General features: G+C 37.7%; 2 protein-coding genes, 1 long non-coding RNA gene, 6 pseudogenes and 21 gene segments (V, D, J or C); all 30 read left to right on the top strand.

Moving 5' to 3' along the window:
- The first annotated feature begins 1,166 nt into the window (after nucleotides 1-1,166).
- On the top strand, nucleotides 1,167-1,680 carry LOC125251922. The segment is given in 2 exon segments: nucleotides 1,167-1,206; nucleotides 1,310-1,680. Coding segments are annotated over 2 exon segments (411 nt in total).
- Nucleotides 1,681-9,848: 8,168 nt separating this feature from the next.
- Nucleotides 9,849-10,562, top strand: LOC125251759. The segment is given in 2 exon segments: nucleotides 9,849-9,994; nucleotides 10,169-10,562. Coding segments are annotated over 2 exon segments (360 nt in total).
- A 1,683-nt stretch (nucleotides 10,563-12,245) lies between these two features.
- On the top strand, nucleotides 12,246-13,392 carry LOC125251924. The segment is given in 3 exon segments: nucleotides 12,246-12,486; nucleotides 12,579-12,982; nucleotides 13,363-13,392. Coding segments are annotated over 3 exon segments (483 nt in total).
- A 10,340-nt stretch (nucleotides 13,393-23,732) lies between these two features.
- On the top strand, nucleotides 23,733-24,623 carry LOC125251762. The segment is given in 2 exon segments: nucleotides 23,733-23,909; nucleotides 24,064-24,623. Coding segments are annotated over 2 exon segments (357 nt in total).
- Nucleotides 24,624-25,360: 737 nt separating this feature from the next.
- LOC125251925 lies at nucleotides 25,361-26,029 on the top strand (annotated as a pseudogene).
- Nucleotides 26,030-27,261: 1,232 nt separating this feature from the next.
- LOC125251747 lies at nucleotides 27,262-28,711 on the top strand. The segment is given in 2 exon segments: nucleotides 27,262-27,588; nucleotides 27,713-28,711. Coding segments are annotated over 2 exon segments (492 nt in total).
- A 67-nt stretch (nucleotides 28,712-28,778) lies between these two features.
- LOC125251761 lies at nucleotides 28,779-29,913 on the top strand (annotated as a pseudogene).
- Nucleotides 29,914-31,767: 1,854 nt separating this feature from the next.
- LOC125251926 lies at nucleotides 31,768-32,558 on the top strand. The segment is given in 2 exon segments: nucleotides 31,768-32,050; nucleotides 32,131-32,558. Coding segments are annotated over 2 exon segments (468 nt in total).
- Nucleotides 32,559-34,293: 1,735 nt separating this feature from the next.
- LOC125251758 lies at nucleotides 34,294-34,951 on the top strand (annotated as a pseudogene).
- Nucleotides 34,952-35,034: 83 nt separating this feature from the next.
- On the top strand, nucleotides 35,035-35,773 carry LOC125251752. The segment is given in 2 exon segments: nucleotides 35,035-35,298; nucleotides 35,391-35,773. Coding segments are annotated over 2 exon segments (417 nt in total).
- Nucleotides 35,774-41,593: 5,820 nt separating this feature from the next.
- LOC125251767 lies at nucleotides 41,594-42,421 on the top strand. The segment is given in 2 exon segments: nucleotides 41,594-41,801; nucleotides 41,972-42,421. Coding segments are annotated over 2 exon segments (360 nt in total).
- A 17,639-nt stretch (nucleotides 42,422-60,060) lies between these two features.
- On the top strand, nucleotides 60,061-60,854 carry LOC125251765. The segment is given in 2 exon segments: nucleotides 60,061-60,198; nucleotides 60,389-60,854. Coding segments are annotated over 2 exon segments (354 nt in total).
- A 2,319-nt stretch (nucleotides 60,855-63,173) lies between these two features.
- LOC125251755 lies at nucleotides 63,174-64,236 on the top strand. The segment is given in 2 exon segments: nucleotides 63,174-63,523; nucleotides 63,603-64,236. Coding segments are annotated over 2 exon segments (393 nt in total).
- A 33-nt stretch (nucleotides 64,237-64,269) lies between these two features.
- LOC125251763 lies at nucleotides 64,270-65,181 on the top strand. The segment is given in 2 exon segments: nucleotides 64,270-64,477; nucleotides 64,682-65,181. Coding segments are annotated over 2 exon segments (357 nt in total).
- Nucleotides 65,182-70,128: 4,947 nt separating this feature from the next.
- LOC125251756 lies at nucleotides 70,129-71,239 on the top strand (annotated as a pseudogene).
- A 182-nt stretch (nucleotides 71,240-71,421) lies between these two features.
- On the top strand, nucleotides 71,422-74,323 carry LOC125251927. Its single transcript, XM_048165000.1, has 4 exons — nucleotides 71,422-71,496; nucleotides 71,638-71,947; nucleotides 73,757-73,797; nucleotides 73,878-74,323. Exons 1-4 carry the CDS (start codon nucleotides 71,457-71,459, stop codon nucleotides 74,303-74,305), a joined length of 819 nt encoding a protein of 272 aa, XP_048020957.1. The 5' UTR covers nucleotides 71,422-71,456; the 3' UTR covers nucleotides 74,306-74,323.
- Nucleotides 74,324-74,664: 341 nt separating this feature from the next.
- LOC125251760 lies at nucleotides 74,665-75,653 on the top strand. The segment is given in 2 exon segments: nucleotides 74,665-74,814; nucleotides 74,965-75,653. Coding segments are annotated over 2 exon segments (360 nt in total).
- A 706-nt stretch (nucleotides 75,654-76,359) lies between these two features.
- Nucleotides 76,360-79,734, top strand: LOC125251768 (kelch-like protein 10). Its single transcript, XM_048164842.1, has 3 exons — nucleotides 76,360-76,520; nucleotides 79,217-79,333; nucleotides 79,596-79,734. Exons 1-3 carry the CDS (start codon nucleotides 76,470-76,472, stop codon nucleotides 79,689-79,691), a joined length of 264 nt encoding a protein of 87 aa, XP_048020799.1. The 5' UTR covers nucleotides 76,360-76,469; the 3' UTR covers nucleotides 79,692-79,734.
- A 3,998-nt stretch (nucleotides 79,735-83,732) lies between these two features.
- Nucleotides 83,733-84,119, top strand: LOC125251928. The segment is given in 1 exon segment: nucleotides 83,733-84,119. A coding segment is annotated over 1 exon segment (387 nt).
- Nucleotides 84,120-84,129: 10 nt separating this feature from the next.
- LOC125251757 lies at nucleotides 84,130-85,825 on the top strand. The segment is given in 2 exon segments: nucleotides 84,130-84,754; nucleotides 84,845-85,825. Coding segments are annotated over 2 exon segments (381 nt in total).
- Nucleotides 85,826-89,113: 3,288 nt separating this feature from the next.
- On the top strand, nucleotides 89,114-90,281 carry LOC125251750. The segment is given in 2 exon segments: nucleotides 89,114-89,492; nucleotides 89,576-90,281. Coding segments are annotated over 2 exon segments (423 nt in total).
- Nucleotides 90,282-93,971: 3,690 nt separating this feature from the next.
- On the top strand, nucleotides 93,972-96,250 carry LOC125251770. Its single transcript, XR_007181075.1, has 3 exons — nucleotides 93,972-94,405; nucleotides 94,491-94,780; nucleotides 94,869-96,250. It is a non-coding gene; the product is annotated as an uncharacterized LOC125251770 (long non-coding RNA).
- Nucleotides 96,251-97,001: 751 nt separating this feature from the next.
- On the top strand, nucleotides 97,002-97,737 carry LOC125251749 (annotated as a pseudogene).
- A 1,258-nt stretch (nucleotides 97,738-98,995) lies between these two features.
- LOC125251764 lies at nucleotides 98,996-99,884 on the top strand. The segment is given in 2 exon segments: nucleotides 98,996-99,107; nucleotides 99,257-99,884. Coding segments are annotated over 2 exon segments (354 nt in total).
- A 767-nt stretch (nucleotides 99,885-100,651) lies between these two features.
- LOC125251769 lies at nucleotides 100,652-104,779 on the top strand. The segment is given in 3 exon segments: nucleotides 100,652-100,774; nucleotides 100,856-100,924; nucleotides 104,260-104,779. Coding segments are annotated over 3 exon segments (414 nt in total).
- A 4,463-nt stretch (nucleotides 104,780-109,242) lies between these two features.
- LOC125251751 lies at nucleotides 109,243-110,149 on the top strand. The segment is given in 2 exon segments: nucleotides 109,243-109,442; nucleotides 109,705-110,149. Coding segments are annotated over 2 exon segments (420 nt in total).
- A 234-nt stretch (nucleotides 110,150-110,383) lies between these two features.
- LOC125251753 lies at nucleotides 110,384-113,204 on the top strand. The segment is given in 2 exon segments: nucleotides 110,384-110,780; nucleotides 110,960-113,204. Coding segments are annotated over 2 exon segments (408 nt in total).
- Nucleotides 113,205-113,809: 605 nt separating this feature from the next.
- LOC125251766 lies at nucleotides 113,810-115,519 on the top strand. The segment is given in 2 exon segments: nucleotides 113,810-114,456; nucleotides 114,614-115,519. Coding segments are annotated over 2 exon segments (345 nt in total).
- A 438-nt stretch (nucleotides 115,520-115,957) lies between these two features.
- On the top strand, nucleotides 115,958-117,759 carry LOC125251746 (annotated as a pseudogene).
- Nucleotides 117,760-120,925: 3,166 nt separating this feature from the next.
- LOC125251754 lies at nucleotides 120,926-121,802 on the top strand. The segment is given in 2 exon segments: nucleotides 120,926-121,322; nucleotides 121,430-121,802. Coding segments are annotated over 2 exon segments (393 nt in total).
- Nucleotides 121,803-123,802: the final 2,000 nt, after the last annotated feature.

Here is a 123,802-nt window from a genome sequence, read left to right on the forward strand (position 1 = left end):
CCAGAGCAGCCCCAGCCCGAGCACGCTGCCGTCCCAGAGCAGCCCCAGCCCGAGCACGCTGCCGTCCCAGAGCAGCCCCAGCCCGAGCACGCTGCCGTCCCAGAGCAGCCCCAGCCCGAGCACGCTGCCGTCCCAGAGCAGCCCCAGTCTGAGCTCGCTGCCGTCCCTGAGTCCTCCGCTCTCCCTGATACGGCCACGGAGACCGTCACCGAGCTGTCCGCTCCCCTTGATACGGCCACGGAGGCCGTCACCGAGCTGTCCGCTCTCTCTGATACGGCCACGGAGGCCGTCACCGAGCTGTCCGCTCTCCCTGATATGGCCATGAAGCACCCTTGGCCTACTGCCCTGCCGCCGTCCAAGCCTTCTGCCTGCCGCCACCGCCCAGATCTTCTGTCCTGCCGCCGTCAACCAAGCCGTCTGTCCTGCCACCGTCGTCCAGGCTTCCTGCCCTGCTGCCACTGCCCCGGCCGTTGGAACCGTTGGAACCCGCCTGGTCAGTTCCGCCAGCACCGCCCTGGCACTCAGCCAGGATTCCAGAGGCGCTGGCACCAGCCTGGTCAGTTCCTCCAGCACCACCCTGGCACCCAGCCAGGACTCTAGAACCGCTGGAACCAGCCTGGTCAGTTCCCCCAGCACCACCCTGGCTATCAGTTGGGGACCCTGGATCTGACCCACCATCCCTCCCCCTGATCCTCCTCCTGTCCACCTCCCTCCTGAGTTTTTTTTTGTGTTTTTGTTTTTTGTCTGGTGGAGCGTCTGGTAGCCGCTCCTTTGAGGGGGGTAATGTCACGATCACCTGTGAGAGTGCCTTCAGCCTCTAGAGGGCACTCCTTCCCGGACTCATTGTTTCACTCATTTCATGAACTACATTTCCCATATACACTCCCTGGACTAATTACCATTCATCATTGCACCCAGCTGTTTTGTGTTTGTTAATTAGTGTTTGTCTATTTAATCTCAGTTGTGTCTGTCCCTGGTTGTGGTTCGTTGTGTATTTGTTACGTGCACTGTTTTGTATCTCTGGCTTGTTGTTTTGTGGACTGATTACCTGGATTTTGACCTCTTGCCTGTCTTGGATTTACGGTTCTGGACTCCCCAATAAATACTTATGCTGCACTTGGATCTACCATCTTGTTCTTGTGTGCACCCGTGACAACACTTGAACAATGAATCTTCATTCACTTATTCTGCTCTGTGCTTCAGCAGGTATGTATATTTATTTGATTGATTATTTTTTGTTGTATTAATAAAATGAAATAAATAAAATAAAAAGCACTAAAAATGTACAAATGTACCTCTTCTTTTTCAGCTGCTGTATTTGGAAATGTCATCAAACCAGATGAAACAGATGTAGTTGCTGAGGAGGGTTCAAGTGTTACATTATCCTGTAGTTTTTCTGCCTCTGGAGCTCAAGATTGTCTCTTCTGGTACCGTCAGTATGGAAGATCAAAACCTGAATTTCTTGTTTCCACCTACAGTACTGCAACAGATCCTGAAGTATCTAAAGTAGATTCAAGATTCTCTGTTAAAGTTGAAAAAAAGGAACAAATCCACATGGATCTGATCATCTCCTCTGCTGCAGTATCAGACTCTGCTCTGTATTACTGTGCTCTGAGGCCCACAGTCACAGGAAACACAAGATCACTGTACAAAAAACCTGATACAGTGAGAGAGAGATGAGAGAACATTTCTTGAGAAAGAAACTAGTATACAAATAATTACATAATCTAATGCAAAAATGATAAAACATAAAACAAAGCAATTTTCTAAAAATGAGTCATATTTTTTAAAATTTGTTACACAATGAGATGGCGCTGTTTCAGTTGTGCAATACTTGCAGTTAACCACAAGAGGGCAGTAGTTACTCAATATTACAGCAGCTGTTCATATCAATTGTTTACATTTTATATCAGATTTTACATTAAATATTCTTAAACCTTCACAGAGTCCAGATCAGAGGACACAGTTGATCAGATAAACATGTGACTGAAGGAAGATCAGTAACATATAAAACAGATTAAACACTATAAGTTTAGTATTTTTGAAGAATTATTATAAAATGGTGGGAAAAGATTTATCAAACACAATTAAATGATGTACAATATACAATACAGCATATGGATGAAAGTGAACAGCAGCAGGAAGCTGAGTGAGGAGGAAGTTCCTGTGTGTGTTTGTGACTGATCTGCAGTGACTTACAGCTCAAGCACTGAGAGCCTCAACAGAGAACTGATCTGATCTGATTCAACATGGACACATGCTTCATACTGATTCTCATTGTGGGGACAGGTGCGTTATTTACGTAAATGATGAAAATCTGTATATGTAAACAATTACAATTTTAAAGCATTAAACAGCTTTTTTTTTTCTTTTTTTTTTTTTGCAAAAATTAAATTATTCTTGCAATATCATTTTGTCAACCTTGCCTTCACAAATCAAAAATCACTTTTTATTGTTCACAGGTTTGGTGACTGGAGACAACATTGAGCCAGATAAAGAGAGAGAAAAAAACACTAAAGAAACAGAAAATGTCCAGATGAGCTGCTCATATAGTACAAATAGTGAATATGTTCGGCTTTACTGGTACAGACAATATCCAAACAAAGAACCTCAGTATTTATTACGCAAAGGAGCACGGACATTGAGTGGTTCTTCTCATGCACACACCTCTGATGATCGGTTTCAGTCGACTACATCACGAACATCCACTGAACTCACTATTACTGATGTTCGTCTGTCAGATTCAGCTCTCTATTATTGTGCTCTAAGAGTTTAAGCCCAGTGATACAAAACATGAAACACGTCGTACAAAAACCTGAAGCTCTTTTCACTTTGAACCGATCTAGTGAAAACCACAATCAAAACCACAATCTATCCAGCCCCAAATGTAATAAAATATGTGGTAACACCTGTGTGAGGCTGAATTAGGTCTTTGTTATAAGGCAGAAATTATAAATTTCAGAAAAGGAGCATTAACAACATGACCAAATATCATATTCCACATGTTCAAACCACTTTTTTATGGCCATAAAATCTGCATTCTCTGGCAGAAACATTAATTTGTTAAACCTCTTTCTCTCTTTCTTAGACACAATGCAGTTTTTAAAATTTCTTAAAAGTTAATATATTGACTTTGGTAACACTTTATTTTAGTGTCCTTGTTACACATTACATGTTACTCTAGTAATAACTATAAATTAGGAATAATTTCATTTACACACAACTAGCCTAAACCAAACCCTAATCTTACTCTATATTAAATACATTTAGTTAATTATTATTACTCTGTACTTAAATGTATAATTACACAGTAACACGGACACCTAAAAATAAAGTGTAACATTAACATTAATTGTATGGATTGTCATTCCACTTCCTGATATTCTAATTCAAATTCAAATTTCCAAATTTCCAAGTTTCCAGTGGGATGTGACCAATTCAATTCAAATTCATGAAAGGGAGCCAGTTTTTTAAATTATGAATTTTGCCCAATGCTCCTTGATATAATTTGATTTAATACAGAAAATAAGCACAATTTAGTTAACTAAAGTGACAATTAATATTTCTTAAAATTTTCAAACATAACATGCTTGTAAATGCAGATGAAACTGAAAGGTAAATTTCAGAAATCTAATTTGCAGGACATTAATATATTTCCTAAAACATATTTCAAAATCACACACAAAACACAGCAGAGAGAAAACAAGAGAAAACAGTGAGTGTGATTGGCTCTTTCTTCAGTTCCTCAAGTGTGAAATATAGACATGATGTTCTCAGAGAGGAGGGACTCAGAGTTCACAGATCTGACATGATCTAATCGAGTCTGAAAGAGACTGTGGATGAAACGATTCAGTCTTCTCAGAGTGAACACTTGAACAATGAATCTTCATTCACTTATTCTGCTCTGTGTCTCAGCAGGTGTGTATATTTATTTGATTGATTATTTTTTTTTGTTGTATTAATAAAATGAAATTAAATTAAAAAAAATAAAAAGCACTAAAAATGTACAAATGTACCTCTTTTTTCAGCTGCTGTATTTGGAAATGTCATCCAACCAAACAAAACAGATGTTTTTGCTGAGGAGGGTTCAAGTGTTACATTATCCTGTAGTTTTTCTGCCTCTGGAGCTCAAGATTATCTCTTCTGGTACCGTCAGCATGGAAGATCAAAACCTGAATTTCTTGTACTCATCCTTGGAAGTGCAAAAAAAGCTCCGTCTGATGTAGATCCAAGATTCTCTGCTGAAGTTGAAAAAAAGGAACAAAATCACGTGCATCTGATCATCTCCTCTGCTGCAGTATCAGACTCTGCTCTGTATTACTGTGCTCTGAGGCCCACAGTCACAGGAAACACATCAGATCTGTACAAAAACCTGTGACAATGAGAGAAACAGAGACAGAGAGAAAAAAAATGTGAGAAAGAACCTAATATACAAATAATTACATAATCTAATGCAAAAATGATAAAACATAAAACAAAGAAACATTCTAAAAGTGAGTCGTCATATTTTTTTTTTTTACATTTGTTACACGAGACTGTTTCAGTTGTGCAATACTTGCAGTTAACCATAAGAGGGCAGTAGTTACTCAACATTACCTTTGACAATACAGCAGCTGTTCATATCAATTGTTTACATTTTATTTCAGATTTTATATTAAATATTTTTAAACCTTCAGAGAGTGCAGATCATTGGACACAGTTGATCAGACAAACATGTGACTGAAGAAAGATCAGTAATATATAAAACAGATTAAACACTAGAAGGTTAGTATTTTTGAAGAATTATTATAAAATTGTGGGAAAAGATTTATAAAACACAATTAAATGATGTACAATATACAATACAGCTGTTAAGACCTTTAGGTATTGTGTCTGTTTTTATCTTTCATTGTCTGTGTATACTCTCTTTCTCTGTGTATAGTCGTGTTTGTGTTCCAGGTGGGCGTGGTTTCCATTTACTGTTCGGGAAGCACTGATTGGTCCAGCTAATAAGCACCTGACCTGTATTTAAGACTCAGCCTTCGCCTTGTGCCTTGTTGACTTTGTGCTGTCGCCATCGTTCTTCGCTTCCATTGACTTTTGATAATACTGTTCGTTTCGTCATCGTTTGTTTGAGAGTGTCGTGCCAGAGAGATTGTGAGTGTATAAGGAGGTTGTGAGTGTTTGTTTATTGTTAATATTTTTGATTACCCGGTTTATTTGACCTCTGCCTGTTTGACTACGCTAATTGAATTCTGAATCCGATTTGTTTGCCCAAAACCCTGTATATACTGCTGTAAAAAAACTCTTGTAAATATTACTTTCACTTTAAGGGAAGTAGGGGGTTTGACGCCAATTTATTTGTATCTTAATTTCACTTTGTTTATGGTTAAGGGAGATCGGTAAGTTAAGTTGTATTTTGTTTTCTTTATTTTTGGTGAGGTAATTTAGTTTCTAAAAGAAGATAGTTTTGTTTATTAGTTTGGCCGTGTCTGCCCCTGACGTTGAAGAGAAATTTTCATTGTAAATAAACTTTGTATAGATTTTGATCTCTCTGGTATTGAGACTCGCTTCCTTTCTGTTACGGCTGACCCCTAGCGGTTGTAACAGAAATTGGGGGCTCGTCTTAAAGTTTTCTTTTTCAAAAACCAATTGGATTATCGTCGTTGCGTATATAACTCATGAAATTTGCTTTGTATATTTTATTTTGGCTAGTGGTTTTCACTTTAAAGGGGAGGGAATTCGGAATGTCTTTAAAATTTGATTTAGAAAGGTTTGTGGTTCAGCCTACAGCTGATCAATTGGATATCTGTCGCAAAGACGATCTGTTTTCAATCGCGGATTTATATCAAATTACAGTCCCTCGTGGTGCAGTGAAACGTGAGCTTAAGGATGCGATTTACAAACATTTGGTGGAGCAGGGAGTTTTGCCAGAGGAGCGCGAGTTGGCGGGTGTTGCGCTTCGGTTGTTGCAATTTCGTAATCATGTGAAAACCTCTAGTCAAACATTTGTTGAGTTTGCAAGAGACAAAGCAAATTTATTTGATAAATGGTGTGCCGCAAACAAAGTAGTCACGTTTGAGCAGCTCAAAGAGCTGATTTTGTTAGAAGAGTTTAAGAATTGTCTAAAGGAGAAAATTGTGGTTTACTTAAATGAGCAGAAAGTGTCCTCTCTCTCTGAAACCGCAGTTTTTTCGGATGAGTTTGTACTCACACACAGAGTAGTGTTTTCACCCGCAAAACGTAACTTCCCCGATCGAGTTCGTAGTTTTAAGGATATCACAGTGGTACCCAAGAACGTTTCAAGTGCAGAAAGTAGCGAAAACCGTGAGTGTTTTTACTGCCATGAGGTTGGACATCTCATTGCCGTTTGCCCTGCTTTGAAGCGTAAAGCCGATAAGAAAGCGACCACTTCTAAAAGTGTTGCGTTAGTTGAACGACCTGTTGTTTGCCCTGAGCTAGTATTGTTGGATACAACCGCTGAATCTGCTTTTGAGCCATTTATTTTTGATGGTGTCGTGTCGCTTAAAGAAGCCGACCCTGAAATGAAAAGCATTCGCATGCTCCGTGATACTGGCGTCGCGCAATCTTTCATTTTAGAGAGGGTGTTGCCGTTTTCGGAAGTTGTGGTTCTAGTGTGTTAGTGCAAGGTATTGACCTCTCTGTAGTTAAGGGTCCTTTGCACAATGTCTATTTGCGCTCTGGAATTATTTCAGGGACAGTTAAGCTGGCAGTTCGATCTGAATTACCTGTTAAAGGTGTATCGCGCATTTTAGGAAATGATCTGGCCGGTGATAAAGTAATAGATGTTCCTGATGCACACAATGAAGATGCATTACAAGGGGAGTTTCCTGAAGTGTTTGGCACCTGTGTAGTGACACGAGCTCAAGGTCATAAATTCAAAGACTCTGTTGATCTGTCAAAAACCTTTTTGTGTGTTGACAATTCTGCTGAGACAGAAGAAAAAGTTGATTCAGTTCAGTTGAAAATGTGTGCACTTCCTAATGTTGATTTACCATTTGGTAAAACCTCATTAATTGAGGCACAAAGTGCCGATCAAAGTCTGTGTCACTGTGTTACAGCTGCTGTCGAGCCGACCATTTTGCCAGAGCATCCTGTGGCCTACTTCTTCGAAGACGGCGTCCTTATGTGTAAGTGGTCTCCAAGTCATGTCGAGGATGACTGTGGCACTGTTTTTCAAGTTGTTGTTCCAAAACCCTTTCGAGAACAGGTATTGACTGTGGCACATGACCATGAACTTTCTGGTCATGTAGGCGTCTGAAAAACTTACGATAATCTGTTGAAACATTTCTTTTGGCCTTCGATGAAATCTGACGTTTCTAAATTCTGTAAATCTTGTCATGCATGTCAATTATCTGGTAAGCCCAATCAAGTTATTCCTCCAGCCCCATTGAAGCCGATACCTGTGCTTGGTGAACCATTCGAGCGAATCTTGATTGATTGTGTTGGGCCATTACCCAAAACTAAATCGGGAAATTCATATTTGTTAACGTTGATGTGCGCGTCGACCAGGTATCCCGAAGTGATACCACTTCGTTCCCTTAAGGCTCATGCTATTGTCAAAGTGATCATTAAATTCTGTACCACTTTCGGAGTGCCGAAATACATTCAATCTGATCAAGGTACTAATTTCACGTCCAAAGTGTTTGCCAAAGTAATAAAAAAAACTAAACATCAAACATCAAGCATCTAGCGCATACCATCCTCAGTCACAAGGTGCCATCGAACGTTTTCATCAAACTCTCAAGTCCATGTTACGAACGTTTTGTGTTGAAGAACAGAAAGAATGGGATGAAGAGATTGCACTCTTGTTGTTCGCGATACGTACCATGACTCAAGCTTCCCTCGGGTTCAGTCCTTCAGAATTGATTTTCGGACACACCGTGCGTGGTCCATTGAAGATTTTACAAGAGCAAATTCTTTCATCCGACCGTTCGTTTCCTGCTATGAACGTCCTAGATTACCTTAGCTCTTTTCATGAACGACTGCATAAACTCTGGAAGCTGGCAAAACGCTCGCTTGATTCAGCACAAGACCAAATGAAAACTCGATATGATCAAAAAGCTATACAGCTATACATTCTCGACCGCTCGTTTACCCAACTCAGAGACTCTGTCAAACTTTTCAGAAAAATTGTCACATCTGTCTACGTTGGCCCAGGCTGACATACAAAATTTGGTTAAGAGATATCCAACTTTGTTCAGTGACTATCCTACCACTACACACGTGATAAAACACGATATTGATGTTGGTTCACACGCACCCATTAAACAAAACGCTTTCCGTGTTAATCCACTTAAGAGAGACCTGATGAGGAAGGAAACTCAGTATTTACTTGAACATAACTTAGCAGTCTCTAGTTCCAGTCCATGGTGCTCACCATGTCTTCTCGTCCCTAAGCCAGACGGTACTTCGAGGTTCTGTACAGATTACAGAAAAGTTAATGTGTTAACTAAGGATGATTCATTTCCACTTCCACGCATGGAAGACTGTGTAGGCCGTGTGGGTAACACTAAATTTGTGACAAAACTTGATCTACTAAAAGGTCATTGGCAAGTGCCGCTCACAGAGCGGGCATCCAAAATCTCTGCCTTTGCCACCCCTGAAATGTTCCTACAATACCAGGTTATGCCTTTTGGCCTTCGAAACACTGTAGCTACATTTCAACGATTAATGTCCATTGTGTTATCCAACGTGTCAAATTGTGAGGCATATTTAGATGATGTTGTGTGTTATGATAACACTTGGGAAGACCATCTGAAAACTTTAGATGAAATCTTCAAATGTCTCAGAGATGGTAATCTTACCTTGAATCTAGCAAAGTGTGAATTCGGTTGTGCTACAGTCACATACTTGGGTAAAGAAGTCGGTAGTGGTCATGTTCGCCCTCTGAACTATCCTTGACTTTCCAGTCCCTAAGACGAGAAGAGAGCTCCGTCGATTTTTGGGAATGACCGGTTACTATCAATGTTTTTGTAAAAAAATTTCCGATGTTGCTAGCCCTCTCACAGGCTTACTACGTAAAGCAGTCTCTTTCAGGTGGACTTCAGACTGCCAATTTGCTTTTGACACTTTGAAAACTTTGCTCTGTAGTACTCTTGTCCTCGTTGCACCCCATTTTGAAAGACCGTTTCTGTTAGAAGTTGATGCTAGTGGTACTGGTGTTGGAGCTGTTTTATTGCAGACTGGTAAAGATGGTTTGAATCATCCCATCAGCTTCTTTTCAAAAAACTACAGCACCATAGAGAAAGAGGCCCTAGCATTAATTCTTGCCTTACAGCACTTTGAAGTGTATAATGGTTCGAGTGTACAACCTGTTACTATCTTCACTGATCATAACCCTCTTACATTCCTCCAACAAATGTCAATCATCGTTTAATGCGGTGGTCTCTGATCTGTCAAAGTTAAAACCTAATAATCTGTCATAAAAAAGATATTGAAAATGTCATTGCTGATACACTATCCCACGTCAACCAGTAAAACATTACATGTTTTATTTTATGGAGGGGGGTGTTAAGACCCTAAGGTATTTTGTCTGTTTTTATCTATCATTGTCTGCGTATACTCTCTTTCTCTGTGTATAGTCGTGTTTGTGTTCCAGGTGGGCGTGGTTTCCATTTACTGTTCGGGAAGCACTGATTGGTCCAGCTAATAAGCACCTGACCTGTATTTAAGGACCGCCCCGAACACTCAGCCTTGAGCCTTGCCTCGTGCCTTGTTGACTTTGTGCTATCGCTATCGTTCTTCGCTTCCATTGACTTTTGATAATACTGTTCGTTTTATCAAAACAAACGGCTGACCCCTAGCGGTCGTAACAAATATATGGATGAAAGTGAACAGTAGCAGGAAGTTGAGCGAGGAGGAAGTTCCTGTGTGTGTTTGTGACTGATCTGCAGTGACTTACAGCTCAAGCACTGAGAGCCTCAACAGAGAACTGATCTGATCTGATTCAACATGGACACATGCTTCATACTGATTCTCATTGTGGGGACAGGTACGTTATTTACTGAATAACTGATGAAAATCTGTATAAGTAAACAATTACAATTTTAAAGCATTAAACAGCTTTTTTTTTTTTTTTTTTTTTTGCAAAAATTAAATTATTCTTGCAATATCATTTTGTCAAACTTGCCTTCATGAATCAAAAATCACTTTTTATTCTTCACAGGTTTGGTGACTGGAGACAACATTGAGCCAGATAAAGAGAGAGAAAAAAACACTAAAGAAACAGAAACTGTCAAGCTGAGCTGCTCATATAGTACAAATAGTGAATATATTTATCTTTACTGGTACAGACAATATCCAAACAAAGAACCTCAGTATTTATTACGCAAAGAAGCACGATCAGCGGATGCTTATTATGCACACACCTCTGATCGTCGGTTTCAGTCGACTACATCACGAACATCCACTGAACTCACTATTACTGATGTACGTCTGTCAGATTCAGCTCTCTATTATTGTGCTCTAAGAGTTGGAGCCCAGTGATACAAAATATGAAACACGTCGTACAAAAACCTGAAGCTCTTTTCACTTTGAACCGATCTAGTGAAAACCACAATCAAAACCACAATCTAACCAGCCCCAAATGTAATAAAATATGTGCTAACACCTGTGTGAGGCTGAATTAGGTCTTTGATATAAGGCAGAAATTATAAATTTCAGAAAAGAAACATTAACAACATGACCAGATATCATATTCCACATGTTCAAACCACTTTTCTTGTGGCCATATAATCTGCATTCTCTGCAGAAACATTAATTTGTTAAACCGCTTTCTCTCTTTCTTACATAATGCAGTTTTTATAATTTCTTAAAAGTTAATATATTAACTTTGGCAACACTTTATTTTAGTGTCCTCATTACACATTACATGTTACTCTAGTAATAACTATAATTAGGAATAATTACATTTACACACAACTAGCCTAAACCAAACCCTAATCTTACTTATTAAGTTCATTTAGTTAATTATTATTACTCTGTACTTAAATGTATAATTACACAGTAACAAGGACACCTAAAAATAAGTGTAACATTAACATTAATTGTATGGATTGTCATTCCACTTCCTGATATTCTAATTCAAATTCCAATTCAGTTTCCAGTGGGATGTGACCAATTTGATTCAAATTCATGAAAGGAAGTCTTTTTGATATAATTTGACTTAATACAGACCAAATTTCTATATATCTAAAATCATGTTGGGAATGGTAAATTAAATAACTAAAGTGAAAATTAATATTTCTTAAACTTTTCAAACATTTCTTGTAAATGCAGATGAAACTGAAAGGTAAATTTCAGAAATCTAATTTACAGGACATGAATATATTTCCTATATAAAACATATTTCAAAATCACACACAAAACACAGCAGAGAGAAAACAAGAGAAAACAGTGAGTGTGATTGGCTCTTTCTTCAGTTCCTCAAGTGTGAAATATAGACATGATGTTCTCAGAGAGGAGGGACTCAGAGTTCACAGATCTGACATGATCTAATCGTGTCTGAAAGAGACTGTGGATGAAACGATTCAGTCTGACTCTTCTCAGAGTGAACACTTGAACAATGAATCTCCATTTACTTATTCTGCTCTGTGTCTCAACCGGTATGTATATTTATTTGATTGATTATTTTTTGTTGTATTAATAAAATGAAATAAATAAATAAAATAAAAAACACTAAAAATGTACAAATGTCTCTTTTCTGTTTCAGCTGCTGTATTTGGAAATGTCATCAAACCAAACAAAACAGATGTTTTTGCTGAGGAGGGTTCAAGTGTTACATTATCCTGTAGTTTTTCTGCCTCTGGAGCTCAAGATTATCTCTTCTGGTACCGTCAGTATGGAAGATCAAAACCTGAATTTCTTGTACTCATCTTTGGAAGTACAAAAAAAGCTTCGTCTGATGTAGATCCAAGATTCTCTGCTGAAGTTGAAAAAAAGGAACAAAATCACGTGTATCTGATCATCTCCTCTGCTGCAGTATCAGACTCTGCTCTGTATTACTGTATTACTGACTCTGAGGCCCACAGTCACAGGAAACACAAGAACACTGTACAAAAACCTGTTACAATGAGAGAAACACAGAGACAGAGATGAAAAGGAAGCTGAAGTAATGAATTTAATGCAAAAACACAAAGAATTTGTGTGGCAGTATGAATGATCCTTTAGTTCACCAGTCCGTTTAGAACATCCCATAATTCAGAAAACAAATATCTTTATTAATTTACATTGAACTCTTTGAGATGGCACTGTTTCAGTTATGCAATACTTGCAGTTAACCATAAGAGGGCAGTAGTTACTCATTATTTCCTTTGACAATACTGAAGCTTTATTGGGTATCCACAAGCTCCTCCTTGGATCATCATTATTATAATACTAAAAGTAAAATTCTCCCACTGCTGATTTATCTGAACTTCAAGGTTTATTCAGCAGTCATGTCACACAAGTTGAGGAATATATTTCTCTTCACACTCTTCATTCTTGGTATGAATTTTCATTTAATACAGCTTCATATTCATGCAAGTTGGTCATATTTTGTATCGTACTGTACATGAAATATTCTTAAACCTTCACAGAGTGCAGATCAGAGGACACAGTTGATCAGCCAGACAAACATGTGACTGAAGCTGAAGGAAGATCAGTGACATTACAGTGTAAATATAAAACAGATTCAACAGGAGAATATTTATTCTGGTACATCCAGAGAGCAAATGACTTTCCTAAATACATCCTGAGGAGAAGCAAATATGGAGGAGAAAATGGCACTGAGTTCCAGGAGAGATTTCACTCTGAACTTTCATCAAATTCAGTTCCTCTGAAGATCAAGGATCTGCGTGTGTCTGACTCTGCTGTGTATTACTGTGCTCTGAGGCCCACAGTCACAGGAAACACATCAGATACAAAAACCTGTTACACAGAGACACGGACGAACACAGATAGAAAGAAACAGGAACTGACAATCACAGCATTTTGTCAGAAAGTAACAGAATCAATGAATAGGCTAAATCACAGGTAATAAATCAAAAGGTAGATACAGATTTCTTTTCTTTTAATTTTAAGATGTGAATTTGTGTGGCAATGTGAAAGATTTACATTATTCAATTAGAGTTATTAAATCCCTATAAACTGCCCTGTAATACAACAAACAATAAAACATCTCAAATTATTGTCATGTGCAATATACAGTAGCGGCAAAAAATGATATCTGGAGACTTGTTACAACAGAGACACGGAGGCAGACGTAAAAGCAGCACAGGTAGGTTTATTGTATAAACAGCAGACCAAATGGTAATGGATAGATGATGTTGCAGTTCTTGAAAGATGAAGAGAGTATGATACTGTCCTTATGGTGTTTTCCAGATGAGAATGGAGAGAGGCGTTGGAGAATGATGGCGGAGACACTCACACACACAGGCAGGTAGGCACACGAGGAGAACAGAAGACGAAGGAGATGGAGCAGACGATTGGAGCAGGTAAGTATGGCGTTTGGAGTCCTTAAAGGGGTACTTCACCCCTGGAAAGATGAATGTGTATTTAAAATTGGTCATTTATGTAGTAGAAATGTGAAATTATTTTTGAATTTGGAGCTTTCTAGACTGAGAAAAGGCAGAAAATGTATTTTTGACTAATGTGGATGAAAGACAATTCCCAGAATGCACTTGTTTTGCTGCCCTTGCGAGGCCACGCCCAAACCACGCCTATCGGTTACAGGCGGCATTACTAGGAAAATTCAAACAACTAGGCTTGCTTTGTTACATATTAATTCTATAAATCGTGAGTTAGTTCATACATTTACAGAGAAATGGTGCTAAATTGACACACGGCCTAAGGCTGAAACAAATTCCTGTAAAATCATTTACAAGTAAACAGTGCCGTGGATATTCCGTATCATAGCAACAAAGCGTCTTAACGGAAAAAAACGCTGCGCTGCAGAAGCGCTCTCAAGCGCTCACAGACGGGCGTTTTAAGCAGAGCACCTAGCGTTTTCAGATGGAAAAAAACGCTCTGGTGGACACACGGCCTAAGCGTATTCACCTAGAGGTAAGACTCGCTGATACTAGACTCTATTTCTGATAACACAGTAGCCTATATGTAGTGTTGTAGGTAGCAGTGAAACTGCAAACTTAGCAAAGTAACGTTAGATAGACAATTACATATAAGTTGCATATAAGTTGACTGTTATCAAAGTAAAGCCACTGTTCTGTAAAACTGAGTTAGTCTATTTATCTATTTGTAAGAATTGAAATGGGAAGGTTTAAATAAAGTTAGATTGTACGCGAGATATCGCGAGCGTAATTAAATAAAGTTAGATTGTACGCGAGATATCGCGAGGATAAGGGAAGAACGAGAAGAGAGCGCGGGAGAGATGGTTCGGGAAGAACGCACATTGTAATCGGGTGGGACGATTCAGAGTCACAGTTAAAGAAATGTCGAAATAAACACTGAGTTCTGAGCACAGAAGTCTTGGTCTGACTCCTCTATCCGGTGGCCACAACAGATACAGAAAATAGCCAAGAACCCACGCATAATACTCGGTAAGCACGGATTCCTCAAGACACAAATCCGAGTATTACACTGGTGGCAGCGCTGGTTGGCTATTTATCTTTATGTTTTCTGTACGGACATTTTCTGCTTGACTGTGAACAATGTAAAATAGCCACATCAACCTGCAGGCACGTTTATATTGTCCATAATATTTTACGAGCTATATTTTTTGCAAGTTCGGATTACGTGCGATTTTTTTTTTTTTTTCCTCCCCCCTCTCTCCGTTGCTCGCACACAAAATGTCTGATGATGGAAATGATATCGTGGAGCTGCCGCAACCACAGAACGCGATGGCTGGTACAACTTCACATGTGCCCTTCAAAATTGATCTTCCTGCCCCCTTTTCGGGCGATAACGCTGAACCGTTTGGCTTATGGATACAGAGGTTTGAAGTTGCACTTAACGTCTCTGCCACACCACCAGATAAAGCTAAACTTCTTCCTGCTAAGCTTACAGGACCTGCATTTGCATATTGGCAGTCTCTCTCCCCTGCTGTTAAAGCGGACTATGATCTGACTAAGGCCAGTTTAAGTGCTGTTTTTGGGCGTGCAACATTTTTGGCCACGTTCCAAACGTATTTGAATGCTCGTCCCCGCAAACCTCAGGAGCCTCTCGAAGTTTATGCAGCTGAGCTCACCAGCTTAGTGACTGAAGCTTTTCCTCAGTATGACGTCACGGCTCGAAATTGTGAGATTTTTCGTAGATTCGTTACTGGCTTAGGATCCTGCACTTCAATTGAAAATACATGAACACGGAGCAGTAACTTTGGACAGTGCTTTAAAAATAGCCAGTCAATGTGAACGTGCACAGTTGGCCATCAGCGTAGCCAATTCAACAACTATCATGCCAGTGACTGTGCATCAGCAACCCTCGTCTGCTCAGCAACGCCCATCGCTGATTTGGCATCGGCCATCGCTGATCTCCGGATGGATCTGCATACTTTACGCCAGTCCCACCAGCGTCGGACTGACGAACGTCTGGACTTGCTCTCACAACAGATCAACGACCTTCAGGGCCGGCCCTAGCTTTGATGGGGCCCTAAGCAGAATTTCATTTGGGGCCCCTCGGTTCAAATAACTTTGATAAACAGTTCTTTTTATATAAAAAATAAATGTAAATGTATAGAATGGACAAGTTTAAATAAATACTTAAATAATTACATAAAATGAACAGTTTAGATGGACCTTAAGAACTGAAGATAACAATAATAAATATATTATTAACATTAAAGGGATAGTTCACCAAAAATGAAAATTCTGTCATCATTTACTCACTCTCATATTGTTCCAAACCTGTATGAGTTTCTTTCTTCTGTTGAACACAAAATAAAAGAAGATATTTTGAAAAAGCCACCAACTGTTTGGTTATGCCCACATTCTTCAAAATATCTTATTTTATTTTGTGTTCAGCAGAAGAGAAATTAATACAGGTTTGGAACAATATGAGAGTGAGTAAAATTAATGATGACAGAATTTTCATTTTTGGGTGAACTATCCCTTTAAGGACAAGGGCTCGGAAGCATGCCTTCTCCATCGTTTTTGTTTCTTGTTCTCTTGGTGTATATTCTGAACTATGTTGCAGTGGTGGATCCATTATTTTTCTGCTCGGATCCTGCTTAGTGAATAAAAAGCAGTTGCAAATGATGTACAAAATACACATCCCACACATCTTTGCATCAATAAAATGCGCAACACTTTATATTTTACTACCAAATTATATGTATTAATTAATTTAACTTGCAGTCGTATGTTTTCCTTGACATCTCACGATTTCGGGGCATGTGATGTTCCAAACATAATGCATGATGGGATACACTTGGCCTCGAATACAGCTCAGAAGCGTGTATTCAAGGTAGTGTGGGTTTAGTGTGCACTAAAGGCACTACACTTGGGCATTTTTAGATATGGGACAGTCTTGCGCACTTACTCGCGTGCGCGAGCTCTCAAGTGGCCAAGACCGCAAGTGTGGGTATTTGGACAAGGCATTTGAAGGACGCGCGGACGCGACTGCGCGCGAGACGCGTCCGAGCGCGGAAAGTGAAGTATACCCGGGGCTTTAGGCTTCTGTTTCTTTAAGACCGGAACGCATCCGATTTTCTCTCAACTGATTACTTTCACTTTAGACATAACCAACTCTGTGTATATGACAGTATTAGTGCAGATGCAAAAGATAAAGTCCACTAATCGGAGGCTGTTTGACAGGCTTTTAGTGTGCGCGCGTGCTTCTGGTTAAGAACAAAACGCGAATGAAATGTTTAACCCGGCAATGCTTTAAACTTTAAAGCACATGAAAATAATGAACTTTTGTGATTGCGAATAAGTGCAGTGTCCTGTGAGTGAGTGTAACATATGTTGCAAATGAACGTCAAGTTTTACAGTATTGAGACGGATGCGTCAGAACTGCAACTGATAGAATGCGCAATGTCAAAATCAAGCTGTCATTTAATTTGCTCTTGGGGGCCCCCTGGTGGCGGCGGGGCCCTAAGAAGCTGCTTAGTTCGCTTATAGGGAGGGCCGGCTCTGACGACCTTCAGCACAAGGTGACAGACACCACACACGCCTGTGCAGCTGTTGACTACAACATAACACCACGGACTCGCCAGCCTGAGTGGGACGACCATCACTATCGTCGTCAGGACTGCCGCTGCCCATCACAGCACCTGCAGAGAGGACGACGACAACAATCTTATGATGACTACAGCCCCTCGCCACGCCGCCGCTCTATTGATGACCGCAATACATCTTATGAAGATCCCCGTCATCAAAGCCGTCGCAGCTATTCTCCCCCTCCCCTGTGTTGTGAGTCGCACGCACCATATCATACACATTTTGATCAACATAGCCCCCATAGACACAATTATACACACCCTAAACCAGACCGCTGCCCCTCGAGAGAGCGCCAGCCCCATTCCGTCTATGATGACAGACCACACACCACTCGCTCGCCCTCACCAACTTCACATTACAGACAGTTTAGTTATCGCACCCACAGCTCACCATCACCACCCCCCAATTACAAACAGCCACAACGTTCTCATACATCCCCTACCCGCCATGTACATTTCTCTTCAGTTAAAGGAGATACAGCCCCTCCTTCGCCACATCAGGGAAACGAGTAGAAGCTGTCATTGGGGACCAAATGTCAGCTCCAACACACTCAATGGTCCACTCTGATAATATGCACTATACATCCACCCCACCTACACCATTCATTCAAGTTACGCTGGCTGGCACCGAAATCTACGCTCTTGTCGATACCGGTTCAGGTTTATCCCTTATTACCGACGACTGTCGTAGATCGATCCCAGCCTTGGCATCTCAACCTATTAGCAAGTCATTCGTGTTGGCCTCCTCAGTCACTGGGCAACCATTAGACATACTGGGTTCTGTAACAGCCCTTGTGCATATTGGGGATGCCACATTTTCTCACATTTTTCACATAACACGAACAGCAACCCATCCGGTGCTTATCGGATGGGATTTCATGGTCAAACATGCAGTTACGGTCGATATACCACACAAACAGCTGCGATTGTATGACACTGCAGTATGTCTTTCACCACCACAGTCATTCATTCCAGTACAGAGTGCAGCGATCACTATCGCACAGGTAACAGTGCCGCCAATGTCAGAAATGACAGTCTCAGTTTCTATTAAAGATGGTGCTGTCGCAAATCCCTTCACAGACTCATTTGTAGGTATTTTGGAGCCTCAGTCTCCCCAGGCTGTGTCCTTAGGCATCGCACGCACTCTAACTACAATTCAAAATGGTAGAGGCATTGTTAGGGTCGTTAATCCGACAAGTCAGCCGGTCTCTTTGGGGGCGGGATGCCCCGTAGGCCAATTTTTCTCCATAACGGGAAAAACACAGGACGAATACGTGTTAGTTTCATCTGTAACCACCTCCGCTGATGACACACACACTGTTCAAGACATGCTTTTAGCGGACACCTGCTTAAACGCTGACCAGCAGTCGTTGCTGAAGGATTTGCTGACTGAATTTTCTGACATTTTTAGTTCACATCCACATGACTATGGAAAGACCGATTTAGTCACACACACCATTAACACAGGAGATGCTGCACCAATCAAACTGCGGCCATATCGCACTTCACCAGCGACGCAGAACATTCTACGACAAGAGGTGTCTAGACTTTTGGAGCGTGATATCATTGAGGAGTCGCATAGCCCATGGTCAGCTCCGGTTGTTCTCGTTCGAAAGAAAGACGGTACACACCGGTTCTGTGTGGACTATAGAAGACTCAATGCGGTCACGATCAAAGACTCACACCCTCTTCCTCGGGTCGACGACACTCTAGATAGGCTGTCTGGGGCACAAATGTTCAGCACAATTGATTTGACTGCGGGTTATTGGCAAATACCCCTTAGCCCTGCAGACAAAGAAAAAACAGCGTTTTCGACAGGCGCAGGGCTTTATCAATTTCGTATGATGCCCATGGGTATATCAAATGCACCACCTAGCTTTCAGCGCTTGATGGAGTTGGTGCTCCGTGGTCTTCATTGGAGCATTTGCTTGATCTATCTAGACGACATAATCGTTTACAGCGCAGACTTCGCACAACATCTGAAACACTTGCGCGAAGTCTTCGGACGCTTTCGTTCGGCCGGACTTAAACTCAAGCCGTCTAAATGCCATCTGGCACGCTCCTCTGTAACGTTTTTGGGCCATTGTGTCTCCAGCGCTGGAGTTGAGCCTGACCCATCAAACATCGAGAAGGTTAAGACGTGGCCAATTCCAACGTCTGCCACGCAGGTCAGGGCTTTCTTAGGCTTATGTTCGTATTACCGAAGGTTTATCAGAAACTTTGCTCATACAGCAGAACCTTTACACCGGTTAACACACAAGGGTGTTACGTTCACTTGGTCAGTTCAGGCAGACGAATCATTTCGCGTCTTAAAGGAAGCATTGACATCGCCGCCTATTATGGCTTTTCCAAACCTTTCAATACCTTTTCTACTTTACACAGACGCGTCCCTGTATTCAGTCGGCTCTGTCCTCTCCCAACAAGTGGATGGCAAGGAGCATGTTATTGCGTATGCCAGCCACGTGCTGTCAGCATCGGAAAGGAAATGGTCCACTTTCGATCGAGAATTATTCGCCATTGTGTGGTCGGTGCGTCATTTCCGCCACTACCTTGCGTGCCACCCATTTACTATCATCACTGACCACAAGCCTTTGGTTGGACTCAAAAAGCTCCCTTTGGACCACGATCCAACGGGTAGACGTGCACGTTGGGCGGTCGAATTAGACCTTTATGATTGGTGCGTGCACCACCGCGATGGTGCCAAACACTTAAACGCAGATGCTATGTCTCGCCGGCCACAGGTTGAGGGTTTTCAACATGATATTGGCAATGAACAGGAGTCCGCCACGTCTTCGGTCGCAACACAGACCCCATTGTTCGATCCACAGTCAAACCCAGTGTTGACATCTGCGCAGACACCACAGACAGATGTTAATCCTCTTGTGATCACGCCTGTTCCAAATTATGTCACAGCGAACCTTATCCAAATTCAAAGTGACTGGAAAGTCGCAGAACAACAACGGTCCGACTCTGACTTAGCCACCGTCCTCTCATGGGTAGAAGCGGGACACAAGCCCCCTTTGTGGAAGCTCAGGAATGCGTCACCATACGTTAGGAAATTGTGGTCACAATTCAGTCGTTTAACTCTACACGGAAAATGTCTTGTGTAGACTGTCGCGCACCCCGCCTGCTGATGACGTCCTCCAAATTATCATTCCGACGTCTTTGGTTCCAGACATACTGATCCATGTTCACGGCAATCCTTCAGTTGGTCACTACGGCCATGCAAAAACTCTGAATAGGGCTAGACGATTCTTTTATTGGCCTTACATGTCAGCAGACATTTCTAAACATTGTTCCCGATGCGTGGCCTGTCAGTCACGGCGTTCACCTGTCCCCGACCACAGGCTCCGCTTATGTCCATATCTCCCGATCGACCATTCGAAATCGTTGCTGCAGACATAACTGAGCTACCTCCATCGACTAAAGGCAACCGTTATGTCTTAGTGATGATGGACTTGTACACTAAATTTGTAAATCTGTATCCTTTGAAAGACCAGACAGCTATCTCAGTGGCAGGTTGCATTTTTGATCATTATATACCGCAACATGGGGTTCCAGATGCCTTGCACTCCGACCAAGGCAGACAATTCGAATCTGACCTCATTAAAAATCTCTGTAAGTTAATGGACATTAAAAAGCTCCGCACATCTCCCTACCACGCTCAATGTGACGGTGCTGTGGAGCGCTTCAACCGCACCTTAAAAGATGAGCTCGCCAAATACCTCTTTGAGTCTGGTAGGGAATGGGACGAACACCTCCCACATGTCGCATTAGCTTACAACACCACCAATCATTCCAGTACCGGGTTCACGCCATTCTTTTTAGCGCATGGCCGCGAGGCCCGCGTTCCCTTGGACGCGCTGTTTCAAGATGGCACCTCTGTCACTTCAGCCACCACGGGCACGCCCGTAGCATTTGCTAACTCACTACGACAGAGATTGTCCGCTGCTTATCGGTCAGCAACCGCCTTCCGGGACAAAGCGCAAGGACAACAACGACATTACTATGATCGTCATGTTAAGTACACCCCTTACAAGGCGGGTGACTTGGTACTCATTGATGACCCTGCCAACAAGCATAATAAACTGCGTCCTCGCTGGGTAGGTCCTTATGAGGTTTTACATTCAATAACACCCCCTGGTAGTCTTACCCCCGTGGATTTTGCTGTTCGTGATACCTCCAAACCACATGCAAAAACCAAAGTCATTCATTATAACCGCATGAAGCCATACATCACCGATCACTCACAAACACACACACCTCCCTCACCTCAGTCAATCGCAAAACCAAACACCCTGAACACGCTATCAGGTCTCCTCCCACCCCATGTTACCCCAATGACCCCTGAACCTTCCACTGGACCCTCCAAGCCAGGTTTGCCGCCAGTACGTCAACCTTTGGCGCAGAACGGCCCTTTACCGGATGTTTCAATGGACAACGCTAGAGACATTTTACCTACACCCTCCTTGGTACAGCCCCCCAGATTCCAACTTCAATGGTAGTGGGAATACCCACTGGGGCACCAGGGTCCCCTGTTACACCGTCATCCACACCACACGTACGTCCAAGGTTACGTCGAATGCCGGCCTACTTAAAAGACTTTCAATTGTACTAAGTGGCGTACTTTGAATGCATGTGACTTGTTTCTGCTATTATACTGTATGCATAGCATAATGGGTATTTTGTAAGTTGTTTAACAGTATAATGGGTTCATTGTTCTCATGGTTATACAGCAGAGTGTATAAAAAAAAAAAAAAAAAAAAAAAAAAGTAAGTTGGTTATATGCACTGTTAACAGCATGTTCTCTTATGGGGGTTTGTGTCGACATACATTAGAAATGAGGACATTTCTTATAGGAAGGGGAGTAATATGTAAGAATTGAAATGGGAAGGTTTAAATAAAGTTAGATTGTACGCGAGATATCGCGAGCGTAATTAAATAAAGTTAGATTGTACGCGAGATATCGCGAGGATAAGGGGAAGAACGAGAAGAGAGCGCGGGAGAGATGGTTCGGGAAGAACGCACATTGGTAATCGGGTGGGACGATTCAGAGTCACAGTTAAAGAAATGTCGAAATAAACACTGAGTTCTGAGCACAGAAGTCTTGGTCTGACTCCTCTATCCGGTGGCCACAACAGATACAGAAAATAGCCAAGAACCCACGCATAATACTCGGTAAGCACGGATTCCTCAAGACACAAATCCGAGTATTACATATTTGCTAAGGTTACCACAAAAGCCTGTTGCTGTATTGGTTGAGATGACTGCAGAGACCGATAAATTTGCGAGATGAACCACTGATGTTGTGCAGACTATAACAAAATAATGTTAATTACTGTAAGCTTCAAAATATAATTGACACCCACTTTTGATAAAATCTTTGATCTATGTCCGTGAGTAACCTCAAACGCGCATATGTATGGGCGTGGTGAAAAAATGCGGAACTACCTGCTATTACTGGCTGTAGTTTTAAGCCTCTGGCCAAAAAAGCCTCCGATGACGCAAAATGACGTTTTTTGCGTCATCGGAGGCTTTTTTACAGAATAAAAATGCGTAAATCTCTCATCTCGGGCTGATATGAAGGGGGAAAGCACGGTAATTCGAAAATACTAGTGGTATTGTACTAATACAAAGCTTAATGCTAAATCCTGAAGTAACCCTTTAAGGTAAGCATACATAAGTCTGTAGTGCAAACGAGACCGGACAGTGAATGTGTGTGAGTGTGGTGGTTATATGGTGGTGGTGATTGCAGTGCTGACGAGCTTCAGGTGGCGGTGATCAGTAAGCTGGTGATTGAGTGCGTGGGTAAGGCAGTGAGGTGGAACCTGACGTGTCTGTGACAAGACTAGGATTTATATATTTAATGAAGGCCCCAACACTGCATATTTTGTATCTCTCCTTTGTCTGACACACACATTTCAGGTCTTGGAGTCTAATGAGCTGATGATCTGAATCAGGTGTGTTTGATTAAGGAGACATGGAAAACATGCAGTGTTGAGGAACCTCCAAGAATGAACCACTGCTCTAGTGTGTGCCGGTTTGTTCCCTTAATTACTGATTTTGTTCACCTGTTGTTCTATTAATTAACTTATAAGATTAGTTTGATTGACACTAAACTTGGTTAAGGTATTTATCTGATGAAATTATTTGTTAAAGGGCAAACTACAGCCACAGGATTTATTTTACTATGCAAAAAATGACATAGAAAAACAAACACCTCACAGGAAAAACCAAACACTGTAGCTGTAGTTTGCTGTTACGTCCGAGGACATATTCAATGTGTTCAATTAGTATGTGTGTTGGATGTGGTTTTGTTTGCTCTTTCTCTCTCTTTTTCTCTCTTTCTCTCTCTTTCTCTCTTTCTCATCACAAGACCGGTTTTCCAGTCAGCTGTGTTCAATCCGGTGATGTGGGGGATTGTATGTTTAGTTTACATTTGCCCTTTAACAAATAATTTCTTCAGATAAATACCTTAACCAAGTTCGGGCGACTACATCACTACTGTACATGTATGCCAGAGGATGGCAGTGTTCAAACACATTCATATGGAGATATTGCTATTTTAAATCTTATATGGTCATATTACTTGATCATAAACAGCAGCAGGAAGTTCAGCGAGGAGGAAGTTCCTGTGTGTGTTTGTGACTGATCTGCAGTGACTTACAGCTCAAGCACTGAGAGCCTCAACAGAGAACTGATCTGATCTGATTCAACATGGACACATGCTTCATACTGATTCTCATTGTGGGGACAGGTGCGTTATTAATTAATTAATAAAATTCTGTACATAAACAATTACAATTTTAAAGCATTAAACAGCATTTTTTGTAAAATAGTATATTATTCTTGCAATATCATTTTGTCAACCTTGCCTTCACAAATCAAAAATCACTTTTTATTGTTCACAGGTTTGGTGACTGGAGACAACATTGAGCCAGATAAAGAGAGAGAAAAAAACACTAAAGAAACAGAAACTGTCAAGATGAGCTGCTCATATAGTACAAATAGTGAAGTTGTTCAGCTTTACTGGTACAGACAATATCCAAACAAAGAACCTCAGTATTTATTATACAGAGGAGCACGAACAGCGGGTGCTTATCAACACACCTCTGATGATCGGTTTCAGTCGACTACATCACGAACATCCACTGAACTCACTATTACTGATGTACGTCTGTCAGATTCAGCTCTCTATTATTGTGCTCTAAGAGTTGGAGCCCAGTGATACAAAATATGAAACACGTCGTACAAAAACCTGAAGCTCTTTTCACTTTGAACCGATCTTGTGAAAATCACAATCAAAACCACAATCTATCCAGCCCCAAATGTAATAAAATATGTGGTAACACCTGTGTGAGGCTGAATTAGGTCTTTGTTATAAGGCAGAAATTAGAGATTTCAGAAAAGAAACATTAACAACATGACCAGATATCATATTCCACATGTTCAAACCACTTTTTTATGGCCATATAATCTGCATTCTCTGCAAAAACATCAATTTGTTAAACCACTTTCTGTCTTTCTTAGACGTAATGCAGTTTTTATAATTCCTTACAAGTTAATAAATTAACTTTGGTAACACTTATTTTAGCGTCCTTGTTACACATTACATGTTACTCTAGCCCTCTGTCCCTCTTTGGTCATTTTTGACCGAAAAATTTTATATTTTGAAATGGTAAAAATCATAGCTTCATCAGAATGAGATTTTGTCACATTAGCAATATGAACACACAAAAAAATCAAAGACATCATTTGGACATGTTAAAGGGTCGTAAAAAAAAAAAAACATTTACCTTCTTTGCGGTCAAAAATGACCGACATACGAAAACTCAAATGTAAAGAGTGCAAAATAGACACAACCAACCCCACCCTACACACACACACACACACACACACACACACACACACAAATATATGAACTAGCACGACTATAAGACAGAGCAAGTTTATACAAATGTGTGAAATGAAATCAATAATTCAGCCACAGAGCAGAAAAAAATGAACTGCAAGAAAGAAGTTACACTCTAAAACATTGAGTACAAAACAGAAACACCCACTCAAACACACACTCATTTACACACATTCACAGACACACACAACACACCATTATACACACACAGTGGAAAATGAAAGGTAAATTTCAAAAATCTAATTTGTGAGAGTGTGATTGGCTCTTTCTTCAGTTCCTCAAGTGTGAAATATAGACATGATGTTCTCAGAGAGGAGGGACTCAGAGTTCACAGATCTGACATGATCTAATCGTGTCTGAAAGAGACTGTGGATGAAACCATTCAGTCTGACTCTTCTCAGAGTGAACACTTGAACAATGAATCTTCATTCACTTATTCTGCTCTGTGTCTCAGCAGGTGTGTATTTCTTTGATTCATTCATTGACTGATTACAAAGAAGTCTTTCTATAAATGAACTCATTCCTCTTCTGTTTCAGCTGCTGTCTTTGGAAATACCATCAAACCAGACACAACAGATGTTGGTGCTGATGAGGGACAAAATGTTAAGTTGTCCTGTAGTTATTCTTCTCCTGGAGGTTCAGATAATCTCTTCTGGTACCGTCAGTATGGAAGATCAAAACCTGAATTTCTTGTTTCCACCTTCAGTACTGCAACAGATCCTGAAGTATCTAAAGTAGATTCATGATTCTCTGTTAAAGTCACAAAAAAGGAACAAATCCACATGGATCTGATCATCTCCTCTGCTGCAGTATCAGACTCTGCTCTGTATTACTGTGCTCTGAGGCCCACAGTCACAGGAAACACTGTAACTCTGTACAAAAACCCTTCTGTATTTAATCCAATGAGAACAAGCAATAGACACAGAGACAAAGACTACAAGAGAATCTGTAAACTGCAGATGTAAGTAATAAGTAGACCAATAACTGAATGAAACTGATTACATTAAATCCATACAAAAGTAGTCTATAGATTATGTTTCAATACATTATCACATATACAGGTAACAGATCGATACAATGTGCCACAAGGTGTCAGTGTTCTCAGACATTCACTGGGAACTGCAGCAATGAACAACAGAATTCATATTTCTACTACATTTTAATATTATAAGAAAAGAGACTGAAAACACAGTTTTTGTGTTTTTTCCTTTCATATATGTTATGGTGTGTGGCCGTGTTTTGTTTTGTTTTTGTTTTCTTTTGGTTGTCTCGTAGGAGGCAGGAGAGATGAGAAACACTTGATCTAAATTAGGAGGTGGAATATAAGTGAGACATCAGACATCATCTCCAGCTGCTCTGAGTTTCCTCGACCAAACAGGATCTGTCGTCTGTCATCGGCTGCGTCCGAAAACCTAGGTGTCTGTCTTGCTGCCTCACTGTCTTATAAGAGAATGACTTGTACGGCAGCATTTGTACATGAAGGCACCTCACGAAACTTATTTTGGACAGACTTCTAGAGCAGCGTAACAGTTTAATGATCTACAGCAATATAGCACGAGCTTTGGTGAGAACTAAACAAATATTTAATTATTACAGTAGTAATTTCTCGATAGAAATGATATCAAAATTGAAATATGTTGGTCAAAATCGTACATTTATACACAAACCGAGCAGCAAATGCAACTTTCAGATGTCATCTTTATTTTTCTAGCTCAACTGTCACAGAATGGAAAGCACAGGATTGTGGGATATCAAAGGCAGCTAAGGATATATCTATGCTTCCTTCAAAAATCGATCAGATGAAGGTATCTCAGGAAACAGGATGTGAAGCTAACATTGGATTTGGACGTGCCTTGATGCCTTCCAACCTTGAAATGTGTCCTCAGAAGGCAGCATTTTACAGTTTTCGGACGCAGCCATCATTTTTGGACTTTTCAAATGCCAGCCTTTTCAAAATCAGCCCAGTGATACAAAACATGAAACAAGTCTTACAAAAACTAAAGGACACTTTTACTTTTGAAGCTCTTGTGAAATTAAAATTATGTGATTAAAAAAAAGTGAGATAAAACTGCAAACATCTATGTGAGTTTGGGGGAAGAAGTGAATAAAAGGGCAAACAAAGCTTTTCAAAAAGGTACAATTTCAAGAAACAGAATGATTGTAGAATGATTGTAGGGTGAATTGATTGGGACACTTTTTCCAAGCCATTTCAATGGCAAAAAGTGTCCCAACCTGAATTCACCCTAATTATAAGTGTTCTTCAAGCTGCTTTATGGCTAACATGTTTCACATCATGTGACTTTATTTCAATTGTGTAACACTTGTCAGAAACCAAAAGAGGGCGATATCTCTCAGTATTACACTTAACAGAGAAGTTTCTTTTAGGTTTTCACAAACTCCTCCTCAGAGTCTTTATGATATTTATGAAAGCAAAACTGACAGATTTATTTTGACTTCAGTGTGAATTTAAAACAGATCATGAGGTGGATCAGGAATATATTTCTATTTGCACTCTTCAGTCTTGGTATGCATTTCTTCTCATTTTTAAGAATTTAAATCATTTTTGAATATCTGTATAGATTGTTTGTTGATAAGGATTTTATGAGTCAAAAATCAAATCTACATCAAATATTCTTAAACCTTCACAGAGTGCAGATCAGAAGAGAAAGTTGATCAGCCAGACAAACATGTGACTGAAGCTGAAGGAAGATCAGTGACATTACATTGTTCATATACGACATCTTCAACAGGGCCAAACCTCTTCTGGTACATCCAGAGAGCAAATGACTTTCCTAAATACATCCTGAGAAGAGACAAGTTTGGAACTGGAGAAAATGGCACTGAGTTCCAGGAGAGATTTCACTCTGAACTTTCATCAAATTCAGTTCCTCTGAAGATCAAGGATCTGCGTGTGTCTGACTCTGCTGTGTATTACTGTGCTCTGAGGCCCACAGTCACAGAAACACATCAGATCTTTACAAAAACCTGTTACACAGAGACACGGACGAACACAGATAGAAAGAAACAGGAACTGACAATCACAGCATTTCGTCAGAAAGTAACAGAATCAATGAATAGGCTAAATCACAGGTAATAAATCAAAAGGTAGATACAGATTTCTTTTCTTTTAATTTTAAGGTGTGAATTTGTGTGGCAATGTGAAAGATTTACATTATTCAATTAAAGTTATTAAATCTCTATAAACTGCCCTTTAATACAACAAACAATAAAACATCTCAAATTATTGTCATGTGCAATATACAGTAGCGGCAAAAAATGATATCTGGAGACTAGGATTTAAATATATATTTAATGATCCTACAAGTGTCAGGATTATGTTTTGTTCGTTGTGTTTTATGTGATCTGATCTAGTTCTCTAGTGTTCACCTGTTGTTCTATTAATTAACTTATAAGATTAGTTTGATTGAACACTAAACTTGGTTAAGGTATTTATCTGACAAAATTATTTGTTAAAGGGCAAACTGCAGCCACAGGATTTATTTTACTATGCAAAAAATGACATAGAAAACAAACATCTCACAGGAAAAACCAAACACTGTAGCTGTAGTTTGCTGTTACGTCCGAGGACATATTCAATGTGTTCATAATTATGTATGTGTGTTGGATGTGGTTTTGTTTGCTCTCTCTCTCTTTCTCATCACGAGACCGGTGTTCCAGTCAGCTGTATTCAATCCGGTGATGTGGGGGATCGGATGATGACAGGAAGTTCCTGTGTGTGTTTGTGACTGATCTGCAGTGACTTACAGCTCAAGCACTGAGAGCCTCAACAGAGAACTGATCTGATCTGATTCAACATGGACACATGCTTCATACTGATTCTCATTGTGGGAACAGGTGCGTTATTTATTAATTAATAAAATTCTGTACATAAACAATTACAACTTTAAAACATCAAACTGCATTTTGTTTGTTTGTTTGTTTTTTGTAAAAAGAAAATTGTTTGCAATAGTATTTTGTCAACCTTGCCTTCTCGAATCAAAAATCACTATTTATTGTTCACAGGTTTGGTGACTGGAGACAACATTGAGCCAGATAAAGAGAGAGAAAAAACACTAAAGAAACAGAAACTGTCAAGATGAGCTGCTCATATAGTACAAATAGTGAATATGTTCTGCTTTACTGGTACAGACAATATCCAAACAAAGAACCTCAGTATTTATTACGCAAAGAAGCACGATCAGCGGATGCTTATTATGCACACACCTCTGATGATCGGTTTCAGTCGACTACATCACGAACATCCACTGAACTCACTATTACTGATGTTCGTCTGTCAGATTCAGCTCTCTATTATTGTGCTCTAAGAGTTGGAGCCCAGTGATACAAAACATGAAACACGTCGTACAAAAACCTGAAGCTCTTTTCACTTTGAACCGATCTAGTGAAAACCACAATCAAAACCACAATCTATCCAGCCCCAAATGTAATAAAATATGTGCTAACACCTGTGTGAGGCTGAATTAGGTCTTTGTTATAAGGCAGAAATTATAAATTTCAGAAAAGAAGCATTAACAACATGACCAGATATCATATTCCACATGTTCAGTCCACTTTTCTTATGGCCATAAAATTTGCAGTTTAAAGTAATATTGTTACACATGGCTGCATATGAAATGCTGGATCTAAGTGCAGCAGAAAAAACAATGTATTAACAATAACTAGAAACAAAAACACTCTTCACTATAAAACAAGAACGGAACAACCAATATAACGCAACGGAGAACTGACTGAGAACAGACTGAAACACACAGCTTAAATTAGGAGTGTCGCAATATACTGGTATTGATGCTAACCGTGATATTCAAAACATGATAAATCGTTATCGTGTTAATTAAGAGTGTGACGATATATCGCGATAACCGTAATATTTGAAATGAATAATACACATGATAATATAACATAAATAATCCAGCGCCAGTACCTGGTTGACATCCCAAAGAACAATAGGTGGCAGTATTGCACCTTAACGCTGCCATGTGACATAAAACAGAAGAAGATGCAGCGCGCAGCTGTTACTGCCGTGCAAAATCATGTTGTCTGATAAGACAGAGGAGTTTCTTTACTCAGCAGAGCTTGTGAGCAAAAACGTTTTTAGTTTCACATTTATATTTAAATATTATAAAGTTATTTTTTAATTTCATCAATGTTGATTATGAAAAGTGAACAGCACGAGTAAGACAGGACAGCTACATCATAAGATGCGCAATATATCGGGAGACATGGAGTGGGTCAGACATGATTTTGACCACTTCATTAAGTTTTGTTTTGTAGAAAGCCTTTCGTTAAAGTGATTTTCTTTTGTATAAATAGTATCTTAATTTTAATCAATGTTTCATCAACCAATTGCCTGTATTTAATAAATAAGAAGCAAATATAGCAGACAATATAACGGAGGCGCCGGCGCGATCACTTGCTCGTGAACTGGAGTGTGTCTCATAAATGAACCGAAACTCAGCGTATAGGCTACTTGCCTCATAGACATGATCAATATATCTATAGAAAGCTTGAAATGTCTAGGCGTACTTTTAAATTAAACAATTCGAAATGAAAAGAAATAGGCTACATATGTAACCTGTATGAAATGTGCATTTAAAGTGCAGACAGAGACATTTTGAATGATTTAACATGGAGAATTAAGACACCATTTTGACAGTATATGGTTTGTCTGTGTTCAAGACATCTTGGTTATTTTCATAAGGATAATGTATATTTATAATGCTATGCTAATCTACATGGCCTTTAACATTGTATAGAATACTGTAAAATTAATATAATTCCTGCCTCTAAATAAAATCACATGGTCTTTAAAATGTGCATCAGAAAGTGTTTTCACTTCTTTGGGATATATTCAGGCAGTGTTTTTTACTCCAGTTTGAAATCAAATACTAAATGCATGTCTTGCTTCATAAAAATTTGCTAAAGACAGAATGCAAAAAGTAAAAATAATTGTGCCTTGTGTTTATCAGTTGTTTATCAGTATCTGATTACCAGTAGTTGTACCATTGGCTTAAAAAAAAAATCTAAACATGAACTCAAAACATGACAAATATAATGTTTCTTAAATGTTTCTCTGGCAGAAACATCAATTTGTTAAACCGCTTTCTCTCTTTTTTAGATGTAATGCAGTTTTTATAATTCCTTTAAAATTAATATATTAACTTTGGTAACACTTTATTTTAGTGTCCTTGTTACACATGTTACTCTAGTAATAACTATAATTTAGGAATAATTTAATTTACACACAACTAGCCTAAACCAAACACTAATCTTACTCTATATTAAGTACATTTAGTTAATTAATATTACTCTGTACTTAAATGTATAATTACACAGTAACAAGGACACCTAAAAATAAAGTGTAACATTAACATTAATTGTATGGATTGTCATTCCACTTCCTGATATTCTGATTCAAATTCTAATTCAGTTTCCAGTGGGATGTGACCAATTCAATTCAAATTCATGAAAGGGAGGATTTTTTTAAATTCTGATTTTTTATCTAATGCTGCTTGATATAATTTGATTTAATACAGAACAAAATACTATCTAATATTATGTTGGGATTGGTAAATTAAATAAACAAAGTGAAAATTAATATTTCTTAAACTTTTTCAAACATAACATTGCTTGTAAATGCAGTGGAAACAGAAAGGTAAATTTCAGAAATCTAATTTGCAGGACATAAATATATTTCCTACATAAAATATATTTCAAAATCACACACAAAACACAGCACAGAGAAAACAAGAGAAAACAGTGAGTGTGATTGGCTCTTTCTTCAGTTCCTCAAGTGTGAAATATAGACATGATGTTCTCAGAGAGGAGGGACTCAGAGTTCACAGATCTGACATGATCTAATCGAGTCTGAAAGAGACTGTGGATGAAACGATTCAGTCTGACTCTTCTCAGAGTGAACACTTGAACAATGAATCTTCATTCACTTATTCTGCTCTGTGTCTCAGCAGGTGTGTATTTCTTTGATTCATTCATTGACTGATTACAAAGAAATCTTTCTATAAATCAACCCATTCCTCTTCTGTTTCAGCTGCTGTCTTTGGAAATACCATCAAACCAGACACAACAGATGCTGGTGCTGATGAGGGACAAAATGTTAAGTTGTCATGTAGTTATTCCTCTACTGGACTTACAGAGTATCTCTTCTGGTACCATCAGTATGGAAGATCAAAACCTGAATTTCTTGTTTCCACCTTCAGTACTGCAACAGATCCTGAAGTATCTGAAGTAGATTCAAGATTCTCTGTTAAAGTTGGAAAAAAGGAACAAATCCACATGGATCTGATCATCTCCTCTGCTGCAGTATCAGACTCTGCTCTGTATTACTGTGCTCTGAGGCCCACAGTCACAGGAAACACTGTAACTCTGTACAAAAACCCTTCTGTATTTAATCCAATGAGAACAAGCAATAGACACAGAGACAAAGACTACAAGAGAATCTGTAAACCTCAGATGTAAGTAATAAGTAGAGCAATAACTGAATGAAAATAAATAAACTGATAAAAGCTAATGGATATACGTCTACAAATATAAACTGCAGATAGAAAGATTATACATTAAAATCATTATGACATTCAAAATGAATGAAGCTCCTAATATTGTTAAATATATTAAATCCATACAAAAGTAGTCTATAGATTAAAGGGTTAGTTCACCCAAAAATGAAAATTCTGTCATTAATTACTCACCCTCATGTCATTCCACACCCGTAAGACCTTTGATCATCTTCGTACCACAAATTAAGATATTTTTGATGAAATCCGATGGTTCAGTGAGGCCTCCATTGACAGCAAGACAATTCATGGATTAGTTCACTTTCAAATAAAAATTTTCCTGATAATTTACTCACCCCCATGTCATCCAAGATGTTCATGTCCTTCTTTCATCAGTCAAAAAGAAATTAAGGTTTTTGATGAAAACATTCCAGGATTATTCTCCTTATAGTGGACTTCAATGGCCTCCAGACGGTTGAAGGTCAAAATTACAGTTTCAGTGCAGCTTCAAAGCGTTCTACACAATCCCAGACGAGGAATAAGAGTCTTATCTAGAGAAATCAGCGTTTATTTTGTAAAAAAAAAAAAAAAAAAAAAAATTATATACGTTTTAACCAGGGCTTGACATTAACACCCGCCAACTGTGGGTAGATTTCAGCCACTCCCACTAGCCACTTTGGTGGGTTGAATAAAATATGTTTTAATAAAATAAAATTTCAGCCTACAGCCTAATCAAAGGTAGCCAAACTTGTCGTAGCACAAAATTACAATCTGATCTCAATTCCTTATCGATTAACTTGCAGTTAGTGAAGGCGGGATCGCGTTGAATGACACACACAAAAGCGCTCTCTCTGTCGCGCGCGCGATCAGATCTCCTTGCGTCAAATACATGCACACACAGATGTCAAAATGCCCATCGTGTGGAGTATCTTGCCTTATAACATGGTATCTCAAAATCAAGTAATTTTAGCATGTCAAAGTCAATTTTAATCATATAAAATGTAATTTCCCAACAGCAAAATTGTGGCCAGTGAAAATGCTGAGTAGCTAGTTTTGGAAAACCACTAGTCACAGTGGTCACAGTAACAAAAAAGTTAATGTCAAGCCCTGGTTTTAACCACAAATGCTCATCTTGAAAGAGCTCTCTTCTTCTTCTCTATTAGTATTCTGGGAGTGTAGACGCTGCTAAGTGTATTACTGCCCTCCACAGGTCAAAGTTTGAACTAATTGTTATATACCTGCACTAGCATATTGTATATGAGAATTTAGCTCAAACTTTCAGAGTAACAGTCATTAACAGACATGAACATTATAAACTTTATAAACAAAATTTTATGAACATATGAACTTGAAATCAATACATTTTGATCACAAGTAAAATTGCATTGCTATAAACAATAGTGCAATAGATTGTGAGATAATTTTTGCTGGAAACATAAATAAATAAATGTTTCATAATTTTGTTTTAAAGCTTACTGTGACAAACTGTCTGACACAGTTTATTTTAACTTATTATTACAAAATCCACTTTGTACCCAATAATTATTTATTACCACTTAGAAATCACCTGTATTTTAACACTGATCAACAGATACATTTGCTTGAAATAATATTAGCAGTAATGAGCCAGACCCAAAAAAACCTTCATTCAAAATAAAGCTTCTCTTTTGTCTTGAAGTATCAGAAGAGGAGGAACTCCAGATCTGACATGATCTAATCGTGTCTGAAAGAGACTGTGGATGAAACGATTCAGTCTGACTCTTCTCAGAGTGAACACTTGAACAATGAATCTTCATTCAGTTATTCTGCTCTGTGTCTCAGCAGGTATGTATATTTATTTGATTGATTATTTTTTGTTGTATTAATAAAATGAAATAAATAAATAAAATAAAAAGCACTAAAAATGTACAAATGTCTCTTTTCTGTTTCAGCTGCTGTATTTGGAAATGTCATCAAACCAAACAAAACAGATGTTTTTTGCTGAGGAGGGTTCAAGTGTTACATTATCCTGTAGTTTTTCTGCCTCTGGAGCTCAAGATTGTCTCTTCTGGTACCGTCAGTATGGAAGATCAAAACCTGAATTTCTTGTTTCTACCTTAAGAACTGAAAAAAAGCCTCAAGTATCTGATGTAGATCCAAGATTCACTGTTAAAGTTGAAAAAAAGGAACAAAATCACGTGTATCTGATCATCTTCTCTGCTGCAGTATCAGACTCTGCTCTGTATTACTGTGCTCTGAGGCCCACAGTCACAGGAAACACAAGAAAACTGTACAAAAACCTGTTACAATGAGAGAAACACAGAGATAGTGATGAAAAGGAAGCTAAAATATGTAATAAATCTAATGCAAAAACACAAAGAATTTGTGTGGCAGTATGAATGATCCTTTAGTTCACCAGTCCGTTTAGAACATCCCATAATTCAGAAAACAAATATCTTTATTAATTTACATTGAACTCTATGAGATGGCACTGTTTCAGTTATGCAATACTTGCAGTTAACCATAAGAGGGCAGTAGTTACTCAACATTCCCTTTGACAATACTGAAGCTTTATTGGGTATCCACAAGCTCCTCCTTGGATCATCATTATTATAATACTAAAAGTAAAATTCTCCCACTGCTGATTTATCTGAACTTCAAGGTTTATTCAGCAGTCATGTCACACAAGTTGAGGAATATATTTCTCTTCACACTCTTCATTCTTGGTATGAATTTTCATTTAATACAGCTTCATATTCATGCAAGTTGGTCATATTTTGTATCGTACTGTACATGAAATATTCTTAAACCTTCACAGAGTGCAGATCAGAGGACACAGTTGATCAGCCAGACAAACATGTGACTGAAGCTGAAGGAAGATCAGTGACATTACAGTGTAAATATAAAACAGATTCAGCAGGAGAAGATTTATTCTGGTACATCCAGAGAGCAAATGACTTTCCTAAATACATCCTGAGGAGAAGCAAATATGGAGGAGAAAATGGCACTGAGTTCCAGGAGAGATTTCACTCTGAACTTTCATCAAATTCAGTTCCTCTGAAGATCAAGGATCTGCGTGTGTCTGACTCTGCTCTGTATTACTGTGCTCTGAGGCCCACAGTCACAGGAAACACATCAGATCTTTACAAAAACCTGTTACACAGAGACACGGACGAACACAGATAGAAAGAAACAGGAACTGACAATCACAGCATTTTGTCAGAAAGTAACAGAATCAATGAATAGGCTAAATCACAGGTAATAAATCAAAAGGTAGATACAGATTTCTTTTCTTTTAATGATAAGATGTGAATTTGTGTGGCAATGTGAAAGATTTACATTATTCAATTAGAGTTATTAAATCCCTATAAACTGCCCTTTAATACAACAAACAATAAAACATCTCAAATTATTGTCATGTGCAATATACAGTAGCGGCAAAAAATGATATCTGGAGACTAGGATTTAAATATATATTTAATGAAGGCCCCAACACTGCATATTTTGTATCTCTCCTTTGTCTGACACACACATTTCAGGTCTTGGAGTCTAATGAGCTGATGATCTGAATCAGGTGTGTTTGATTAAGGAGACATGGAAAACATGCAGTGTTGAGGAACCTCCAAGAATGAACCACTGCTCTAGTGTGTGCCGGTTTGTTCCCTTAATTACTGATTTTGTTCACCTGTTGTTCTATTAATTAACTTATACGATTAGTTTGATTGACACTAAACTTGGTTAAGGTATTTATCTGATGAAATTATTTGTTAAAGGGCAAACTACAGCCACAGGATTTATTTTACTATGCAAAAAATGACACAGAAAACAAACATCTCACAGGAAAAACCAAACACTGTAGCTGTAGTTTGCTGTTACGTCCGAGGACATATTCAATGTGTTCAATTAGTATGTGTGTTGGATGTGGTTTTGTTTGCTCTTTCTCTCTCTCTTTCTCTCTTTCTCATCACAAGACCGGTTTTCCAGTCAGCTGTGTTCAGTCCGGTGATGTGGGGGGATTGTATGTTTAGTTTACATTTGCCCTTTAACAAATAATTTCTTCAGATAAATACCTTAACCAAGTTCCGGCGACTACATCACTACTGGTACATGTATGCCACAGGATGGCAGTGTTCAGACACATTCATATGGAGATATTGCTATTTTAAATCTTATATGGTCATATTACTTAATTATAAACAGCAGCAGGAAGTTGAGCGAGGAGGAAGTTCCTGTGTGTGTTTGTGACTGATCTGCAGTGACTTACAGCTCAAGCACTGAGAGCCTCAACAGAGAACTGATCTGATCTGATTCAACATGGACACATGCTTCATACTGATTCTCATTGTGGGGACAGGTGCGTTATTAATTAATTAATAAAATTCTGTACATAAACAATTACAATTTTAAAGCATTAAACAGCATTTTTTGTAAAATAGTATATTATTCTTGCAATATCATTTTGTCAACCTTTCACAAATCAAAAATCACTTTTTATTGTTCACAGGTTTGGTGACTGGAGACAACATTGAACCAGATAAAGAGAGAGAAAAAAACACTAAAGAAACAGAAACTGTCAAGATGAGCTGCTCATATAGAACAAATAATGAAGTTGTTCGGCTTTACTGGTACAGACAATATCCAAACAGAGAACCTCAGTATTTATTATACAGAGGTGCACGATCAGCGGGTGCTTATAAACACACCTCTGATGATCGGTTTCAGTCGACTACATCACGAACATCCACTGAACTCACTATTACTGATGTACGTCTGTCAGATTCAGCTCTCTATTATTGTGCTCTAAGAGTTGGAGCCCAGTGATACAAAATATGAAACACGTCGTACAAAAACCTGAAGCTCTTTTCACTTTGAACCGATCTAGTGAAAACCACAATCAAAACCACAATCTATCCAGACCCAAATGTAATAAAATATGTGCTAACACCTGTGTGAGGCTGAATTATGCCTGTTAACAATATATTTATAATTCACGTTCCATGTGGTTCCTTTTATGCACAAATACATTTTTAAAATATTTTCTTAATTTCTTAAATGTCATCATGCAGCAATAATGGGGAGCCAGTAGAGGGAGATCAGTTAAACATCATTTGTTGTTGGGTGCTGAAATCCCACTTTCTTTCAATATATGACTCTCTGTACTTTTTCTGTGTCTCTCAACAACACTCCTGTTGAGTTCATGTCTCTGCTGACTGATTGGTTGAATCTCCTTAATAACATTCTAGGGAATTGTGTTCTCTTTAGTCTCACTGCAGCAGTTTTTTGGAGGGACCTTTACAATTTCAGCATGACAAAATATCTCTCTGCACAAAGAAAAGTCACTAAAGAATGATACAATTCAAAAACTTTCATTATACAGAAAGTAAAACAAACCTTTAGAGTCAGACAGTGATAAAGATTATTTCAGCTTTTGTCTCTGAAAAGAACACTTTATAATTTAATGAATACGATGTAATTTCAGAAGTTGGCCACTGTGTGTCATAATCTGATGATGATGGAAACTGCTCACTGAAGCTCCTGCTGTAGGTGTGTAACCTCTGGTAAACTTCAGACTAATACTGCGCGCTGAACATAAACATGTTGATCTGATGGAGAAATTTACTTTCAATGGCTGCAGTACTTGGTAAGTAACTTAACTGTTAAATGTATCAAAATTGTATCCTTAGATATTGATATATGAAAACTGATTTGTTTCTTTCCTTTTATATTTCCTGACAGAGTGCAGCACACAAGATTCTGTTAATCAGCCAACAAGAGTTCAAACAGCGTCTGAACATGACGTGGTCACACTTCACTGCACTTACAGCACCAGTGACCAATACCCTTATCTTTACTGGTACCAGCAGAAAACCAATGGATTCCCAGTTTACAAGCAGTGGGTGGAGCTGATTCACACTGTTGAGAGTGTGAGAGAGTCAAACAGTTATTCAGATACTATTTTTGCCATCACTGTCTGTCTGAAGACATCATGTTTCTCTTTACCTGGATAATATTGCAACTTTGCATGGGTAAGAAATATTTAGCCAATCAGTATCAGCCTCTGTCTGTGTGTGTGTGTGTGTGTGTGTGTGTGTGTGTGTGTGTGTGTGTGTGTGTGTGTGTTTAATTGTTTGATTAATTAGTGTCCTTTTCTTTTTTACAGGAATTTCTTTTGGTGATACAGTACAACTGTATCATAATTTTGAGGGTGAAAATGTGACTCTCTCCTGTAACTACAGTCTCACTAGTGGCAGTAGTGTTACTCTCCACTGGTATCGTCAGTATCTCAGAGGAAAACCAGAATTTTTACTTCATGTTACTGAATATTCAACCACATCTGAACCTGATCTTCGTCTGTTTTCAAAAGCTTCAAAAGAGATCAAACGTGTGGATCTGATCATCTCCTCTGCTGCAGTATCAGACTCTGCTCTGTATTACTGTGCTCTGAAACACAAGAACACTGTACAAAAACATTTCCTTATCTTAATTAGTGAAAGAAGAAAGATACACAAAGACTAAGAGAACTGTGATTAATATGCATTATGTATAGAACAGGTAAATAATTTGATAAATATCTAATGAGGTGCAAAACTGATAAAAGTGAATAGATAAAAAGTGAAATCAATGTGACATTGAATAGTGTATTAAGTATTCTAATATTGTTAATTATATCAAATCCATGCAAAAGTTACGTTTCAAAGCATTATTATGTGTAACACATTGGCCCGGTTTCACAGACAAGGTTTAGATTAAGCCGGGATTATGTCTTAGTTCAATTAAGGGATTAAGTAGCTTTTATAAATGTGCCCTAGAATAAAACATTACTGGTGTGCATTTTGAGAGACATATTTTAAAGGTGCCCTAGAATTGAAAATTGAATTTACCTCGTCATGGTTAAATAATTAGAGTTCAGTACATGGAAATGACATACAGTGATTCTCAAACGCCATTGTTTCCTCCTTCTTAGGTAAATTTGATTTTTGCAAAAGACCTCTGAAGAACAGGCGAATCTCAACATAACACCGACTGTGACACAACAGTCGGGATCATTAATATGTTAGCTTTAGCCCCATTAGCCACAGCCTAGGCTACTAACAAACTCATTCAGAATCAAATGTAAACATCCAAATAAATACTATACTTACGTACATGATCTGATGCACGCGTGACGAACACTTTGTAAAGATCCATTTTGAGGGTTACATTGGCTGTGTGAACTTTGCTTATGCAATGTATTATAGAGCTGCGAGCATTTAAAGGGGACACACACAGAATCGGTGCATTTTTAATGATGCCCCAAAATAGGCAGTTAAAAAATTGAATAATAAAACATCTATGGGGTATTTTGAGCTGAAACTTCACAGACACATTCAGGGGACACCTTAGACTTATATTACATCTTGTGAAAAAGGGTTCTAGGGCACCTTTAAGATATGTCAGTACAAGTTGCTCTCAGTTAAAACAGCTCAAACATGCATTTTAGTCTAGGAGTAGCTTAGGCATTGTCTGTGAAACCAGGGGATTGTGTAGGTATATCATGCCACAGGATGGCAGCGTTCTCAGACATTCACTAGGAACTGCAGCAATGAACAACAGAATTGAACTTACAGAACATAATGTTATAATGTTCTCAGAGAGGAGGGACTCAGAGTTCACAGATCTGACATGATCTAATCGTGTCTGAAAGAGACTGTGGATGAAACGATTCAGTCTGACTCTTCTTAGAGTGAACACTTGAACAATGAATCTTCATTCACTTATTCTGCTCTGTGTCTCAGCAGGTGTGTGTTTATTTGTTTTTTTTTATAACAATGTGTTTTATTTAAAACATCTCAGTAAAAAGTTACAAGTATACTTTTACAAATATTCTCTTTTACAGCTGCTGTATTTGGAAATGTCATCAAGGCAAACAACACAGATGTTGTTTCTGAGGAGGGTTCAAGTGTTTCATTACCCTGCAGTCTTTCCCCTGGAGCTTCAGATGATCTCCTCTGGTACCGTCAGTATGGAAGATCAAAACCTGAATTTCTTGTACTCACATTTGGAAGTTCAAAAAAAGATGAGGTGTCTGGTGTAGATTCAAGATTCACTGTTAAAGTTGAAAAAAAGGAACAAATCCACATGGATCTGATCATCTCCTCTGCTGCAGTATCAGACTCTGCTCTGTATTACTGTGCTCTGAGGCCCACAGTCACAGGAAACACAAGAACACTGTACAAAAACCTGTTACAATGAGAGAAACACAGAGACAAAGATGAACACAAATAGAAAGAAACTGTAACTGACAATTAAAGTATTATGTCAGAGAGTAATAGAACCAATGAGGCTAAATCACAGGTAGCAAATCAAAAGGTTATTTTCTTTTAATTATAAGGTGTGAATTTGTTCCCTTAATTACTGATTTCGTTCACCTGTTGTTATATTAGTTAACTCATTAATTATCCCTGTTATTTTGGCCCTGTGTCTCCTCTGTTCCTTTCTGCAGTATTGTTTGTGTGAATGCCTAACGTGGTTGTTATCCAAGTTTGTCTCCTATGATCTCCTAAGTTTTCCTTTGCTCTCCATCATCGTGCTCTTCTCTACAGCCAGCAACCATTACAACAGGTTTGATTAGTTTGATTATTTGCCAAAGTGCAAACTACATCTACAGGATTTATTTTATGCAAAACAATGCATAGAAAAACAAAAATATCTGAACAAACAAACATTGACTACAACATATAATTTAATATATTTTTTTCTTTTGTTCTTGCATGCGTTCATAATTTCTTTGTATGACAACCTGACCAAATATGTCCTGACATTTTGGCATGTTTCATTGCGTTATCACAAATAAGACTTCAAGCACAACAATGCATTATGTTTACAAAATCTTTAACACATTTTTAATAATATTTAAATAAAAGGTGTGAATATCAATTGTCCTAGGCTGGACATCACTTTTGGCCACTACTGGTACTGGTAATTATCATGCCTCTCATGTTGCATGTTATATAAATTTCTTTAATAATACAAATAAAATAAATAAAATAAAAATTGCGTAGTTATCTAACACAGTTAAATGACAATCACAAACAGCAGCAGGAAGTTGAGCGAGGAGGAAGTTCCTGTGTGTGTTTGTGACTGATCTGCAGTGACTTACAGCTCAAGCACTGAGAGCCTCAACAGAGAACTGATCTGATCTGATTCAACATGGACACATGCTTCATACTGATTCTCATTGTGGGAACGGGTATGTTATTAATTAATAAAATTCTGTACATAAACAATTACAATTTTAAAGTATCAAATGGCTTTTTTTTTTTTTTTTTTTTTTTTTTTTGTAAAAAGTAAATTGTGTTTGCAATATCGTTTTGTCAACCTTGCCTTCACAAATCAAAAATCACTTTTTATTGTTGACAGGTTTGGTGACTGGAGACAACATTGAGCCAGATAAAGAGAGAGAAAAAAACACTAAAGAAACAGAAACTGTCAAGATGAGCTGCTCATATAGTACAAACAGTGAATTTGTTGTACTTTACTGGTACAGACAATATCCAAACAAAGAACCTCAGTATTTATTACGCAAAGGAGCTCGATCATGGAGTGGTTCTTATGATCACACTCCTGATCGTCGGTTTCAGTCGACTGCATCACGATCATCCACTGAACTCACTATTACTGATGTTCGTCTGTCAGATTCAGCTCTCTATTATTGTGCTCTAAGAGTTGGAGCCCAGTGATACAAAACATGAAACACGTCGTACAAAAACCTGAAGCTCTTTTCACTTTGAACCGATCTAGTGAAAACCACAATCAAAACCACAATCTATCCAGCCCCAAATATAATAAAATATGTGGTAACACCTGTGTGAGGCTGAATTAGGTCTTTGTTATAAGGCAGAAATGATAAATTTCAGAAAAGAAGCATTAATAACATGACCAGATATCATATTCCACATGTTCAAACCACTTTTTATGGCCATATAATCTGCATTCTCTGCAGAAACATCAATTTGTTAAACCGTTTTCTCTCTTTCTTAGACGTAATTCAGTTTTTATAATTTCTTAAAAGTTGAATATATTAACTTTGGTAAAACTTTATTTTAGCGTTCTTGTTACACGTTACATGTAACTTTAGCCCTCTGGCCCTCTTCTGGTCATTTTTGACTGAAAAATTTTACATTTTGAAATGTTAAAAATCATAGCTTCATCAAAATGAGATTTTGTCACATTAGCAATATGAATCACACAAAAAAATCAAGGACATCATTCGGACATGTTAAAGGGTCGTAAAAAAAAAAAAAAAAATTACCTTCTTTGCGGTCAAAAATGACCGACATAGGAAATGAATGGGAAATACAAAAAAATACGAAAACTCAGAGAATCTTTTGTTGGTAGAAACTACAAATCAGACACTGTGCAGAAAAAAGTGCACAGCAATGAAGCATATTTATCTAAAATGTAAAGAGTGCAAAATATACACAACCAACCCCACCCTACACACACACACACACACACACACACACACACATATATGAACTAGCACGACTATAAGACAGAGCAAGTTTATACAAATGTGTGAAATAAAATCAATAATTCAGCCACAAAGTAGAAAAAAATGAACTGCAAGAAAGAAGTTACACTCTAAAACATTGAGAGTACAAAACAGAAACACCCACTCAAACACACACTCATTTACACACATTCACACACACACACAACACACCATTATACACACACAGTGGAAAATGAAAGGTAAATTTCAGAAATCTAATTTGCAGGACATAAATATATTTCCTATATAAAATATATTTCAAAATCACACAAAACACAGCACAGAGAAAACAAGAGAAAACAGTGAGTGTGATTGGCTCTTTCTTCAGTTCCTCAAGTGTGAAATATAGACATGATGTTCTCAGAGAGGAGGGACTCAGAGTTCACAGATCTGACATGATCTAATCGTGTCTGAAAGAGACTGTGGATGAAAACATTCAGTCTGACTCTTCTCAGAGTGAACACTTGAACAATGAATCTTCATTCACTTATTCTACTCTGTGTCTCAGCAGGTGTGTATTTCTTTGATTCATTCTTTGACTGATTACAAAGAAGTCTTTCTATAAATCAACTCATTCCTCTTCTGTTTCAGCTGCTGTCTTTGGAAATACCATCAAACCAGACACAACAGATGTTGGTGCTGATGAGGGACAAAATGTTCAGTTGTCCTGTAGTTATTCCTCTCCTGGAGGTGCAGATAATCTCTTCTGGTACCGTCAGTATGGAAGATCAAAACCTGAATTTCTTGTTTCCACCTTCAGTACTGCAACAGATCCTGAAGTATCTAAAGTAGATTCAAGATTTTCTGTTAAAGTAACAAAAAAGGAACAAATCCACATGGATCTGATCATCTCCTCTGCTGCAGTATCAGACTCTGCTCTGTATTACTGTGCTCTGAGGCCCACAGTCACAGGAAACACAAGAACACTGTACAAAAACCTGCTACAATGAGAGAGATTGAGAGAGAGAGACAGAAAGAAAAAAATTGTGAGAAAGAACCTAGTATACAAATAATTACATAATCTAATGCAAGAATGATAAAACATGAAACAAAGCAACATTTTAAAACTGAGTCATATATATGTATTTACTTGTTACACAATGAGATGGCGCTGTTTCATTTGTGCAATACTTGCCGTTAACCATAAGAGGGCAGTAGTTACTCAATATTTACCTTTGACAATAGCAGGTGTTCATTTCAATTGTTTACATTTTAAATCAGATTTTACATTAAATATTCTTAAACTGCACTGGAAAACTTACTAACTTTTATAATCTGTTAATCTGGCTGAGGAATTCTTTTAACTGTTAAATATACTGTTTTAATAAAAATGAACTTTTGAAGTATACTTATTTTTTTGTGAGGGCATGTAGATATGAATTGGATTTTACAGTTCAAGTTTGCGAATTTAGTTTTTAATCTGACCTCTAGCTATGTTATCTTAAAGTCCACAACAACATACAGAACAATTGGGCTAGCAACAAGACAAGCACAACAATATAACAATATAATATTAATATTAATGCTGAAGTCATCTGAGGTCATTTGCAAGATGATTTATAATACCAGAAAGGAAACAGGGTCTGAGATGCAAGTTGTGTTTGTCTGGAACGAGAGAGCAAGAGTTGTGATACGAGAGACATGAAAGTAGATCCGGTTTGAGTTACTCAGATAAGAGGACTGATATATAATGTTGCTATGGATGTTGGCAAATATCAGGAAATATCAGACTGCTGCTGAATGCCATGATTGACCAATCAGAATCAAGCATTCTAAAGTGTAATAAGATACTGTGTTTTTCAGTGAATAAAAAGTGATATAAGCTAGTGAAATACATGGATACATACATCCTAAGATTCATTATTATACATAAAAGCAAAATGAAGTGATACAGCACTATATATTACATAAACTACAGTCTTCAGTGGCACTTACTGTAGCACAGGCTCCTCCCAGCAGTCAGACCAAATGACTTGAATTTACTGCTGCTTTAACAGATACAGAAAGAGGAAGGAGATCACAACATCTCTGCATATATCCTTGGGGATTTCAATTGTATATTATGGCACTCTGGAAAAGTGTCATTGTGATCATATTTTTATATATCTGGGGTGAGTAGCGCTATCAAATAATGATTCTTTTGTCTATGTGTATATTCCTTGTGACCAATGTGTGAAATGTTTATTGATATTGTTTCAATTCTATTTCAGGATGTAAATCTCAAGACAAAGTTGATCAGCACACAAAGATTCAGTCTGCTTTTGAAGGTGATGATGTAACAATCAACTGTACATATCAGACGTCTTACCCAAACCCGACTCTCTTACCAGCAGAAAGTTAATGGGATCCCCAAGTACATGTTGAATAGATTCTCTAACACTGGAGAAAATGAGGAGGAATTTGAGGAGAGATTTCAAGCAAATCTCAGCAAAACTTCAGTTCCTCTGACAATCAAGAACCTGTGTGTGTCTGACTCTGCTGTGTACTACTGTGCTCTGAAGCCCACTGTGACTCAAACACACTTAACACTCACACAAAAACTCTCACAGTGCAACAGCATCAGTTACATCATTATACAATTTCAATTTGTAATATAGCTGCAAGCAGCAATGACGGGCCCAAGCCCCGGCACCACCACCACCCCGGTAGCTTCAGGGCAACTGTGCATGATGGGCAATATGAATTTAAAGCGAGTAAATGTAAAAAGACTTTGTAAAAGTAATTTGAATACACCACAATTGCTGCAGCCGGCTGGTGCCACTATGACCGTGAACCACAACAGCCACATCCATGAGATCATTTAAATTTAGAAAAACTGCATGTGACATGATGTCATAGGTCAGCTTCAAGTAAATGTAAATTTATCATTTTGCATCTCAAAATTTTGTACTTCTAGAAGTATTTATGTTAAGGTTATTTTATATTTTATTAACCTAATAAATGAACTAATCATATACAACTATTTTGTCAAGGGACTATAAATGAACTGGTTATGCATTTATTTTGTTATTCAAACTGATATTAAAAGGCCTAAGATATTTCTTATCCTGTAATATAGGCAACTGCAGACCGCAATGAAAGGGTTAAACTCTAAACTAGCAATAATGTACCAAATACCAGATGTATTTATCTTAAATTATGTTTTACATTTTTATTAACCTAAATTTAAACTAATTATATAAAAAAAACTATGTTTTAAGTGCACTATTAATGAACTGGTTCTATGCCTTTTTTTTTTGTTCTCCATTCAAACAGAGAACAACACTAAGAGATTTCTTATCAAGTCAAGTCAAGTCAAGTCACCTTCATTTATATAGCGCTTTTTACAATGCAGATTGTGTCAAAGCAGCTTTACATTGATAATTGGTATATAATTTTTCCTTTTAAAGAATAGTGTCAATGCAGGCAGATCAAAAGCACTGTTGAATAAATGTCAAGGATACTATTGAATATCAAATGTCAAGTCAAATTAAATTAAATTAGGGCTGCACGATTAATCGTATTTTATCACCATAACGATATCTGCTTCTCTCCATTGATTTTAAATAATCGTCACGATATTGGCCCGCTCTATGAAAATGAACATAATTTGGAAATATTGGAAGTAATATTAGGAATTTCGCTGTTTTATCTTTTGAAGTTCCTAAAGGTTTTACCAGTTTTCATAATGTTGATCAGCTAGAAATGATTTTTCTTTGCTTTACGAATTTGCCGGGCAATTTGAATCTGGTTTGTCTTATTGCAAACGAATTGTGTTGCTTTAAAATCTAATGTGAATACATATTACAAAGCGCTCACCAAAACCATGTTTTGTATTGATTTACCATCTAACGAAGTTATCATAGTTGGTTAAATTTAAGTCTTTGTGCCACCTACAGGCCTTTTGGGTGAAGTGTAGGTTGGTAAAGAACTTGCAAAATAGCCATAGTTACATTACTCTTTTGATAGAATAAACATGATTAATAATCGTGATCTTATCCTGTAATACAGGCAGAATTGAAATGAAAGGGTTAAACTCTAAATTATCAAGAGTGTAAAATAGACTCAAACAAACACACAGGGATCAGTTGTAAATGTTTTACCAGGCAGTTAAGCCAGAAACTTTTTACATTTTGTCAGAAAATAACTCAGGATCCTGCAGTTTATTTAGAAACAGAGAAATATTTAAGCAAAATGGTCAGAGTCGTGGGTAGAAGATGGTGAATGGCAGGCCTTGGAAGCGAGGAGAATGCAATGGGCTGAGTGTCGTCTGCTGACAGATAGTCCAATGAGAAACAAACAGCACAGGGAACTGGAACAAAACAAAACAGGAAAAACAGCAGGCATGAGCACCAATGATCTGACAAAAGGCAAGAGCAAACACACCACATAAAGGCAGAACTGATGAGCTTCAGGTGTGCTGAGCAAGACAAGCAAAATGAACACACAGACCATGACACATTTTAAACAAAAAACAAAAATTAAATCTAAACTGTGACAGAAAGTTGTTTTTGATAATGTCTAAACATATATCCAAATGCAATCCCTGATAAAAGGATTATGTCTGAACAATTTTTATCAGTTTCAACATTATGTTTTCAGCAAAAGGAATTTTCTCAACCTTGCTAAAAAATACCTATGCTGTCATCTAGTGGTTACACTAAATATTAAATATGTTAATTAAATATTAAATATTTTAACTTGCACATACTGCTTTAATTGAAAAAGTAAAATAAAATGTTTATTTCTAATATTTGTATTATTTTATATAGAAATAAATGGTGTGTAATATATTGTTTAGAAGATATGAGACTCTTCCTGTTACCCTTTTCGTCATTATTTTAATCCCTCAACATGGCAACACCGTTTGAGATATCTAATATCCCTTCACAATTTAGCATCCTCAATGTTTTCACTTCATGCTGACTGAGTTTGCATGCGATCGGATGAATTCCCTTAGGAGAAGTATATAAAATTTCAGAGAATGCATTTTTCGAACAACTCATAATAGCCAACTTCCTGTTGGGCTGGCGTATGACTTAGGCCATGTGTCCACCAGAGCGTTTTTAGCCAGCTGAAAACGCTAGGCGCTCTGCTTAAAACGCCCGTCTGTGAGCGCTTGAGAGCGCTTCTGCAGTGCAGCATTTTTTTTATGTTGAGACGCTTTGTTGCTATGATACGGAATATCTGCGGCACTGTTACTTATAACTGATTTTGCAGGTAATTTGTTTCAGACTTAAAATGTTGACACAATGTGAAATTACTGTGCTATGTATTTTCGGAGAGCAGCAATATTAATTTCTCATCCATTTTGTTCCGTTCTCTGTTTGTTGATGTTGTTGTACAGCAAGAATGTTGTGACGGTTGGCCGGTGTAGTATTTGTCCCGCCTCTCCTCCACTCTGATTGGACGGCTGGCTAAAAAGTGACAGTGATGAGCGCAGCGTTTTACTCAAAGTTGAACGTTCTTCAACTCGAGGCGACCAGTAAAAAACGCCGAGCTCTCAGCGCTTGAGCGTGAAAAAGATGCTCAGCGCCTCGTTACGCTCCTGGCATTTAAAAAATGCGGCACTCCCATTGAAAACAATTGAAAAAACGCTCTGGTGGACACACGGCCTTAGAGTATGCACTGAGATCCATAACTGTATGAAGTTTGGGTACTGTAAGTGAAAAGGGGTGCTCTACAAATACAACCATATAAAAGGGTGCACCACAGAGCCCCCCCCCCCCATGACAACTTGTGCCCGACCCTGATGGCCGATGATTCCAATGTGTGTGCAAAGTTTCACGAGTTTTTGAGCATGTTAAGGGCTCCAAAAGTTCCTGAAAGTCTGAAAAAAATGTATCCAGTTAAACACCTTTGGCCTTAATATTGACAAAAACATACCAAAAATATGCTCAGGTCCTAATAATGACAATTTCACACAGAATGGCTATAACAAAGCTGTTTTAAAGGTCACCGAAATCTGTTAACCCCTATAGTTCACACAGAATAGCTGTAATGTCCTCCAAATTCACTCTGGTCTAATGTGATGTTTCATACAGTAGAAAACCATCCAAACCATTTCAGATGACTCAATGCATCTTTCCTTCCTTCGGAACGAGTGAAGGACACGCACTGAATGAAAATGACACAGCAGAAATAACAGCAGAAATGCAGCCGTTACCCCGGTAACCCCATAAACAAAGCAGTTGCTAATCTGTTTCTGAACAATATTTGAATGTTTTAAACAGCCATTCAGATTTTTATATTTGCAATGGTGTTCATCTCAGCACTAAATACTTAGAAACATAATAGGCTATTTATTTTCAAATTTAAACATTTTAACATTTTAATCTGGACTACAGCATGCCCTAGATACTGACTGAAAATGATTATTTATGTGTGACCTTGTGTGACCTCTTCATACAGGCCTCTGTTAAACTTGTTTGGGGTCACACTATGCAAGAAAACTCCTGCTGTCAAAAATTGTGTGTTTTGTGCAATCAAAATGGTGATTGCATGTTCAAATGAATAATTATCCCATGCTTTATAGGTCTGTTACGCCCTTAGTAGGGAGCAACGAAGGAGGATAAAACATTTACGGCAGTTACAATATTCTTTATTCTTGGCTTTACATAGCAAAGACTGTCTCAAGTTCTCGCAATACGCCGCAACGCCGATCAACATCTCGGTCCTGGCCAGGGTTCCAGGTGACAGAATGGAACGCTCTCTGAGGACGCCAAACAGGAAGCTTTTAATGACAGGCACACCTGTGCACTGGTGCACCCAATCCACCTGATTGCCTCAGCTCCGCAGCACACCTGTAAGAGGAGCAAAACACACCCAGACACGGCAAAAATGACAAGTATACAGCCGTGACACTCCCCCCCTTAAGAAAAGGAAACAATTAAGTTTCCGCCAACAATAAACATTCATAACCGCACCAACACACTTTAGTAGGCCTATACTCACAATATCAACAACATTCCCCCACATGAATAGAATAATAAATAGAAAACAAACCTGTTAACTCTTCAAGGCACAGCTTACAGTAGGTTTTACAATGGTGCCCTAGACAGTGCATCGGCCACTATATTTTCTGAGCCCTTCAAATGCCTAACATCCAAATGAAAGGGCTGAAGAAACAAGCACCAACGCATCAGCCGTTGATTTGGATTTTTAAGAGAATGTAAAAATGTAAGCGGGTTATGGTCACTATAAACTATTACCGCTGAACTGTTCCCACCAACATACACTTCGAAATGTTGGAGTGCTAAAATTAACGCAAGTGCCTCCTTTTCAATTGTGGAGTAGTTCATTTGATGCCTATTGAACTTTCGCAAGAAAAAACAAACCGGCCGCTCAATACCTGCATCATCCTCTTGAATTAACACTGCCCCTGCTCCCTCTTTACTGGCATCTACCTGAATCTTAAAAGTTTTCTCCAACTGAGGTGCCATAAGGACAGGTGTCACAGTTAACAACGATTTCACTGCCTCAAAGGCATTCTGACAAGACTCAGACCAAACAAACAAAGCTTTAGCTTTCAAAAGGTCCGTCAAAGGGGCAACGACCGTCGAAAAGTTCCTACAGAAACAGCGGTAGAAACCCACCAGGCAGAGAAAACGCATTAACTCCTTTTTAGTGACTGGAACAGGATATTCATCTATGGCTCTCACCTTCTCCCTCACTGGACACACCTGTCCTTGCCCCACTACCTTACCCAGATACGTGACTGTAGCTCCTGCAAACACGCACTTAGCGAGATTTAACGTAAGATTTGCTTGAGAGAGACGGACTAAAAGTAAACGTAAACGTTTAAGATGTTCTGACCATGTATCACTCACCACGATCGTATCATCCAGATAAACCGTCACGCCCTTTAGTCCCGCAATAACTCTATTCATCATTCTTTGAAATGTCGCCGGTGCGTTTCGAAGACCGAAGCTCATAACCCGGTAAGAAAATAATCCGTTAGGTGTTATAAATGATGAAACCTCACGCGCACGCTCTGTCAGCGGAATCTGCCAATACCCTTTCAGTAAATCTAATTTGGTCACAAATTTTGCTGCACCGACCTGATCAACACAGTCCTCCATTCTCGGCAGAGGAAAAGAGTCTGGCCTTGTAACAGAATTCAGTTTCCTATAATCTGTGCAAAAACGGAACGTACCATCCGATTTCTTTACCAACAAACACGGCGAGGACCAGCTGGAAAATGAAGGCTCGGCTAATCCGTTATCCAACAAATACTGAACTTCCTTTTCTAAAAACTCTCGTTTATTCAGTGGAACCCTGTAAAAACGCTGACGGACAGGAGCAGCCTCGCCCACCTCAATATCATGCTCTACCTGTGTCGTTTGGGTTGGAACATCCGAAAACAGCTCCAGGAACTCAGAAAGCAAACTAATCAATTCCTGACTTTGCGTCACGTCTAAATGTTTAAGATTAGAAGACAAACTTTTCAACGTTTCAGAATTCTTCAAACGCCCCAGTAATACGCAGTCATCAGGAGATTCTAATTCGTCCACAGACATACTCATGTCCTGTGAAATACCTGACCGAGGGGAGCTATCCACTAGCACCACAGGCGCCACTAGCACGGAGACCGGTCGGTTTCGCTGATAATATGGCTTAAGGAGATTTACATGACAGACTTGGGATTTCTTTCTTCGGTCTGGCGTCAGAATCGTGTAATTATCCATGGCTCCGCAATGTATTATCTCATACGGCCCAGTATATTTGGCTTGAAACGGGGAATCTACTACAGGCAGAAGCGCAATGACCTGATCTCCAACACTAAACTTCCTATGTTCAGTGTTACGGTCAAATAACTTTTTCATTTTCCCCTGAGTTTTATTTAAACATTTCCCAGCTAACTCCCCAGCTAATGAAAGCCGACGACGAAAACCCAGCACGTACTCTGAAATTTTTTTTGGTGGTTCTGAATCAACCCATTGATTACGCAAGACAGCTAATAACCCCCGGACTTTGTGTGCAAAGACCAGCTCGTTTGGGCTAAACCCAATGCTCTGATGCGTAACCTCCCTGGCTGCTAACATCAGCCACGGAAGACCCTCTTCCCAGTCCCGCTGCATTTCCAGACAGTAAGCTCTCAATAGTGATTTTAACGTAGAATGAAAACGTTCGAGTGCCCCTTGACTCTGGGCGTGATACGCTGTTGACAAATTATGTCTAACACCCAGCTCGAAAAGCACCTCCGCAAACAATTTCGAAGTAAAATTACTTCCTTGGTCCGATTGAATGATTTTCGGTAACCCAAAAATAGACACAAACTGAGTAAGCGCTTTCACAATAGATTTTGTATTAATCGAGCGCAATGGGTACGCAGCTGGATAACGCGTAACTTGACACATCACGGTCAACAGGTACTCACTTCCAGCCTTCGAACGAGGAAGAGGACCGACGCAATCAATAATGAGATGTTCAAATGGTTGACATACAGCCAGAATTGGACGCAAAGGAGCTGGTTTTAATGACTGGTTCGGTTTGCCGGCAAGCTGGCACGTATGACAGGTCTTAATAAAACTTGCAACGTCTTTTTTAATACGAGGCCAGTAGAAGTAACGAAGAATTCTGTCATATGTCTTCTGAACACCGGCATGACCGACCAGCTGATCATGAACCATCTTTTACACTAACAAACGAAACTTTACTGGTATCACGACCTGAATGACAGAATCTCCCATACCATCCACACCATGCGGGGACCACTTTCTCAGTAACACATTCTGTTCGATAAAATAGCCTTGCGCTCTGTCACGAATTTCAGTGCTATCAATAACCTGTTCAAATTGTGGTTTTAATGTTTCATCATTCTGCTGTTCAGTAGACAACTCTTCCCGAGAAACCACTATGGGATAATCACTCAAAATGAAACACGATTCAGGGTCACTGATTTTCTCTTCAGCCCTAGGTTGAGCACCAGAACGAGTCACTGCACACGCGACGAACACTTTCGGATACTGTCGCGCACTGTCATCCAGACCATCAGTACAGGACGGTGCATCAGTCACAACCAGAGAGGGCGATTCATTAACCCAAACATGTCCGCTGGCCAAGTTATTTCCAAGGATCAGTGAAACACCATCAACAGGTAGAATAGGGCGTATACCAAGATCCACCACTCCATGCACTAATTCACAGGTCAAATCAACTTTATGCAGGGGTACGGATAATGTATTAAGCCCAATGCCACGAATCAAAAGCGAGCTACCAGTGTGCGATTCAGTTGAGAAGGGCAACACCGACTCCAAAATAAACGACTCCGATGACCCCGTGTCCCGGAGTATTTTCACTGCCACTTTCTCAACACTACCTGGAAGCGACACAAAACCATTAGAAATGAATGGTTCAAATAATTGCTGATGATCCTTTACATCCTTGGGTGCTAACACCGATATTCCTTTCAAAGTACCCTCCTGATTCAATACAGGAACAGAAGTAGCCAGGACAGCAGGTTTCGCGGAATGAGCGTGTCTAACAAATTTTGATTTAAGCACTGGACAATTTGACTTCCAATGTCCTTTACCCAAACAGTAGTTACAGTTATCATAGTCACTTGTTTTTTTTTTTCACAAAACGCCTGGCTGGACCCATAGGGACAATGGAAGAATTCCCCCGTGTATGAACCTGACGATCACTGAATTTATCAGCACGGGGCTTATGAATAAGCTCCCAGTCATCCACCAGCAGTGCAGCTTCTGAAGCAGTTTTAACCTGACGCTCCGCAACATAAGTGGCTATCATCTCGGGAAGTGTATTTTTGTATTGTTCAAATAAAACTAACTCTCTCAGCTTATCCATTGTTGTACTATCTGCCGCTACACACCAACGATCAAACTGCACAGTCAAATTTCTCACGAACTCAACATTTGTTTCATTCACCTTTCGTTGTAACGTACGGAACCTTTGCCGATAGCACTCTGGAACACGCTCATTAATTTTTAACACCGCCGCTTTAATGGCTTCATAATTCTGGCTGTCAGCATCAGATAGCGTAGAATAGGGTTGTTGCGCTTTCCCGGTTAAAACGCACTGAAGCAGCATAGCGCGTTCAACATCACTCCAGTCATACGCTACTGCGACTCGCTCAAATAGGAACCGCAAAAAAAAAAATCTCCACCTCAGCTTCATTAAACGGCGGTACCAATCGTAAATTACGAACCACACTCAGTTTCGCTGAATCAACATTAACACCTGCGTCCACCGGCTTACCTTCTTCATGCAACTCTAATCGACGCCTTTCAATCTCTAAACGCTGTTGCTCTAATTCTTGCCGGCTTTTCTCCAACTCCAACTCCATTTGGACCTTCTCACATTCCAAGCGACGTTTCTCACACTCAGTATCACGTTGTATGAGCAACAACTCTTTCTGTTGCTCAAATGAAAGAGAACTTAAAGCAGACAACGGAAGGGTAGTTGAAATAGGCTTACTTACAGCAGGCAACGCAGCTGAATCAGGCAATTTAGATCCTCTCAAGATTTTAAGATCACCCAGCGCAGTTTCAAGGACTATCTTAATTCCATCTTTTGACCTTCTTTGATTATACGTCAACTCGATTTTATAATGCGCAGCTAATTCTAACAATTGCTCTTTGGTCATTTCCTTTAACAATTCTTCAGACGGAGACTGAAAAAAATGTTTCAATAACATCGGTCGCCATAATTACCACTAATCACGCTTACAAAACACGCTTAACAAATATTACACCCTCAACAAAATAAAGAAAAAATTCTTTTTTCTTTTCTTTTCTTTTTTTTTTTTTTAAATGACAATCAAGGTTTATTTAAAGAAACTAAACCATCCATTTAAACTAAACAAACCCTAGTCTTCAGTTGGCCCAAGACCGGGTACTTATGCACTAAATCCCGCAAGTTTGGAAAGATGACCAATTACCAAGTCACCCTCCAAACCTCGGCTGTGCCCCCGAGACAACTGCTCTAAGCCCCAAGCCAACCAAAAATAACAAACTAAAATAAAAAAAAACTACGTGCACAAAGACACGTACTAAACCTACCCGGAAGGTTTGTTCTTTAAATAACCTACACCCAACATCTCATGTTATAGAGCCTAACTAATTAATGGAGCGTTCCAACTTTTCAATTCAAAAATCAGCGGATAACATACAAATATATTCAATTCAAATATCCTACCTTTTACCCTCCTTCAAAATTTTTTTCCAAAATCGTTCGCACGAATCCAAACACAAATTTAGTTCGACGAGCCCCCAATTGTTACGCCCTTAGTAGGGAGCAACAATGAAGGAGGATAAAACATTTACGGCAGTTACAATATTCTTTATTCTTGGCTTTACATAGTTCTCGCAATACGCCGCAACGCCGATCAACATCTCGGTCCTGGCCAGGGTTCCAGGTGACAGAATGGAACGCTCTCTGAGGACGCCAAACAGGAAGCTTTTAATGACAGGCACACCTGTGCACCGGTGCACCCAATCCACCTGATTGCCTCAGCTCCGCAGCACACCTGTAAGAGGAGCAAAACACACCCAGACACGGCAAAAATGACAAGTATACAGCCGTGACAAGGTCACTGACCAATAAAATAATTTATTAGATGAATTTTAATATCTTTGTGACTGTGTACGAATGTTTCATGCAAAAAGAATTGATAAAACCAAACTCCATGATAATTATGTAGCCAACACAAACTGATATTCAAGCTCTGCAACCAGTGGTGTATAAAGTACTCGAAAACCATACTTGAGTAAAAGTATAGATATCTTACCAGAAAATGACTTTTGTAGAAGTTAAAGTTGTATTTCAAATACAAGTTGTATTTCAAATACAATAATGTATGCGTAACTATCAAATATATAATGTAAATGACATAAAAAAAACAAATGCTAAATAAATATTTTTTAAATATAAATAATTTTTAATGAATGTAGTTGTCCCCTGGTGTTGTGTCACTGGTGTTACCTTTAACAAAAATCTCTTATTTTGAAAGAAAAAATCACACTGATGACGTCACTTGACTTCCTTCTTCCTATTTCCTGAAGATCAATGAAGAAAGTCCAATGGAAAGTCCACTATCTCTTTTCAGTTATCAGATATTTTAATTATAAAATCATATTTTCATATGAAGCTTTTAGTTGAAGTCACTGGTGTTGTCACGATCACCATCTGTTCCTGTCATGTTCCTGTCACATCCCGGACTACATTTCCCACGATCCTCCATTGCTCATCACCTGCACTCACTTCACAATCACTCCACACTAATCACCACACCCAGCTGCAGCTCATTATCAGGACTATAAAGGACTTTCACTCACACCACCTCACCGCGAAGTCTTGATTCACCCTGTGACAATTCCGAGCGTTATTTCCCTGTCTGCCTGTCTGTTACCGTTCCTGTCTGTTCCTGTGTATATGACCCGTTGCTGCCTGTCCTGACCCTTGCCTGTTATACTGTTCTGTGAGTGATATCCGCCTGTCCTGACCTCTGCCTGTACCTGGATTACGATTCTGCCTGTCCCTTGCTGTTCTCGTCTGCTCCTGTTTGACCCTGCCTGTACGACCACTCTCATTTGAATAAAAGCTGCAAATGGATCTTACCATGAGTCCCGCTTCGTTACAGGTGTGACCTACTTTATTGCTAGGGAATTTTAAAAAACTAGAATGCAAATGGATTAAATTACTTGATTTAGTGAATATATCATGATTGACAACATGTGGGTTGATACCTTGCAGCAGCCATTTTGTAAAATGCATTTTTCATGAAAAATGTCACTGGTGTTACGGTCACTGGTGTTACCTCTTTATGAAAATATCACTGGTGTCACCGTCACTGGTGTTACCCGTTTATAGATAAACTTTATTTAAAGCTATTCATTTAGTTATTTTGCATAAAAAAAGCACTAAGATTACATGATTCTAACTTTTCTTTCTCATTGTTAATCCTCCTTTGGTCAGATATGGCTAAATTAAGGGGATTTGGCTAAATTCAGTGCAGCGACTTTACAGACAGTTTTAAAATGTTGTTTATAATCTTTTACTGACTGCTTTGACTAAGTGTCAATGACAGTCTTTTATTGTACACCAAATGTAAAAATTTAGTCCAAACTACTTAATTATAGTTGAAAAATTAAGGATCTTTGGTCTTATGTATATGTCACTGGTGATTCATTGTGTCACTGGTGTTACTGTTTTTTGTCTAGAAAAAGGAAAACAAACGCACTACCGTCTGAGGTGCCAGTCAAAAGAGATGAGTTCAAATATATATAAAAAACTGTTTTTTGTCTGTCACATTAAATAAAATATCATATGTGACATGATAATAATTTTATATTCATTGAATTCTGCTACACTCAAGAATTAAGATGTAAAGGATTGTATCATTACTTGTTTATTATTGTTTTTCAAATATTTTTATTGTTATAGCAAATACATGGTTGCGCAATTGAATTAACATCATTCAATCACACTTTTAACAAACCTGATTAAAATAAATAACACACAATTCTCCTTATTTTTTGCATTATCATTATTATTCTGTAACTCTGACTGCATGTGCTGAAAAAAAAAAATGAGAAATAATTTCATAAAAATGTTTAAAAATGCCAGAGAAGTAAGGTAACACCAGTGACAAAAAGAGGGGACATGCAGTATTTAAATAAATGTACAAAAAAAAAAAAAAATCATTAAGCTGTCATTTATGTGTATTCATAAAGTCCAAGTGTAATATAATAATGTGGTCTAAGTTTAAATGTTAAAAAAAGAAATACATTTTAAGACATTTCGTCATACCAAAAGTGGTCGTTTCTGTAGAATGACCCATGTACGAAAAGTATTTTTTGATATTAAACGTACTTAAGTATTGAAAGTAAAAGTACAAGTAAATGTAAAATACAAAAGGAGGAAAAAAATAGTATTAAAAATTGTTCTATACACAGTTTGAGCAGCAAGATTGTGTTCAGTTTTAACTCTCTTACATTTTGTTTCTTTAAATTAAAAAAATGGCTAAATGTTTTTTATATATTTTTATACATAAAAAATTCTAATATATTAATTATACATTGATCGTTCATGTTAATTCATAGTGCATTATAACCAATGTAAGAGACAACTTTAAAATGTTAAAATGTAGGCCTAAATGTTGATATTAAAAATGAACAATACTTTTATTAACCTTATTTAATGTTACAAATGTACTCTTATTGTAAAATGTTACTATTTCATATAAATCCAAACAGTCATGCTTACAAAATTACCACCTTTACACACAAAGGCATAGCATGGGGCTATTATATGTATACTTTCACACATTATTTGGCTCTATTTTAGAAAAATTGATGATTATCTAATCAAAATATGTGTTAAAGTGCTACATTTCTGATTTGTTATGCTTCTGTCGCTGTATGATGAGAATACAGTTTAAATATGCAACTTTGCCGGATAATGAATGCATAACAGCGAACAAATAGATATAAACTAATGCAAATGAATGGTAACAATCGTGGCATACAGTTTTTTTTGTTGTTGTTGTTTTTTAAATGTTAGCATCCTCAGCCTCGACGGCAAACATACTGTTCTCCACTAATGCAGCATCTAGTCAACAAACTAATGACTTTATAGTGATATGAAAACATGTACTGTAGTGTACACTGTATAACATACCATTTTGTTGTCCGTTTTAAAGGTCCCGTTCTTCGTGATCCCATGTTTCAAACTTTAGTTAGTGTGTAATGTTGTTGTTAGAGTATAAATAAAATCTGTAAAATTTTAAAGCTCAAAGTTCAATGCCAAGCGAGATATTTTATTTAACAGAAGTCGCCTACATCGAACGGCCAGTTTGGACTACATCCCTCTACTTCCTTCTTTAATGACGTCACTAAAACAGTTTTTTGACTAACCTCCGCCCACAGGAATACACAAGAGTTGCGTTTGTAGAGTGTGTTTGTCGCCATGTCATCGAAACGCTGTTATTTTCATCCCGCAGTCCAATCACCGGGTCTGATTCCGGCTCAAATTGATAGGGTAAAATTAAAGACATGTTTACAATAACACTGAGCGCGTGCATCTCCACGTTATGGTAAGAGGCATGACCTTTCCGGCCAAGATGCGCTAAACTGCTGTCGAATCACAACACAGGAACCGCTGGCACAATCAGAACTCGTTACGTATTTCTGAAGGAGGGACTTCATAGAACAAGGAAGTCATCAGCCCGTTTTTATGACAGTGGAAACAGTGGTATACAGATAGTAAATTATGTGAAAAATACAGTGTTTTTTTACACGCGAAACATGAACACATGTTATATCGCACGCTATAAACACAATCAAAGCTTCAAAAAACCACGAAAAACGGGACCTTTAAATCGTTTTTGAAGTGACCCGCTCTGTGCAGCGCGCAGCCTCACATCACGTGTCAAAACAAACTATACGAGGCATCAGTGATAGTTTTTATTTTGCCTCTAGAGGCCGCTCTCGTAATGTCTTGTAATGACAGCGCACTCTTCTCAGCTGCTCCAGCAACGGACGCAACCCGGAAAATGAAATCAACCGCGGTTGTGCGAGTACTTGTTTGCACATGCTTGCTTGCAGTCTGTGTTCTTCCGACTTTATTTTGTAGTAAGTAATGAAAATGCTTTGGGAAAATGTATCGGAGTAAAAGTATACAATTTATTTAGGAAATGTAGTGGAGTAAAAGTAAAAGTTGACAGAAATATAAAAACTCAAGTAAAGTACAGATTCTCCAAAAAAATACTTAAGTACTGTAACGAAGTATTATTACTTCGTTACATTACACCACTGCAAAAGTTAAAATATCTCAAATGATTCTCATGTAATATAAAGCACACATTCAAACTGAGCTGTTACTTGTTCTAAATTATGGTTATAAAATAGCTAGCTAAATATATATAACTATAAAGTAAATATTCTTCATATTTCCATCAGTTAATATTTTCATGAGAAATCATGAAATCTAGTATTTAAGCCATGCCTTTATAAAGCAGGAAGTTCCTGTGTGTGTTTGTGACTGATCTGCAGTGACTTACAGCTCAAGCACTGAGAGCCTCAACAGAGAACTGATCTGATCTGATTCAACATGGACACATGCTTCATACTGACTCTCATTGTGGGGACAGGTATGTTATTTACTGAGTAATTAATGAAATTATGAACATAAATATTTACTTTGTTTTCAAATCTCAAACCTCAAAGGCTAAATTTATATTAATTTAGTAATTGTTATCTTTGTAAAACATTTTATGAAATGTGTTTGCAGTATCATTTTGTCAACCTTTCACGAATCAATCACTTTTTTATTGTTCACAGGTTTGGTGACTGGAGACAACATTGAGCCAGATAAAGAGAGAGAAAAAAACACTAAAGAAACAGAAACTGTCAAGATGAGCTGCTCATATAGTACAAATAGTGAATATGTTGATCTTTACTGGTACAGACAATATCCAAACAAAGAACCTCAGTATTTATTATACAGAGGAGCTCGATCACGGAGTTATAAACACACCTCTGATGATCGGTTTCAGTCGACTACATCAGATTCATCCACTGAACTCACTATTACTGATGTACGTCTGTCAGATTCAGCTCTCTATTATTGTGCTCTAAGAGTTGAAGCCCAGTGATACAAAATATGAAACACGTCGTACAAAAACCTGAAGCTCTTTTCACTTTGAACCGATCTAGTGAAAACCACAATCAAAACCACAATCTATCCAGCCCCAAATGTAATAAAATATGTGCTAACACCTGTGTGAGGCTGAATTAGGTCTGTTAACAATATATTTATAATTCACGTTCCATGTGGTTCCTTTTATGCACAAATACATTTTTAAAATATTTTCTTAATTTCTTAAATGTCATCATGCAGCAATAATGGGGAGCCAGTAGAGGGAGATCAGTTAAACTTCATTTGTGCTGAAATCCCACTTTCTTTCAATATATGACTCTCTGTACTTTTTCTGTGTCTCTCAACAACACTCCTCTTGAGTTCATGGCTCTGCTGACTGATTGGTTGATTCTCCTTAATAACATTCTAGGGAATTGTGTTCTCTTTAGTCTCGCTGCAGCAGTTTTTTGGAGGGACCTTTACAATTTCAGCATGACAAAATATCTCTGTGCACAAAGAAATGTCAGTAAAAAATGATACAATTTAAAAACATTTGCTTTCATTATACAGAAAGTAAAACAAACCTTTGAAGTCAGACAGGGATAAAGATTATTTCAGCTTTTGTCTCTGAAAAGAACACTTTATAATTTAATGAATACGATGTAATTTCAGAAGTTGGCCACTGTGTGGCATAATCTGATGATGATGGAAACTGCTCACTGAAGCTCCTGCTGTAGGTGTGTAACCTCTGGTAAACTTCAGACTAATATTGTGTGCTGAACATAAACATGTTGATCTGATGGAGGAATTTACTTTCAATGGCTGCAGTACTTGGTAAGTAACTTAACTGTTAAATGTATCAAAATTGTATCCTTAGATATTGATATATGAAAACTGATTGGTTTCTTTCCTTTTATATTTCCTGACAGAGTGCAGCACACAAGATTCTGTTAATCACCCAACAAGAGTTCAAACAGCGTCTGAACATGATGTGGTCACACTTCACTGCACTTACAGCACCAGTGACCAATACCCTTATCTTTACTGGTACCAGCAGAAAACCAATGGATTCCCAGTTTACAAGCAGTGGGTGGAGCTGATTCACACTGTTGAGAGTGTGAGAGAGTCAAACAGTTATTCAAATACTATTTTTGCCATCACTGTCTGTCTGAAGACATCATGTTTCTCTTTACCTGGATAATAATGAAACTTTGCATGGGTAAGAAATATTTAGCCAATCAGTATCAGCCTCTGTGTGTGTGTGTGTTTAATTGTTTGATTAATTAGGGTCCTTTTCTTTTTTACAGGAATTTCTTTTGGTGATAAAGTACAACCACTGTTTTCAGAAAAACATGATTTTGAGGGTGAAAATGTGACTCTCTCCTGTAACTACAGTCTCACTATTGGCACTAGTGTTACTCTCTACTGGTATCGTCAGTATCTCAGAGGAAAACCAGAATTTTTACTTCATGTTACTGAATATTCAACCACATCTGAGCCTGATCTTTGTCTGTTCTCAAAAGCTTCAAAAGAGATCAAACGTGTGGATCTGATCATCTCCTCTGCTGCAGTATCAGACTCTGCTCTGTATTACTGTGCTCTGAAACACAAGAACACTGTACAAAAACATTTACTTATCTTAATTAGTGAAAGAAGAAAGATACACAAAGACTAAGAGAACTGTGATTAATATGTATTAAGTAGAACAGGTAAATAATTTGATAAATATCTAATGTGGTGCAAAACTGATAAAAGTTAATAGATAGTGAAAGTGAAATCAATGTGACATTGAATAGTGTATTAAGTATTCTAATATTGTTAATTATATCAAATCCATACAAAAGTTATGTTTCAAAGGATTATTATGTGTAACACATTGGCCCGGTTTCACAGACAGGGTTTAGATTAAGCCAGGATTATGTCTTAGTTCAATTAGGATAGTTAAGTAGCTTTTATAAATCTGCCCTAGAAAAAAAAAAAAAAACATTATTGGTGTGCATCTTGAGACACATATTTTAAAATATGCCAGTACAAGTTTCTTTCAGTTAAAACAGCCCAAACATTTATTTTAGTCTAGGACTAGTTTAAGAGATAGAAATGAAAATTCTGTCATCATTTACTCACCCTCAAGTTGTTTAAATTCTGTATAAATTTCTTTGTTCTGCTGTACACAAAGGAAGATATTTTGAAGAAAGTTTGTAACCAGGCCGCTTTGGGGCACCATTGACTTCCGTAGTAGGAAAAAATTCTATGGAAGTCAATGGTGCACCAGAACTGTTCAGTTTCCCACATTATTCAAAATATCTTCCTTTGTGTTTAACAGAACAAAGAAATGTATACAGGTTTGGAACAACCTGAGAGTGAGTAAATGACAGAATTTTCATTTTTTGGGTGAACTGCAGAGTTTAGCTCCAACTCTATTTAAACACACCTGAAGCTGATCAAGGTCTTCAGGGTTACTAAAGTTACAGGCAGGTGAGTGTTTTTTCAGGGTTGGAGCTAAACTCTGCAGGACAATGGCCCTCAAGGATCAATGTCCCACACCCCTGCTTTAAGCCTTGTCTGTGAAACCAGGGAATTGTGTAGGTATAATGTGCCACAAGATGGCAGCGTTCTCAGACATTCACTAGGAACTGCAGCAATGAACAACAGAATTGAACTTACAGAACATAATGTTATAATGTTCTCAGAGAGGAGGGACTCAGAGTTCACAGATCTGACATGATCTAATCGTGTCTGAAAGAGACTGTGGATGAAACCATTCAGTCTGACTCTTCTCAGAGTGAACACTTGAACAATGAATCTTCATTCAGTTATTCTGCTCTGTGTCTCAGCAGGTGTGTATTTCTTTGATTCATTCATTCATTGCCTGATTACAATCTTTCTATAAATCAACCCATTCCTCTTCTGTTTCAGCTGCTGTCTTTGGAAATACCATCAAACCAGACACAACAGATGTTGGTGCAAATGAGGGACAAAATGTTAAGTTGTCCTGTAGTTATTCCTCCACTGGGTATACAGAGTATCTCTTCTGGTACCGTCAGTATGGAAGATCAAAACCTGAATTTCTTGTTTCCACCTTAAGTACTGCAACAGATGCTAAAGAATCTGATGTAGATTCAAGATTTTCTGTTAAAGTTGAAAAAAAGGAACAAATCCATGTGGATCTGATCATCTCCTCTGCTGCAGTATCAGACTCTGATCTGTATTACTGTGCTCTGAGGCCCACAGTCACAGGAAACACAAGAACACTGTACAAAAACCTGTGACAATGAGAGAAACAGAGACGAGAAAGAAACTGTAACTGATAATTACAGCATTATGTTAGAAAGTAATAGAATCAATGAATAAATCACAGGTACCAAATCAAAAGGTAGATACAAATTTCTTTTCTTTCAAGGTGTGAATTTGTTCCCTTAATTACTGATTTCATTCACCTGTTGTTCTATTAGTTACTCATTAATTCTCCCTATTATTTAAGCCCTGCGTCTCCTCTGTTCCTTTCTCCAGTATTGTTGTTATCCAAGTTTGTCTCATATGATCTCCTAAGTTTTCCTTTGTAAATTTAAAGACTGTTTAAATCTATGAATAAAAATTGCATAGTTATCTAACACAGTTAAATGACAATCACAAACAGCAGCAGGAAGTTGAGTGAGGAGGAAGTTCCTGTGTGTGTTTGTGACTGATCTGCAGTGACTTACAGCTCAAGCACTGAGAGCCTCAACAGAGAACTGATCTGATCTGATTCAACATGGACACAAGCTTCATACTGATTCTCATTGTGGGGACAGGTACAATATTTATTTTAAAGAATATTTTCAATAATTAATGACAATTTGTACATAAATAATAGCACTGATTTTTAAATGAAAAAAAAAATTGATTTATTATTATTATTATTATTATTTTGTATTTTTGTAAAATGTGCTGTGAATGTGTTTTAAGTATTATTTTTCCAGCTTTCACAAATCAAAAATACATGTGCTTGTTCACAGGTTTGGTGACTGGAGACAACATTGAGCCAGATAAAGAGAGAGAAAAAAACACTAAAGAAACAGAAACTGTCAAGATGAGCTGCTCATATAGTACAAATAGTGAATATGTTCTGCTTTACTGGTACAGACAATATCCTAACAAAGAACCTCAGTATTTATTATTCAAAAATGCACGGTCAGCACCTGCTTATCAACACACCTCTGATCCTCGCTTTCAGTCGACTACATCACGAACATCCACTGAACTCTCTATTACTGATGTTCGTCTGTCAGATTCAGCTCTCTATTATTGTGCTCTACTAGTTGGATCCCAGTGATACAAAACATGAAACACGTCGTACAAAAACCTGAAGATCTTTTCACGTTGAACCGATCTAGTGAAAACCACAATCAAAACCACAATCTATCCAGCCCCAAATGTAATAAAATATGTGCTAACACCTGTGTGAGGCTGAATTAGGCCTGTTAAAAAAGCTTTAGAAACATTAATATATTCAGAAATCACATTCCATGTGGTTCCTTTAGTGCACAAATACACATCTTAATTTTTACTTCTTTATTTACTTCATTTCAATCATTATCATTATGATGTAAGGCTTGATTTTCCTGCTAAACGAAAACTGAGATCAAGCATCCTGCAATAAAGCAATAAAACTCACCTAGAGAAGAAGATCTCAGAGAAATAGCAATTGACAACGCCTTGCCCTAACTCCAAAAGGACAACGCCTCCCCCCACCACACACACACACACACACAAACTCTCCTTCCCCCTGACTGAAAGTTATTCAACACATATAATGTAACTTTATAATTGTAACTTATTGTTTTTCCCTTTTCATGTTTGGTATCATTTTAAATGTCTCAGGTGCGATTGGTAAAATGGTCTCAATTTCACAGCAGTCACTGGTGTTATGAAGAAGATGGAAAACTAAGGAAAATTCTGTCCTCTTTTTGGGTGGTGTCTCTTCTCCTCTCCCCCAAAACAGGAGTTGGTGTAATAAACATTTACGATCCTTTTGTTCTGGTTCTGGTATAAAAGGTAAAAAGCAAAGCAGTCATGGGGGACCTTCTGTAACCAGAACCCCCATACAGAGATGGGTGAATGTCTGAAGAATGTGAATGGGTGAATGTCTGTGCATATATGCATTTCTTTGAGTAATCGATGTTATGCATTTAACATTTCTGAATTGGCTTCTAATTGTCTAATTGTAATGTAATTGGCATGATCCATTTTTACTTGACAAATAAAATGTTATATTTGATTTACTCTGGATTCTTCTGAAATCATTATGACCGGTAGATTATTGGAGTCCGTTATTTCCGTAAATCTGCGTCAGGGCAGGTCAAACTAGAGAGCCTCGTGAAAGGAGCATGTGGCACATCATGGGACTCTTTGAGTTTGTCTGTTATTGACTTAGCAAGTTGCAGTATCGTGACTAAGAAAACTGTATTTTTGTATGAACAAGCATGTGGCGGTTCGACTCAAATGCATTAGTAAACTCTACACCCTCTGACTAAGAATCATAAACTGGCGAATTTATGTCCGTGAGAATGCAGTCGGCCGATGCGAAATTCTCTAAGCGATAATGGGTCCGTAATGAAAGAATAATTAGAGATAGAGATAGAGATAATAGAGATACCCAGAATAATCAAATATCTAAATTATCTAAATTAATACATAACAAATGATTAATTTCTAATTGGAGACACAACCCTTAGAATAGGAATCATTTGAAATTGGAGTCAGATTAAACGAGTGAAATTAAGTGAACTTCACAGAGACGCTGAAAAGGCATACATGCATTAACCTTCGCCCGGGTGCGTCGGAGTCCGTTTTTGGGCCGATGGGGGGCTCCTTACAATGACTAAAGAGATTACTTTGACAAAACGTTTAGTTTATATTTAGTTTACATAATCAATACTGTTCTTTCTTGACCATTAAACATCTCACACTGACAAACTAAGATTGTCTTGCTCCAATATAATCCAAATTTCTCCTCAGCAAATGCAAAACCAAATGTGTTTGCTACATTCATACATGGCCATATTTAAAGAATAAAATAAAAATAATATTTACATATATTTAGTACAGTTCAGAAGTTAAAAAGGTAAAAAACCTAAATGTCTACTATCAGTTTGGCTTTGCACACTTTTTTAATTTAACAAAACAATGTAATTTCAGAAATCGGCCACAGTGTGGCAGAATCTGTGATATTGGTGCGAAATATTTGTTTAAGATCCCACTGATGTTAAATATATTAATCTTATTTGTCCCTGTAAATACTGATGTTGGTGGTAAATATACATTTAAGCTCACACTGTAAAGTCTGAGAACATTTGTGCACTTGAATACTTACTAGACTCTTATAATCTGTTAATTTGTCTGAGGAATTTAATTCTAACGGTTGCAGTTCTTGGTATTCAACTTAACTGTTAAATATACTGTTTTGTTTACTTAATAAAATGAACTTGAAGTATGCTTATTTTTTGTGAGGGTGTGTGGATATGAAATGGATTTTACAGTTCAAGTTTGCAAATTTAGTTTATAATATGACCTGCAGTTATGTTACCTTAAAGTCCACAACAACATACAGGACAACTGGCCTAGCAACAAGACAAACACAACAATATAACAATATAATATTAATATTAATGCTGAAGTCATCTGAGGTCATTTGCAAGATGATTTACAATACCAGGAGGAAACAGGGTCTGAGATGCAAGTTGTGTTTGTTTGGAATGAGAGAGCAAGAGTTGTGATACGAGAGACATGAAAGTAGATCCGGTTTGAGTTACTCAGATAAGCGGACTGATATATAATGTTTCTATGGATGATGGCAAATATAAGGAAATATCAGACTGCTGCTGAATGCCATGATTGACCAATCAGAATCAAGCATTCTAAAGTGTAATAAGATACTGTGTTTTTCAGTGAATAAAAAGTGATATAAGCGAATCAAATACATGGATACATACATCCTAAGATTCATTATTATACATATAAGCAAAATGAAGTGATACAGCACTATATATTACATAAACTACAGTCTTCATTGCAGAGGTGTAAAGTACTTGAGTAATTTTACTTGATTACTGTACTTAAGTATTATTTTTGGGGATTTTTACTTTACTTGAGTACAATTAAAAATCAGTACTTTTACTTTTACTTAATTACATTTTTTAAGAAAAAAAAGTACTTTTTACTCCTTACAATTTTATTTACAGTCAAAAAGTACTTATTTTTTGGAGATCACTTCATTCTATTTTCCCTTGCTATTACCAAACCAATTGAATTGCACTGATGCCCAGTTTATTTTAAATGCTATTTATTCTGCCAGTGAGATTCGTTTTCACATTCCATGAAATTGGTTAGACATGTTCATTGGTCCTTTGGAAGTGACGTCATGTCACATCAATTACCACAATGCACAGCACCTTGACCTCAAAGAATATACACTAACAAGAAGCGACACTCAATAGAACATTCCATTGAAACACCGGCGCCCAGCAGCAGCCCTGCGTTTCCACCATTTTGTGGTGAAAGCGACTTGGCAGTCCACTAGTTTCTATGGAAATATCAGCTGGTTTGGTAAAATAAAAAAAAAGCTGAAATCCAACCTGAATGATGACAACACAGAATAAAATACTATCACTAGTGATCATCAAATCATTTTAACAGTTAATTTTACACACTTTGTTTTTAAGTCTAACTTTTTTCACAAAACCTTTTTGCTCTCTAGAAACCCAGTCAGTTTGGGTTAAAATTCTTTAAAAGTCTTATAAACACTGAATTAATACTAACATATAAAATTAAATTAAGGACATGCATCAGAAAAATTGGGAATGTTGGACAATAAATATATGAATATAACAGCTTGATTTTGTAGTGTTGTCTAATGTCCGTTAAAGCAAAAGTGTCCAAAAGTGGGAATTATGCGATGACGGACACAGCAATGCATCATGTATTATTACATCATTATGTTTGTAGCGTGATCCATTAAAACATCTAATATAGCCCATTTCAATTCAGACCTACTGATACTATTATTATTATTATTCCACTAGGTGTGAAATATAATGTTCGATGCAAATATGATGATCTTAAATGTATTAATTATTAATTTACTATTAATAAATGTGTAAAGTTGCATAAAATGGAAATACTCAAAGTAGGCTAACTACGTTACCTCAGATAGTTGAATGGTTGGATTCCACAACTGGTAAAATACAAACCCGATTCCAAAAAAGTTGGGACACTGTACAAATTGTGAATAAAAACAGAATGCAATGATGTGGAAGTTTCAAATTTCAATATTTTATTCAGAATACAACATAGATGACATATCAAATGTTTAAACTGAGAAAATGTATCATTTTAAGGGAAAAATATGTTGATTTTAAATTTCATGGCATCAACACATCTCAAAAAAGTTGGGACCATGATCCATGTTTACCACTGTGTGGCATCCCCTCTTCTTTTTATAACAGTCTGCAAACGTCTGGGGACTGAGGAGACAAGTTGCTCAAGTTTAGAAATAGGAATGTTGTCCCATTCTTGTCTAATACAGGCTTCTAGTTGCTCAACTGTCTTAGGTCTTCTTTGTCGCATCTTCCTCTTTATGATGCGCCAAATGTTTTCTATGGGTGAAAGATCTGGATTGCAGGCTGGCCATTTTAGTACCTGGATCCTCCTTCTACGCAGCCATGATGTTGTAATTGATGCAGTATGTGGTCTGGCATTTTCATGTTAGAAAATGCAAGGTCTTCCCTGAAAGAGACGACGTCTGGATGGGAGCATATGTTGTTCTAGAACTTGGATATACCTTTCAGCATTGATGGTGCCTTTCCAGATGTGTAAGCTGCCCATGCCACATGCACTCATGCAACCCCATACCATCAGAGATGCAGGCTTCTGAACTGAGCGCTGATAACAACTTGGGTTGTCCTTGTCCTCTTTAGTCCGGATGACATGGCGTCCCAATTTTCCAAAAAGAACTTCAAATTTTGATTAATCTGACCACAGAACAGTTTTCCATTTTGCCACAGTCCATTTTAAATGAGCCTTGGCCCAGAGAAAACGCCTGCGCTTCTGGATCATGTTTAGATATGGCTTCTTTTTTGACCTATTGAGTTTTAGCCGGCAACGTCGAATAGCACGGTGGATTGTGTTCACCAACAATGTTTTCTGGAAGTATTCCTGAGCCCATGTTGTGAGTATCTTTGAGTAGCATGTTGCTTACTGGCATTAGGTAGTAGTCTTATAGTTTGATAATTAAATACAATTAAACACAAACAGTTCTACAGCAGGATAAAACCTTGTATGTGGTTCATTCACTTCATGTTTTTAGAGATTTAAAGCTTAAACGAGAATCTCTAGTTTTCATTCTTGCTGTTACTTTTACTTTTTTAATACTCAAGTACAATTTTAATGTAGTACTTTTTTACTTTTACTCAAGTATGATTTTGGCCAGATACTTTTACTTTTAATTGAGTAAAATTTTCACTCAGTACTTGTACTTTCACTTGAGTAACATTTTTGAGTACTTTTTACACCTCTGCTTCATTGGCACTTACTGTAGCACAGGCTCCTCCCAGCAGTCAGACCAAATGACTTGAATTTACTGCTGCTTTAACAGATACAGAAAGAGGAAGGAGATCACAACATCTCTGCATATATCCTTGGGGATTTCAATTGTATATAATGGCACTCTGTAAAAGTGTCATTGTGATCATATTTTTATATATCTGGGGTGAGTAAAGCTATCAAATAATGATTATTTTGTGTATGTACATATTCCTTGCAGTCAATGGGTGAATTTTTTTATTCATATTGTTTCAATTCTATTTCAGGATGTAAATCTCAAGACAAAGTTGATCAGCACACAAAGATTCAGTCTGCTTTTGAAGGTGATGATGTAACAATCAACTGTACATATCAGACGTCTTACACAAACCCGACTCTCTTCTGGTACCAGCAGAAAGTTAATGGGATCCCCAAGAACATGTTGAACAATACTCTAACTCTGGACACAATGAGGATGAATTCAAGGAGAGATTTCAAGCAAATCTCAGCAAAACTTCAGTTCCTCTGACAATCAAGAACCTGTGTGTGTCTGACTCTGCGCTGTATTACTGCGCTCTGACGCCCACTGTGACAGGAAACACATCATCCCTGTACAAAAACCTGTGACACAGTGAGAGAGAGCAAGAAGAGCTGATACAGAGAGTCAAACAGTCTTAAACTGACAATGATATTACATCCATACAACATACCTTCCACTTTTCATGCACTCTACTTTTTCCAAGTAATTTAATAAATTCTGACACATTAAAGGTGTTAAATGATAATCACATTGTGCAGGCACATTTCTGCCACAGGGCTGCAGTGTTGTCAAATGTTCTTTAGAAAATGCAGCTGTTAATGTAATATAAATAAAAACATGACATGAAAATATAAAACATTCATAACGTTTCAGGCAATACACATATTTCATTTCGTGTATATTTCAGAAGGACAGAAAAGAATTTTGAAAAGAAACTTTTATACTAAAATTGTTGTAAAAGACAGACAGACAGACAGACAGATAGATAGACAGATAGATAGATAGACAGATAGATAGATAGATAGATAGATAGATAGATAGATAGATAGATAGATAGATAGATAGATAGGTGGACAGACAGACATCATGTGACAGTGAGCAGGAAGTTCGTGTCTTTACGTCCTTCAGTGTCTCACACACAGTGCAGCAAAGAACTGCTGATCTGATTCAACATGGACAGATGCTTTCTGCTCATTGTGATTATGGGAACAGGTAAATAAACTATTTAAAAAACAATGATTTAACAATCTTATTTTTCTAACTTTTACTGTTTGCATTGTGTCATGTGTTTGAAATGTTTTTGGTTATCCTTGCTATGACAAATCATTTTTTGTTTCTGATTATTGTTCACAGGTTTGGTGTCTGGAGACAATATTGAGCCAGATAAAGAGAAAAATGTTACCACTAAAGAAACAGAAACTGTCAAGCTGAGCTGCTCATATAGTACAACCAGCAATAATGTTTATCTTTACTGGTACAGACAATATCCTAACAAAGAACCTCAGTATTTATTACTCAAAGGTGCACGATCATATAGTTATGAAGAAACCTCTGATGATCGGTTTCTGTCGACTACATCACGAACATCCACTGAACTCACTATTACTGATGTTCGTCTGTCAGATTCAGCTCTCTATTATTGTGCTCTAAGAGTTGGAGCCCAGTGATACAAAACATGAAACAATTCGTACAAAAACCTGAAGCTCTTTTCTCTTTGAACCGATCTAGTGAAAACCACAATCAAAACCACAATCTATCCAGCCCCAAATGTAATAAAATATGTGGTTACACCTGTGTGAAGAGATTATAAGCCATAAAAGACAAACAGAAACATTAAACCATTAAAGGCATAAAAAAACATTAAAAGCATTAAAAATATTGTTTCATTAGATTCAGAGATTGCAGCATCAAATTAACTTACATTTAGTCAGCAAATTCCTCTACTTTAAATTAAAGGTTGGCCTGATCCTTTAACCTTTAGAATTAAACTTTTGAGAGTGTTCAGTAAATGTTGAAAAAATGTGTGTTACAATGAATGAATGAATGAATAAATAAATAAATAAATAAATAAATAAATAAATAAATAAAAATCCAAAAGTGAAAACTGCAACCAGTTCTGCTTCAAGGGTTTTCTGTTTTTATTTTAATGTAATTGCAGAAACTATAAGGTGTGAATTTGTGTGGCAATGTGAAAGATTTACATTATTCAATTAGAGTTATTAAATCCCTATAAACTGCCCTTTAATACAACAAACAATAAAACATCTCAAATTATTGTCATGTGCAATATACAGTAGCGGCAAAAAATGATATCTGGAGACTAGGATTTAAATAAAACCTGAAGCTCTTTTCACTTTGAACCTTTTTGAACACCTGTGTGAGGCTGAATTAGATCTTTGTTATAAGGCTTAAACTAGAAATTGCAGAAAAGAAACATTAACAACATGACCAGATATCATATTCCACATGTTCAAACCACATGACCACTTTTTTATGGCCATATAATCTGCATTCTCTGGCAGAAACATCAATTTGTTAAACCACTTTCTGTCTTTCTTAGACGTAATGCATTTTTTATAATTCCTTACAAATTAATAAATTAACTTTGGTAACACTTATTATAGCGTCCTTGTTACACGTTACATGTTACTCTAGCCCGGCCCTCTTTGGTCATTTTTGACCGAAAAATTTTATATTTTGAAATGTTAAAAATCATAGCTTCATCAGAATGAGATTTTGTCACATTAGCAATATGAACACACAAAAAAATCAAAGACATCATTCGGACATGTTAAAGGGTCGTAAAAAAAAAAAATACATTTACCTTCTTTGCGGTCAAAAATGACCGACATAGGAAATGAATGGGAAATACGAAAAAATACGAAAACTCAAATGTAAAGAGTGCAAAATATACACAACCAACCCCACCCTACACACACACACACACACACACACACACACACACACACACACACACACACACACATACACATATGAACTAGCACAACTATAAGACAGAGCAAGTTTATACAAATGTGTGAAATAAAATCAATAATTCAGCCACAGAGCAGAAAAAAATGAACTGCAAGAAAGAAGTTACACTCTAAAACATTGAGAGTACAAAACAGAAACACCCACTCAAACACACACTCATTTACACACATTCACAGACACACACAACACACCATTATACACACACAGTGGAAAATGAAAGGTAAATTTCAGAAATCTAATTTGCAGGACATAAATATATTTCCTATATAAAATGACACAAAACACAGCACAGAGAAAACAAGAGAAAACAGTGAGTGTGATTGGCTCTTTCTTCAGTTCCTCAAGTGTGAAATATAGACATGATGTTCTCAGAGAGGAGGGACTCAGAGTTCACAGATCTGACATGATCTAATCGTGTCTGAAAGAGACTGTGGATGAAACCATTCAGTCTGACTCTTCTCAGAGTGAACACTTGAACAATGAATCTTCATTCACTTATTCTGCTCTGTGTCTCAGCAGGTGTGTATTTCTTTGATTCATTCATTGACTGATTATAAAGAAATCTTTCTATAAATCAACCCATTCCTCTTCTGTTTCAGCTGCTGTCTTTGGAAATACCATCAAACCAGACACAACAAATGTTGGTGCTGATGAGGGACAAAATGTTAAGTTGTCCTGTAGTTATTCCTCTCCTGGAGGTTCAGATTATCTCTTCTGGTACCGTCAGTATGGAAGATCAAAACCTGAATTTCTTGTTTCCACTTTAAGTACTGAAAAAAAGCCTAAAGTATCTGAAGTACATTCAAGATTCTCTGTTAAAGTTGAAAAAAAGGAACAAATCCACATGGATCTGATCATCTCCTCTGCTGCAGTATCAGACTCTGCTCTGTATTACTGTGCTCTGAGGCCCACAGTCACAGGAAACACTGTAACTCTGTACAAAAACCCTTCTGTATTTAATCCAATGAGAACAAGCAACAGACACAGAGACAAAGACTACAAGAGAATCTGTAAACCTCAGATGTAAGTAATAAGTAGAGCAATAACTGAATGAAAATAAATAAACTGATAAAAAGCTAATGGATATATGTCTACAAATATAAACTGCAGATAGAAAGATTATATATTAAAATCATTATGACAATCAAAATGAATGAAGCTCCTAATATTGTTAAATATATTAAATCCATACAAAAGTAGTCTACAGAATAAATTTCCATCCATTTTCTCATGTAATAGATCGTACAGATACTGTTACGTCCGAGGACATATTCAATGTGTTCATGTGTGTTGGATGTGGTTTTGTTTGCTCTTTCTCTCTCTTTCTCTCTCTTTCTCATCACGAGACCGGTGTTCCAGTCAGCTGTGTTCAATCCGGTGATGTGGGGGATTGGATGATGACAAGAAGTTCCTGTGTGTGTTTGTGACTGATCTGCAGTGACTTACAGCTCAAGCACTGAGAGCCTCAACAGAGAACTGATCTGATCTGATTCAACATGGACACATGCTTCATACTGATTCTCATTGTGGGGACAGGTGCGTCATTTATTAATTAATAAAATTCTGTACATAAACAATTACAATTTTAAAGCATTAAACAGCATTTTTTGTAAAATAGTATATTATTCTTGCAATATCATTTTGTCAACCTTTCACAAATCAAAAATCTCTTTTTATTGTTCACAGGTTTGGTGACTGGAGACAACATTGAGCCAGATAAAGAGAGAGAAAAAAACACTAAAGAAACAGAAACTGTCAAGCTGAGCTGCTCATATAGTGCAAATAGTCAAAATGTTCTGCTTTACTGGTACAGACAATATCCAAACAAAGAACCTCAGTATTTATTACGCAAAGGAGCACGATCATGGAGTGGTTATTATGAACACACTTCTGATCATCAGTTTCAGTCGACTACATCAGATTCATCCACTGAACTCACTATTACTGATGTACGTCTGTCAGATTCAGCTCTCTATTATTGTGCTCTAAGAGTTGGAGCCCAGTGATACAAAACATGAAACACGTCGTACAAAAACCTGAAGCTCTTTTCACTTTGAACCGATCTAGTGAAAACCACAATCAAAACCACAATCTATCCAGCCCCAAATGTAATAAAATATGTGCTAACACCTGTGTGAGGCTGAATTAGGTCTTTGTTATAAGGCAGAAATTATAAATTTCAGAAAAGAAACATTAATAACATGACCAGATATCATATTCCACATGTTCAAACCACTTTTTTTTATGGCCATATAATCTGCATTCTCTGCAGAAACATTAATTTGTTAAACTGCTTTCTCTCTTTTTTAGATATAATGCAGTTTTTATAATTCCTTTAAAATTAATATATTAACTTTGGTAACACTGTATTTTAGTGTCCTTGTTACACATGTTACATGTTAATCTAGTAATAACTATAATTTAGGAATAATTTCATTTACACTATTACACAATTGTACGGAAGAGGATTAGGGCCAAGCATAAATAAAAAAGTAAAACCATCCCGAGAAAAAAACTCGTTAAATTTCCAAGAAAAAAGTCGAAATAAAATGTTGAGAATAAACTCATTAATTCATTAAATTACGAATTTGTTCTCATAATTTAATGACTTTTTTTTCTGGTAATTTAATGACTTTATTCTCAACATTTTATCTCAACTTTTTTTCCTCTAAATTTATCGACTTTTTTAATTAATTTAATTAATTTGTTCTCATAATCTAATGAATTTGTTCTCATAATCTAACGACTTTTTTCTCATAATTTATTGACTTTATTCTCAACATTTTATCTCGACTTTTTTCTCGAAATTTAACGAGTTTTTTCTCGTAATTTAATGACTTTATTCTCAACATTTTATTTAGACTTTTTTCTCGAAATTTAACGAGTTTTTTCTTGAAATTTAACAACTTTAATCTCGAGATGGTCTTATTTTTTTATTATTGCTTGGCCCTAATCCTCTTCTGTACAATTGGGTTAATGTACAGAAACTCAGAATATTATGTTATCTGAACTACATTAATTATCTAAGTTGATTTGACAAAAGAAAAGATTTTATGACAACAAATCATGAAAATTATTTTTTACAGTGTGAATGTTTTTTATGGATTTAGTTTATAATAACCCTGACACAAACATAGAAATATGGAACAATCACAGTTTAAAGGTTTCAAATGTGTAAATAGCATGCATGGATGTGCATACAAATGCACAGAATACATAATAAAAAATGTATTTATTTAAAGGTTGTGTCACAGAACCCTTGTTTCCCTGGACTTCAATTCCCAAGATCCTCCTGTTCTCCACACCTGCACTCACTTCCCTCGTCAGCTCCTCATCAGCACTCATCACCTGCACCTGGACTCTATTGTCTGCACTCCCATATATTGCACTCACTCCCTTCACTCCTCGTCCGTTCTCTGTTGTGTTAACGTTATGTTTGGTGTTTCCTTGCCTTTGTTTGATTAAAGCTCTATGTTATTGTGGAAATCCGTATCTGCCTCATCTCTACACCACCATACCGTAACAGAAGAACGGAACCTAAACGACCAGATTTTCCACAAAAAAAAAATGAGACTTCCACCAGCTCCCTGGCTCCTGCTCCTCCAACGCCTCTCACTCTTCTGACAACCGGTGATCGCCTCATCGGGCTCCTACAGGTGGGTCGTTCGCTGGAGAGGTATGTGGAGGAGTTCGTTGAGCTTGCTTTCTTGTCTGACTGGCCTGATGCATGGTTGATCTCCCTGTTTTTGGATGGATTGGATGACGACACTATCCGTTTTGATGAACCTGTTTTTTGTTTCTCCTTAAGCGAAACTATCAATTTAATTTTGTGGTTAAATGGCTCCAAATTCTACGTGGATAGGGTTCAGGATAAGTGTTGTCGTCCAGTCCATCCAGAAACACGGCTGGCCGGGCCAGTCAGTCAACCTCCGGCTTCCTCCGCATACCCCTCCAGCGAACTCCCTGCCTGCCCCATGCTGGACCCACATTCCTCTACTGGGCCCAGTAAGCGGAGGAGGAGGAAGAAAGAGGCTCCAGTGTCTCCAGAGCCCGTTCCAGTGTCTCCAGAGCCCGCTCCAGTATCTCCAGAGCCCGCTCCAGTATCTCCAGAGCCTGCTCCAACCCTGTGCGAGCCACCTAGTGAGGTGGCCTGGCTTATAGACTTTTGGACAGAGCCAAGTTCTCCAGTCTCCGCCGAGCAAGCCGCTCCAGTCTCCGCCGAGCAAGCCGCTCCAGTCTCCGCCGAGCAAGCCGCTCCAGTCTCCGCCGAGCAAGCCGCTCCAGCCGCCGCCGAGCCCTCGGCTCCAACCCTCTCCGAGCCTGCCGCTCCAACCCTCTCCGAGCCTGCCGCTCCAACCCTCTCCGAGCCTGCCGCTCCAACCCTCTCCGAGCCTGCCGCTCCAACCCTCTCCGAGCCTGCCGCTCCAACCCTCGGCGAGCCCTCAGCTCCAGCCGCCGCCGCCGAGCCCTCAGCTCCAGCCGCCGCCGCCGAGCCTGCCGCTCCAGCCGCCGCCGCCGAGCCAGTCGCTCCAGCCGCCGCCGCCGAGCCAGCCGCTCCTGCCACCACCGAGCTCTTTATTATGAACTTTGTAAAGACTGTTTTCCCTCCCTGCCTCCCTCTCCCGCCTCCCATGTGTGTCTTCACTGAACCTTCACCTCAAGCCCCCTCGCCCAGATCTCCACCTCGGACCTCTGGGCGATTACCTTCACCCCGGCTCCAACCTCCTTCTGCTCCACCGTTGCCCATCAGTCCTCCAGCTTCACCAGTCTCCATCCTGCCTCCACTCACACCTTGGTCATTCATCAGCCTGCCCTCCCCTCTGGACTGCACTCCTCCGTCTCCGCTCCGTCACTCCGTCCCTCGGATTCAGTTGGCCTCCTCACTCCCCCCGGTGTTCGTTTTGTTGGCTGTCCTCCTGCTGCCTCTGCGGCCTTCTGGAGCCCCGGCTGCGCTTCGGTCGGCGGAGCCTTCGGTTCCGCCATCACCCGCCAGTCCTTCAGCGACGCCTGGGCTCAACGCCTCGAAGGCTTCGGCTCCTGACCCGCCATGGCTGCCCGCTGCACCTGACCCGCCATGGCTGCCCGCTGCACCTGACCCGCCATGGCTGCCCGCTGCACCTGACCCGCCATGGCTGCCCGCTGCACCTGACCCGCCATGGCTGCCCGCTGCACCTGACCCGCCATGGCTGCCCGCTGCACCTGACCCGCCATGTATGCCCGCTGCATGGCTGCCCGCTGCACCTGACCCGCCATGGCTGCCCGCTGCACCTGACCCGCCATGGCTGCCTTCAGCCCCTGACCCGCCATGGCTGCCTTCAGCCCCTGACCCGCCATGGCTGCCTTCAGCCCCTGACCCGCCATGGCTGCCTTCAGCCCCTGACCCGCCATGGCTGCCTTCAGCCCCTGACCCGCCATGGCTGCCTTCAGCCCCTGACCCGCCATGGCTGCCTTCAGCCCCTGACCCGCCATGGCTGCCTTCAGCCCTGACCCGCCATGGCTGCCTTCAGCCCCTGACCTGCCATGGCTTTTGAACCTGCCCTGGAGACCTCCACTCCAGTTTGCTCCTCCCCCTGCACCAGCTTGAGGTCTCCAGGGCGCCCGCCCCCCTCCCGGTTGTTTCATCTACGGCGCGAGGACGCGCCTACCGGGAGGGGGGGGTAATGTCACAGAACCCTTGTTTCCCTGGACTTCAATTCCCAAGATCCTCCTGTTCTCCACACCTGCACTCACTTCCCTCGTCAGCTCCTCATCAGCACTCATCACCTGCACCTGGACTCTATTGTCTGCACTCCCATATATTGCACTCACTCCCTTCACTCCTCGTCCGTTCTCTGTGTTAACGTTATGTTTGGTGTTTCCTTGCCTTTGTTTGATTAAAGCTCTATGTTATTGTGGAAATCCGTATCTGCCTCATCTCTACACCACCATACCGTAACAGGTTGGTGGTTATGATGGTGCCGGTCGTTTGCGGAGTGTGGAGGCCTACAACCCGCTGACTGACATCTGGCGTGATGTTGCAGCAATGTACAACCCACGCAGCAACTTTGGCATTGAGGTGAGGTGTGGACAATTAATATCTGCATCTGGTGAAATGACAATAATAATTTTATGATAATGAATATGGTGGATCCCATATTAACTGCACCATAAAATTGTAGCAATCTTCAAAGATCAATGTGTTTGACTAAGAAAACATCCACCTAATTCCAACAGTCAAAAAATTCAACCCTGTTTAATTGAAGTGTTGCATCTTACTAAGATTTATTCATGCAAAGTTAAACATGATTTATTTTCCTTTTACCTTCCTGAAAATCCAGGTAGTTGATGGTCAGTTGTTTGCTGTCGGAGGCTTTAATGGAATTGGCACCACCTGTGATGTGGAGTCCTACGATGAGAAGACAGATGAATGGTAACTTCCACAAACACTAAATCTCACAGATCATTTCAGACTGCATTAGATATCTATAAGACTATAAGTATTATGTAGGCTATATTTCATTGCATTCACTGCATCTGTTTTCTCCACAGGTCTGAAGCAATTGAAATGACCATTTACCGCAGTGCTCTGAGTTGTTGTGTAGTATCAGGATTGCCTAACATGGCAGAGTATGCTGCCCTACAAGACGCCGTACAGACACAAGACGAGTCTGACAGTGTATGATCTCCTTCTAGCAGATCTGACAGTCTGGTTACAAAAGGAGTGTCATGTTTCCTGAATAAATGCATTCAAAAAAGAGTCTGTATTCTAAATGTTAAACTTCCTCTCAGGTGTAGGTGTTGTTCATTAAAAAGACTGTAGGTTCAAATCTCGCAAGGGATCTCTGCAGCTCAACAAACCAACATCTAATATTGAGAATTCTGTTTACTGAGTAAACTATTTATTGCTTTATTAAACTTTTACTGTCATTACTGGTCTTTCAGGGTGGCCGGTGAATGTGTCTTGGTCTGTTTTATGATTATAGATTGTGTATGATTGATTTAACTCATAAACAGTCTCTGTGAGAAGCATTGATTATGTGGTGTTTTAGGCATAATCTACACATGGAAATATAACTTTTGTGTTACATTAAAAAGTTGAGCCTACAATCATTTTTGCAGTGTCATTATTGACTTCTGAAAATAATAATTAATATAGCTGCAAGCATCGATGGCGGGCCCAAGCCTGGTTGCACTGCCAACCCGGTGGCTTCAGGGCAACTGTGCACAGTGGACAATATGCATTTAAAACCTCCCTGAACTATCGTTTGTGCAACAGTCTTATGCTCCAAAAGCATGCTTTCATTAAATTTCAATATGTGTGGTATAAAAAATAAAATTATAAAATGAATAAATAGAGCCAAATCACAGAACCTGCAAAGACGATTTTAATATCAGTCTCAGGTAATAGTAAGGTACATGTCTAAATTTTTCTGCTCACTTATGCAAGTTTATTTTAAACAGCCACTTTCATAAAATCAAGTGAAATTTACTTAAATAGTGATTTTTAATAAATTTGAATTATATCAATAAATAATTAATTTAAAGACGTGTTGTACATGATGTTTGCAAACACAGCACATGACTTTTTATAACACCCATGTCAAGAAAACACACACTCTCCTTTGTGAAAACAAAACAAAGGTTTAAGTCTTGTATGAATCAGAACACGAAATCACAGGTGTTAGTAATAAAAATTGTAACTCAAATGACATTTGAAAAGTATTCCTGTCCAAATAGTGATATAATGTCATGGTTCAATTTAAAATGAGTGTGAAGTTATCATTTGCAGTTCAATATTTCTAATAAGTTCATCAAAAATACACACACACACACAGGTTTGTATTTCTGTCTTAGTGAGGACATTGCATAGATTTTCATTGATTTTAAATCGGGTCAATTATATTTTCTATCACCTAACCCAACCCCTACTCCTAAAGGCCCCGGTATACTTCAAATGAAATTCTTTTTCGTTCTTCGTTTAGGAGTAATGCAAATTACTTTAATTCGAATGCGTGACCAGCGATATACTGTAAACGAACATGTGACGCCGCCCACACTGCTGAGAGCGACGTTTAGATGAATATGTAAATATGTGCCGTGCACTTTCTTCTCAGTAACAAAATAAACACAACAAAAATGAGAAAACAGCAAGAATTTATTACAGAAAGCATAAGAAAAGCGTCTGATCATAACAACATGGGAATGTTAGCACGAGCTCTGCACTCCAGTCACGTTACGTCTTCATATAGCACTTCATTCAATAGATTGCTTAAAATCAAGCAGCTTTACAGTATCAAACATGAAAAACAGTGTTAGTGCCTCATTTTTTTACAAGCACAACTTCATTTTGTACTATAAAGCGGCTATCCAGTGTGTTCATGTTTTCACCCACGGAGCTCTTAGCTCGACGAACTCAAACACACGAAATGAGTCAAAGACGCGTTTGACGCGAGTGAAGGCGGAGCCTCAGCACACACCTCCTGTTACGTTATCACTGTCACTGACCAATGGTGGTACGAAGGTGTTTTGCAGCTGGAGCGAACTTTGGCAAGCCGTTTCGAACTTCCAAAAAGAACGCAAAATGAACTTCGTTTTGGCCTGATTTTGTTCGAAATGACGTCACAGAATGCCACAGAGAGAGGGAGAGAGAGGGTGAAAAAAATCCACATTCAAACCAAAATATCGGACTTCCTGTTGGTCAGAGCTAATAACTGTAAATTAGAAAGTTGTCCGGCTTAATGAGAACAATGTGTGTACCGAGTTTGGTGACTGTAGGTTAAACTAACCCCCTACTTTATTCAAAAGGTGGCACTATAGAGGCCCTCCTGCCCGTTTCTGAGGCTTTGCCCATGTCTACTGGATGACAATCCTGACATATGAGTCGAGTTTCATGCAATTTGAAGCATGCTAAGTGTCTCAAACCCATCCAAAACAAATATTGAAGTTTGATCTGCTGCTATGGCAACAGTGTTTGAAAAATATTAAAAATCTTTTTACAGGTCTTCATTCGTTATATCTTGACATTATTCTAATGAAGTTTGAAGCAAATTGGGTAAACATTTGAGGGTGATCTTAAAACATTTTGAAAGTAACACACTTCCTGCTGCCAGTTGATGGCGCTATAACTTTGACTCACAATAGTCACGTCGATGTGATCGGCTTCCTACAATGAGCACAAAGCTGAAGTTTTATAAACATCGATCAATATATGCAGAGGTTATAACACATTTCCTGTTTCCCTTTTCTCTCCATAAATTTGTTCTCTCGCCACGACCAAACCTTTTGAGATATCAAAAATCTGCTCCAAATTTTACATCCTCAATGTCTTGACTTCATTCTGACCGAGTTTGGTGGTATATCAAATTCCAGAGCATGCGTTTTTCAAACAACCCATAATAGCTGACTTCCTGTTGAGCTGGCATATAACTTAGAGCATGAAAGTTGTTCGGCCTGATGAGGTTTATATGAGTACAGAGTTTCATACAAATACATGCAAGTGTGTTTGATATATAGACCAAGTTTTCGGACACCATTCAAGGGGGTGCTGTCAAGCCCCCCTGCCACGCCCTGGTCCCATCTTTTGCGTCATCCTAATGGCTGCATATTCCAATGTGTGTGCCAATTTTCAAGAGTTTTAAGCACGTTAAGGCCCCCAAAAAGCCCTGGATGACGGAAAAAAATAATTCTCCTTAGAAAAACAAAAAGGCTCTGCACCTGAGTAGCTTGGGCCCTAAATATAACTGATGTAAATTAGATCATGTAAACTGAGTGTAAACTTTTAAATGAATGTGTGTGTATAATTATGTGCAGAAAGATATGAAAGAACAGATGAGGGCGACATACACTCAACATTGACATTTCATGATGTGTTCATCCTTCTTTAAAGAGTTAAATTATTATAAGTTTGATTAAAGTTTTAATTATTTAATCAAATTAAACTAAATTGCAGCTGTAATGAATGAGGACTCTAATGTACTGTACAGGTGAAACCCAATCACAGGGCTTTATTACAGTAACCAGCAGGAAGCCAAAAACATCCACCATAATAAAGAAAAAAATCTTAATGATCAGATGAGCTCTGACAGTCTTACAGCACAGCATTATAGTATGGTTATGGTATATTATGGTTTCATATGTTTTCAGTGTTGATGAACTGATGTCATTTTAATGCTGTTCTCATCCTCTGACACTGACAGATAGGAGGAGCCTGTGGAGATCTGATATAGAGCAAACTAAACTCTTTTTCTTCCTACAGTGCAAACATGACGATCCTTTGTGTTCTTCTTCTGCTATTGTTGATGAAAAGTAAGAGAAATTTCCTGATTCTAGACCTTTAATCACATGCTTTCTTGTTTTGTACAATGTTTGGAGTTTCATCTCTTTTTTTATATTGAAACTGATTTAACTGACTAATGCATCAGCACGATTCTTTCTTTGGGTAAGTTTGATCAAAAGTTTAATGGTTGTCTTGTTTAATGGCACAGTCAATAACACCGCTGGAAAACAAGCTGTTTCAATCTGCAGGAGATGAAATCACTCTGTCCTGTAAATATGATGGAGCAGATAACCTGCACTGGTATCGTCAGTATCCGGGATCCAAACCAGAGTTCCTCGCATACATTTATCCACATGGAGACAAAAGTGATCCTCTTCCTCCTCGTCTTTTACCTAAAGTCGATAAAAGCAACAATCTTGTGTATCTGGATATCTCCTCTGCTGAAGTCTCAGACTCTGCGCTGTATTACTGCGCACTGACGCCCACAGTGACAGGAAACTCATCCTCACTGTACAAAAACATCCTCAACAATAAATCTCATAAACTAAAGTTTCAGAAAAGGGCCAGTGCATCACAAAACACTTAAATATCATAGATCAGTTCAAACAGTGATGGTATGAAGAAAGAAAAGTAGCAGTAATGCATCTAAACATCTTATGCAAAAAAATTTGTAATAAAGAAATGCATCAATAAATGCATGAATTGATAAACAGAAATGTAAATCCTACAGATCTTTTAACTATAAACCTGATGATGGTGATGATCTCAAAAGAAGAAGCTCCTCCTATAAAGTTTTGTAGGTCGACTACATCACAGAGATACAAAAACAAGAAGAGACTCAAAACTAAAATTAATTATTTAAAAACATTTGAGAAGTTAGATCATAAAAATTGTTGATCTACAGTAGTAACAATATATTTTTCATTCTCAGCATTAAAGATGTCACTCTCACATCACTTTACTATTGTGCTATATTTTCTCAAATATTTAAATAATAATCAATTAGACAAGCACATTAGTGATTGTAACTGGATCTTTCTTCTCTTCTCCAGGTGTGAAATGTAAAACTGGGCCAAGATGTTTCTCAGAGAGGAGGGACTACACAGATCTGACACAATCTGATCTCTTCAGTGAAACAATTCAGTCTGAATCATCTTAAAGTGAACACAGCGCACTGCACAATGGAGATTTATTCACTTATTCTCTTCTACAGTCTGGCATGTATGTATAATTATGTTATATGTATTATCTATTGTTAATAATGAGTTTAATTAAAACAAATCTAATGTACCTTTTCCATATTCTTTTCAGCCGCTGTCTCTGGAAACATCACACCGAACAAAACAGAGCTTTTTGCTGAGGAGGGTTCAACTGTTACATTATCCTGTAGTTATTCCTCTGCAGATGATCTATTCTGGTACCGTCAGTATCCCGGATCAGCTCCTGAATTTCTTGTGATCATCTTAGATGGTACAACAACCACCAAAAATTCTGATGTAGATCCAAGACTGTCTGTTAAACGAACTAAATGGGAACAAACTCATGTGGATCTGATCATCTCCTCTGCTGCAGTATCAGACTCTGCTCTGTATTACTGTGCTCTGAGGCCCACAGTCACAGGAAACACAAGAACACTGTACAAAAACCTGTGACAATGAGAGATGAGAGAGAAATGAGAGATTCTTATTGTTATTTGTTACAATGAGATGGCACTGTTTCATTTATGCAATACTTGCCATAAGAGGGCAGTAGTTACTCAATATTACAGCAGCTGTTCATATCAATTGTTTACATTTTATATCAGATTTTATATTAAATATTCTTAAACCTTCACAGAGTGCAGATCAGAGGACACAGTTGATCAGACAAACGTGTGACTGAAGGAAGACATATGACATATGACATATAAAACAGATTCAGCACTAGAAGGTTAGTATTTTTGAAGAATTACTATAAAATGGTGGGAAAAAGATTTATCAAACACAATTAAATGATGTACAATATACAATACAGCATATGGATGAAAGTGACCAGCAGCAGGAAGTTGAGCGAGGAGGAAGTTCCTGTGTGTGTTTGTGACTGATCTGCAGTGACTTACAGCTCAAGCACTGAGAGCCTCAACAGAGAACTGATCTGATCTGATTCAACATGGACACATGCTTCATACTGATTCTCATTGTGGGAACGGGTGCGTTATTTATTAATTAATAAAATTCTGTACATAAACAATTACAATTTTAAAGCATCAAACAGCATTTTTTTTTTTTTTTTTTTTTTTTTTGTAAAAAGTAAATTGTGTTTGCAATATAATTTTGTCAACCTTGCCTTCACAAATCAAAAATCGCTTTTTATTGTTCACAGGTTTGGTGACTGGAGACAACATTGAGCCAGATAAAGAGAGAGAAAAAAACACTAAAGAAACAGAAACTGTCAAGATGAGCTGCTCATATAGTTCAAGTAGTGAAAATGTTCTGCTTTACTGGTACAGACAATATCCAAACAAAGAACCTCAGTATTTATTACGCAAAGGAGCTCGATCAGCGACTAGTGCTTATTATGAACACACTTCTGATAGTCGGTTTCAGTCGACTACATCACGAACATCCACTGAACTCACTATTACTGATGTACGTCTGTCAGATTCAGCTCTCTATTATTGTGCTCTAAGAGCCCAGTGATACAAAACATGAAACACGTCGTACAAAAACCTGAAGCTCTTTTCACTTTGAACCGATCTAGTGAAAACCACAATCAAAACCACAATCTATCCAGCCCCAAATGTAATAAAATATGTGGTAACACCTGTGTGAGGCTGAATTAGGTCTTTGTTATAAGGCAGAAATTAGAAATTTCAGACAAGAAGCATTAAAAACATGACCAGATATCATATTCCACATGTTCAAACCACTTTTCTTATGGCCATAAAATTTGCAGTTTAAAGTAATATTGTTACAAATGGTTGCAAACGGATGAGAAATGCTGGATCTAAGTGCAGCAGAAAGTTTAACAATAACTAGAAACAAAAACACTCTTCACCTTAAAACAAGATCAGAACAACCAACATAATGCAACAGAGAACTGATCAAGAACAGACTGAAACACACGGCTGAAATTAGGGGTGTCGCGATATACTGAAAAATCAATATCGTGTTAATTAAGAGTGTGACGATATATCGTGATAACCGATAATCTTTTGTATAAATTGTATCTTAATTTTAATCAATGTTTCATCAACTAATTGTCTGGATTTAATAAATAAGAAGCAAATATAGCAGACAATATAATGGAGGCGCCGGCGCGATCACTTGCACGTGAACTGGAGCGCGTCTCATAAATGAACCGAAACTCAGTGTATAGGCTACTTGCCTCATAGACATGAGAAATATATCTATAGAAAGCTTGAAATGTGTAGGCATACTTTTAAATGAAACAATTCGAAATGAAAAGAAATAGGCTACATATGTAACGGTATGAAATGTGCATTTAAAATGCAGACAGAGACATTTTGAATGATTTAACATGGAGAATTAAGACACCATTTTGACAGTATATGGTTTGTCTGTGTTCAAGCCATCTTGGTTATTTTCGTAAGGATAATGTATATTTATAATGCTATGCTAATCTACATGGCATTTAACACTGTATAGAATACTGTAAAAATAATATAATTCCTGCCTCTAAATAAAATCACATGGTCTTTAAAATGTGCATCAGAAAGTGTTTTCAGTTCTTTAGGATATATTCAGGCAGTGTTTTTTACTCCAGTTTGAAATCAAATACTAAATGCATGTCTTGCTTCATAAAAATTTGCTAAAGACAGAATGCAAAAAGTAAAAATAATTGTGCCTTGTATTTGTATCTGATTATTACCCTTAGGTATAGTTGTATGCAATGGTGTGATTCATTGTCTTAAAAAAAATAATTAAATAGACAAAATAAAGTAAAGATGAATTTGACTTATAACATTGTTTTTTTTCAAGGTTTCTAAAGATATTGTGATATATTGATATCGTGAATTCTTTTGGCCATGATAACAGTGGTGTGAAAAATCTGATATTGTGACAGCCCAGCTGAAATACACTGATCAAACACAGGAACAGATTGGATGATTATCAAGACACACCTGAACTCAAACTCTAATCGAATCAGAAATCATGATACAAACAGGCAGAGGACAGAACTAAAACACAGAACAAGAAAACCAACCTAGAATCAAACAATGAACAGAAACAGATCAAAAACAAACTCTAAACATGAACAACTCAAAACGTGACAAATATAATGTTTCTTAAATGTTTTTCTGGCAGAAACATCAATTTGTTAAACCGCTTTCTCTCTTAGACATAATGCAGTTTTTATAATTCCTTTAAAATTAATATATTAACTTTGGTAACACTTTATTTTACTGTCCTTGTTACACGTTACATGTTACTATAACTATAAATTAGGAATAATTTCATTTCCACACAACTAGCCTAAACCAAACCCTAATCTTACCCTATATTAAGTTCATTTAGTTAATTATTTACTCGGTAATTAAATGTATAATTACACAGTAACAAGGACATCTAAAAATAAAGTGTAACATTAACATTAATTGTATGGATTGTCATTCCACTTCCTGATATTCTAATTCAAATTCAAATGCAGTTTCCAGTGGGATGTGACCAATTCAATTCAAATTCATGAAATGGAGACAGTTTTTTAAATTCTGATTTTTTATCTAATGCTGCTTGCTATAATTTGATTTAATACAGAACAAATTACTATCTAATATTATGTTGGGAATGGTAAATTAAATAAACAAAGTGAAAATCATGAATATATTTCCTATATAAAACATATTTCAAAATCACACACAAAACACAGCACAGAGAAAACAAGAGAAAACAGTGAGTGTGATTGGCTCTTTCTTCAGTTCCTCAAGAGTGAAATATAGACATGATGTTCTCAGAGAGGAGGGACTCAGAGTTCACAGATCTGACATGATCTAATCGTGTCTGAAAGAGACTGTGGATGAAACGATTCAGTCTGACTCTTCTCAGAGTGAACACTTGAACAATGAATCTTCATTCACTTATTCTGCTCTGTGTCTCAACCGGTAAGTTATTTGGTTAATTATTAAAATTATTTTATTAAAAATTTATTAAAAACATTTCACTAAAAACATACAAATCTTTTCTATTTCAGCTGCTGTATTTGGAAATGTCATCAAACCAAACAAAACAGATGTTTTTGCTGAGGAGGGTTCAAGTGTTACATTATCCTGTAGTTTTTCTGCCTCTGGAGGTCAAGATTATCTCTTCTGGTACCGTCAGTATGGAAGATCAAAACCTGAATTTCTTGTACTCATCCTTGGAAGTGCAAAAAAACCTAAGGTGTCGGATGTAGATCCAAGATTCACTGCTGAAGTTGAAAAAAAGGAACAAAATCACGTGTATCTGATCATCTCCTCTGCTGCAGTATCAGACTCTGCTCTGTATTACTGTGCTCTGAGGCCCACAGTCACAGGAAACACAAGAACACTGTACAAAAACCTGTGACAATGAGAGAAACACAGAGACACAGATGAAAAGGAAGCTAAAATATGTAATGAATCTAATGCAAAAACACAAAGAATTTGTGTGGCAGTATGAATGATCCTCCAGTTCACCAGTCCCTTTAGAACATCCCATAATTCAGAAAACAAATATCTTTATTTATATTGAACTCTATGAGATGGCACTGTTTCAGTTATGCACTACTTGCAGTTAACCATAAGAGGGCAGTAGTTACTCAACATTTCCTTTGACAATACAGAAGCTTTATTGGGTATCCACAAGCTCCTCCTTGGATCATCATTATTATAATACTAAAAGTAAAATTCTCCCACTGCTGATTTATCTGAACTTCAAGGTTTATTCAGCAGTCATGTCACACAAGTTGAGGAATATATTTCTCTTCACACTCTTCATTCTTGGTATGAATTTTCATTTAATACAGCTTCATATTTGGTCATATTTTGTATCGTACTGTACATTAAATATTGTTAAACCTTCACAGAGTGCAGATCAGAGGACACAGTTGATCAGCCAGACAAACATGTGACTGAAGCTGAAGGAAGATCAGTGACATTACAGTGTAAATATAAAACAGATTCACCACAAGAACATTTATTCTGGTACATCCAGAGAGCAAATGACTTTCCTAAATACATCCTGAGGAGAAGCAAATATGGAGGAGAAAATGGCACTGAGTTCCAGGAGAGATTTCACTCTGAACTTTCATCAAATTCAGTTCCTCTGAAGATCAAGGATCTGCGTGTGTCTGACTCTGCTGTGTATTACTGTGCTCTGAGGCCCACAGTCACAGGAAACACATCAGATCTTTACAAAAACCTGTTACAACGAGAGACGAGAAAGATCAGCTTATTATAAAAGTGATCAAATATAAACTAAATGTATTCTAAAGTGAGTCAATCTTTGGCAATATAAAGATGAATCACATTAAAACCAATATTGTCTTACTGTAGTTGACAAATCAATTTGATAAATAAAAAGAAACTGTAAAATGTCAAATGATTCTCATGTAATATAAAGCACACATTCAAACTGAGCTGTTACTTGTTCTAAATTATGGTTATAAAATAGCTAGCTAAATATACATAACTATAAAGTAAATATTCTTCATATTTCCATCAGTTAATATTTTCATGAGTAATGAGAGGAAATTAGACTGAAAAATGCGAAGACATCTAGTATTTAAAGGTGCTCTAAGTGATGTCACGCGTTTTTAGGCCAAAACATTTTTTGTCACATACAGCAAACATCTCCTCACTATCCGATAGCTGTCTGTCCCCTGAACACACTGTAAAAAAATGCGGTCTCTGTAGTCGCCACAAGCTCTGAAAACGGCAATAAAAACAAACTGGTGCAGCCTGGACCCTGAATCAGAATAAACACGCTCCAGCCAATAACCGACAAGAATGATTTTAAATGCGCGTTCATGACTGTTTCAGGAAACACGGAGGGGAGGAGGAGGGAGGGTCTAGCTAGCCTCTGTTTTGTTTGACAACACTTCGAACGTCAACAGGAAGTTACTCCACCCAGGATCGCTTAGAGCACCTTTAAGCCATGCCTTTATAAAGCAGGAAGTTCCTGTGTGTGTTTGTGACTGATCTGCAGTGACTTACAGCTCAAGCACTGAGAGCCTCAACAGAGAACTGATCTGATCTGATTCAACATGGACACATGCTTCATACTGATTCTCATTGTGGGAACAGGTGCATTATTTACTGAGTAATTAATGAAATTATGAACATAAATATTTAATTTGTTTTCAAATCTCAAACCTCAAAGGCTAAATTTATATTAATTTAGTAATTGTTATTTTTGTAAAACGTTCAATGAAATGTGTTTGCAGTATTATTTTGTCAACCTTTCACGAATCAATCACTTTTTATTGTTCACAGGTTTGGTGACTGGAGACAACATTGAACCAGATAAAGAGAGACAAAAAAAACAATAAAGAAACAGAAACTGTCAAGCTGAGCTGCTCATATAGTACAAATATTCAATATGTTTATCTTTACTGGTACAGACAATATCCAAACAAAGAACCTCAATATTTATTATACAGAGGAGCTCGATCATGGAGTGCTTATAAACACACCTCTGATGATCGGTTTCAGTCGACTACATCAGATTCATCCACTGAACTCACTATTACTGATGTTCGTCTGTCAGATTCAGCTCTCTATTATTGTGCTCTAAGAGTTGGAGCCCAGTGATACAAAACATGAAACACGTCGTACAAAAACCTGAAGCTCTTTTCACTTTGAACCGATCTAGTGAAAACCACAATCAAAACCACAATCTATCCAGCCCCAAATGTAATAAAATATGTGCTAACACCTGTGTGAGGCTGAATTAGGTCTGTTAACAATATATTTATAATTCACGTTCCATGTGGTTCCTTTTATGCACAAATACATTTTTAAAATATTTTCTTAATTTCTTAATTGTCATCATGCAGCAATAATGGGGAGCCAGTAGAGGGAGATCAGTTAAACATCATTTGTGCTGAAATCCCACTTTCTTTCAATATATGACTCTCTGTACTTTTTCTGTGTCTCTCAACAACACTCCTGTTGAGTTCATGGCTCTGCTGACTGATTGGTTGAATCTCCTTACAGTTTCGCTTCAGACAGTGCACTGTAGTGTCCCTGAGGTAAAACTAGAATCATTCGCCGCTATAGGAGAGGAAGAATTATCTAAACGTATCAAATCATCAAAATCAACGACATGTATGTTAGACCCAATGCCGACTAAACTACTGAAAGAAATGCTTCCAGAGGTCGTAGGTCCACTTCTTGATATAATTAATTCATCTCTAACACTAGGATACGTGCCAAAAACCTTTAAGCAGGCTATTATTAAACCTCTTTTTAAAAAACCTCAACTAGATCCGAGAGATTTAGTAAATTACAGGCCAATCTCGAATCTACCTTTTCTGTCAAAGATACTAGAAAAGGCAGTTTCATCACAACTGTGCTCCTTTTTAGAAAGAAATGGAATCTGTGAGGATTTCCAGTCAGGATTTAGACCATACCATAGTACTGAGACTGCTCTCGTTAGAGTTACAAACGATCTACTCCTATCATCCGATCGTGGCTGTATTTCTCTATTAGTGTTATTGGATCTCAGTGCTGCTTTTGACACTATCGATCACAACATTCTTTTAAAAAGACTTGAAAACTATATTGGCATTAGTGGAATTGCTTTGGCATGGTTCAAATCGTACTTATCTGACCGTTATCAGTCTGTAGTAGTTAATGAAGAGATGTCGTATCGATCACAGGTTCAATATGGAGTACCACAAGGCTCAGTACTAGGACCGTTGCTTTTCACTCTGTACATGTTGCCCTTAGGAGAGATAATTAGGAAGCATGGTGTTAGTTTTCACTGCTACGCTGACGATACTCAGCTCTATATTTCCTCGCGCCCCGACGAAACCTACAAATTCACAAAACTAACAGAATGCATAGCTGACATTAAAAACTGGATGACAAGAAATTTCTTATTATTAAATTCAGAAAAAACTGATATCCTAATCTTTGGACCAAAAACTTCCTCACGAAAAAACCTTGAATACTCTCTAACACTTGACGGGTGCTCCATTAAACCTTCGTCCTCAGTTAGGAACTTGGGTGTGCTCTTCGATACCAATCTTTCATTTGAAAGTCATGTTTCTAGTATCTGTAAAACCGCCTTCTTCCATCTAAAAAATATATCTAAATTACGACATATGCTCTCAATGACAAATGCGGAACAGTTGGTTCATGCATTCATGACCTCAAGACTAGATTACTGTAACGCTCTACTGGGTGGTTGTTCTGCTCGGCTTTTAAACAGACTACAGTTGGTCCAAAATGCGGCAGCTAGAGTTCTTACTAGAACCAGAAAGTATGACCATATTAGCCCAGTTCTGTCAACATTACATTGGCTCCCTATTAAACATCGTATAGATTTTAAAATCTTGCTATTTACTTATAAAGCTCTAAATGGTTTAGCTCCCCAATATCTAAGTGAGCTCTTAATGCATTATAGTCCTTCACGTTTATTGCAATCTCAGAATTCAGGCCAGTTGATAATACCCAGAATATCAAAATCAACTGAAGGCGGCAGATCCTTTTCCTATTTAGCACCTAAACTCTGGAACAATCTTCCTAGCATTGTTCGGGAAGCAGACACACTCTGTCAGTTTAAATCTAGACTAAAAACACATCTCTTTGCTCTTGCATACACATAACACATTATCAATACATTAACATTTTTCAAATCCGTTAAAGGATTGTTACACTGCAATAATTAGGTCGGCCGGAACCGAGAACATTTCCTATAACACTAGATATACCTGTACATCAGAATAAGAATGGCATCTACACTAATATCTGTCTCTCTGCTTATCCCGAGGTTTGCCGGGTGCTGGATCCAGGCCGTATCCAGATCAGATGGAGAACCTGTGTCTGGACCTGACTACAACGCAGCCCAGGAGACAATGGGCCTACAGATCCAGTTCTGGCTGCATCTATAATTTAGATTTTTAATCCCCGTATCCGCTTACATATATTTATATATAATCTATTTTTAATCTCTATAATAAAAATGTATAATTCAGATTTTGATCTCCATATCCATTTACATATATTATATATATCTTCCAAGGGGTTTTTTCCCTCCTAGGACTTTTTTCCCACGCTGGGTTTTCTCCTAGGGGTTTTTTTCCACCCCTGGGAGTCAGCCGACATTGGCTTAATGTAGCACCATCTTGTATATGTTACATATTACCACTCTTGTTTGTACAGCTTATTTTTAACCACTTCCCTTTTTTCTGTGCTTCTAATATGTAAAGCTGCTTTGAAACAATTACCAATTGTAAAAGCGCTATATAAATAAATTTGACTTGACTTGACTTGACCTTAATAACATTCTAGGGAATTGTGTTCTCTTTAGCCTCGCTGCAGCAGTTTTTTGGAGGGACCTTTACAATTTCAGCATGACAAAATATCTCTGTGCACAAAGAAAAGTCAGTAAAGAATGATTCAATTCAAAAACTTGTGCTTTCATTATACAGAAAGTAAAACAAACCTTTCGAGTCAGACAGTGATAAAGATTATTTCAGCTTTTGTCTCTGAAAAGAACTCTTAATTTAATGAATACGATGTAATTTCAGAAGTTGGCCACTGTGTGTCATAATCTGATGATGGAAACTGCTCACTGAAGCTCCTGCTGTAGGTGTGTAACCTCTGGTAAACTTCAGACTAATATTGTGTGCTGAACATAAACATGTTGATCTGATGGAGGAATTTACTTTCAATGGCTGCAGTACTTGGTAAGTAACTTAACTGTTAAATGTATCAAAATTGTATCCTTAGATATTGATATATGAAAACTGATTTGTTTATATTTCCTGACAGAGTGCAGCACACAAGATTCTGTTAATCACCCAACAAGAGTTCAAACAGCGTCTGAACATGACGTGGTCACACTTCACTGCACTTACAGCACCAGTGACCAATACCCTTATCTTTACTGGTACCAGCAGAAAACCAATGGATTCCCAGTTTACAAGCAGTGGGTGGAGCTGATTCACACTGTTGAGAGTGTGAGAGAGTCAAACAGTTATTCAAATACTATTTTTGCCATCACTGTCTGTCTGAAGACATCATGTTTCTCTTTACCTGGATAATATTGCAACTTTGCATGGGTAAGAAATATTTAGCCAATCAGTATCAGCCTCTCTCTCTCTGTGTGTTTAATTGTTTGATTAATTAGGGTCCTTTTCTTTTTTACAGGAATTTCTTTTGGTGATAAAGTACAACCACTGTTTTCAGAAAAACATGATTTTGAGGGTGAAAATGTGACTCTCTCCTGTAACTACAGTCTCACTAGTGGCAGTAGTGTTTCTCTCCACTGGTATCGTCAGTATCTCGAAGGAAAACCAGAATTTTTACTTCATGTTACTGAATATTCAAACAACTCTGTGCCTGATCTTCATCTGTTTTCAAAAGCTATAAAAGAGATCAAGCGTGTGGATCTGATCATCTCCTCTGCTGCAGTATCAGACTCTGCTCTGTATTACTGTGCTCTGAAACACAAGAACACTGTACAAAAACATTTCCTTATCTTAATTAGTGATGTTACGTCCTCGGACGTATGTAATATTCTGCAATTAGTGTTTGTTTGTTTTTTCTTTCGAGTTTCCTTCTCATCTCTGCTCCAGGTTCCGGCTTCTAATTGTCTGGGAAAGTGGATTGGCTCCTCGCTGGTGATCGCATCCTTTAAAAGCGCGCTTCTGCGCAATGCAAGGAAGGCGCGGCTCTGTGTGTGTGTGTTCTGCGGGAGAACGCGTTGTTGTCAGCGTTCCTCCGGCCTATTGTCAAATGATCTTTAATACTCCAGCTTGTGTACGATATTGACCCACTGTTTTTCCCACCATGTCATTCTTGGTTATTTTCTTATGTTGTTGGTATTAAAAAGGTAATCTGTAAATGTCACCACTCAGTAGGAGTTTGTTTTAGTTGGTTCAGATGTGTCGGTATTAAAAGGTAACCTGTAAACGTCACCATCCAGTAGAAGCTTACTTATTTGCTTAACATGTGTCGGTATTAAAAGGTAATCTGTAAATAGCGGTATGCCCCATTTTGTAGGGAGTGGGCACCTATTCTTGTTTAGAGTTTTCTCCTGGTTTTGAGCAGATAGGGAGAGAGGGAAGTCTGATGTATTTTTGTTAATTTTTTCTTTGTTAGGTTAAGGTAGATCATTAAAAATAGTTAGTTTCTGTTTTGTTTGTTGTTTTGGTTTATGCCCATTCCTGGACCTATTAGCCTACTGGATGGATGATTAAGCTTCTACAATAAACAAAAATCTCTCCTTACGTGACATTCTTCATTTATGTTGCTTCCCCACCCCTAGACTGGGACGTAACAGTGAAAAAAGAAAGATACACAAAGACTAAGATAACTGTGATTAATATGCATTATGTAGAACAGGTAAATAATTTGATAAATATCTAATGAGGTGCAAACCTGATAAAAGTGAATAGATAAAAAAGTGAAATCAATGTGACATTGAATAGTGTATTAAGTGTTCTAATATTGTTAATTATATCAAATCCATGCAAAAGTTACGTTTCAAAGGATTATTATGTGTAACACATTGGCCCAGTTTCACAGACAGGGTTTAGAATAAGCCAGGATTATGTCTTAGTTCAATTAGGATATTAAGTAGCTTTTATAAATGTGCCCTAGAATAAAACATTACTGGTGTGCATCTTGAGAGACATATATTTTAAAGGTGCCCTAGAATTGAAAATTGAATTTACCTCGTCATAGTTAAATAGAGTTCAGTACATGGAAATGACATACAGTGAGTCTCAAACACCATTGTTTCCTCCTTCTTAGGTAAATTTGATTTTTGCAAAAGACCTCTGAAGAACAGGCGAATCTCAACATAACACCGACTCTGGAAACAGTCGGGATCATTAATATGTTAGCTTTAGCCCCATTAGCCACAGCCTAGGCTACTAACAAACTCATTCAGAATCAAATGTAAACATCCAAATAAATACTATACTTACATGATCTGATGGATGCATGACGAACACTTTGTAAAGATCCATTTTGAGGGTTATATTGGCTGTGTGAACTTTGCTTATGCAATGTATTATAGAGCTGCGAGCATTTAAAGGGGACACGCACAGAATCTGCTCATTTTTAATTATGACCCAAAATAGGCAGTTAAAAAATTGAATAATAAAACATCTATGGGGTATTTTGAGCTGAAACTTCACAGACACATTTAAGGGACACCTTAGACTTATACTATCTTGTGAAAAAGGGTTCTAGGGCACCTTTAAGATATGTCAGTACAAGTTGCTCTCAGTTAAAACAGCTCAAACATGCATTTTAGTCTAGGAGTAGCTTAGGCATTGTCTGTGAAACCAGGGGATTGTGTAGGTATAATGTGCCACAAGATGACAGCGTTCTCAGACATTCACTAGGAACTGCAGCAATGAACAACAGAATTGAACTTACAGAACATAATGTTATAATGTTCTCAGAGAGGAGGGACTCAGAGTTCACAGATCTGACATGATCTAATCGTGTCTGAAAGAGACTGTGGATGAAACGATTCAGTCTGACTCTTCTCAGAGTGAACACTTGTACAATGAATCTTCATTCACTTATTCTGCTCTGTGTCTCAGCTGGTATGTTATTCGGTTAATTATTATAATATTTCTTTTAAAATTTTGTTTTTATTAAAAACATCTCACTAAAATGTACAAATGTATCTTTTCTATTTCAGCTGCTGTATTTGGAAATGTCATCAAACCAAACAAAACAGATGTTTTTGCTGAGGAGGGTTACATTATCCTGTAGTTTTTCTGCCTCTGGAGGTTCAGATGATCTCCTCTGGTACCGTCAGTATGGAAGATCAAAACCTGAATTTCTTGTACTCACCTACAGTAGTAAAAAAGAAGCTGAGACGTCTGATGTAGATCCAAGATTCTCTGTTAAAGTTGAAAAAAAGGAACAAAATCACGTGCATCTGATCATCTCCTCTGCTGCAGTATCAGACTCTGCTCTGTATTACTGTGCTCTGAGGCCCACAGTCACAGGAAACACAAGAACACTGTACAAAAACCTGTTACAATGAGAGAAACAGAGAGATAGTGAAAATGAAGCTAGTATAAAAATAAGTAATGAATCTAATCCTGTCATGTGTATTCTGTTCTGTGAAGTGGCTAACATAGCATAATCAGATACAGCTTTATTTTTAGTAACAGTAATACAGCATTTTCTCCATCATACAATACGTTTTAAAATGAATTGCATGCCATTTATCAACACAATCCATCCAGCATTTAATATGATATTCTAAAATCGATCTATCTTACTGCAGTGTGTAACAGTGTCTCACAGCAGCCGCCGAGCGAACGCACAGAGTAACGTTATAACATAATTTTCAACACACTCAAATGTATCTAATATGATAAACAGAGCTGCGTTACCTCATACTCATGACCGGAAAAGCGGAAGCGGCGCCAGCGACTATGTCATAATAAAAGTCCCGCTGCTCGTGAGGCGTGTGTTGATCAATCGCTCCAGCTCCTCGTTCAGCTCCACAACACTCGCTCCTGCTCTGCTTCATACTACAGTAATGTTAATAATCACATCCATGAACATGACTTCTTCCTGAGTCCTATCCCTATTCTTTTGCACCGTCCATTTAGGTGGAGACCACATGTCCCAAGATTCCACTCTCACCTTTAAATGATAATGACATTGTGCAGGCACATTTCTGCCACAGGGCTGCAGTGTTGTCAAATGTTCTTTAGAAACTGCAGCTGTTAAAGTACACATGAAATCAAAATTTACCTTATTTATTTTGTTAGCTCAAATTGATAGTTTTGTGGTGAACAATTCGTCCGTGCAAGTCAATCCACACACAAAAATTGTTTGGCTTCGTAATATTTAATTAAAATCTGAAAATGCTCCTCCCCTCTGATAACGTCAGTTTGACGGCTTGGGTTGAAATCGCGTAAACCACTCCCCTCCGACCGTTAGTCTGCTATGAGGGAGATATGGAGAGGAGGAGCGCTAAAGTAAAACTCTGCCCTCTGTTCAATATTCTGTTTCACTTGGAAATACGTCACAACACTGGAGAAAAGTCGCTTGCAACTTCCGGTTCACGCGGACTTTAATGTAATATAAATAAAAATATGACATTATAGAATATAAAACATTCACAACGTTTCAGGCAATACACATATTTCATGTCGTCTATATCTCAGAAGGATAGAAAATAATTTTGAAAAGAAAATTTTATACTAAAATTGTTGTAAAAGACAGACAGACAGACAGAGACAGACAGATATAGATAGATAGGTGGGCAGACAGACATCATGTGACAGTGAGCAAGTTCATGTGTGTCTTTACGTCCTTCAGTGTCTCACACACAGTGCAGCAAAGAACTGCTGATCTGATTCAACATGGACAGATGCTTTCTGCTCATTGTAATTATGGGAACAGGTAAATAATTTTTTTTTTTTTTTTTTAAACAATGATTTAACAATCTTATTTTTCTAATTTTGACTGTTTGCATTGTGTCATGTTTGAAATGTTTTTGGTTATCCTTGCTATGACAAATAATTTTTTGTTATTCTGATTATTGTTCACAGGTTTGGTGTCTGGAGACAATATTGAGCCAGATAAAGAGAAAAATGTTACCACTAAAGAAACAGAAACTGTCAAGCTGAGCTGCTCATATAGTACAACCAGCAATGATATTTGGCTTTACTGGTACAGACAATATCCTAACAAAGAACCTCAGTTTTTATTATACAAAGGAGCACGATCAAATAGTTATCAACACACCTCTGATGATCGGTTTCAGTCGACTACATCACGAACATCCACTGAACTCACTATTACTGATGTTCGTCTGTCAGATTCAGCTCTCTATTATTGTGCTCTAAGAGTTGAAGCCCAGTGATACAAAACATGAAACACGTCGTACAAAAACCTGAAGCTCTTTTCACTTTGAACCGATCTAGTGAAAACCACAATCAAAACCACAATCTATCCAGCCCCAAATGTAATAAAATATGTGGTAACACCTGTGTGAAGAGATTATAAGCCATAAAAGAAAACCAGAAACATTAAAAGATTAAAGGCATAAAAACATAAAAAAGCATAAAAATATTGTTTCATTAGTTTCCATTAATGCAGTATCAAATTAGTTCACGTTTAGTCAGCAAATTCCTCTACTTTAAATTAAAGGTAGGCCTGATCCTTTTAACCTGTAAAATTAAAGAGTGTACAGTGAATCTTGAAAATTGTGTGTGTTACAAAAAAAACATTAAACTGTAAACAGTAAAAACAGTATATTCCGCTTAAAGGGTTTTCTGTTTTTATTTTAATGTAATTGCAGAAACTATAGAAATATTAATAAATATCCTGACGCATCCTAGCTTGATAATGGCATTATGCATTACCAAACGAGTCTGAGCTGAAGAAAGTGTCTCCATCCACATCCATCCATCAGAAACATATTCCACACGGCTCCGGAGGGTTAATAAAGGCCTTCTGAAGTGAAGCGATGTGTTTGTGTAAAAAAAAAAAAAAATCCATATTTAACAAGTTATGAAGACAGGACTTGAACTCAGACTGCCCAAAGCTTTTATAAAGCCATTTTTCACATGGCTTTACAATTTCAAAGACAATGTAGATACAATATTCTATTCCTTATATTTCCATTTACATCAAGGGTATATGTTACATTAATTAGGGTGTATGTTGTTAATCCTGATACATACTAAAATAAAGGGTGAAAATATTACTGTCACAGAATTAAAATATTTTAAATGCAATCATACATGTTTAAGTGTCTGAATTATCAATAACTTCAAATATTGACACTACAGTGTTCTGTCATGTGCTGCATGAATAATGAATGAAAAATTGACTTTTGAAAATCTATTTCCAATAATATCCTGAAGAGGGCAGTGTAGATGCTTAAAATCAGTTATTTTCTTATTTTAAATCTGTTTAACCTCCCCTCTCTGTTATACACCATCCTCATTCGTACTGACACAACTGACTGAATTACTCATCTTTTTCTCCTGTTTCAGTCACCACATAAAATATGATAATTCTTAGGTTGTTGAACTTGTTCATTTTTGCATCAGTTTATCATGGTAAGTGTGGACATTTCCCAATTCAAACAGTTTTAAACCTTATTTTTTACAGTTTATTATTACATTTTATTGTGTTTACAGAGTGTCGTGGAGAAGAGAGTGTTGATCAGCCAGATAAACACATCGCCCAATCTGAAGGAAGATCAGTAACAATAATATAGCTGCGAGCAGCGATGGCGGGCCCAAGCCCGGTGGCACCGCCACCCCGGTGGCTTCAGGGCAACTGTGCACAGCGGGCAATAGGCACTTAAAACGGTTAAACATCAAAGGACTATGTCAAATTCACTCCACATTTACTGCACTACAAGGTGCCACTATAGAGCCCCTCCTCCCTGCCCATTTTCAAAGGATTACATGTGCCAAGTTTTAACATTATTCTGATGAATTTTGAAGCAAATCAGGTAAAAATAAGAGGGTGATCTCAATGTATGCTGAAAGTGACACATTTTCTGCTTCCAGTTGGTGGCGCTATTACTTTGAATCACAATAGTCACATCCATGTGATCAGCCTTGTACAACGAAGACTAAGCCGAAGTTTCATCAAAATCAATTAATGTATGCAGAAGTTATAACACTTTGTTTCCCTTTTCTTGCCATAAATTCGTTGCCTCGCCACGGCCAAACCGTTTGAGATATCCAAAATCCGTTTGCAATTAAACAACTTCAATGTGTTAGCAACAAGTTAAAAAAAGTTTGGTGTAAATTGGATAAACCCTGTAGGAGCAGTAGTATAAAATTCATAGCCTGTTTTTTCAAAAAATTAACATTCAAACCAAAATAGCTGACTTCCTGTTGGTCGGAGCTAATGAATGTAAATTAGAAAATTGTCCGGCTTGATGAGAACAATATGTGTACCGAGTTTGGTGATTGTAGGAAAAACTAACCCCCCCACTTTTGTCAAAAGGTGGCGCTACTGAGCCCCTCCACCACGCCCATTTCTATGGCTTTGTCCATGTCTACTGGTTGACAATATTGATGTGTGTGTCGAGTTTCATGCAATTTGAAGCATGTTAAGAGCCTCAAAAACACTCAAGAATATTATTACAGTTTGACCTGTTGCCATGGCAACAATATTTCAAATATCAAAAATCCTGTCATAGGTCTACATCTGCTGTGTATTGACATTACACTGATGAAGTTTGAAGCAAATCAGGTAAAAATAAGAGGGTGATCTCAAAACATTTCAAAAAGTGATACACTTCCTGCTGCCAGTTGGTGGCGCTATAACTTTGACTCACAATAGTCACATCCATGTGATCAGACTCCTATAACGAACACACTCGTGAAGTTTCATAAAGATCAATATATGTATGCAGACGTTATAAACATTTCCTGTTTCCTTTTTCTCGCCATAAATTCGTTGCCTCGCCACGGCCAAACCGTTCGAGATATCAAAAATCCCCTGGCAATTTTTAATCATCAGTGTCTTGACTTCATGCTGACCGAGTTTGGTGGCGATCGGATTAATCGTCTAGGAGGAGTATATCAAATTCCAGAGCATGCGTTTTTCAAACAACCCTTAATAGCTGACTTCCTGTTGGCGTGGTGTTTAACTTAGAGCACGAAAGTTGTTCGGCCCGATGAGGTCTATATGTGTACTGAGTTTCATACTAATACGTGCAAGCGTGTTTAATATATGGACCAAATTTTCAGACTTTTTTCAAGGGGGCGCTGTCGAGCCCCCTGCCACGCCCGGGTACCAGCCTCTCCGGCGTCCTAATGGCCGCGGATTCCAATGTGTGTGCCAATTTTCAAGAGTTTTTGAGCATGTTAAGGCCCCAAAAAGCCCGGAAGACGGAAAAAAATAAAAAAAAAAAAAAAAATAAATAAATATAGCTGCGAGCAGCGATGGCGGGCCCAAGCCCGGTGGCACCGCACCCCGGTGGCTTCAGGGCAACTGTGCACAGCGGGCAATAGGCACTTAAAACGGTTAAACATCAAAGGACTATGTCAAATTCACTCCACATTTACTGCACTACAAGGTGCCACTATAGAGCCCCTCCTCCCTGCCCATTTTCAAAGGATTACATGTGCCAAGTTTTAACATTATTCTGATGAATTTTGAAGCAAATCAGGTAAAAATAAGAGGGTGATCTCAATGTATGCTGAAAGTGACACATTTTCTGCTTCCAGTTGGTGGCGCTATGACTTTGAATCACAATAGTCACATCCATGTGATCAGCCTTGTACAACGAAGACTAAGCCGAAGTTTCATCAAAATCAATTAATGTATGCAGAAGTTATAACACTTTGTTTCCCTTTTCTTGCCATAAATTCGTTGCCTCGCCACGGCCAAACCGTTTGAGATATCCAAAATCCGTTTGCAATTAAACAACTTCAATGTGTTAGCAACAAGTTAAAAAAGCTTGGTGTAAATTGGATAAACCCTGTAGGAGCAGTAGTATAAAATTCATAGCCTGTTTTTTCAAAAAATTAACATTCAAACCAAAATAGCTGACTTCCTGTTGGTCGGAGCTAATGAATGTAAATTAGAAAATTGTCCGGCTTGATGAGAACAATATGTGTACCGAGTTTGGTGATTGTAGGAAAAACTAACCCCCCCACTTTTGTCAAAGGTGGCGCTACTGAGCCCCTCCACCACGCCCATTTCTATGGCTTTGTCCATGTCTACTGGTTGACAATATTGATGTGTGTGTCGAGTTTCATGCAATTTGAAGCATGTTAAGAGCCTCAAAACACTCAAGAATATTATTACAGTTTGACCTGTTGCCATGGCAACAATATTTCAAATATCAAAAATCCTGTCATAGGTCTACATCTGCTGTGTATTGACATTACACTGATGAAGTTTGAAGCAAATCAGGTAAAAATAAGAGGGTGATCTCAAAACATTTCAAAAAGTGATACACTTCCTGCTGCCAGTTGGTGGCTATAACTTTGACTCACAATGTCACATCCATGGACAGATCCTTAACGAACACCCGTGAATTCATAAAACAATATAGTACGCAGACGTTTAAATTTCCTGTTTCCTTTTTTCGCCATAAATTCGTTGCCTCGCCACGGCCAAACCGTTCAGTCAAAAATCCCCTGGCAATTTTTATCATAGTGTCTTGATTCATTGACCGATTGTGTCGGATTATCGTCTAGGAGAGTATCAAATTCCAGAGCATCGTTTTTCAAACAACCCTTAATGCTGACTTCCTGTTGGCGTGGTGTTTAACTTAGAGAGAAAGTGTCGGCCCGATGAGGTCTATATGTGTCTGAGTTTCATACTAATACGTGCAGCGTGTTTAATATATGGACCAAATTTTCAACTTTTTCAGGGGGCGCTGTCAGCCCCCCTGCCACGCCCAAGCCTCTCCGGCGTCTAATGGCCGCGATTCCAATGTGTGTGCCAATTTTCAAGAGTTTTTGAGATAAGGCCCCCAAAAAGCCCCGGAAGAGAAAAAAAAAAAAAAAAAAAAAAAAAAAATAATAATAATCCTTAGAAGAACAAAGGCCCTGCGCAATTTTCGCTTGGGCCCTACAATGCAAATTTAAAACAGCTTCATCCCAACCAGACCTTTTCTGGTACATCCAGAGAGCAAATGACTTTCCTAAATATATCCTGAGGAGAAACAAATATGGAGCAGAAGATAATGATCCTCAGTTTCAGGAGAGATTTCGCTCTAAAGTGTCATCAGATTCAGTTCCTCTGACAATCAAGAACCTGTGTGTGTCTGACTCTGCTGTGTATTACTGTGCTCTGAAGCCCACTGTGACTCAAACACACTCAACACTCACACAAAAACAGAGGAAGTGCTCAATTATATGAAAAGATGTGAATCCTATGGCGGCATTTTAATGCCATTAATGACCGAGCGCACAATTGATGCTTGCGCGCGCAGTAAATCACTTCCGCGAGAGGATAACAGATCTGCACGCGAGGAAACGGGAGCCCGCAAGCTCATTTTAAACCCGCGCGCGCGCATGACATCTTCCTCTGCGCGCAGATCAAGCCCTCGCGTGCTCGGACAAGATTTGCAGCCCGCGCGTCATCATTCCCCACACTCGCGCTCAATCTTCTATTTCGCTCGCGCGAACACTTTTGATTTTTGTCAGTCGTGGGGCGGGACTTTACTTATTTCAGTGTAACCTCAAATGTCATTGGTCAATTCAGTTTTTCCAGAAGTCTGTTTTGATTGGACGCCTGTTGTAAAATGATTAGACATGGCTTGGACCAGATGAAAAAAATACTATAGTAATTTATAGTAAATACTATAGTGTTTTTGAACCATAGTATAGTACTTTTATTTGCTGTGGTAATTCTATAGTTGTTGAGGGTAATATAAACAAATTACCCAAATACTATAGTTTTCTACAACTATAGGGTATATTACTACAATATACACTAGAGTTTACTGTAGTAAAAACTAAAGTAGCCTATACAGTATTTATTACAGTTTATCAGTTCATCATAGTTAATACACTGTATACTGAAGCATTCATTAACAAAGTGTTGTAAGTAGTATAATGTATACAGTATACTACACTTTACTATAGTATGGTCCAAAACACTATAGTATTTACTAGTATTATGCAAGTGAGTTAAACTTTATTTATTGACTGATTGATTGCATTATTATTATTATTATATGTCCTTATTAGATACTATATTAACTTGATTTATTATTTTTATGGAGCTGTAGCTGCTGAGGAAAAATGAGAACACATAGTAGTTCACCGCTACATTATCATTATACTTCCACTAAACAGTATCTGCTTACCCATGATAGTATACAAAAACAACAACAAAAAACGAAATATGTCTTAGATATAAAGATTTCTAAATTGGGTTTCGGGGGTATGATCATTCATACTGTGTACTGTATCTTAACTTTAACTGCAACCTTTCAACAGAGTGAAATGCTGAAACCATTTTATACTGTATTTAATGGAAAATATATTAACCTGATAATATATTAAACTGACAAAGAATGATAACAAAAAGCTTACACAACAACTCTTGCTGATATGAACAAGTGATGTATCTTTCATCCAAAGCCACATGAAGCAATTCTGGATTTAGAATCATAGTTACAACTATTTAATTGACACTTTTGACATTTCTGTAGTTCTCAGAACTGATATAATTTTGGCTGGGTAAACAGATACTGTTTAGTGGAAGTATAGTGGTAATGTAGCGGTGAACTACAGCAAATATAATGTGTTCTCTTATTTCCCCAGCAGCTACAGCTCCATAAAAATAATAATAAATCAAGTTAATGTATATGGTAGGCCATATTATAATAATAATGCAATCAATCAGTTAATAAATAAAGTTTAACTCACTTGCATCTGGTCCATTGATGAAGCCATGTCTAATCGTTTTACAACAGACGTCCAATCAAAACAGACTTCTGGAAAAACTGAATTGACCAATGACATTTGAGCTTACACTGAAATAAGTAAAGTCCCGCCCCACGACTGACAAAAATCAAAAGTGTTCGCGCGAGCGAAATAGAAGATTGAGCGCGAGTGTGGGGAATGATGACGCGCGTGCTGCGAATATTGTCCGAGCACGCGAGGGCTTGATCTGCGCGCAGATGAGATGTCATGCGCGCGCGCGGGTTTAAAATGAGCTTGCGGGCTCCCGTTTCCTCGCGTGCAGATCTGTTATCCTCTCGCGGAAGTGATTTACTGCGCGCGCAAGCATCAATTGTGCGCTCGGTCATTAATGGCATTAAAATGCCGCCATAGAATCCACATGATATTGACTACTGTCCCATGACAATAACATGCATACTGTATAATTTAAGTGTGTAAAGTGCATGTCATCCACTCATCACTATGTTTCAGTTTTACATATGCTAAAGTTATCTTTAATCTGCATATTATTATTTTTTTAACCTGAATGAGCAGATCTGACATTTATTAGACTAAGGGCCCTATCTTGCACCCAGCGCAATTGACTTTGTACACCGACGCATGTGTCATTCCTATTTTGCACCCGCGCAAAGCGCGCTTTTCCCTCCACAGACGCACGTCGCTAAACTAGTGAATGAACTTGCGCTCCCTGGGCGGTTCAGTATGGGAAGCCAAACACACCAAAAGTGGTACGAGGCAGCGGGGTGTTACAAAGCTCGCGCCGCGCTGACATGTCATCTGCGCGGATCAATGGACCGAGCCGCGCGACCGACTCGTCAGCGCAGCGCGGACGTGTTTTCTAGCGCCTCCCAATGGGCAGCGCGGCGCGCGCTAATCTCATCCAATAGTATCCAGCTGCAGACCCGCAGCACCACAGTTTCAGAACCGCAGTTTCATGATGTCTACAGTATTTAACAACAATACTTTTAAATAAAGTCATTTTTCTGTTCATATAGGCCTAATATGCATAAGATATCATGATGTACAAAGAGCAAAATTTTAAAACAGCCTATATGTTAATGTCAATGAATGGATACAAACACAGTCGTGTATAGGCTACTGCGAGAATAGGCCACAACTACGCCGTTTTTATTTTTAAATTATTTTCTCCACGTTTTAAATAGGCTAATACAATGACACAGAGTTTGAGAAGATTTATTTATTTATTTATTTTATTAATTCAAACATATATTAATACATGTGTAACATTTGACTGTATATTTGATCGTATTATTTCCTTCATGTTCAAATTGTTACACATAATACTTACATTATGTAACGTAGGCTATTTAATGTCAAATAAAAATAACCATTAAAAAAAAAAAGCCTTGAACAAGTAAAACGTGTGCTGAAAACAAATAGGATATAAAACATTTCTAAAATAATAGGATTAAAACATATTTAAACTGCTCATAATAAAATAAAAACAAGCAAAAAACAAATAATCATCTTAAAACACTTAAAGATTATAAGCCCATATCATGGCATTTCTGCAGAAAACCCTGTCTTTTCATCCCTGAAAACAAAATGAATAAGTTTTATTAATATTTATTTAATATTAACACGATACATATCTTTGACAAATGCAAAAAAATCTTTAATGATAAAATGTAAATGATTCAGTAGCCTAGCAGACACTTAGTAATACAAATGCTTAGTAATATAAATATATAAATATAAATTCGTTCACCACATCATGACAGAAATATCATACACTCACCATATACACCTTCTGATGTCTCATTGGCTTAAATGCATGTTTCACTTGTTCAAGGATTTGGAATGATTAAATACATGTAGGCTTATATTTTGACATTAAATGCCCTTAAATGCCTCTGTGTCTTTATACTATTTGTCAGACGTTCACAACATGAACATAAGGAAATAATATCACATACAGTCAAGGGAGACATTTTACTATATGGTTACACATTTATTAATATATTTTCAAAATTATATGGTTAAAAGTATTTGTTCACAGTTTATACAAATTAGTTCATGCCTTAACAAAACATAGTTTGCATTATCGATTAACTTGGTAATTAAAACTCCTCTTTGTACATCATGATATCTTATGCATATTAGGCCTATATGAACAGAAAAATGACTTTATTTAAAAGTATTGTTGTTAAATACTGTAGACATCATGAAACTGCGGTTCTGAAACTGTGGTGCTGCGGGTCTGCAGCTGGATACTATTGGATGAGATTAGCTCGCGCCGCGCTGCCCATTGGGTGGCGCTAGAAACACGTCCGCGCTGCGCTGACGAGTCGGTCGCGCGGCTCGGTCCATTGATCCGCGCAGATGACATGTCAGCGCGGCGCGAGCTTTGTAACACCCCGCTGCCTCGTACCACTTTTGGTGTGTTTGGCTTCCTATAGTTCAGCGCAAAAAAGGAGGTGTGTTCAGGCGCATTGCCCGCGCATTGCTATTTTAAGGAGCTGAAAATAGACTGCGCCATAGACCAACTCAAACCTGGTCTAAAGTCAATGGCGCAATATTTTTTTGTTAGAGCGCGTTGGTAGAAACTGCGCCTCTGGGCACGTCCACAGTGCGCGTTGACTTTGCTTATTACACACAGGGATGCGCATCACACAAACATGCCAAATATTAAAAACAAAAGGATTACAGTGTAAAAGAATATTATTGTGTAGGCTACATAAATATAAAAATGTAATGATGAATAGTCATTGCGTGTATTAGAATTAGGCTACCTATTTTCAATTCAGCCTATTACTACTTATAATGATGAATGAAATTGGCTAATTAATTGAACAATCGTGCCAATACACACACATATATATTAACTGACTCATCGCGTGTATGCCATGTAAATAGCAATCCGCCATGGCGCGAGCGCATCTCGCTCTTAAAGGGAATGGGAGATGACACTCTGATTGGTTTATTTCACGTTACGCCCAAACCACACCTATGAATAATGAAGCTAATTCAGACCAACCCATTTTAGATTTGCGCCGGGCGCAAGAGCCATTTATCCCGCCGGGAAAATAGCAACAGCGCCGAGACCCGCCCACAAAGTTACTTGCGCTTCGCGCTTTGACACTTGCGTTTCAGATCGTTAAAATAGGGCCCTAAATGTACTGTTTGGTTTTAAAATGTGTGTATATAATATGAGTTTTTTTGGCATCAAACTTACAGAGGATGAAAGAGGAGGAGTTTAACATCTCAGATGATCTTGTTAGTTTTGCTAGACTGTCACAAAGCTCAGTCCTGCTGCAGTGAACACACACATGTACAATGATACTTCATTCAGTCATTCTGATCTCTGTCTTCGCATGTAAGTGCATTTATGTATGTTTTGCATGCATTTGTAATTTCTAATTTGAGAATATATATATTTTTCAAATAATTTTCTCATCTTAAATGCTAAATGAGCTTTTTTATTTAATTGAAAATGCAATGACAAAGTAACATTAATATATCATATCAATTAATATAATTGTTAATATAATTAAACTATTAATTGATTCAAATCACTTTAATCAATTTCAAAACTAAAACTATTTGAAAGTTAAAAGTTGTTATTTTGCGCTTTTCAGGTGTGAGTTTTGGAGATGAAATCACACCAGACAGCACTGAAGAGTCTGCTGCAGAGGGTTCAACTCTTACATTATCCTGCAGTTATTCATCTGCAGATTCACTTCTCTGGTACCGTCAGTATCCCGGATCAGCTCCTCAATATCTTGTGCTTAAAATAGAGAGTGTGAAAGAGTCTGCAACATCTGAGGTAGATTCCAGAATCTCTACTCAGACCAGAAAAGAAAAACAAGCCACAAAAGAGATCAAACGTGTGGATCTGATCATCTCCTCTGCTGCAGTATCAGACTCTGCTCTGTATTACTGTGCTCTGACGCCCACAGTCACAGGAAACACAAGATCACTGTACAAAAACCTGACACAGCTGAAGGTGTACAAATAATTTCCTTCCATAAATCCATCTGAATTAAAGGTAGATTATGATTTATGATTTCACACTATATAACTACCCTGACAGCAACATAATGTCGGCCCAGGGTATATGAGGGTGAAAGCTATCAGCAGTGGCATGATAGATTATGATTTTTTTTTTTTTTTAAATGAACTTAATTGACACAATACGTACACGGTGTACTCTTATGTTCTGAAAAACACTGACTAATTGTTGTTTTAAATACAATTTAATTTGCTTTTTGTGTAAGCTACGGTGACTGTACAAGACCATAAAATTAATACCTAGTACCATAAACTGCATCTCTATTCATGCTGTATTCACATCTAAACAAAGCCTCTCTGCCGATAATTACAGGTTTATGAGATCTACAGTACTGTAACAACCAAAGTTTGAGGAATTAATCCAGATCACATTCTGTTTGAGTTCTGAACATTTTTCTTGTACAAGTCAGTAAGTAACCACAAGAGGGTGCTATGAGCTACAGCATATGAATAGTGATGACACTGTGGACTATGAAACAGATCTGATCTGCTCTTTCATTTAGATCTCTGGAGGAGGGAGGGTTTAAAGCTTTGACATCTGATGTGATCTTGATAAGTGTCTGTAAGAGAAGTCTGTTCAACAGAACATAAGGAACAAACACAATGATGCTCCATTCTTTTATTCTGCTTTCTGCACTTGCATGTAAGTATTAAAATATTTTGAGTATTGCATGTATGTATTCTGAGCAGCCAGAATTGCTAATTTCTGCTCAAAATGAAGTATTGTACATTGTACACTATACTGTATTTTGTGTTTGTACATCTAAAATGACTGATTTAATTTAAACATCAGTTCAGTAAAGATTTGATCTACTTTTGCAGATGCAACACATGGAAATGAAATTAAACCAACAAAAACAGAGGAGTTCAGTGTCGAGGGTTCAAGTGTTACATTATCCTGCAGTTATTCATCTGCATTAACTCTTTACTGGTACCGTCAGTATCCCGGATCAGCTCCTCAATTCCTTGTGCTCATCTCAGACGGTGCAAAAGATGGTCGGAAGTCTGATGTAGATTCTAGATTCACTACTGAGATCAGAAAAGAAAAGGAAAACCATGTGGATCTGATCATCTCCTCTGCTGCAGTATCAGACTCTGCTCTGTATTACTGTGCTCTGGAGCCCACAGTCACAGGAAACACAAGATCACTGTACAAAAACCTGCTTCTGCTCAGAGTGAGGAATCAATGATCTTCTACAGTTCGGGAGAAATGGGACCGTTAATCTTGAATTTTACCCAGAGTATACCAAGTAGCATCTTGCCCATTCAAAGAAGCATTTTGAGCATTATGAAATGCAAATGCATTATTATTTAAAGTGAAAAAGTGTTTGTATAAAACACTATTTGCATGTACAAAAAATGTCCAATGTAAAATCAAGTCACACCTTCAGAAATAATGACCCGCCCTCATGAATCTTTTTGTTTTTATGTGGAGTGAAACATCAGTTACTGTATTATCACAAATAGCTTGGTTTATTAAAATGAGTCAAAATCTGCTAAAGCGGTAAAAATGGAACAACAGCTTTAAAAAATTTATTTTTTTTTATTGTTATTTACAACAGGATCTGCATTTTCATAGGTTTAAATACAGTATTTTTGATATAAGAGACGAAAAAAACAACTTTTTGCATCAAAATCACTCTGTTCCTGGTTAAAAAAAGAACTTGCGTTTCAAAAGTCAAATAGGTTGCGACAGCTGAACGTTACAGTTTTGGCAAGCCAAACAGTCTCTGAGTAAAATGATTTATTATTCATATACATTTAAGCCACAAAATAAACTTAATTCTGTAAAATAATTACTGACTGTAAAGCAAGTGCAAATTAAAGTGTATAACTGATAATCAGTGTTGATGGAGACCTGTGGCTTCACTGTATTTCCTCAACTGATTGCAAACAGCATGATTTCACAGTTATGTTTTTTTCACCAGGTGTGTTCAGCCTGAAGCAGCTCTGGACAGAACGATCAGTGTACGACACCAAAGTACAGAGAGAGTGATTAGAGAGCAGACGGCTCAGTGAATGCTTTTGAATCGCTCTCGCTGTACTTTGGTGTCATTTACCGATCGGTCTGTCCAGCGCTGCTTCAAGTCGAACACACCTATTGTCGTGTTTAGTTTCTAGTCTTAGTTTTTATTGTCTGTATTTGCTTGTATTCGATTCATTCATTAGTTGTCGTTTCTCATTAGTTCTCACCTGTTCCCTGTTTTTTTTTGATTGCCATCCTCTTGTGTATATTAGCCCTCTGTGTCTTGAGTTCATTGTCTTGTGTTAAAGTTATGTGTATGCTGTCGTTCTTTGTGTTTATATTATTATTGTTTATCCTGCATCACACATCATCCTTAGATTTAACAACATACAACCCGTGACACGTGACTTTTTTGAAAAGTTTCTGGATAGTAAAGGCAATTCTGAAATAAACAGGGCAAATGAGACCCCAATCCCATAAAAGTGCAGATGGGAGTGGAAATTTTGTGGGTGATTTACTGACAATGCACAAATTAAAGAACACAGACGCAGCCATTTCAAGCACAAAATGGGTTGAGACATGCTTTTTTCAGCATTAAATATTAGTACAAATGCCAGTATATTGACAAATGCAAACCTTAGTAAATCATGTTGCATGATTTATTTAAAAATTCTCCCTGCATAAATATTGCATCTGAAAGGAAAACTCCTAAAAATTCATATGTAATGAGGTCAGCTGCAAAAATAACTTTCCATGTCTTTTCATCGCTAATTTTTCACTGCATGTCTTTAGTAAATCCTGACAGTTTTTAACAGGTTTTTGCACTGGTGCAAGCTGTTAGTAAATCTGGCCCTGAGGCTTTATATAAAAAAAAGTGTGTCTGTATGTCCACTAATATAAAATGTAAACATAAGGTGTTCAAGTGTTAGAAATACATGATTTCACCACTAGGAGGCAGCATCACTTAAAGTGTCATCAGCAGTGTGTCATGTGAGGACCTAGAGCTACTTGAAGACTTGAAATATCAAGAGAAGAGCAGCAGAGAGGAAACAGAGAGCTTCAGTAAAGATACAGAGACACATTCATTGAATATATGTTAAAATAATCTCTTTATCTCAGCAATGCAAAAACTGATTATTATTACACTTTTCCTCACAACACGGGACTTTGGTAAGAAAGACAATCACACTTCAGTATCTGTTTTTACTTAAGTTAAAGTAATAAATATATGTAAATTATAAATTGTTAAATATTTTCCAGTGTGCTGGGGACAAGACAGAGTTGAACAGCCTTACAGAGAAATGACTGCAAATGAACAAGATCAAGTTACTCTCCTGTGCAATTATTCTACCACAACTACAAATGCATATCTCTACTGGTACAAACAGCTACCAAACAGATCACCAGCATTTATTCTGAGTAAATTTTCCTTTGGGAAAGGATCTACTGAGGATGAATTTAAAGACAGATTTAATGCAACATTGGACTCCACATCAAGATCAGTTCCTCTGATGATCCAGGATGTGTGTGTGTCTGACTCTGCTGTGTATTACTGTGCTCTGAAGCCCACTGTGACTCAAACACACTCAACACTCACACAAAAACATGAAATAGATGATAACTTGTGTTCAGAACTGCCTCTGGATCAGCATTCATTCTCTGCAGTGAATCCGGGATTCAGATTTTAATTTAAATCTTGAAATAAACACTTTGAAAAAAACCCCGAGAAGTTTTATAATAAAAAATATTTATTATAGGACTATTTTTAAGCTAATCAATTTTGTGATATTGATTATCATTATACTCTTTTTCTATTTAATTCTGCTCTTACACCTCTTCTAGATCATTACTATTTTGGTCATGATAAACATTTGTATCATAGACGTGGACATATCACAAACAATAAACAAACATTTAAGATTAAATGACAAAAATAAAAGAATAAACATTAGTTGCTGGCAGCATGAAAATATGTAATGTAGACTGTCCAGCTCAGCAAATTTAAGAAGAATGTATCATTCCTCAAATTATTATATAATGATGAACCTTATGAAGAATCTAAAACTTCCCAGAGAATATTCTCAACATTTCAGGCAATAAACATATTTCATGTTGTCTATATCTCAGAAGGACAGAAAAGATGGTAGCATTTACTTATTATTTTGACAAAGAAAAATTTATACTAAAATTATTGTAAAAGGCCTAGACAGAGAGACAGACATCATGTGACAGTGAGCAGGAAGTTCATGTGTGTCTTTACGTCCTTCAGTGTCTCACACACAGTGCAGCAAAGAACTGCTGATCTGATTCAACATGGACAGATGCTTTCTGCTCATTGTGATTATGGGAACAGGTACAGTAATTATACAGTAAATGATGAAACAGTGGAAGTTGGAAAACAATGATTTAACAATCTTACTAATTTTTACTGCATTGTGTTGTGTTTGAAATGTTTTTGGTCATTCTTGCTATGACAAATAATTTTTTGTTATTCTGTTTATTGTTCACAGGTTTGGTGACTGGAGACAATATTGAGCCAGATAAAGAGAAAAATGTTACCACTAAAGAAACAGAAACTGTCAAGCTGAGCTGCTCATATAGTACAACCAGCAATAATGTTCGGCTTTACTGGTACAGACAATATCCACATGCAGAACCTTTATTTTTAACATATAGAGGAGCTCGATCACTGAGTGCTGCAGACAGCTCTGATGATCGGTTTCAGTCGACTACATCACGAACATCCACTGAACTCACTATTACTGATGTACGTCTGTCAGATTCAGCTCTCTATTATTGTGCTCTAAGAGTTTAAGCCCAGTGATACAAAACATGAAACACGTCGTACAAAAACCTGAAGCTCTTTTCACTTTAAACCGATCTTGTGAAAACCACAATCAAAACCACAATCTATCCAGCCCCAAATGTAATAAAATATGTGCTAACACCTGTGTGAAGAGATTACAAGGCATAAAAGACAAACAGAAACATTAAAAGATTAAAAGCATAAAAACGTTAAAAGCATAAAAAAATATTGTTTCATTAATTTCTGTGAACGCAACATCAAATTAACTTACATTTAGTCAGCAAATTCCTCTACTTTAAATTAAAGTTAGGCCTGATACTTTTAACCTTCAAAATTAAACTTTTGAGAGTGTACAGTAAATGTTGAAAATTGTGTATTTTACAAAAAAAGATTAAAATCCAAAAGTGAAAACCAGTTCTGCTTCAAGGGTTTTCTGTTTGTATTTTAATGTAATTGCAGAAACTGGCCACACTGTGGCAGAATTGAAGTCTATTATTCTATCAAGCTCCTCCTACATGTGTTTAACCTGTGCAAACATATAGTCACATACAGTGAAATCTAAACTCAGGCTGGCTCATGTTCATCATCATCATAACTCACTAATATCACGTTTGCAGTTTTATATGCTTGTATGTAAACTATGTTAATCTGGCTGAAGAGTTTACTTCTATTGGCTGCAGTTCTAGGTAAAGTAACTTTGATTTTAAATTGTATTATTCCTTTATTATCTTTACATGAAAACTGATTTGTTTCTTTCCTTTTATATTTCCTGACAGAGTGCAGCACACAAGATTCTGTTAATCAGCCAACAAGAGTTCAAACAGCGTCTGAACATGACGTGGTCACACTTCACTGCACTTACAGCACCAGTGACCAATACCCTTATCTTTACTGGTACCAGCAGAAAACCAATGGATTCCCAGTTTACATGCTCCGTAAACTCTCAACTGGATCAAGCAGCAGTGAAAAAGAATTTGAGGAAAGATTTCATGCAGATCTCAACAAATCCTCAAGCTCAGTTCCTCTGATGATCCAGGATGTGTGTGTGTCTGACTCTGCTGTTTACTACTGTGCTCTGCAGCCCACAGTCACAGGAAACACAAGAACACTGTACAAAAACCTGATACACAATATCGCATCTTTACAGTACATTAAACACATTCGGCTCCCCTGTCTGTAAGTCACATTCACTCTAAAAATTAATTTCACTATATGAAATTAAATGCAAATCTTGTGTTTAAGTCTGGACCTTTACTGATATTAGTGATGACATTAAAGACGGTACTCTGTCTTTCTAACATTTTATGAGGAAAACGTGTTCAAAAAGATGATAGTGATGAAATGATTTTTAGATGCACTCGCTTTTCCCAGATGGTGAGGAAGGAGGAGCTTAATGTGTATCTGATGTATTTTGCTGAACCTGACAGAGACTTTCATCAGATCATTCAAGCTGAGACTGTAAGCACACATACAATGATCCTCCATTCAGTTATTCTGTTCTCTGCTTTAGCATGTAAGTACCATCAAATCAATGCTGTCCTTTATTATTACAATACAGATGCCATGTAATTTTAATTAAATATATGGTCTTATTTGTGGGCTTAATATATTAAAATGTACTATAAGTGACTGAAAAACTGGTCACATTTTATAAGTCTTGTAATATTTGCGCCTTTGAGACTAAAAACTAACTTTTCACTTTTCTTTGCAGGTGCCAGTAATGGAGACACGATTACACCAGACAAAAGACAAGAGTTTGCTGTCGAGGGTTCAAATGTTATATTATCCTGCAGTTATTCTTCTGCATGGTCTTTACTTTGGTACCGTCAGTATCCCGGATCAGGTCCTGAATTGCTTGTGCTCATCTCAGACAGTAAAAAAGAAGTTCAGCCATCTGATAGATCAACGATTCACAAGTAAGATCAGAAAAGAAAATCAAAACCATGTGGATCTGATCATCTCCTCTGCTGCAGTATCAGACTCTGCTCTGTATTACTGTGCTCTGGTGCCCACAGTCACAGGAAACACAAGAACACTGTACAAAAACCTGCTTCTGCTCAGAGTGAGGAATCAATGGTCTCTACAGTTCAGGAGAAATGGGACCCTTAAATCTTGAATTATACACAGACCTCTCTATCTACAGTAGAAGCATCTTGACCATTCTAAGCAACCACATGATACACAAATGCATGATTATTCAAGGCAGAAAAGTGTTAGTTTTTAGGCACACCTTTATATAACTTTTACCTTAACACTGCAAAAAAACAAACAACAAAACATGCAAGCAGTGAGTAATGGCTTTACGATATACACACAGAATACACAAAGTAGAGAGAAATAAAGCATGTGTTCAAAAATATTTTAGTCTAATTTACTAATTTTACATGGTTTCCAAAATAACACATTTTAAGTCATTTCAAAATTGTCCACAAGGGGTCAGCATGTGACATGATACTGTATGACAGAGTGAGAAAGAGAGAAAGAAGTTTTTGAGAGCACCATTGAGTGAATTTCAGATCTTTTCCCTCAGAGATCAACTATGTTTAGCTGGACTTTGATTTCTCTGTGTCTCACAGCAGCTCATTATGATGGTAAGCACATTTTGTTTCTGTACACTCACAGAAAAGAGTTTACTTTCATTTAGGTTATTAAATGTTTGAGTTTACTTTGCAAATCATTCATGTTAATGACTTAATTTTCTATCTATTTTTCCAGTGTCTTTGGGACAGGACAGAGTTGAACAGTCTTCAAGAGAAATGACTGCAAGTGAAGGAGATCAAGTTATTTTAAGGTGTAATTATACTACAACTGATACAAATCTGTATCTCTTCTGGTACAAACAGCTACCAAACAAATCATTAACATTCATTCTAAATAAATATACATTTGGTGAATTAACTACTGAGTCAGATCGTAAGTTTAGATTTTCTGCAACATTGCCCACATGGAAAAAACCTATATAAACATATATGTTTCAATATAGGTTTTGATATAGGTTTTACATATATGTGACATATATAAAATTGGCCGTTTTCCTATATTATATGTACACATAATATAGGAAAACGGCCAATTTTATATATGTCACATATATTAAAAACCTATATCAAACCTATATTGAAACATATATGTTTATATAGGTTTTTTCCATGTGGGACCAATTTCACGTGTTCGTGTAGCGGTGTGTTTTCTGCGTTGTGTCGTAATCAAAGACAGACTGCGAAAAATCTTGCCATCAGGTCCTCACTTTATTCTGTATAACACAAATGGCAATATATGAGGACTTGTGCAGCATACAAACAGCATGTGGCAGCAACGCACAACGCTGAGAAAGAGAGATATTAAAAGTAACTTAAGTAAAGAAAAATAATCAACGAAACATCTGAATGTACATCACAGAGGGGTTTTGGATTACAATCATACAAATATATCATGTGAATTCAGCTGTTACATGAAACATGGCCTTAATTGAATCACCGCAAAAACTTTGTGCGACCTACCGCTGTGATGTCTCATGCAGACTGGGAAGCAGCAAAGTAGAGTTGTGACGTTCGCGAACGAACCGATTCTTTTGAACGGCTCATAAACATGAACGATGGGAGCCGAGTCGCGGCTGGAGGGGAGCCGTTCTTTCTGTCGTTCTTTTTTCCTATGCGTGTTTCACACAGATGCACACAAATGAGCTCCTCCGCGAGACAGAACAGTTATAGGGGGAGGGGCGCACCCAGCGCAGGCCAACCCTTTATAGCGTGATGATATTAGTTATTAGTTGTGCACGCATCCTTCACGTGAGTACTCCAGTGGAAAAAAAGCCCACTTTGTTATTGTTCATTGACTTGAAGGGGCTGATGTCCTATTTGCAAAGTTTGCAGTAGTAATAGTATGTAGTATGTAGACATTTCCATTTTATTTATTCTAATTTTATCTACTTTAAATATTTTTTGTTTTCTATCAAAATTTTCTTGTGTGGAAGTGTTTGTAGTAAAAGCTGTTTTGCACAGAAATTCATTGCAGCCGGCTTTGTTTTTGATGTTTATTTGTGAGTAGGTATTGTATGAATAACATAAGTCAACGTAGCTTTACACACACACACACACACTTTGTACTAAAGGTAAATCCAAAATAGTGATGTCACTGTCTAAGCAAAGGGATTTGTGCAACCCTATGGAATATAGTCCACACATGACAAATGAGGTAATAATCAATATTTCAGAATAATTCAAACTCAGATATTGGTGTGTGATATCCGAGTTTTAATTATTTGACTACAAATCTCACCTCATCATTCCTCCCAGTGATTATTTCCAGGATAAACTGAGATGCCCCCAAGCTGGCTTCTTAAAACTGACTAAATATTTAAAAAGAGCCAAAAGAGCCGTTCTTTTGAACGGCTCTTTGAAAGGAACGGATCGCGAAGATCCGGATCCCCTCAAAGAGCCATAAATCCCATCACTACAGCAAAGTGCGTCAACACCCCAAGTCAGCATGGCGGCAGGAAACCCCAAATATGGTCATGGCAAGTGGAATCACAAAATAATTGTCTAAATACATAACTGCTACATTCGCACATACATAAGTTCTTGCATAATTTTTTTCGTTAATTCTTAGTTTTTGCCTTGATAATAGAAAATATGAGCTAGGCATCATGTATGACAGTCAAAAATGAGATATGAGCTACAAAATGACCAGATCCTGCCATTAGCTATATAGAAGACATATCTTGTATGTATAGGGCATATATATGGATATGAAGAAGCAATACAGGAGACCTATATTTCCTGTATATGCACATATATGCACCTCAATTTTGCCTATATGTGGCATATATACACATATATGCAGTATATATACGCATATATGCAGCATATATATAGCATATATGCAGTATATATGCGCATATATGCAGCATATATATAGCATATATGCAGTATATATGCGCATATATGCAGCATATATATTATCATATATGTGCATATATGCAGCATATATGTACATATACACTGCATATAGGTTTCATATATGCGCATATATCCACATATAGGTTCTTTCCATGTGGGTGAACTCCATATCAAGATCAGTTCCTCTGAAGATCCAGGATCTGCGTGTGTCTGACTCTGCTGTGTATTACTGTGCTCTGAGGACCACTGAGACAAAACTGAAGTCAAAACACATACACAAACACACTGACATAATGTGACTGTGGTGAAAGCATTTTTGACATTTAAAAACTGTAATAAAATCATCATGAACTACATTATGATCATGCAGTCACTATTACATTGATTACATGATTTATTTTAATTGAATAATTTCAATATTTTAATCATCCAATGTTTTCTTGATTAAAAGGCTGTGCACAGTAAAACTGATCTTGAACATGAACAACTGTACTATTTTTTTTATGCTCAACACTGATGGACAGATAAATAGTTTCAAATGATGGTTCGCTGTTGTGAGCCGAGTCCAAAATAACGTTCAAAATGTGACTGTAATGAAAGAAAATCAATCACTAAATACTCAAAATATTTTAAAGGATTAGTTCCCCTTAAAATGAAAATTAGCCCAAGCTTTACTCACCCTCAGGCCATCCTTGGTGTAACTGACTTTCTGATGAACACAATCGGAGAAATATCAATAAATATCCTGTTGTGTCAATTACACTTTTTTCATAACTTGAATACAGAAGGTGTCGGATCGACGTAGGTGTTTTGAACTGTGAGAGTTTTACACTTTCTTCAAAGTTTGAATACGGATGGTGGAAGCAAGATATTTTACTTTATAACTTGTTAAATATGGATATTTTTCTTACACAAACACATCACTTTGCTTCAGAAGGCCTTTATTAACACCCAAGAGCCATATGAAGTACACGTTTATGATGGATGGATGCACTTTCTTGAGCTTCACACTCATTGATACTGTTCACTGCCATTATAAAGTTTGGAAGCGTCAGAATATTTATTAATATATATCTCAGATTATGTTCATCAGAAAGAAGAAATCATATTCACATAGAATGGCTTGAGGGTGAGTAAAGCTTGGGCTAATTTTCATTTTAAAGTGAACTAATCCTTTAAATGAAAGCTGTCACACCCCCTCAAATGCAATAAATCTTTAAAATAGCTTTGTAACCATTCATATACTCAAATAAGGATCACAGATCAATTCAACCTTACTTGTTTTTGGCACAATCATATAGTCATAATAGCAGTTCATGTGACTAGATCTTTCTTGTCTTCTTGAAATTCATTGTCAGATGTTCTCAGAGAGGAGGGACTCAGAGTTCACAGATCTGACATGATCTAATCGTGTCTGAAAGAGACTGTGGATGAAACGATTCAGTCTGACTCTTCTCAGAGTGAACACTTGAACAATGAATCTTCATTCACTTATTCTGCTCTGTGTCTCAGCAGGTGTGTATATTTATTTGATTGATTATTTTTTGTTGTATTAATAAAATGAAATAAATAAATAAAATAAAAAACACTAAAAATGTACAAATGTCTCTTTTCTGTTTCAGCTGCTGTATTTGGAAATGTCATCAAACCGAACAAAACAGATGTTTTTGCTGAGGAGGGTTCAAGTGTTATAATATCCTGTAGTTTTTCTGCCTCTGGAGCTCAAGATTATCTCTTCTGGTACCGTCAGTATGAAAGATCAAAACCTGAATTTCTTGTTTCTACCTTAAGAACTGAAAAAAAGCCTCAAGTATCTGATGTAGATCCAAGATTCACTGTTAAAGTTGAAAAAAAGGAACAAAATCACATGTATCTGATCATCTCCTCTGCTGCAGTATCAGACTCTGCTCTGTATTACTGTGCTCTGAGGCCCACAGTCACAGGAAACACAAGAACACTGTACAAAAACCCGTGACAGTGAGTGAAACAGAGATAGTAATGAAAAGGAAGCTAAAATATGTAATGAATCTAATGCAAAAACACAAAGAATTTGTGTGGCAGTATGAATGATCCTTTAGTTCACCAGTCCCTTTAAAACATCCCATAATTCAGAAAACAAATATCTTTATTAATTTACATTGAACTCTATGAGATGGCCCTGTTTCAGTTATGCAATACTTGCAGTTAACCATAAGAGGGCAGTAGTTACTCATTATTTCCTTTGACAATACTGAAGCTTTATTGGGTATCCACAAGCTCCTCCTTGGATCATCATTATTATAATACTAAAAGTAAAATTCTCCCACTGCTGATTTATCTGAACTTCAAGGTTTATTCAGCAGTCATGTCACACAAGTTGAGGAATATATTTCTCTTCACACTCTTCATTCTCGGTATGAATTTTCATTTAACACAGCTTCATATTCATGCAAGTTGGTCATATTTTGTATCGTACTGTACATGAAATATTCTTAAACTTTCACAGAGTGCAGATCAGAGGACACAGTTGATCAGCCAGACAAACATGTGACTGAAGCTGAAGGAAGATCAGTGACATTACAGTGTAAATATAAAACAGATTCAACAGGAGAAGATTTATTCTGGTACATCCAGAGAGCAAATGACTTTCCTAAATACATCCTGAGGAGAAGCAAATATGGAGGAGAAAATGGCACTGAGTTCCAGGAGAGATTTCACTCTGAACTTTCATCAAATTCAGTTCCTCTGAGGATCAAGGATCTGCGTGTGTCTGACTCTGCTGTGTATTACTGTGCTCTGAGGCCCACAGTCACAGGAAACACATCAGATCTATACAAAAACCTGTTACACAGAGACACGGACGAACACAGATAGAAAGAAACAGGAACTGACAATCACAGCATTTTGTCAGAAAGTAATAGAATCAATGAATAGGCTAAATCACAGGTAATAAATCAAAAGGTAGATACAGATTTCTTTTCTTTTAATGATAAGGTGTGAATTTGTGTGGCAATGTGAAAGATTTACATTATTCAATTAGAGTTATTAAATCCCTATAAACTGCCCTTTAATACAACAAATAATAAAACATCTCAAATTATTGTCATGTGCAATATACAGTAGCGGCAAAAAATGATATCTGGAGACTAGGATTTAAATATATATTTAATGATCCTACAAGTGTCAGGATTATGTTTTGTTCATTGTGTTTTATGTGATCTGATCTAGTTCTCTAGTGTTCACCTGTTGTTCTATTAATTAACTTATAAGATTAGTTTGATTGAACACTAAACTTGGTTAAGGTATTTATCTGATGAAATTATTTGTTAAAGGGCAAAAAATGACATAGAAAACAAACATCTCACAGGAAAAACCAAACACTGTAGCTGTAGTTTGCTGTTACGTCCGAGGACATATTCAATGCATTCATAATTATGTATGTGTGTTGGATGTGGTTTTGTTTGCTCTTTCTCTCTCTTTCTCTCTCTTTCTCATCACGAGACCGGTGTTCCAGTCAGCTGTGTTCAATCCGGTGATGTGGGGGATCGGATGATGACAGGAAGTTCCTGTGTGTGTTTGTAACTGATCTGCAGTGACTTACAGCTCAAGCACTGAGAGCCTCAACAGAGAACTGATCTGATCTGATTCAACATGGACACATGCTTCATACTGACTCTCATTGTGGGGACAGGTACATTATTTATTAATTAATAAAATACTGTACATAAACAATTACAATTTTAAAGCATTAAACAGCATTTTTTTGTAAAAAGTAAATATTCTTGCAATATCATTTTGTCAACCTTGCCTTCACAAATCAAAAATCACTTTTTATTGTTCACAGGTTTGGTGACTGGAGACAACATTGAACCAGATAAAGAGAGAGAAAAAAACACTAAAGAAACAGAAACTGTCAAGATGAGCTGCTCATATAGTACAAATAGTGAAGTTGTTTGGCCTTACTGGTACAGACAATATCCAAACAAAGAACCTCAGTATTTATTATACAGAGGTGC

The sequence above is a fragment of the Megalobrama amblycephala genome, linkage group LG17, assembly GCF_018812025.1.
Source record: "Megalobrama amblycephala isolate DHTTF-2021 linkage group LG17, ASM1881202v1, whole genome shotgun sequence".
In the NCBI taxonomy this organism is placed as follows: Eukaryota; Metazoa; Chordata; class Actinopteri; order Cypriniformes; family Xenocyprididae; genus Megalobrama; species Megalobrama amblycephala.

What these genes read in the sequence shown, in the direction of transcription:
- LOC125251927 (XM_048165000.1), top strand. Translation starts at nt 71,457, where the DNA reads ATGGACAGATGCTTTCTGCTCATTGTGATTATGGGAACAG. An exon ending in CATTGTGATTATGGGAACAG is followed by an intron (nt 71,497 to 71,637) that starts GTAAATAAACTA and finishes TATTGTTCACAG; the next exon opens with GTTTGGTGTCTGGAGACAAT. An exon ending in GCTCTAAGAGTTGGAGCCCA is followed by an intron (nt 71,948 to 73,756) that starts GTGATACAAAAC and finishes GAACACTTGAAC; the next exon opens with AATGAATCTTCATTCACTTA.
- LOC125251768 (XM_048164842.1), top strand. Translation starts at nt 76,470, where the DNA reads ATGTGCATACAAATGCACAGAATACATAATAAAAAATGTATTTATTTA. An exon ending in AAAAATGTATTTATTTAAAG is followed by an intron (nt 76,521 to 79,216) that starts GTTGTGTCACAG and finishes ATACCGTAACAG; the next exon opens with GTTGGTGGTTATGATGGTGC. An exon ending in GCAGCAACTTTGGCATTGAG is followed by an intron (nt 79,334 to 79,595) that starts GTGAGGTGTGGA and finishes CTGAAAATCCAG; the next exon opens with GTAGTTGATGGTCAGTTGTT.